The following is a 144179-nucleotide window of genomic DNA, read 5'->3' on the forward strand; positions in this document are numbered from 1 at the left end:
AAATGTAAACTTCCGACTTCAACTGTAAGTGCCTACATACAATACAATACAATACTATGGAAACTGCAAAACTAAAAAAAGATCTAGAAGTGCTAAGTTCCGTGAACTTACTAAAACGAGAAATGATATCACACAGTTTATGGGGGATAATGGAAATGTTGAATTAGTTGACATAAAGATGTAAACTGATTTCTCAAAGTTGGTTTCTCAATGGTTCATAAAGGCTTTGTTACCTGCTGACATAGGCAGAAAAGGATCAATGGTATGGCGGAAAGCAGCAACACTGGATAATTTTGCAGCCACAGTAGACACATGGAAGAAGCACATCAATGCTCAGCGGCTAACAAAACTGATGAGGAGGTCCAGCCAAGGGTCAGCATCTCAAATATCTCATCAAGACATGGAAATGGATCACAACACAACAGGCGCTCAGGACAATCCACCACATCTTCTATCAGGCTCAATTTGAAAGCTGAAAAGGCAGCCTTACTTGTTCAAGTTGAAGCACTGAAAAGGAAACCATCATTGGAGGAACAGGAGGCTCAACCCAAAGCACAAAAGGAATAATTAAGGATTGAAGCTGAAATATTGTCTAACAGTACTAAGTTGGATGTATTCCATGAGTATGAAGCTACCCAAGGAATGGGAAACAAATCAGATGATGGAATGAATGCAATGGGAATGCCTGAGGACACCTCAGGGAAGGTTGCTCTATGAAAAGAGGTGCCCACCACTCAGGTTGTCACAGGTCTCCATAGCAAACAATCATACACCATGGCTGACGTGGGATTCCCATTGTTCACCACATCTGTGCATACTTCACAGGGCCCGGGTCAAAGTAGTATGTTGCAACAAAGTGCTACCTCCACATACCGCTCTGTTCATCGTAGGTCAACCAACACACAGGCAGATCCTGCTGTAAGACCAAAAGATAGACAGCTGCAACTTCCAACTAGGGGAGGAAGGCCTATCAACCCAGATCAACATTACACTACACCAAAATGCTATCACTGAAATGCTGGTAAAGCAGCAAAGGTTGTGCTCATTACCACCTTCCAGTGTTTAAGGGTGACCCACTAGACTACAGGTTCTTTGTGCGGGCCTTTGAACATGCTATTGAAGACAGTACCAAGAACAGTAAAGACAGGCTGTACTTTTTGGGGCAACCCAGAGATCTAGTCAGCAGTTGCCAACATATGGAGGCTGACACAGGTTATGCAGACGCCAAAAGGCTTCTGAAAAAACACTTTAGAGATGCGTATAGAATCGCCACAGCTTACATTGAGAAGGCTCTAAGCTGGCCGCCAATCAGGATTGAAGATTCCAAATCCCTACAAGCTTTTGCAGTTTTTCTCAATGGATGCTGTAACACTATGGATAATGTTCAATATATATGGAGGAAAATGGACAGCCCATAAAATTTGAGAGCCATGGTGTCACAGTTGCTGTATATAAGTTGAAAGAAAAATGGAGAGGGTAGGCTTATGACCTAGAAGAGAGAAATGGAAGAAGAGCCAGTTTTGCTGATCTGGTTATCTTTGTTGATAACCAAGCCAGGATAGCATCACATCCTGTGTTTGGAAACCTGAGGAAAACCCCCACCTCAGCAATGGCCAAGTGTTCTGAAAGAGAGGAAAAGTGGTTTTGGTTTTACCACCAGCGTCACACTAGCTGTGAAAACAGTGAAGAGCTGCGTTGGCAATCCGTCTTGTGTGCCACTCAGGCAGTGTCCATTCTGTCAAAGAGATCACAGTCTAGGCATATGCACAGAACTGAACAAGATGCCACACCAAGAGAAGTTGTCCTTTTTGAAGACCAAAGGAGTCTACTTTGGTTGTCAGACCCCTAGACACATGAGCAAAGGATGCACACAAAGACTTATCTGGAATCTGTGTTCACGTAAACATCCTGCCATGTTGCACATCAATCAATAAGTCCATAGGCTACCCTGGGGTGGCAGGGTAGCCTAGTGGTTAGAGCGTTGGACTAGTAACCGAAAGGTTGCAAGTTCAAATCCCCGAGCTGATAGGTACAAATCTGTCGTTCTGCCCCTGGACAGGCAGTTAACCCACTGTTCCTAGGCCGTCATTGAAAATAAGAATTTGTTCTTAACTGGCTTGCATAGTTAAATAAAGGGGGAAAAAATAGCATTCATTATTACAGGAAAATAAACTTACAACTAGACAATTATTTACAAGCTAATTATATAAAATAGCTTATGAGTGTGAAAATATAAAATATATTTAGAATTGTTTAAACACTTTTTTTGGTTACTACATTTCCATATATGTTATTTCATAGTTTTGTGTGTACCTAATTTAGTATACATCATCATGAAAATAATTACATATGTATCCATAATTATGCATTTCTATGTAGTACAAATCAGGGACACATGAACAAATTATTTTGCCGTAACTCTGTAACCGAGTGTAAATCCACTTCAGTAACCAAAATAGATTTTTTCAAAGTCAAGGTGTCATGTGGGAGATCTAGCCATAATGTGGACACAGTGGAAGGATAAGACACATATTTTAATACCTTTGTAGATGCATAGGGGAGACTGGGGTTGGTTGTCACACTTTTTAATAATTAGTGTACCAGACCAAATCTGAACCAATCATAGACGCCTATGTTTCAAAAGTGACTATGCATAGATAATGAACAGCGAGTAGCAGCAATGTAAAAAAAAGAGAGAAAAAAAAAGAGGGGGGGGGGGGGTCAATGTAAATAGTCCATTTGGTTAATTCTTCATCAGTCTTATAGCTTGGGGACAGATGCTGTTAAGGGGCCTTTTGGACCTAGACTTGGTGCTACGGTTCCGCTTGCTGTGCTGTAGCAGAGAGAACAGTCTATAACTGGAGTCTTTGACAATTTTTGGAGCCTTCCCCTGACACCGTCTAGTATATAATTCCTGGATGGCAGTGTTGTGGAAATTCTTACACAGGGACACTCAAAGACTATCTTAAATGAATCATTGTTTATTTGTCAGCTCACTGGAGAGGTTCCAACAAACTTAATGCACCATATGTGAACTTCGGTCTGTCAGAAGCTCTGCTTGCTTAAATACAGCTATACACAGATAATTTTGGGCGTACTGCCAAATTGCAGCTAGTGATAAGTGAGGATTCGTTCAATCAGTCACTTGCGTGAACACAGAAATTGGTTTATAGAACATCACATGAATGGAAGACAGAAATTAGTTATAAGAAAAAGCACATGCATAAAATTTCCATCACAGCAGTAAGCTTGGACCCAGTGATGTACTGGGCTGTGCGCACTACCCTTACTGCCAGATGCCGAGCAGTTGCCATACCAGAAGGTGATGCAACAGGTCAAGATGTTCTTGATGGTGCAGCCGTATAACTTTTTGAGGATCTGGAGACCCATGCCTGTTATCCAGTGTGACCACTGATAGGTGCCCAAACTTTCAGGAGAGAACATTGGCCTTTTGAAAAAGCTACAAGACCAAGTAGCTGAGCTGAACTCAGATCAGAAAATAATTTTCCTGCATTGCATTATTCATCAGGAGGTGCTCTGTAAATATGTTCTGAAAATAAGCCATGTTGTGGATACAGTCAATAAAGTGGTACACTTCATAAGAGCAAAATCTTTAAACTACAGGCAGTTTGTCTCACTGTTGGAAGAGACCGAGTCAGGTCATGCAGATCTCCCCTACCACACAAACGTGAGATGGCTGAGTTTGGGGAAGGTGCTTAAAATGGAGTGAGACTTGAAGTTGGAAATTGCTGAGTTTTTGCAAATGAAAGGAAAATATGTGGAATTCCCTCAACTGCAAGATAGAGAATGGTTGGCTGATTTTGCCTTCACCGTGGACATCATGGCCCTAAATTCCAAACTACAAGGGAAGGGCCTTTTTGCACATCAAATGTACAGCCATGTCAAAGCCTTCAATTGAAAATGACTCCTCCTGACCCGTCAAGTAGAAGCCAACAATCTCACCCTCCTTCCGACGCTACTAGTCTGTTCCCTATCAGATGACCAGCGGGAGTAGTATATATCGCTGCTGTGTGCTTTGAACGGTGAGTTTTCTCGTCGTTTTGAGGATTTCAAAGTGTTGGAAATTGACATACTGTTGGTTTCCTCTCCTTTCACCTTCAATGTGGATAATGCTCCAACTGACCTGCAACTTGAGCTTATCGTTCTTCAGTCTGACGCAGTGATTGGAGAACTATTCAAAACAACGTCACTGACAAGGTTCTATGCATCTCTCGATGAACAAAACTTTCCAAAGATTAGGAGTCATGCTCATAAGCTGTTTGTACTGTTTGGGTCAACCTAGGTATGTGAACAGACATTTTCAGTAAAGAAATATAACAAGTCAAGGCACAGATCCTCTCTTACTGACTCTCAACTCTCAGCATTTCTGCGCATAGTGACGTCAGATAATATACCTGACTTCACTGCTCTAGTCTGCTCTAGTCAATGCCCATCAGAGACTGTGTTTTTGTGCATACCCATTAACAAGAGTTCTGTCCGTGGTGCTGAATTCACAGTGTACTTTTCTCTATGTGTAATACATTGCATGTTTAATAATGAAAATACCTACCAAATAGAGAACATGGATGTGGTTTCTTTCTGTGCATGTTAAAAAAGTAAAATAAGTAGCATATCTATATGTGATTTACAGTAGATACACTGCTCAAAAAAATAAAGGGAACACTTAAACAACACAATGTAACTCCAAGTCAATCACACTTCTGTGAAATTAAACTGTCCACTTAGGAAGCAACACTGATTGACAATAAATGTCACATGCTGTTGTGCAAATGGAATAGACAACAGGTGGAAATTATAGGCAATTAGAAAGACACCCCCAATAAAGGAGTGGTTCTGCAGGTGGGGACCACAGACCACTTCTCAGTTCCTATGCTTCCTGGCTGATGTTTTGGTCACTTTTGAATGCTGGCGGTGCTTTCACTCTAGTGGTAGCATGAGACGGAGTCTACAATCCACACAAGTGGCTCAGGTAGTGCAGCTCATCCAGGATGGCTCATCAATGCGAGCTGTGGCAAGAAGGTTTGCTGTGTCTGTCAGCGTAGTGTCCAGAGCATGGAGGTGCTACCAGGAGACAGGTCAGTACATCAGGAGATGTGGAGGAGGCCGTAGGAGGGCAACAACCCAGCAGCAGGACCTTCCGCCTTTGTGCAAGGAGGAGCACTGCCAGAGCCCTGCAAAATGACCTCCAGCAGGCCACAAATGTGCATATGTCTGCTCAAACGGTCAGAAACAGACTCCATGAGGGTGGTATGAGGGCCCGACGTCCACAGGTGGGGGTTGTGCTTACAGCCCAACACCGTGCAGGACGTTTGGCATTTGCCAGAGAACACCAAGATTGGCAAATTCGCCACTGGCGCCCTGTGCTCTTCACAGATTAAAGCAGGTTCACACTGAGCACATTTGACAGACGTGACAGAGTCTGGAGACGCTGTGGAGAACGTTCTGCTGCCTGCAACATCCTCCAGCATGACCGGTTTGGCGGTGGGGCAGTCATGGTGTGGGGTGGCATCTCTTTGGTGGGCCGCACAGCCCTCCATGTGCTCGCCAGAGGTAGCCTGACTGCCATTAGGTACCGAGATGAGATCCTGAGACCCCTTGTGAGACCATATGCTGGTGCGGTTGGCCCTGGGTTCCTCCTAATGCAAGACAATGCTAGACCTCATGTGGCTGGAGTGTGTCAGCAGTTCCTGCAAGAGGAAGGCATTGATGCTATGGACTGGCCCGCCCGTTCCCCAGACCTGAATCCAATTGAGCACATCTGGGACATCATGTCTCACTCCATCCACCACAGACTGTCCAGGAGTTGGCGGATGCTTTAGTCCAGGTCTGGGAGGAGATTCCTCAGGAGACCATCCGCCACCCCATCGGGAGCATGCCCAGGCGTTGTAGGGAGGTCATACAGGCACGTGGAGGCCACACACACTACTGAGCCTCTTTTTGACTTGTTTTAAGGACATTACATCAAAGTTGGACCAGCCGGTAGTGTGGTTTTCCACTTTAATTTTGAGTGTGAATGCAAATCCAGACCTCCATGGGTTGATAAATTTGATTTCCATTGATAATTTTTGTGTGATTTTGTTGTCAGCACATTCGACTATGTAAAGAAAAAAGTATTTAATAAGAATATTTCATTCATTCAGATCTAGGATGTGTTATTTTAGTGTTCCCTTTATTTTTTTGAGCAGTGTATATCTGTCAACACAATCATACACATGTGGTATAATCCTGTAATGTGATTCTGGCGAAGGCAAAAATATATTCTAATGTGGCTCTCCATGGAAAATATTTGCCCAGGCCTGCTATAGGCTGTCTCATCATTGTCAGTGATTAGGCCTACCACTGTTGTGTCGCCAGCAAACTTAATATTGGAGTCATGCTTGGCCATGCAGTCTTGGGTGAACAGGGAGTACAGAAGAGGACTAAGCACGTACCCCTGAGGGGCCTCGGTGTTGAGGATCACTGTGGCAGATGTGGTGTAACCTGCCCATACAAACAGTGCTAATTAAGATGCGTGTTACCACATGGGAACCTAGGAACTCAAACAGCACTGTTATGGGATCGGTGTCCCTTCCACGGGACAGTTGAGCTAACGTATGCTAATGAGATTAGCATGAGTTTGTAAGTGACAAGAAAATTTCCCAGGACATAGACATATCTGATATTGGCAGAAAGCTTAAATTCTTGTTAATCGAACTGCTCTGTCCAATTTACAGTAGCTTTTACAGTGAAAGAATAACATGTGATTGTTTGAGGAGAGTGCACAATTTTGAACATGAAAAGTTATTGATAAACAAATTAGGCACATTTGGGCAGTCTTGGTACAACATCTTGAACATAAATACAATGTTTCATTGGATCAGTCTAAAATGTTGTAAATACACTGCTGCCATTTGTCACCAAAATCTCAATTGCACCTGGGTTGGAATAATACATTATGGCCTTTCTCTTGCATTTCAAAGATGAGGGTACAAAAAAAAAAAAAAAAAATGGTATTATCTTTTTCCAGATGTCTTGTGTTATATTCTCCTACATTCCTTTCACATTTCCATAAACTTCAAAGTGTTTCCTTTCAAATGGTACTAAGAATATGCATATCCTTGCTGAGCTGAGCTGAGCAGGCAGTTAGATTTGGGAATGTCATTTTAGGCAAAAATGTAAAAAAAGGGGCGGATCCTTAAGAGGATTAAAACCCCTTCCTTCATGATCAATATACACTGCTCAAAAAAATAAAGGGAACACTTAAACAACACAATGTAACTCCAAGTCAATCACACTTCTGTGAAATCAAACTGTCCACTTAGGAAGCAACACTGATTGACAATAAATTTCACATGCTGTTGTGCAAATGGAATAGACAACAGGTGGAAATTATAGGCAATTAGAAAGACACCCCCAATAAAGGAGTGGTTCTGCAGGTGGGGACCACAGACCACTTCTCAGTTCCTATGCTTCCTGGCTGATGTTTTGGTCACTTTTGAATGCTGGCGGTGCTTTCACTCTAGTGGTAGCATGAGACGCAGTCTACAATCCACACAAGTGGCTCAGGTAGTGCAGCTCATCCAGGATGGCACATCAATGCGAGCTGTGGCAAGAAGGTTTGCTGTGTCTGTCAGCGTAGTGTCCAGAGCATGGAGGTGCTACCAGGAGACAGGTCAGTACATCAGGAGATGTGGAGGAGGCCGTAGGAGGGCAACAACCCAGCAGCAGGACCTTCCGCCTTTGTGCAAGGAGGAGCACTGCCAGAGCCCTGCAAAATGACCTCCAGCAGGCCACAAATGTGCATATGTCTGCTCAAACGGTCAGAAACAGACTCCATGAGGGTGGTATGAGGGCCCGACGTCCACAGGTGGGGGTTGTGCTTACAGCCCAACACCGTGCAGGACGTTTGGCATTTGCCAGAGAACACCAAGATTGGCAAATTCGCCACTGGCGCCCTGTGCTCTTCACAGATTAAAGCAGGTTCACACTGAGCACATTTGACAGACGTGACAGAGTCTGGAGACGCTGTGGAGAACGTTCTGCTGCCTGCAACATCCTCCAGCATGACCGGTTTGGCGGTGGGGCAGTCATGGTGTGGGGTGGCATCTCTTTGGTGGGCCGCACAGCCCTCCATGTGCTCGCCAGAGGTAGCCTGACTGCCATTAGGTACCGAGATGAGATCCTGAGACCCCTTGTGAGACCATATGCTGGTGCGGTTGGCCCTGGGTTCCTCCTAATGCAAGACAATGCTAGACCTCATGTGGCTGGAGTGTGTCAGCAGTTCCTGCAAGAGGAAGGCATTGATGCTATGGACTGGCCCGCCCGTTCCCCAGACCTGAATCCAATTGAGCACATCTGGGACATCATGTCTCACTCCATCCACCACAGACTGTCCAGGAGTTGGCGGATGCTTTAGTCCAGGTCTGGGAGGAGATTCCTCAGGAGACCATCCGCCACCCCATCGGGAGCATGCCCAGGCGTTGTAGGGAGGTCATACAGGCACGTGGAGGCCACACACACTACTGAGCCTCTTTTTGACTTGTTTTAAGGACATTACATCAAAGTTGGACCAGCCGGTAGTGTGGTTTTCCACTTTAATTTTGAGTGTGAATGCAAATCCAGACCTCCATGGGTTGATAAATTTGATTTCCATTGATCATTTTTGTGTGATTTTGTTGTCAGCACATTCAACTATGTAAAGAAAAAAGTATTTAATAAGAATATTTCATTCATTCAGATCTAGGATGTGTTATTTTAGTGTTCCCTTTATTTTTTTGAGCAGTGTATATCTGTCAACACAATCATACACATGTGGTATAATCCTGTAATGTGATTCTGGCGAAGGCAAAAATATATTCTAATGTGGCTCTCCATGGAAAATATTTGCCCAGGCCTGCTATAGGCTGTCTCATCATTGTCAGTGATTAGGCCTACCACTGTTGTGTCGCCAGCAAACTTAATATTGGAGTCATGCTTGGCCATGCAGTCTTGGGTGAACAGGGAGTACAGAAGAGGACTAAGCACGTACCCCTGAGGGGCCTCGGTGTTGAGGATCACTGTGGCAGATGTGGTGTAACCTGCCCATACAAACAGTGCTAATTAAGATGCGTGTTACCACATGGGAACCTAGGAACTCAAACAGCACTGTTATGGGATCGGTGTCCCTTCCACGGGACAGTTGAGCTAACGTATGCTAATGAGATTAGCATGAGTTTGTAAGTGACAAGAAAATTTCCCAGGACATAGACATATCTGATATTGGCAGAAAGCTTAAATTCTTGTTAATCTAACTGCTCTGTCCAATTTACAGTAGCTTTTACAGTGAAATAATAACATGTGATTGTTTGAGGAGAGTGCACAATTTTGAACATGAAAAGTTATTAATAAACAAATTAGGCACATTTGGGCAGTCTTGGTACAACATCTTGAACATAAATACAATGTTTCATTGGATCAGTCTAAAATGTTGTAAATACACTGCTGCCATTTGTCACCAAAATCTCAATTGCACCTGGGTTGGAATAATACATTATGGCCTTTCTCTTGCATTTCAAAGATGAGGGTACAAAAAAAACCAAAAAAAATGGTATTATCTTTTTCCAGATGTCTTGTGTTATATTCTCCTACATTCCTTTCACATTTCCATAAACTTCAAAGTGTTTCCTTTCAAATGGTACTAAGAATATGCATATCCTTGCTGAGCTGAGCTGAGCAGGCAGTTAGATTTGGGAATGTCATTTTAGGCAAAAATGTAAAAAAAGGGGCGGATCCTTAAGAGGATTAAAACCCCTTCCTTCATGATCAATATACACTGCTCAAAAAAATAAAGGGAACACTTAAACAACACAATGTAACTCCAAGTCAATCACACTTCTGTGAAATCAAACTGTCCACTTAGGAAGCAACACTGATTGACAATAAATTTCACATGCTGTTGTGCAAATGGAATAGACAACAGGTGGAAATTATAGGCAATTATAGCAAGACACCCCCAAAAAAGGAGTGGTTCTGCAGGTGGTGACCAAACACCACTTCTCAGTTCCTATGCTTCCTGGCTGATGTTTTGGTCACTTTTGAATGCTGGCGGTGCTTTCACTCTAGTGGTAGCATGAGACGGAGTTAGGAGCATGCCCAGGCATTGTAGGGAGTTCATACAGGCACGTGGAGGCCACACACACTACTGAGCCTCATTTTGACTTGATCTAAGGACATTACATCAAAGATGGATCGGCCTGTAGTGTGGTTTTCCACTTTAATTTTGAGTGTGACTCCAAATCCAGACCTCCATGGGTTGATAAATTTGATTTCCATTGATAATGTTTGTGTGATTTTGTTGTCAGCACATTCAACTATGTAATGAAAAAAGTATTTAATAAGAATATTTCATTCATTCAGATCTAGGATGTGTTATTTTAGTGTTCCCTTTATTTTTTTGAGCAGTGTATTTTCTGAATATAACATTTTATACCATTTCAATAAAAGAAAGGCCCAAACATCAATGTCACTGAAATACTGACCCAATACTGAAATGGAATTTATTTCTAAGCCTCTAATTCTGACATTCAGTAATGCTTGAAGAGGAATAAAAAAGGTGCCAGAACTGATTTACAGTACAAATGTTCATATTTTAGAGCAAACTATTCTATGAGTTGATTTTCTTTTTTTCTTCTTTCAAAATGAGTTATTAGTTAGCTATACATGGTATGAACATGTTGCTGTCTTTTGTTTCTCTCTCCCTTTTGCATAGATCTAAAACAGAGGTGCCTTGCAAGAATGTGCAACAAACTCTGGCCAGAGTGGAAAAGAGACAGAGAGAGCGGGATATACTGAAGTTGGAGAGGAGATTACACAGGAAGAACCACTGAAGTATGCACATTCTGATGTAACTTTAAGAGCACAGTGTTTTTTTCTGAATCCAAAAAATTGAAAATATTTTCTTTCGAACCACATCTGTTTGGGAGTCAGTGGATTTGTCAGTTCTTCCTGTTGTCACTTGTACATCCCACCTGAAGCAAAATACCCAGTGGGCACACTTTACAACCAACTGATCACTGTTACAAGCAGGTAAAGATGTCTTTCTCATGATGAGATCAAGACATTGTGGGGATTCCATCATATTTTCATTTGGTCAGATAACCAGGTTACAACAAGATAAAGATACATGTTTCTGGTTGCTAAACAGCGATACAAAAACGTTCTAATACAACTAGTATTCAACTTGACCATGATTTCATAAAAGACGTCATAATGATGTTGTTGCAACCAGTTTTGCCCGCTGGGTATAATTAATAACAACACCATAGATACTGCAGGCATTTCAAGACGTTCTACTCTTTCCCATCTACATGAGAGTGCTTATATGGCTCTAGGCAGTGGCATTATGCACCAATTGTTTTAAGAGGTCACTAATGGTATCAATTCTGTATTTGTATTGTATAGTTTTATAATAAATATTGATCAAATTGTAGGGGAACGAGCGCCCTCGGTTTCAATAGGTGTGGCACATCTTGGCTCTATGGCCCATTACTTAACACTTAATTTTGAAAAACATTTGGGCTATTGGGCAACCTTTCAACTAATAATCAAATAAATCAGTTTGATGACAAATAACATTTGGCATGGAAACTTGGCAGATAATAGACATGTTGAGATGCTCTCAAATGTCTTGACTTCATTTAATAATAATAATAATAATAATAATAATAATATGTGCCATGTAGCAGACACTTTTTTTCCAAACTTACAGTAATGAATGCATACATTTTACATATGGGTGGTCCTGGAAATCAAACCCAATATTCTGGCATTGCAAGTGCAATGTTCTACCAACTGAGCTACAGAGGACCACTTTTCAGTCTAACGGTATCCCTTGGATATTACAGGCAATTTCTTCATAAGTGGTTCAAATCAAATCAAAGTTTATTTGTCACGTGCGCCGAAATCAACAGGTGTATGCCTTACAGTGAAATTCTTACTTACAAGCCCTAACCAACAAGGTGGTACCGGTACAGAGTTAATGTGCGGGGGGGGGGGGGGGGGGGGGGGGGGGGGTTAGTTGGGCTAATTAAGGTAATTTGTACATGTAGGTATAGTTAGTGACTACGCATAGATGGTAAACAGAGAGTAGCAGCAGCATAAAAGAGGGGTTGTTGGGGGGTGACGGGTGACGGGACACAATGCAAATAGTCCGGTTAGCCATTTAATTACCTGTTCAGGAGTCTTATGGCTTGGGGGTAAAAGCTGTTGAGAAGCCTTTTGGCCCTAGACTTGGCGCTCCGGTACCGCTTGCCATGCGGTAGCAGAGAGAACAGTCTATTTGTATTTATTATGGATCCCCATTAGCTGCTGCCAAAGCAGCATTTCAAAGATGATGGTACAAAAATAATACAAAAGACCGGTTGGTTTTTTCTTTGTATCGTTTCCCAGATCTACTGTATTATATTCTCCTATATTCCTTTCACATTTCCACAAACATCAAAGTTTGTCCTTTCAAATGGTACTAAGAATATGCATATCCTTGCTTCAAGGTCTGAGCTACAGGCAGTTAGATTTTGGAATGTCATTTTAGGCGAATATTGAAAAAAGGGGCGGATCCGTAAGATGTTAAAACCCCTTCCTTCATGATCACCAAAGCCCCATATACTACCCACCACTGCGACCTGTTTGCTCTCGTTGGCTGGCCCTCGCTTCATATTCATCGCCACTGGCTCCATGTCATCTATAAAGCCCCGCCTTATCTCAGCTCACTGGTCACTATAGCAGCACCCACCCGTAGCACCCACTCCAGCAGGTATATTTCACTGGTCACCCCCAAAGCCAATTCCTTTTTTGGCCGCCTTTCCTTCCAGTTCTCTGCTGCCAATGATTGGAACGAATTGCAAAAATCACTGAAGCTGGTGACTCATGTCTCCCTCTCTAACTTTAAGCACCAGCTGTCAGAGCAGCTCACAGATAGGTGCACTTGATTCAAAAGTCCTGCGCACCAGGTAAGCAAAGTGTTCCCATGAGACAAACACTGCCTACTCTGCAGACTGACGAATCTGTGACTAAATCGAGTGCACCTACTGCGCTGCCCATTCAGATAGCTCAAGGTGGCTACAGAGCTTCCATGACCCTGGCCACAGCCAAGTTTAATAGGCTACTAGCCTACGTAAGATTTAATCACTTTTAAAACCATGAACACAGAGAGACTGTCAACGAATACAGCAAAGAGCTGCTGTTTTTATGAGTGAGTTCATGTTTAAGTTTATATTCAGCACTGTCACTGTTTTTATTCAACACTTACAAAATGCACTTCTCCGTATTTCGCTCGTGCTGCAGCTGCAACGAATGAGTAGCCAAGCATCGATAGCCCTGCGTCTTATTATTATTAGCAGCTCGTGTCGATTTTAATTTGAAGGAATTTTACTTTCTCTGGTCATAGGAACAACATGAATTTGTGAATGAGGCAGATGCGATGCGACTCGAGTTTCGCCATCAGGTGGAAGACTGTGTCCCCTCTCTGGTCAGTCTCACTGGAGGAAAGGGAGGGAGCGAGAGGCAGTTGGGAAAAATCGTTCAGTACGGTCATCCAACTCCGAATTCCAAGTCGGAAACTTGGGCATCTTTCTAGAGCTCCGACTTTTCGACCTGAAGATCACTGACGTTGTGATTTGACCTCGACCATCAGATGCAGGTTCCATCAGTCCAGTAAAATAAAAAAGCCAATTATTTCAATTCATGCTCCACAGTGCCTCACAAGTGCTAAACCAACTGATCTATTTTGTTAACAAAGCTTGAGTTTTGAAATATAATATGGTCTGATTAACAATATTGGCAGGCCAATCATATAGCCAGTATGCTGTGATAATATATTAGGCTTACTGCCCAAACCTCATTCCTACAAAACTGTTTGTGTGAGGTTAATGTGAAAAGAAAATCTGAGCAGTAGATCTCAGCTTGCCGCCCTACACAATCCTCTCTGAGCTCTACAATTCCTTTGACCTCATGGCTTGGTTTTTGCACTGACATGCACTGTCAACTGTGGGACCTTATATAGGCAGGTGTGTGCCTTTCAAACTTCAAGGATGATCAATGGGGTGGCAGGGTAGCCTAGTGGTTAGAGCGTTGGACTAGTGACCGGAAGTATGCAAGTTCAAACCCCCGAGCTGACAAGGTACAAATCTGTCGTTCTGCCCCTGAACAGGCAATTAACCCACTGTTCCTAGGCCGTCATTGAAAATAAGAATTTGTTCTTAACTGACTTGCCTGGTAAAATAAAAACAGAAATAAGATGCATCTGAGCTCAATTTCTAGTCTCATAGCAAAGGGTCTGAATACTTATGTGAATGTATTTTGGTTTTTTGATACAATTGGTATAATGTGTTTTTTGCTTTGGTGATTGCTGATTTTTTTTATTTTATCCATTTTAGAATAAGGCTGTAATGTAACAAAATGTGGGAAAAGTCAAGGGGTCTGAATACTTTATGAAAGCACTGTATAAATGTAGAAGAAAACCTGTAAAAACAAAAAAAGATGTCTTCTCCGAGGGGGGGTTTATAAAAAAATCCATTTAAAAAAAGGTCTCAGAAGTGGAAGATGGTTCCCATTAAGATTAGTTTTCGAACAGCTGAAATAATATTTATGGTCATGGAAATTAGATTTCAGAGCGGTTTAGATGGTACAATGATTATCTAAACTATACTAGCTTATCTTGTCACAAACTGACATTAGGTTAACTATTGAGTTTTACTATAAATTACATACTGCAATTCACAAAGATAGTTTAACACTTGTTGAAATTCTTTCAGTAACTTATCTTGTCTCTCTCTTCTCTGAACACCTATGGACCCAGAACTTAATTGAGCGTGTTGTTCATTTTAGAGACCTATTTTGTAATTTGACAAAAGTGCTCAACACATTTGTTTAATTTGGCATTTAACCTTTAATTTATATATTTTTTTAAATGGGCTATTTACTTCGTTTTTCTGTTTTAATAAAATATAATCTGAAGAACAAACAATTGTGGCAATTCATATCTTGCAGTAAAATACTTTAAACTCAAGAGAAAGCAGGTTAAATGTTGAGAGGTTTTATGTTCTTACTTAGAAAATAGTCCTGATCATATGATCGATATCCTAAACAACTAACAATACTTAAATTCAGTCATTTAAATTATAAACACTTTTCCAATCTGGGAGGTAACCTCAAAGTATGCAATAATTTTGCTGTGTATTTTGTATGAAATCAAGGCATTAGAATGTATCAGAGACCACCAAAATAGAGCTTGTTCTGCAAAATAAAATCCAGGGGAGCCTGGCTGGCTACTTTTTCTATTTGGCTGAATACTCCATGTGCTTGTGGAAAACACTGCATAGGTTACCCAGATGGGATCACTGGTGAAGGGCACCAGGGCGATTGAGAAGAGTAGCCCCCTTTCTTCATCAGAGCCTCTGTCCTGACCTGGACGTACTTGACAATATGAAGGCAAAAAGAAGAGGAACGACCTATAGAGAGAAACAAGTATTTGTTTACTTGTATAGCTAAACAGGGCGTCTCTCCTGTCCCCTACCCCGCCTTATTCCAAGTTCTCTCATACTGAAGTGTCACAGGGGAGGGGTCAGTCTGGTGGTTCAGTCCAAGGGTTGGGGGTCAGCGATGGGCATGGTGTGCAGCACCTCGTCCAGTAGCTGGAGGGCGCGGTGTAGGTGGATCTCAATCCAGCAGGGGGTCTCCTTGATACTCGTCCGGGGGTAATCGGGACCCCAGCCCTTGACAAAGCTCATGCGCAGGATGCACAGTCTCCTCAGGTCGTCCACACCAATGCCGGCTGCTGCCGAAAGGCCTGGGTGAGGAGAGAGTGAGCCCGAGTTGGGTTCCATTACATTAATATACCTCCCCTCCTCCCTCCGTCTCAACAGTATACATCCACACTGATGAGGTATCTGAACTACAGAACTGGTATGGATTCCTACGGATCGTCAATGACTGACCGATGCTGCATTTTGATGTGATAATTCGTAAATTACTTTAGAATGGGCTATGTGAGCATTGTATATATCTATTAGAAAAGTGGTGTGAGTGATGTAACAGGTTTGAAGTTGTGTGCGAGTCAATAGCAGCCAAGTGTTCTGTCTGTGGGAGTATGTGCGTGTTGCTCAAAGGAGGGAAGTGTTGTGCTGCTTACTGATGGCGGGAGCGATGCCTCCCACGGAGCCCGGCCCAGAAATGTTCCCAGCAATAGAGGCAGCCTGAGCTGCGGCTGCCGCCTGCGCCGTCGCTGCCTGCTGCTGCATTTGCCTGTGGCACTGATGCAGGTCAAACACCTGGGAAGGGGAACAAACAAAAACCAACATATATATATATAGTGTATGTGGACACCCCTTCAAATTAGTGAATTAGACTACTTCAGCCACACCCGTGGCTGACAGGTGTAGAAAATCAAGAACACAGCCATACAATCACCATAGACAAACATTGCCACCTTTCCAACAAGTCAGTTCGTCAAATTTCTGCCATGGTAGAGCTGCCCCATTAACTGGGAATACTGTTATTGTGAAGTGGAAACATCTCGGAACCACAACCGCTCAGCCGTAGAAGTGGTAGGCCACACAAGCTCAATGAATGTGGCCGCTGAGTGCTGAAGCGCATAGCGTGTAAAAATCGTCTGTCCTCGGTTTCAACAAGTTTCAACCGAGTTTCAAACTGCCTCTGGAAGCAATATCAGCACTATAACTGTTAGTCGGGAGCTTCATGAAATGGGTTTCCATGGCTGAGAAGTCGCACACAATGCTAGGATCACCATGCGCGATGCAGTGGTGTAAAGCTCGCTGCCATTGGACTCAGAAGCAATGAAAATGCTTTCTCTGGAGTGATGAATTATGTTTCACCATCTGGGAGTCCGACGGATGAATATGGGTTTGGTGGATGCCAGGAGAACGCTACCTGCCCCAATGCATAGTGGCAACTGTAAAGTTTGGTGGAGGATGAATAATGGTATGGGGCTGGTTTTCATGGTTCGACCTAGGCCCCTTAGTTCCAGTGAAGGGAAATCTTAACACTACAGCATACAATAACATTCTAGAATATTCTGTGCTTCAACTTTCTGGCAACAGTTTGGGGAAGGCCTTTCCTGTTTCAGCATGACAATGCCCACGTGCACAAAGCGAGGTCCATACAGAAATGGTTTGTTGAGATCGGTGTGGAAGAACTTGACTGGCCTGCAGAGCCCTGACCTCAACCCCATCTAACACCTTTGGGATGAATTGGAACGCCGACTGCAAGCCAGGCATAATCACCCAACATCAGTGCCTGACCTCACTAATGCTCTTGTGACTGAATTGAAGGAAGCGCAGCAATGTTCCAACATTAGTGGAAAGCCTTCCCAGAAAAGTGGAGGCTGTTATAGCAGCAAAGGGGGGCCAACTCCATATTAATACCAATGATTTTGGAATGAGATAATCGAGCAGGTGTCCACATACTTTTGGTCATGTAGTGTACATTTACTACCAGCGACATGCAATTCACAGCTTGGACACCAGGGGGTGGATAACAACACAATGAACACATTGGTAAAGCTAAGCAAACAGAGGAGTTGGGACCTCCCTTGATGTAGGCGCTGGGGTAGATCTTGTGCACGGCGTCGCCGGGGGCACGGCCGGCTTCCCTGTCCAGGTAGTAGCTCTGCACAAACACTGCGTGGTCGCTATGGCAACGAACCCACACATCCCCTTCACCTTTGCACTCCAGCTGGATTCCCTTCCCGATGTGGAGCCTTGAAGTGAAAAAAAAACAGCAGTTATTATCAGTGGGGTGACCAAATACTCTTCTGGCAATGTCATGAATTCACCTCCATTCAGAGCTAGAAGCTCATCATAGTTAAACGGTAAGGGGGGGTAGTAGGCTGGGACGCCGTACCTGGCTCTTTCAATGGCCTCTGTCCGGTGCACGTTGCTCAGCTGGCCCAGACAGAAGCGGTCTCCACCCGAAGGGTCCACGTAGCCATCCACGGTCACGACAGGGCAAGTGGAGGGCACCTTGAAGGTCTCGCCCACCTGCACGTCCATCTCAAAGTAAGCGGTGGAGCACCAGTAATCGGGCGCTGCAACAGACCACAGCAACAACACCCCAAACTCAGTCCTCTCCAGACCCACTTATGGCACTCTTAACATCTTGTCGGGTGAATATAGGTGTTGTACTTCACTTACCTGGATGGTTGGATATGGGGGGCTGGAAGCCATGCTCGTTGTGCACAGGCCCTACGAAGGTGACATGAAAGCAGCAATGTTAAATCTTGGAACGTAACTCCTTCAACCCAGTTCTGAGTTGCGGGCATTATATGTTCTAAAAGTGAAATGCATGTTCTACTACTACAGAGAGTAATCTTGATGGTGGCATGGACTCACAGTAGTGCCCTGGATGAGGCATGGGTGGGTGGTGTTGCAGGTGCCCATTCTGATGGTGAGGCATGTTGGGCATGAAGCTGCTGTTTCTCGTCCAGGTGGAGGTGGCATCTGTAAGGGCACAGGTGGATTCTTCCAGATGAGAATTGTAGGGAGAGCCACACTTCGACACTGTCCATACAGCTAGTAAATAAGCTGCGATACATTTCAAAGAGGGTCTGGGAAAGTCGGGGTGTAAATAATAGCCAACTAGCGGGAAAAGAGAAAGTGACCACAGGTGGGCAACAAAATGAGTTTGACATTACTGTGAGATGACTAATTTAGGGGTGTTGTCCTCTTCTGTCAACAAGCCACAAGTAGATAAGCTGTAGCCAAATATACCACCCAAACCTTGCCTATGACCTCTAATGATTTGGGTGAGGAGGATACAAAGAGCCATAAAATTAGGGGAGATAAAGTAGATAGGGTGGTGGAGTAGGCCCTCACTTCCAGATCCAACAGAGATGCTGGGGAAGGCGGAGGTGGTGCAGGCATCAGCGAGGGGCAGCAGGCCAGCGGTGCTGAAGGGCTCCGAGGGGGGCCCAACTCGGCTGGAGGGAGGATGCTGGATGGTTTGGAGGGAGTGACCCCCGTCCATGGGGGGCAGCTGGGGCTGGCCGTCAAAGTCGTACTCATCTTTAACCATCAGTCCCAGGCTGGTAGCTGAGAGCACATAGAGAGCAGCAGTCATGATACAAGTCAACAACAAACAAAACATACATTAACAGAAGATAATTCCGTTAAAAAAGTATACAACTATCAAAACGGAGGTAACTTACCTGTGCTGGTAAGAGTCAAGCTTGATAGGTCTGTGAAATAAAATGAAAAAGATCACTCAAAAGAGTTAAACAGTAATAAAAATAAACTAACCCCAGAGGCATCAGTGCACTCACCAATACCCGGAGACACCACCCGGTCATAGTGGTAGGGGTTCACGCAGACGTTGTCACACTTCAGGTCAAACGCAAACTGGCAGTATTTGACATGCTTCAGTTCATTTTTATGCAGATCGGGCCATCTCCACAACCGAGTGTAGATCACGTGGGGGAACCCTTTACGCCCTGCTACCTGAGAACATAAAATTAAACCCATTGATTTAACTAAATAAATACTTTCTTCTTCACCCAAAAGTGCTAACAGGTCTCATACCCTATACTTTTCACCTTTACAAGATCCCCACTCATAATGCCATCTCATCTCACCATTTTAACCTTTGCCGCTTATCCCAGGGGTGTATTCACTAGGTTCACTAAGAACCAAAGAAGCAAACGGGACTAACTTGAACAATGACAAAGGATCGTTTTGGTTGCAAAACATTTTCTGTTACTACATGTTTTGCTTCGGTGTGCACTAGTAAATACACCCTTGATCCCCAGATAGTGGTGTACTCCCTACCTGCAGGCGGCCATCCAGAGTCCGCTGGATGGTGACACACTTGCTGGGGTGAGCTCCATTGGTGGTGATGGCTGTGATAAGGGAGTCCAGTTCATCCTTCTTCTCCTTCAGCTTTTTCACTAGACTTTCTATTGCTCGCTTGGCAAAGGTCTCACTCTCTGCCCCTTGCCTATGACACATCAAGCTGTGTACAATGCTCAGGCAAGCGTCGTTACTCGTAGGCATGTTGGTGATAGACATCCTGAGGACCACTAGAGTATACTACTCCGTATAGGCAATAAATAAATTTCTCCAAACTATAAATGTTGCTGTTTTGTCTTGTTTATAGTGTGGAGCAACGCATAAGAAAGATTTCGATATGAGAGGGTGTTTGTTTCCTCTCCAGTCACTGTCACTCTGGTTGTCCAGTTGTCCAAGTCATCCCAGAACAAAATTAAATGGATAGTCACACTTGCTGTGCCCCCAAAACCCACCGCTTCAAGGGCTAGGATTAAGGGAAAAAGAGGACAAGAGTGGGTTATTATGGCACTGTACATACACTGAACAAAAAATATAAACGCAACATGAAACCAACACTTTACATGAAAAAAAAGATCCCAGAAATGTTCCATATGCACAAAAAGCTTATTTCTCTCAAATTTTGAACACAAATTTGGTTACATCCCTGTTAGTGAGCTTTTCTCCTTTGCCAAGATAATCCAGCCACCTAACAGGTGTGGCATATCAAGTGCTGGGGACAATAAAAGGCCAGTCTAAAATGTGAAGTTTTGTGACAACACAATGCCACAGATCTCTCCAATTGAGGGAGCGCGCAATTGGCATGCTGAATTCAGGAATGTCCACCAGAGCTGTTGCCAGAGAATTTAATGTTAATTTCTCTACCATATGCCACCTACAACATCTTTTTAGAGAATTTGGCAGTACATCCAATAGGCCTCACAACCGCAGACCACGTGTAACCTCGCCAGCCCATGACCCCCAAGTCCGGCTTCTTCACATGCGGGATTGTCTGAGACCAGCCACCCGGACAGCTGATGAAACTGTGGGTTTGCACAACTTGGGAATTTCTGCACAAACTGTCAGAAATCTCAGGGAAGCTCATCTGTGTGCTCAGTGTCCTCACCAGGGGCTTGACCTAACTGCAGTTTGGCGTCGTAACTTACTTCAGTGGGCAAACACTTTAGATGGCCACTGGCACCCTGGTGAAGTGTGTTCTTGACAGATTAATCCCGGCTTCAACTGTACCGAGCAAATGGCAGGCAGCGTGTATCGAGTCATGTGGGCGAGCGGTTTGCTGATGCCAACGTTGTGAATAAGAGTGCCCCATGGTGGTGGGGTTATGGTATTGGCAGGCATAAGCTAAGGACAATGAATACAATTGCATATTAATTGATTGCAATTTGAATGCACATAGATAGTGCCGAGATCCTGAGGCCCATTGTCATGCCATTCATCCGCCGCTATCACCTCATGTTTCGGCATGATAATGCACGGCCCCATGTCACAAGGATCTGTACACAATTCCTAGAAGCTGAAAATGTCCCAGTTCTTCCATTGCCTGCATACTCACCAGACATATAACTCATTGAGCATGTTTGGGATGGTCTGGACTGACGTGTACAATAGTGTGTTCCAGTTCCCGCCAATATCCAGCAACTTCGAGCTTCCATTAAAGATACTGACTTTTTTTTTAAAGGTATTTGTGACCAACATATCTGTATTCCCAGGGCCTAATGAATTTATTTCAATTGACTGATTTTCTTATATGAACTGTAACTCAGTAACATATTTTAAATTCTTGCATGTTGCATTTAGATTTTTGTTCAGTGTATTTGACCAATATCGCATAAGAAAAAAGAACCCCACACACCGCTCTCGATAGGTAAAGCTTATTAAAGAGCAGTGATACTATCGGACTCGAGGGCCTTCCTTAGAGCTTTTGTGAGTTTAAAATGTGCACCCTTATGTAGACATAGCTCCACACACATCTGTTCCAATGCATCGAATGAGGTTCGAGTCGAGGGGGAAAAAAGTGCTACCAAATATAACAATGTGCATTTCATATATATTCTAATAAAAGGTGTGTACATAAAACGTATTAAACACGTCTGTAAAACCACAATGAGGACATCTCAAGAAACACATCAGAGTAATCAGAAATGGGGGCATTAATTCATGTTCACATTTACAACATAACATACATAGGCATTTCATCACTAAGATCTTTAGGAAATGATGTTTGGAGGGTGAAAATCCCAAAACATTATCCTTTGCTCAGATTATTATTTATATCACCTCCTCTTGTCTGATATGTCAACTTTCTCTATGCCACAAAATCTAAAAAGGTAGAAATGTAATGTCTTTGGTCATTAAAATGTACTGTACAGTGAAATATAAGTATGCCCCCAATTCAACCCTTACAAAAGAGATGGCAGTTTTGAAACTGCGGTAAAAATGCAGTAACAGCAGTCGACAGTGGTATTTTGGAAGCAGTAATTGCAGTTATACTGAACTGTAACTGCAGTTACACATATTTATATTTATGATGCAGTATTTGCAACATACTCGGAGTATACTCATACTCTAAGTGCAATCTTTTTTGTAAGGGAATTCTGATGTCTAATATAGCCACAGTGTGATTTCAACATTCGTTTTTCTAAGTCAAATTATGTAATTATCTTTTGTTCAATTTATATGGCAACATTCCAAACTTGTTTAACATTATCTAGATCAAATGTGCAACGATTCCACTATTTGTATCCACTTGCATCACCTTCAAATGGAGGGAACGTATTTTGAAGGCAACCACAAATTCCAGTGACTAATCCTTATTGTGTCTAGCATCACATAGGTCAAAACTACTATTGTGGCCGACTTGGGTCAAATCACGTCTAACATTACAGCTAAATTAGCGGACTAAACTCCACGGTGAAGGATGCTTCTGATCAACTGCCACGGAGTGGAGTTTAGTCAGCTATTTCAACAGTAGCTAGTTACGGTAACTAAAGTAACCCAATGCACAATAATAAAACATTATCTGGTAGTCGGTCACAAGATGCTATTGTTGCTACAACCAGTTAGCTAACGTGCTGGCTTTGGCTTCTCAAAACGAAGATGTCAACAGAAATTAGCTGTTATTCTCAGTCCAAATGTTCACATGGTCTTGATAACATAGCTAACGTTAGCTAACTATCCACTGTTATTTTGCCTGATATTAATCAAAAGCAGTTTAAGCCCGTCGATTAAGCTATTTCGCTGGCTAGCTGGTAGGCAGGCTGCACTAGCTTCCCAAACTACGCTAGCCTCCCGTCTCGGCCTCATTCACATACCCTGCAAACGCGGTATTTCTGCTCTTGCATTTGCGCTCGAATTGTGCTGATCGTCCGTGCTTCTTTGTTCGATCATTTAAAATAACATAAGGAAATCATTTGAATTTCAAAATAAACGTAGATAAACATCAGATAAATTGGATAACAAAACACGGATTTGTATCAGCGCTTCTCGTTCCCAGCAATTTCCTCCAACATGGCGCTTTTGCGCATGGGCAACATTATGTAATATAGCACTCACAACAGTGAACAGCCAGGGGAAGATAAAAATGATGGTTAGGGAGAAATCAACCTTACGGACACTAGGTGTCGACATATACCCACAGATCAAATAGACTTTCAACAGTACTTGATAGAGCTTGCTGCACTGATGGAAAATATAACTATTTAACATGATTTGCATATTATCTGGGACATTTTGGATCTTTTAGACACATTAATACGTCTATGCCCCCCCTCTCCTCTTTTTCACCGCTGCCACTCTCTGTTGGTTTCATCTATGCATAGTCAATTTAATAACTCTACCTACATCTACAATTGAAGTGATACGTTTTCATACACTTTGGTTGGAGTCATTAAAACTCGTTTTTCAACCATTCCACAAATGTCTTATTGACAAAATGTAGTTTTGGAAAGTCGGTTAGGACATCTACTTTGTGCAAGACACAAGCAATGTTTCCAATAATTGTTTACAGACAGATTATTTCACTTATAATTAATTCACTGTTTCACAATTGCAGTGAGTCAGAAGTTTACATATACTAAGTTGACTGTGCTTTTACAGCTTGGAAAATTCCAGAAAATTATGCCATGGCTTTAGAAGCTTCTGATAGGCGAATTGACATAATTTGAATCAATTGGAGGTGTACCTGTGGATGTATTTCAAGACCTACCTTCAAACTCATTGCCTCTTTGCTTGACATCATGGAAAATCAAAAGAAATCCACCAAAAATTGGAGACCTCCACAAGTCTGGTTCATCCTTGGTAGCAATTTCCAAAGGTACCACATTCATCTGTACAAACAATAGTACGCAAGTATAAACACCATTGGACCTCGCAGACGTCATACTGCTCAGGAAGGAGACGTGTTCTGTCTCCTAGAGATGAACGTACTTTGGTGCGAAAAGTGCAAATCAATCCCAGAACAACAGCAAAGGACCTTGTGAAGATGCTGGAGGACACAGGTACAAAAGTATCTATAGCCACAGTAAAATGAGTCCTATATCGACATAACCTGAAAGGCAGCTCAGCAAGGAAGAAGCCATTGCTCCAAAACCGCCATAAAAAAGCCAGACTACGGTTTGCAACTGCACACAAGATCATACTTTTTGGAGAAATGTCCTCTGGTCTGATGAAACAAAAATATAACTGTTTGGCCATAATCACCATCGTAATGTTTGGAGGAAAAAGGGGGATGCTTGCAAGCCAAAGAACACCATTCCAGTCGTGAAGCACGGGAGTGTCATTATCATGTTGTGGGATTGCTTTGCTGCAGGAGGGACTGGTGAACTTCACAAAATAGATGGCATCATGAGGTCGGAAAATGATGTGGATATATTGAAGCAACATCTCAAGACATCAGTCAGGAAGTTAAAGCTTGGTCGCAAATGGGTCTTCCAAATGGACAATGACCCCAAGCATACTTCCGAAGTTGTGGCAAAATGGCTTAAGGACAACAAAGTCAAGGTATTGGAGTGGCCATCACAAAGCCCTGACCTCAATCCTATAGAAAATGTGTGAAAACGTGTGTGCAAGCAAGGAGGCCTACAAAACCTGACTCAGTTACACCAGCTCTGTCAGGAGGAATGGGCCAAAATTCACCCAACTTATTGTGGAAGGCTACCCAAACATTTTTACCCAAGTTAAAGAATATAAAGGCAATGCTACCAAATACTAATTGAGTGTCTGTAAACTTCTGACCCACTGGGAATGTGATGAAAGAAATAAAAGCTGAAATAAATAATTCTCTCTACTATTATTCTAACATTTCATCTTCTTAAAATAAAGTGGTGATCCTAACTGACCTAAGACAGGGAATTGTTACTAGGATTAAATGCCAGGAATTGTGAAAACTGAGTTTAAATGTATTTGGCGAAGTTATATGTAAGCTTCCCGACTTAAACTGTACTTATTACCTAAAAAAAAAAAACACTGTAAATTCCATGGAGAATAAGAACACCTCCTCCCAGCTGCCCACTGCACTGAGGATAGGAAACACTGTCACCACCGATAAATCCACTGTAATTGAGAATTTCAACATGCATTTTTCTACAGCTGGCCATGCTTTCCACCTGGCTACCCCTACCCCGGTCAATAGCACTGCACCCCCAACAGCAACTCGCCCAAGCCTTCCCCATTTCTCCTTCTCCCAAATCCAGTCAGCTGATGTTCTGAAAGAGCTGCAAAATCTGGACCCCTACAAATCAGCCGAAAGCCAAGTCAACAAACAGATTACACTTTGCACTTTCTTCCACTGCAAATCTACCATTCCAGTGTTTTACTTGCTATATTTACTTTGTCACCATGGCCTTTTTTTTTGCCTTTACCTCCCTTATCTCACCTGATTTGCTCACATTGTATATAGACTTATTTTTCTACTGTATTATTGACTATGTTTGTCTTACTCCATGTGTAACTCTGTGTTGTTGTATGTGTCGAACTGATTTGCTTTATCTTGGCCATGTCGCAATTGTAAATGAGAACTTGTTCTCAACTTGCCTACCAGGTGAAATAAAAATAAATAAATAAAAATGACCTCGACTAACCGGTGCCCTCGCACATTGACTCTGTACCGGTACCCCCTTGTATATAGTCTCGCTGTTGTTATTTTACTGCTGCTCCTTAATTACTTGTTACTTTTATTTCTTATTCTTATTAATTTGTTATTTTTTTTACTGCATTGCTGGTTAGGGGCTCGTAAGTAAGCATTTCACTGTAAGGTCTACCTACACCTGTTGTCATCGACGCATGTGACTAATACAATTTCATTTGATTTAATGTATTTTCTCTGTAAACTGATTTGACAACTGACTTGCATTTCTGGGGTGGGGTGGGGTGGGTTGGGGCTAACTAAATGAGAAATGGCAATCCAGGAGAAATGGAAATACAGCATACTTTGTGATATCAAATGCCATCTTACGCTTTAAGATGGGGATGTAATCAAGCTCACATGAAACCAATAATGAAGACAAATAAAAAATAAAGTATTCAATCTAAATAAGGTTATACGAGTAAATCTAGTGGTCACCGGGTTTATCATCCTTGGTCACTAGCTATCATACATGTGAATCCCCCTTCACAAGCTTGATGTTGGGTGAACTAGAGATTTCATGCACTAGCATGCAGTGGAATGTATTCATGGATGCCAAGGGAAGCCAGGCTTCCCCAATAAATTGACCAATAATAAAATAAATACAAAATAAATACAATTATTTTGTCTCTCTGTGTTTCATAATTGTCCTTCAATTCACAAGAGGCTTAATGTATCTCACTGTAAAGCATCCAAGCAAGCAAAACAGCGCCCCTCTGCCTCTCTAAGTGTAGACCACCTATCTCATGCTGTCTGGTCCAAACGAGTATGACATTGTTGCCACTCGTAGCATTGAAGGCAAGGGAAGCCAGCGAGCGTCGGGCCAATCAGCGTGGAGCTAAACTGAGTGAGCTCTACTGTGAATGGTCCTGGCAGACCAAACGAAAAGTGTCAACAGAAGCCAGTTTGGATTTGGTGTCACTCCTATCAAGTCCCATTGAGACCATACGTCATTGACAGAAAATGTAATTGTTGCATCTCATTGTGTTGTGATCCTCTGGTGGTTAGCTAGCTAGCTAAAATTGTCCCTTTCTTAAATTAGCCATGGATGAAGATAAGAATTTGGACTTGAGGTTTTACTTAATTCTCCCTACTGGCCAATGATTTTAACAGCAGTATTGATCCAACCATTAGTTAATACATGGTTGTGCCTCTGACCTGAGAGGAGGGAAGTTCAATATGTAGCTAGATGTAGAAGGCTAATGTTAACTATCTAACATTGCCCATGAATGTAAGTTAGGCTAGCGAGCAAGCATTTAAGCCGATTAGCCTAGGACAACAAAAAAATAAAAGTGCATACTGTATGATAGAGTGATTGACCATTTCGTCAACATGAAAGAGAGGAAGATGGTATTAGTGATTCTCTACAAGTAGGGTGAGTCAATATGTTTTTCTACTTGCACGAACACGCACACACACGCACACAGAAATCAGACTAAGCAGAGGTGATTTGATTATGTTAAAATGTTGAGGTTGAAATCAAATAAAAATCGAATTTTATTGGTCACATAAATGTGTTTAGCAAATGTTAATGCGTTGTAGTGAAATGCTTGTGTTTCTAGCTCCAACAGTGCACTAATATCTAACAAATAATTAACAATTTCACAACAATACACACAAATCTAAAGTAAAGGAATGGAATTAAGAATATATAAATATTTGGACGAGCAATGTTGGAGTGGCATAGAATAAGATACTAGACAATAGAATACAGTATATACTGTACATATGAAATGAGTAATGCAAAATATGTAAACATTTTTAAAGTGATTCGTGTTACATTATTAAAAGTGGCCAGTGATTTCAAGTGTATTTTTTTATTAAACGTTTTTTTTTTTTCAATTTTAACTTTATTTAACTAGGCGAGTCAGTTAAGAACAAATTCTTATTTACGTTGACGGCCTACCCCGGCAAAACCCTCCCCTAACCCGGACAAAGCTAGGCTAATTGTGCGCCACACTATGGGACTCATGATCACGGCCGGTTGTGATACAGCCCAGGATCAAACCAAGGTCTGTAGTGAAACCTCTTGCACTGTGATGCAGTGCCTTAGACCGCTGCGCAGCCTCTGAGGTGCTACTGATGGCTGTTTAACAGTCTGATGGCCTTGAGATATAAGCTGTCTCTCAGTCTCAGCTTTGAAGCACATGCACTGACCTCGCCTTCTGGATGATAGCGGGGTGAACAGACAGTGGCTCTGGTGGTTGTTGTCCTTGATGATCTTTTTGGCCTTCCTGTGACATCGGGTGTTACGGAGGGCAGGTAGTTTGTCCCCGTTGATTTTTTGGGCAACCCGCACCACCCTCTGGAGAGCCCTGCGGTTGCGGGCGGTGCAGCTGCCGTACCAGGCGGTGATACAGCCCGACAGGATGCTCTCAATTGTGCATCTGTAAAAGTTTGTGAGGGTTTTAGGTGCCAATGCAAATATATTCAGAATCCTGTGGTTGGAGGAGCTGTTGCGCCTTCTTCACCACACTGTGTGGGTGGACCATTTCAGTTTGTCAGTGATGTGAACTTGAAGCTTTCCACCTTTACCACTGCGGTCCCGTTGATGTAGATAGGGGGGTGCTCCCTCTGCTGTTTCCTGAAGTCCACGATCAGCTCCTTTGTTTTGTTTACGTTGAGTGAGAGGATATTTTCCTGGCACCACACTCCCAGGGCCCTCACCTCCTCCCTGTAGGTTGTCTCATCATTGTTGGTAATCAGTCCTAATACTGTTGTGTCGTCTGCAAACTTGATGATTGAGTTGGAGACGTGCATGGCCACGCAGTCGTGGGTGAACAGGGAGTACAGGAGGGGGCTGAGCAGGCACCCTTGTGGGGCCCCTGTGTTAAAGAATCGGCGAAGTCTAGGTGTAGTTTCCTACCATCACCACCTGGGGACGGCCCATCAGGAAGTCCAGTACCCAGTTGCACAGGGTGGGGTTCAGACCCAGGGCCCCAAGCTTAAGGATGAGCTTGGAGGGTACTATGGTGTTGAATGCTGAGCTATAATCAATGAACAGCATTCTTACATAGGTATTCCTCTTGTACAGATGGGATAGGGTAGTGTGCAATGCCATGGCGATTGCATCATCTATGGATCTATTGGGGCGGTAAGCAAATTGAAGTGGGTCTAGGGTGTCAGGTAAGGTAGAGATGATATGATCCTTGACTAGCCTCTCAAAGCACTTCATGATGACAGAAGTCATTTAGTTCAGTTACTTTTGCTTTCTTGGGTACAATAACAATGGTGGACATCTTGAATCACGTGGGGACAGGAGACTGGGATAGGGAGAGATTGAATATGTCTGTAAACACTCCAGCCAGCTGGTCTGCGCATGCTCTGTGGACGGGGCTAGGGATGACGTCTGGGCCGGCAGCCTTGCGAGGGTTAACACGCTTAAATGTCTTACTCACGTCAGCCACGGAGAAGGAGAACCCACAGTGTTTGGTAGCGGGCCGCATCGGTGGCACTGTGTTCTCCTCAAAGCGGGCAAAGAAGGCATTTAGCTTGTCTGGAAGCAAGACGTCGGTGTCCATGACGTGGCTGGTTTTCCCTTTGTAGTCTGTGATTGTCTGTAGGCCCTGCCACATACGTTTCGTGTCTGAGTCGTTAAATTGCCACTCCACTTTGTTTCTATACTGACGTTTTGACTGTTTGATTGCCTTACGGAGGAAATATCTACACTGTTTGTATTAGGCCATATTCCCAGTCACCTTGCCATGGTTAAATGAGGTGGTTTGCGCTTTCAGTTTTGCACAAATGCTGCCACGGTTTCTGGTTAGGGTAGGTTTTAATAGTCACAGTGGGTACAACATCTCCTATACATTTCCTGATTAACTCAATCACCGTATCAGTGTATTCGTCAATGTTACTCATAGAGGCTACCCGGAACATTTCCTAGCCCGTGTGATCAAAACAATCTTGAAGCGTGGATTCAGAGTGGTCAGACCAGTGTTGAATTAAGTTTCTGCCTAGTTTCTGCAAGGGAGGAGCCAAATGGGAGGAGCCAAATGGAGGGAGGAGCCAAATGAAGGCTTGATCAGATTTGCCGAAGGGAGGGCGGGGGAGGGCCTTGTAGGCATCCGAAAGTTGGAGTAGCAGTGGCCGAGTGTTTTAGCAGCGCGAGTACTACAGTGATAGAACTTCGATAGCTTTTTCCTCAAATTTGGTTTGTTAAAATGCTCAGCTACAATAAATGCGGCCTCAGGATTGTTGTTTCCAGTTTGCATAAAGTCCAGAAAAGGTATTTGGGGGCCGTCGTGGTATCGGCGGGGGAATTTACACGGCTGTGACTATAACCGAAGAGAATTCTCTTGGGAGGTAATACGGCCTGCATTTGATTGTGAGGTATTCTAGGTCGGGTGAATAAAAGGACTTGAGTTCCTGTATGTTATCACAATCCCACCATGAGTAGTTAATCACGAAACATACACACCCACTTTCTTCTTCCGGGAGAGATATTTATTCCTGTCTGTGCGATGAACTGAGAACCCTTTTCTCCGCTGGCGGTGTTTTGGATCAACTTCTGAAATCAGTTCAATTGCCCTGGGGGGTACGAACGAAGAATTCAATTCTGGAAAGTAATATTCCTGGTTGTAATGCTGGTAATGCTGGTGAGTTAATGCCGCTCTGATATCCAAAAGCTTTTCCTGGCTGCATGTAATAAAAGAAAACCTTTTCTGGACTAATAATGTAAGAAGTAACACATAAAAAACAAAATAGTGTAAAGTTGCCTAGGAGCTAGAAGCTGTCGACTCCATTTTCTTCACTTATGCTGGAATAGTGGAGGCAGCTCCTGTTTTCTTTGCTACTTGCAGTAACTCTCTGTGGTTCTAAATTGATAGATGTTTAGAGGTCCTAAAATGTCTGAAACATGAACTTGCTTGACCACGCTGTAGGTTATGTAACTGTCTGTTACTATGCAATATGCTTTATGGACTTCAATGGACAGAGGTTGCTATCCGGTTTTGTTATTTAACAAAGGTGTGGTTGAATTTATTCTGCCACTATGTCTTCTTATTGTCTCTGCCTTTTGGCCTATATATCACATTTGCAAGGCGGGGGCACGGGGATGGCTTGGTTTCCCCAGTGACTTTTACCAATGCACTGGTACTGCTAGCATGCAATGCAATGAGATACAGTATATTTGATGCAGGTATTTACTTTGTAACATGTATTGTTATTGACTAGAACAAAATATAATTGTATGAGCTATGATTCTGTGTACCGACATTTTATTCCCCTCTACTACATGTAGAGCTGGGATATACACTACATGCTCGTCAAACATGTCATTCCAAGATCATGGGCATTAATATGAAATAGTTCCCCCCTCTGCTGCTATAAACAGCCTCCACTCTTCCAAGAAGGATTTCCACTAGATGTTGGATCATTGCTGCATTGACTTGCTTGTATATAGCCACAAGAGCATTGGGGCACTAATGTTGGGTGATTAGGCCTGACTCGCAGTCGGCATTCCAATTCATCCCAAAGTATTCGATGGGGTTGAGGTCAGGGCTCTGTTTAGGCCAGCCAAGTTCTTCCACACCGATCTCAACAAACCATTTCTGTATGGACCTAGCTTTGTGCATAGGGGCATTGTCATTCTGAAACAGGAAAGGGCCTTCCCAAAACTGTTGCCACAATGTTGGAAGCACAGAATTGTCTAGAATGTTATTGTATGCTGTAGTGTTAAGATTTCCCTTCATTGGAACTAAGGGCCCTAGCCCGAACACGAAAAACAAGCTCAGACCATTATTCCTCCTCCACCAAACCTTACATTTGGCACTATGCATTGGGGCAGGTAGCATCCTCCTTGCATCCGCCAAACCCAGATTTGTCTGTCGGACTGCCAGAAGATAACGCGTGATTAATCAGTCCAGAGAACAGTTTCCACTGCTCCAGAGTCCAGTGGCAGCCAGCTTAATATCACTCCAGCCGATGCTTGGCATTGCACATGGTGATCTTTGGTTTGCGTGCGGCTGCTCAGGCATGGAAAACCATTTAATGAAAGTCCCGACGAACAGTTCTTATGCAGATGTTGCTTCCAGAGGCAGTTTGGAACTCGGTAGAGAGGTTTGCAACCAAGGAAAGACCATTTTTACGCACTACACGCTTCTGCACTCGGTGGTCCCATTCTGTGAGCTTGTGTGGCCTACCATTTCGAGCTATAATCTTGATTGTCATTTTTCAAGCAAAACTGCTAACAGGGTGTCTGTACCGTGGAGCAAACACAAAAGATAGATCACCAAATCTAACCGGTAAAAAACATTGGCCTACTGAAAAGATTACAAGACAAAGTAAAAGAAGAACAACCTAACTTGGAGTAATTGATATTTCTTCACTATATTATTCATCAGGAAGCCCTGTGTTAAAGCTGGAAAATGTTGTCAAAGTGGTTGTAAAACCTTGTCAACTTTATATGGGTAAGGGGTATTAACCATCATAAGTTCATTCAGCTGTTAATGACACAGAGGCAGAGCACCAGGACTTGTTGAACCATTCAAATGTGCGCTGGCACATTTCTGGGAAAAGTATTTTGCTGTGTGTGGGAACTGAGAGGGGAGATAGGTATGTTCCTTGATATGGTTGGTAAAGCTGACGACTTCTCTGAGTTGAAAGTCAGACTGGCTGGGTGACTTTGTTTTTGCTGTGGACATACTGAACGATCTAAATGTGAAACTGCAGGGAAATTAGGTTTTTATTTATGAACGCTTTTCCAATGTGAAAGCATTCAAGGCCAAACTTAGGTTGTTCTCCAGACAAATGAGCAGCCGGTGCTCATTTTTTGACACCTGCTGCTGCACTGAGACATACAGTAGACTTTGTCAAGATTGAGACTGAGTTGGAAGTTGTATCATGCCCCGTCTTGACAGCGAGAAAGCACCACCAGACACACAACTGGTGCTCATCGACATCCAGTGTGACATTGCTTTGAAGGAGAAGTACCACACAGCCACAAAATACCAGTTTTATGGCTCACTGTATGAAACACAGTTTCCAAACATGAAAAAGCATGCCCAGAGGATGCTGGTTTTATTCGGGTCCACTTATGTGTGCGAACAAAGTTTCTCAGTCATGAACTACAACAAATCCCATCACAGGTTAAATTTAACAAACCACTTGTCAGCTGTTCTGAGGATCTCTACTTCAGAAATGACACCAGACGTTGATGCCCTTTCCAAGAGAGGTGACCAGACCCATTGCTCACATTAAGACCAAAATCACCAAGAGTGGGGTAGGGCAGGCTTATGTTTTCTTTCCATGTTTTCAACAGTCTTTTTAAAATAATTATGGTGATGGTTATAGCAATGAGGATTATCCAGCAATGCACTGGGATACTGGCAACATTCATTTGACATGGAATGCTTTCTACAATGGCTCAGATTGTACTTTATTTGGGCTGAGATGATTTGAGAACTGTTAAGTAATCTGCTTTAATATAAAGAGTTATATACCATCTAGAGTTGAAGTCGGAAGTTTACATACACCTGAGCCAAATACATTTAAACTCAGTTTTTCACAATTCCTGACATTTAATCCTAGTGAACATTCCCTGTTTTAGGTCAGTTAGGATCACCACTTTATTTTAAGAATGTGAAAATGTCAGAATAATAGTAGAGATAATTATTTATTTCCACTTTTATTTATTTCATCACATTCCCAGCGTGTCAGAAGTTTACATACTCTCTAGTATTTGATAGCATTGCCTCTAACTTGGGTCAAACATTTTGGCTAGTCTTCCACAAGCTTCCCACAATAAGTTGGGTAAATTTTGTCCCATTCCTCCTGACAGAGCTGGTGTAACTGAGTCAGGTTTGTATGCCTCCTTGCTCACACAAGCTTTTTCAGTTCTGCCCACATTTTCTATAGGATTGAGGTCAGGGCTTTGTAATGTCCACTCCAATACCGTGACTTTGTTGTCCTTAAGCCATTTTGCCACAACTTTGGAAGTATGCTTGGGGTCATTGTCCATTTGGATGACCCATTTGTGACCAAGCTTTAACTTCCTGACTGATGTCTTGAGATGCTGCTTCAATATATCCACATAATTTTCCTACCTCATGATGCCATCTATTTTGTGAAGTGCACAAGTCCCTCAAGCAGCAAAGCACACCCACAACATGATGCTGCCGTGCGTCACGGTTGGGATGGTGTTCTTTGGCTTGCAAGCGTCCCCCTTTTTCCTACAAACACAACGATGGTCATTATGGCCAAACAGTTCTATTTTTGTTTCATCAGACCTTGAAAAGTACAATCTTTGTCCCCATGTGCAGTGACAAATCGTAGTCTGGCTTTTTTATGGTGGTTTTTGAGCAGGGGCTTCTTCCTTGCTGAGCTGCCTTTCAGGTTATGTCGATATAGGACTCGTTTTACTGTGGATATAGATACTTTTGTACCTGTTTCCTCCAGCATCTTCACAAGGTCCTTTGCTGTTGTTCTGGGATTGATTTGCACTTTTTGCAAATGCTTTTTGCAAGTACGTTCATCTCTAGGAGACAGAGCACGTCTCCTTCCTGAGCGGTATGATGGCTGCGTGGTCCCATGGTGTTTATACTTGCAGTACGGTAACGGTTTTGACTTGAGGTTATTGTTTGTAGGGGTAGGTTGTGCCTACCAGAGAAAATATCGATTTTTCCTTTTGGTTTGGGGGGGAATGAGTCCCGTCTGGTCCATCAAGTCTACACCAATACAAAGGGCTCAAGTCATTATGAGAATTATGCCTCAATTTACTTGATGGATGGATCACCTTCTCACATAAGCTTTTATCAACAGGTTAGTGGCAAAAAATATATATCTTTATGATTCTGGGGGATAGTTACATCATGTCAAATCATGACATGTCAAATCATGGAAATGTGCTAAGCGTGATGAGTTTGCCGTTTGTGAAGAGAATAAATACATTTTTCTATCAAGACACGAGGAGAGCGGGAGCACTCCTGATTAGTCATTGGAAATTGTGAAAATCATATCCAACTACATTCCCAATAAAATTAGATGAGAAAATGAAGGTTAATGTAGCTATTATGTGATCCCTTTTAGTCTGATTAATATTGTAAGACAAAATATTGTGGTTGCGCAACATTACAATGTTGACGGAGAGTTCATTTTCATAAATTTCGAACAGAGAGCATTAATTAATTGTATAAAAGTAACATTGCAGTAGTTCTGTTCTCGGTCTATTTAAGTCATTTACCCTAGAAATCATTACCTTATCCATCAAGTTTCCAAATACACCATTAAACCAGTGTCCAATTTGGTGAAAAATGGTGTTGTCAGCTTTTCATAGAGTACCTCCTAATTTAGCCAGGTCATTAATAATAGCTGTCATGTTGTCAGAGGACTCAGGAAGCAACATGACACAGTAATGTAATCCTCATCGTTTATTCCAAGGGACCTGTAGGCCCCTCTGTCTTTAACCAATATGTGCAATTTTGTCTCCAGTCACTACTGCCTTCAAATACTGCACATTTAGTGACAACTGAGTAAAACCTCTACTATCAAATTAGTAAGGGCCTGCATGGAGTATGTCAAATTCTTAATCCCCTTACCATTTACTACAACTCCTACACCTGGAAAGATTACTAGGGCTGCCATCTCTATCTGAGACAGCACATGCTTCATTATTTTTGAGCCACTGCTCTTTTGTCTCTGCCATTCAATCTGAAACTAATTTGCTGTTCAGCAGCAGGTAATGTTGCTACTGTCAGTTCCATTTTCCCCAGATAATAACACCCTTTCCATCCCATGGGGAGGAAAATGTAGCCATTACCCCAACAGATCCAGAGATTCTGAGGTGTCCCCATGCCTTTGCCTATGTTTAACATATTTACCCAAGTTATCAATTGTTGCCCATCCAGTACATCAAAACTACTGGTATCTGTTTTTAGGCCTGTGTAAGACAGGCAATTTAGTGGTGTTTCCTACATCCACATTTCCTGAGTTGCAGATACAAACAGGGGGAGTTATTGTGCGTTTTAATCCTGTCAACACAACATCTCCTTTTTCATTTAGGGACTTTACACTACCAGTCAGACACTCTCCCCATTGTACTTTTGGAAGTCCTATCAAATCAAATGTATTTATATAGCCCTTCTTACATCAGCTGATATAGCAAAGTGCTGTACAGAAACCCAGTCTAAAACCCCAAACAGCAAGCAATGCAGGTGTAGAAGCACGGTGGCTAGGAAAAACTCCCTAGAAAGGCCAAAACGTAGGAAGAAACCGAGAGAGGAACCAGGCTATGAGGGGTGGCCAGTCCTCTTCTGGCAGTGCCGGGTGGAGATTATAACAGAACATGGCCAAGATGTTCAAATGTTCATAAATGACCAGCATGGTCAAATAATAATAGTCACAGTAGTTGCCAAGGGTGCAACAAGTCAGCACCTCAGGAGTAAATATCAGTTGGCTTTTCATAGCCAATCATTGAGAGTATCTCTACTGCTCCTGCTGTCTCTAGAGAGTTGAAAACAGCAGGTCTGGGACAGGTAGCACTTCCGGTGAACAGGTCAGGGTTCCATAGCCGCAGGCAGAACAGTTGAAACTGGAGCAGCAGCACAGCCAGGTGGACTGGGGATAGCAAGGAGTCATCATGCCAGGTAGTCCTGAGGCATGGTCCCAGGGCTCAGGTCCTCACCAAACAGGCAGGATGTAACCCCACCCACTTTGCCAAAGCGCAGCCCCCACACCACTAGAGGGATATCTTCAACCACCAACTTACCATCCTGAGAGAAGGCCGAGTATAGCCCACAAAGATCTCCGCCACGGCACAACCCAAGGGGGAGGGCCAACCCAGACAGGAAGACCACGCCAGCAACTCAACCCACTCAAGTGACGCACCCTTCCTAGGGACGGCATGGAAGAGCACCAGTAAGCCAGTGACTCCGCCTATGCAATAGGGTTAGAGGCAGAGAATCCCAGTGGAGAGAGGGGAACCGGCCAGGCAGAGACAGCAAGGGCGGTTCGTTGCTCCAGAGCCTTTCCGTTCACCTCCACACTCCTGGGCCAGACTACACTCAATCATATGACCTACTGAAGAGATGAGTCTTCAGTAAAGACTTTAAGGTTGAGAGCGAGTCTGCGTCTCTCACATGGGTAGGCAGACCATTCCATAAAAATGGAGCTCTATAGGAGAAAGCCCTGCCTCCAGCTGTTTGCTTAGAAATTCTAGGGACAATTGGGAGGCCTGCGTCTTGTGACCGTAGCATATGTGTAGGTATGTACGGCAGGACCAAATCGGAAAGATAGGTAGGAGCAAGCCCGTGTAATGCTTTGTAGGTTAGCAGTAAAACCTTGAAATCAGCCCTTGCCTTAACAGGAAGCCAGTGTAGGGAGGCTAGCACTGGAGTAATATGATCAAATTCTTTGGTTCTATTCAGGTTTCTAGCAGCCGTATTTAGCACTAACTGAAGTTTATTTAGTGCTTTATCTGGGTAGCTGGAAAGTAGAGCATTGCAGTAGTCTAACCTAGAAGTAACAAAAGCATGGATTAATTATTCTGCATAATTTTTGGACAGATAGTTTCTGATTTTTGCAATGTTATGTAGATTGAAAAAAGCTGTCCTTGAAACAGTCTTGATATGAGATCAGGGTCCAGAGTAACGCAGAGGTCCTTCACAGTTTTATTTTAGACGACTGTACAACCATCAAGATTAATTGTCAGATTCAACAGAAGATATCTTTGTTTCTTGGGACATAGAACAAGCATCTCTGTTTTGTCCAAGTTTAAAAGTAGAACGTTTGCAGCCATCCACTTCCTTATGTCTGAAACACAGGCTTCTAGAGAGGGCAATTTTGGGGCTTCACCATGTTTCATTGAAATATACAGCTGTGTGTCTTCCGCATAGCAGTGAAAGTTAACATTATGTTTTCGAATGACATCCCCAAGAGGTAAAATATATAGTGAAAACAATAGTATCATTGGATGAGGCCACAGTGTCTCCTGACCTCTCCTGTCTCAGCCTCCAGTATTTATGCTGCAGTAGTTTGTGTCGGGGGGCTAGGGTTAGTTTGTTATATCTGGGGTACTTCTCCTGTCTTATCCGGTGTCCTGTGTGAATTTAAGTATGCTCTCTCTAATTCTCTCTTTCTCTCTTTCTTCCTCTCTCTCGGAGGACCTGAGCCCTAGGACCATGCCTCAGGACTACCTGGCATGATGACTCCTTGCTGTCCCCAGTCCACCTGGCCGTGCTGCTGCTCCAGTTTCAACTGTTCTGCCTGCGGCTATGGAACCCTGACCTGTTCACCAGATGTGCTACCTGTCCCAGACCTGCTGTTTTCAACTCTCTAGTGACAGCAGGAGCGGTAGAGATATTCTTAATGATTGGCTATGAAAAGCCAACTGACATTTACTCCTGAGGTGCTGACTTGCTGCACCCTCGACAACTACTGTGATTATTATTATTTGACCATGCTGGTCATTTATGAACATTTGAACATCTTGGCCATGTTCTGTTATAATCTCCACCTGGCACAGCCAGAAGAGGACTGGCCACCCCTCATAGCCTGGTTCCTCTTTAGGTTTCTTCCTAGGTTTTGGCCTTGCTAGGGAGTTTTTCCTAGCCACCGTGCTTCTACACCTGCATTGCTTGCTGTTTTGGCTTTTTTGGCTGGGTTTCTGCACAGCACTTTGAGATATCAGCTGATGTAAGAAGGGCTATATAAATACATTTGATTTGATTTGGAATAGGGTCCAGTATGCAGCTTGAAGGTTTAGAGGCCATGATTATTTTCATAATTGTGTCAAGAGATATAGTACTAAAACACTTGAGTGTCTCCCTTGATTGTAGGTCCTGGTAGAGTTGTGCAGACTCAGGGCATCTGAGCTTTGGAGGAATATGCATATTTAAAGAGGAGTACGTAATTTGCTTTCTAATGATCATGATCTTTTCCGCAAAGAAGTTCTTGAATTTCTTACTATGCATTTAATCAGCTGGGAATTGTCAAAAAAATCTCTTAGACAATGTCAAAGCGCATAACAACACACTGTTGAAACCATTGTCAAAATTAGCTTATACTCCCTTATCATCCTGGTGTCCTCACTGCAGAGTTATCAGGTACGGGAGTTAGAACGCTAACCCTTCGGGAGAAATCCCTTTTATACAGCAGACCCAATCTGGTGACATTTGATTTGAAACAAAGACAAAAAAACAAACAAGATAACAACAATATGCATATCACAATCCATTTGGTGTAACTGTCACCCATTATCAACATATATTTTCCTTTTTCAAAGGGAGTGATATATCCAGGTGAGTCTGATGACGCGCAGGTGCGTGTAACAATGGTGACAGCTGTGTGTCATAATGAGCACTTACTCGTTCAAGGGTTTTTCTATATTTGTACTATTTTCTACATTTTAGAATAATAGTGAAGACATCAAAACTATAAAATAGCACATATGGAATCACATAGTAACCAAAAAACTGTTAAACAAATCAAAATATATTTTACATTTAAGATTCCGCAAATAACCACCCTCTGCCTTGATGACAGCTTTGCACACTCTTGGCATTCTCTCAACCAGCTTCATAAGGTAATAACATGGAATGCATTTCAATTAACAGGTGTGCCTTCTTAAAAGTTCATTTGTGGAATTTCTTTCCTTCTTAATGCGTTTGATCAAATCAGTTGTGTTGTGACAAGGGGGGTATACAGAAGATTGCCCTATTTGGTAAAAGACCAAGTCCATATTATGGCAAGAACAGCTCAAATATGCAAAAAGAAATGACAGTCCAACCAACATTACTTTAAGACATGAAGGTCAGTTATTCCGTAAAATTTTAAGAACTTTTAAAGTTTTTTCAAGTGCAGTCGCAAAAACCATCAAGCGCTATGATGAAACAGACTCTCATGAGGACCGCCACAGGAATTGAAGACCCAGAGTTACCTCTGCTGCAGAGGATACGTTCATTAGAGTTTCCAGCCTCAGAAATTGCAGCCCAAATAAATGCTTCACAGAGTTCAAGTAACAGACACATCTCAACATCAACTGTTCAGAGGAGACTGTGTGAATCAGGCGTTCATGGTCGAATTGCTGCAAAGAAACCACTACTAATGGACACCGGTGTGGGTGAACGGATGATCTCTGCTATTGTATTTCCCACCGTAAAGCATGGAGGAGGAAATGTTATGGTGTGGGGGTGCTTTGCTGGTGACACTGTCTGTGATTTATTTAGAATTCAAGGCACACTTAACCAGCATGGCTACCACAACATTCTGCAGCGATACGCCATCCCCATCTGGTTTTGGCTTCGTGGGACTATCATTTTTTTTCAACAGGACAATGACACCTCCAGACTGTGTAAGGGATATTTTACCAAGAAGGAGAGTGATGGAGTGCTGCATTAGATGACCTGGCCTCCACAATCCCCCTGACCTCAACCAAATTGAGATGGTTTGGATGAGTCAGACCGCAGAGCAAAGGAAAAGCAGCCATCAAGTGCTCAACGTATGTGGGAACTCCTTCAAGACATTTGGAAAAGCATTCCAGGTGAAACTGGTTGAGAAAATGCCAAGAGTGTGCAAAGCTGTCGTCAAGGCAAAGGGTGGCTATTTGAAGAATCTCAAATATAAAGTATACTGTATTTTGATTTGTTTAACACTTTTTTGGTTACTACATGATGCCATATGTGTGTATTTCATAGTTTTGATGTCTTCACTATAATTCTACATTGTATCAATTATAAACTTGACTATTATTAGTCATTAGTTATGCTAGTGAAATGAGGAGTGCTATAGTCTTGTCACGATCGTCGTATGAAGCGGACCAAAATGCACCGTGCTGTGTTCATGATGATATTTTTTATAAAAGAAAGCACTGAATACAAACTATACAAAACAATAAACTAATAATGACCGTGAAGCTACAATGAGAACTGTGCTGACACAAGCAACTAACATAGACAATCACCCACAAACAAACAGTGAAACCCAGGCTACCTAAGTATGATTCTCAATCAGAGACAACTAATGACACCTGCCTCTGATTGAGAACCATACTAGGCTGAAACATAGAAATCCCCAAATCATAGAAAAACAAACATAGACTGCCCACCCCAACTCACGCCCTGACCATACTAAATAATGACAAAACAAAGGAAATAAAGGTCAGAACGTGACAAGTCTAGGGTATACACCAGAAGTTAATGGTTATCTGTAGGAGGAATGTATATGGTGTATGCAATTAAGCTTGGAATGTGCTGAGTGCAGGGAAGACGATCATGTTGGCAGGCACTGATAAGGGTGGAGAGCTGTAGATTAGTGATGAAGGGGGTTGAGATCAGGTCAGGTCACATTAACGGAGAAGGAACAGTTTATTGCCCGTATCACTTCACTTCCTGCCTACCAATAAAGATGTCATGTTTAGAGAGGAGGAGACTCTACCCAAATTGGGGTATATACACCACTGGTGGAAATATGTTTTTTGTATGTTCAGCTGTTTGATCCTTTGGGGTGAATAAACTTGGGTTAAGATTCCATAGTGTCTGTCGAGTTCTTACTCTGATATTTAGAACCTAGCGTTATATACAAAATGATATACAGATTTGTATAAAAAAAAATTTCATGTATGATATTCCATGGTTAGAAAACATTTTGATAAAAAGTTTACAAGACTGTTAATTTATCCATATTTCAATTCTGCATGACATATTCTAAGAATCAAATAAAACTTTAAACGAAAAGTTGATGAAGAGTCAGGCAACCTGTTAAGTATTACATCTTTATTAACAGTTAATGATTCCCTGATGATGTTGCCAAACAGTCGCTCATACAGTGTCTACACAGTTTATCTCCAAAAACAAATCTATACCAAACAAGGATGATAGCCCTTGGTAAAATAATTACCTGAAATATTTCCACAAATGTAGAATAGTGCCTTCAAAAACACAGTTAGATTGAGAAATAGGCCTACTATATGGATGCCATGTTTAAAGTAACTGCCCAGTGTTTCCAGATTTATAATATGAGCGAAATAGTTTTAGTTACCCCCCAAAATGGTAATTAGGTACACTACAAAAGTATGTGGACATTGCCCATCTTCCCCATTATCCCCTGTGTATTTATAGCTGTGTTTTCTGTCTGTCTGTGCCAGTTCATCTTGTTTGGCAAGTCAACCAGCGGTTTTTGCGCCTAGTTTTCCCCAGTCTCTGTTATTCTCGTCCTCCTGGTTCTGACCCTTGCCTGTCCTGACTGAGCCCGCCTGCCTGACCATTCTGCTTGACCTCAAGCCTGCCTGCTGTCCTGTACTGTTTTGGACTCTGACTTATGACTTCTTTGGGATCGGTGTCCCTTCCACGGGACGGTTGAGCTAATGTAGCCCAATGCGACTAGCATGAGGTTGTAAGTAACAAAATAATTTCCCAGGAAATATGTGCTATTGGCAGAAAGCGTATTCTTGTTCATCTAACTGCACTGTCCAATTTGCAGTAGCTTTACAGTGAAATAATATCATGCTATTGTTTGAGGAGAGTGCACAGTTTTGAACATAAAGTTATTAATAAACAAATTAGGCACATTTGGGAAATCTAGATACAACATTTTGAACAGAAATGCAATGGTTCATTGGATCAGTCTAAAACTTTGCACATTCGCTGCTGCCATCAAGTGCCAAAATCAAAGCTGGAATAATACATTTTTGCCTTTCTCTTGCATTTCAAAGATGATGGTACAAAAAAAATATTCAAAAGAACATGTATTTTCCTTTGTATTATCTTTTACCAGATATATTGGGTTATGTTCTCCTACATTCCTTTCACATTTCCACGAACTTCAGTGTTTCCTTATAAATGGTACCAAGAATATGCATATCCTTGCTTCAGGGCCTGAGCTACAGGCAGTTAGATTTGAGTATGTCATTTTAGATGCAAATTGGGGGGAAAAGGGGCCGATCCTTAAGAGGATTTATGAACTCTTGCCTGTCCCCAACCTGCCTTTGCCCACTCCTTGGATTATAATAAATATCAGAGCTCAAACCATCTGCCTCCTGTATCTGCATCTGTGTCTCGCCTTGGTTCGTTATATCAGCCAATAAGAGTCAAGACTATTGCTCAGTATTACATTGAAGAACAATCTCCTTCCATGTGTCATTCTGCTGTTTCAGTTCAAAGTTATCCTGTGTAAATTTGGAGATCTCCTGCTCCCATTCATCCACTTGTTCGTGAGCTTTATGCTGTCTGATGACCGGTACTGTTTTAGGAACTCTTCAGCTGTGTTCTTTGTCACCTTTGACTTCTGGATATCATGTGAATAATAAATTCCGACAATCACTGTTCATTGAACACAAGAGGGGCAATTTTTGTAGCTGTAATAAAACCTAAATGAGCCTTATTTTGAATGCAAGGGGGTTAGGTTATCTATGTCCGTTGAGGAGTCTGACTTTTCTCATTTTGGGGGGTGGAACAGAGGCCCTCTTGCCCTGCTTGGGAGCCTGGGGTTGGACATCGTTATCACTGGCGAGTGATTTAATCTTGCTTGTTGGGTGGAATCGGTTGCCTGAAACAAATACAAGGTAGAAGACATTACTAGAGTTAGATTGGGAAAGAGATTGGTTTAAGCCTAAATGGCATTTAATCTGGCATAACTGTAGTGTGTAGGATTGACTACCATAAGGGAAAGAGGGATAACTAGTCAGTTGTGCAGAGGAGTACATTCATTCAACTGAAATGTGTCTTCCACATTTAACCCAACCTCTCGGGGGTTTGATCCAGCAATCTTTTGGTTACTGGCCCAACACTCTGACCCTGCCAGGCTACTTTCCGCCCCTTCTATTGACAACAGTTTAAAAAATTCCAATAAAACTCCATCTAAAGACCAAAATCCATGCAATGGAACTCCTATTTTTGTGCTATACCAAATAAAATGTGGGTATGGGTGGTTCACATCATGCTATTACCTAACCTGTTACCATTTGAATATTCTACCCTTAACTTGAAAAAGTTCAATCTTACACCTAACATTTTGACACATCTCCTGTTCATGTGGACTTTTTTTAATCCTGTCTCATTACTTTAGCCAACTACACTGACCAACAATATAAATGCAACTCTAAAATGTTCAGTTTTGTCACATAACACAATTCCACAGATGTCTCAAGTTTGAAGGGAGTGTGCAATTGTCATGATGACTGCAGGAATGTCCACCAGAGCTGTTGCCAGAGAATTCAATGTGGATTTCTCTACCATAAACCACCTCCAACGTCGTTTTAGAGAATTTGGCAGTACATCCAACCGGCCTCACAACCGTAGAACACTTGTAACCACGCCTGCCCAGGACCTCCACAGCCGGCCTCTTCACTTGCGGGATTGTCTGAAGGGAGGCGGGGCGGGGTGCAGAGGAGTATTTATGTCTGTAATAATGCCATTTTGTGTGGAAAAACTAATTCTGATTGGCTGGGCCTGACTCCCAAGTGGGTGCACCTATACCCTCCCAGGCCCACCAATGGCTGCACCTCTACCCAGTGATGTGAACTCCATAGATTAGGGCCCAACTGTGATCTGCCCAACAATGCCTCTCTACAAGACGAACTCAATGGATTATATGCACACTTTGGCTACAACAACATTGAGCCGGGCGTGAGGGCTGTCACCGACCCAGAGGACTTGGGTGATCTCGATCTCCGAGACCGATGTGAGAAGGGTCTTTAATGAAGTCAATACCCGCAAGGCCGCGGGCCACGACGGTATTCCAGGGCACATTCTCGGAGCATGCGCAGAACAACATATTCACTGTAATTTTCACCTCTCCTCGTCCCAGTCTGTAATCCCCACATGTTTTAAGATGACCACAATCATTCCTGTTTATAAGAACTCTAAGGCTTCATGCTACAATGACTCCCATCCTGTAGCACTAACTTCTGTAATCATGAAGTGCTTTGAGATGCTGGTTATGACACACATTATCTCCACCTTCCCAGCCACCCTAGACCCATTTTGGGGGTCTAGGGTGGGCAACATCACCACCACCAAGCTGACCCTTAACACAGGGGCCCCTTAGGGGTGTGTGCTTAGTCTCCTCCTGTACTCCCTGTTCACCCACGACTGTGTGGCCATGCATGACCAAGACCATTATCAAGTTTGCTGACTACACCATGGTGGTAGGCCTGACCACGGGCGACAATGAGTCAGCCTACATGGAGGAGGTCAGTGACCTGGCAGTGTGATGTTGGAGCAACAACCTCTCCCTCAACGTCAGCAAGACCAAGGAGCTGATCATGGACTACAGGAGGGTGAGCACGCCCCCATCCACATCGATGGGGTGGCAGTGGAGCAAGTAGACAGCTTCAAGTTCCTTGGTGTCCAAATCAAGACTTAAAATAGTCCTAACACACACGCACAGTTGTGAAGAAGGCGCGACAATGCCTCTTCCCCATCAGGAGATTGAAAAAGTTTGCCATGGGCCCTCAAATCCTGAAAAGGTTCTATAGCTGTACCATTGAGAGCATATTGACTAGCTGCATCACTGCTTGGTATGGCAACAGCACTGCCCTCGATCGCATGGCGCTACATAGGGTTGTGCAGAAAGCCCAGTACATCACTGGGGCCGAGCTCCCTGCCAACCAGGACCTTTATATCAGGCGGTGTGAAAAGAAGGCCCAGGAAATCGGTAAAGACCCCAACCACCCAAGCCATATACATTATCTTGTAATTTAGATGTAACGTTAGTTTAAGTCAAATTAATTTTCTGGCGAGCTGGCTTGAGGATTTAGCTATCTAGTAGATAATCTTAGCTAGTTTCTGTCTCCCAGTTAGCCCAGAACACAGATCGCCAATTGTGGCTTTCTCTGGGACAGACATGCTCCCAATCCTAATCTGACAAATGTATTTATTCTTTAGAAGAATTTCCAGAACCTTGACAGACCTCGGATGCAGTGAATGAATTATGAACCATTGGCTTTACTGTGCCACAAAATGTGAGTACTCATCTTTTGATAGGACTGACACAGTTGTTATAGTGCTGTGCAAAGTTGATATGATGTTCATAAATATATTTATAATGTTTATTATGAGTTTTTTTACACATTGTCATTTACAGGCCTTTCAAGACACGCAAACAAATCAGAGGAGCAGAGACAAGCAGCTGTCTTCACAGTGACTGAGGTGAGTGTTAATTAATATACAGTGCCTTTGGAAAGTATTTAGACCCCTTGACATTAACCACATTTTGGTACGTTACTCTAAAATTGATTATATAAATACAAATCCTCAGCAATCTACACACAATACCCCATAATAACAAAGCAAAAACAGATTTTCAGAAATGTTTGAAAATGAATAAAAAATAAAAACTTGTTTTCAGACCCTTTGCTATGAGACTCGAGCTCAGGTGCATCCTGTTTCCATTGATCATCCCTGAGATGTTTCTACAACTTTATTGGAGTCCACCTGTGGTAAATTCAATTGATTGGACATGATTTGGAAAGGCACACATCTGTCTATATAAGGTCCCACAGCCTCCAACATTCTTAAATGGAAGAAGTTTGGGAGACTAGTTAGGATCGATGCAAACATGAACTGAGCGAAGTACAGAAAGATCCTTAATAAAAACCTGCTACAGAGCGCTCAGGACCTCAGACTGGGTCGAAGGTTCACCTTCCAACAGGACAACGACCCTAAGCACACAGCCAAGACAAAGCAGGAGTGGCTTCGGGACAAGTCTCTGAATGTTCTTGAGTGGCCCAGCCAGAGCCCGGACATGAACCCAATCGAACATCTCTGGAGAGACCTGAAAATAGCTGTGCAGCAACGCTCACCTTCCAACCTGACAGCGCTTGAGAGGATCTGCAGAGAAGAAGGAGAGAAACTCCCCTAATTCCGGTGTGCCAAGCTTGTAGCGTCATACCCAAGAAGACTCAAGGCTGTAATTGCTGCCAAAGATGCTTCAACAAAGTACTGAGCAATGGGTCTGAGTACTTATGTAAATGTAATATTTCCGTTTTTATTACATTTTTTATTAGCAAACATTTCTAAAAACCTGTTTTTTCTTTAAACGTTATGGGGTATTGTGTGTAGGTTGATGAGGGAAAAAAACAACATAGTCAATTTTAGAATAAGGCTGTAACCTAACAAAATGTGGAAAAAGTCAAGGGATCTGAATACTTTCTGAAGGAACTATATAGCGAGTTCTGGATGCCCCAATCAAGTGATTGTTTCTTAAATAATGTTGTATGACATTAAATAAATAAGTTAACTGGCTTATTTAATTTAAGACAAACAAAATAATGACAAGATGTACTCTACTGTAAACACACTTAAGGCATGCTTCCCAGCTGAAAGTTTCAATGAAGTTTGTGCACATATTATGAGGACATTTTTGTGAGTTTTGGACTTGTTCGGGGACACAATTACTACTGTTCGGGGACAAAACATTTTTTCTGGAGGGCAACCTAAGATCGGAGCCGAAGTCTACGCTCCTTCGTCGGTGATTGGTCAACAGTAGGGATTCGTCAATAAAGTCTTTGTCTTTGTCATTCATTGAAAAATACTGCACCAAACATCTTAGTTCGTTGTAAAATTGCGTGACTAAGTGAAAGATTTATTGAAAATCTGAGGTTGGTCGATTTTCAACTCCGCCCCTATTGAAGATACAGTGGGATATTGGTCATGTTGCACTTCCTAAGGCTTCCACTAGATGTCAACAGTCTTTAGAAACTTGTTTGAGGCTTCTACTGTAAAGGAGGGGCTCATAAGGGCTCTTTGAGTCAGTGGTCTGGCAGAGTGCCACAGGCTCGTGACGTGCAGTCATGTGAGAGGTAGCTGCCTTTCCATTGCATTTCTGAAGACAACGGAATTCTCCGTTTGGAACATTATTGAAGATTTATGTTAAAAACATCCTAAAGATTGATTCTATACATCGTTTGACATGTTTCTACGGACTGTAGCGGAACTTTTTGACATTTCATCTGCTCCTAGTGAACGCGCTTTGTGGCTTTGGATTCGTTTACAAAACGTGCTAACAAAAGTAGCTATTTGGACATAAAGGATGGACATTATCGAACAAATCAAACATTTATTGTGGAACTGGGATTCTTGGGAGTGCATTCTGATGAAGATCATCAAAGGTAAGTGAATATTTATAATGCTATTTCTGACTAATGTTGACTACACAATATGGCGGATATCTTTTTGGCTGGTTTGGACTCTGAGCGCCGTACTCAGATTATTGCATGGTTTGCTTTTTCCGTAAAGTTTTTTTAAATCTGACACAGCCGTTGCATTAAGGAGAAGTTTATCTACATTTCCATGTATAATAGTTTTATCAATGTTTATTATGAGTATTTCTGTGAATTGATGTGGCTCTGCAAAATCACTGCATGTTTTGAAACTACTGAACATAACAAGCCAATGTAAAATGAGATTTTTGGATATAAATATGCAATTTATCGAACAAAACATACATGTATTGTGTAACATGAAGTCCTATGAGTGTCATCTGATGAAGATCATCAAAGGTTAGTGATTCATTTATCTATATTTCTGCTTTTTGTGACTCCACTCTTTGGCTGGAAAAATGGCTGTGTTTTTCTGTGACCTGGTGGTGACCTAACATAATCGTTTGTGGTGCTTTCGCTGTAAAGCCTTTTTGAAATCAGATACTGTGGCTGGATTAACGAGAATGTTATCTTTAAAATTGTGTAAAACACTTGTATGCTTGAGGAATTTTAATTATGAGATTTTTGTTGTTTTGAATTTGGCGCCCTGCACTTTCATTGGCTGTTGGCGGGGCGGGATGCTACCGTCCCGGATATCCCAGACAGGTTAAAAATATGTGGAACTATACTCATGCTGCACCTTGGTCTGCTCGTTATGATGATCGTGACAGAATATTCCACCAACAAAGGACCAAGCAGCATGTGATGGAGGTAAAGGAGTTTTGGACCTGGGAAGATGGGAGGTTGTGAGACCCTTCCTTGGAAGGAGACACCAAGGAAGGTGGAAGGACAGCGACGATGCCGGGGACCGCGGCCACAGACGGAGCAGCGGATAGTGGAAGAGCGGGTCATCCAGGCAAGGTGTCCAGTCCTGCTCCATGGCCTTCCTCTGCACCGATGCCCAGTCTAGACACGGCGTCCAGTCCCGCTCCAAGGCCGGAGCCTTCCTCTGTGCCGATGCCCAGTACAGGGATGGTGTCCAGTCCCGCTTCAGGGCAGGAGCCTTACTCTGTGCCGGTGGCCAGTCCAGGCACGATGTCCAGTCAAGCTCCATGTCCGGAGCCTTCTTCTGCGCCGGTGCCTAGTCCAGGTACGGCGTCCAACTCAGCTCCAGGGCCGGAGGCCTCTGCGCCGGTGCCTAGTCCAGGCACGGCGTTCAGCCCGGCGCCATGGCCGGAACCTAATATATTGGGGTTAAATAAATATAGAAACACAGATATATATTATACAACTTGAAGTTAATATAATGCCATTGTTAAGTGAGAAAATCACTCTGGAAAAGGGCGGGACAGCTCCTTCGGATGTGAGCATGAAAAATATTTTAATTCCCTGTCTAGTGATATTAAGAACCCTTTTAAAGTAGAGAAGTGTAGGCTGGAGGTCTCTGATGGGTTTATTAAGAGTCATCCGTTGGAAAGAAGTGATTGATTAGCAATCAGGGGCCAATCTCGGGTGCAGAAGCATAGTAAGATGATCAGAACCTGATAAGCTTCTATGTGGTACACTACTGTCATCATATTAGGGATCTAGGTGAAATGTCCAACGTTTTCCTTAAATATCGGGACGTGTAATTAGGGAAATATATGTGAAATATCTATTTCTCTTGAAAGCAGGACATGTTACTTTTACTTTTTTGTTTAATTAATTACAGGTTATGAGAATCTACTGTCTGAAGCAATATCCCTTGATCCAAGGACTGTTCTTGAAATGATACAAGATCACCGATGAAGTGTTCAGTAGAAGTCCTTATCAATCAGTGGAACGAAAGAAGAATTCCTCACTAGCGGCAGACTGTCATAACATAATTTCTAATAGTTATCTATGTGGGACAGATACCAGTGTGTAAGAGCTGGCCACTTTTAAAGGACTTGGTGAATGATTACCTTGCCAATAGGGTGATTGAATATTATTGTCTTGTAGACAATTATTTTTTTGTGTGAGTTTCCTACCAAATACAGAATGTGGTAGGAATCGTAAGGGACATAATCATTACACCTGTTAATACTTGTTTTCTTTAACTTTGTTGGAAATCTATTTCTTATTGTAACATCAAGATTTTTATAGAAATTGCAAGGTGTTTAATGTGAATGATTTTATGCTTACTGCTAATGTTTTTTATACTGTCTATTTTTTCATGTTTTTTATTGTTTTCTAAAAATACATTTTAAGTATATATATATTTTAAATGGTCTAGGGGGAGTGTAAGAATATTTCCAAGATAAATACACAAAGCAGAGTACGAGAGCAGAGTCAAGAGGACAAGAAGTCAATGGAAATAGTTGTTTTTCTGTAATATCAATGGGTCAGAGACAAGAAATTGTAATTGTCAACCACAGGCTAGGGCTGAGTTATAAAACTACATCCTATCCCTTTGTTCGGTGGAGAGAATCACTGAGGAGATGATCACCAAGGACAGGGGAGCATGAACATCTATCATCTACCACCCTGCATGATTTGTTCTCTTTGAATAAACCTATTTTCCTCCCCCTGATTTGCCCTGGGGTCTGTGTTATTGAATAATAACATCAACTGCTAACACGTCACGTTAACATTAGCTAAAGTTCACCAAATATGTTTTTACCTAAATCAGGGGTTTCCTCATCGTCTGATTCATTTTCAGAGTCAGAGAAAGTCAGCTTGGCACTATCGTCCTTCAGAAAGTAGTCCTTTTTCCCACTGACCTTTGTCGATAGCGCCTGATAAAATCAGGACAGCAATGTTATTGAGAGCAATAGCAACATATTTGCAGTTCTCCATGGCTAATGTTATATCTTATTAATTTGTTTTAGTATAAAGGATTATCTATGCATATCAAGCAGCTCATTTTATAGACACAATATGCTACACCGCAGACCAATCTGAAACTCATCTCTCGGCAGGTCCACCCCACTCATTATCTCAGCCTTTTTCTCATGCTATACCAACTAGGCTCGTAATTTAACAACTTTATTCGCATTTTAAAAAATTGTTTACGTTCAAATGGCTCTCCTGTGAAGTCATGACTTGCAACATATGCCTAGTTTCCTGAAATGGGTCACATTTGGAGAGTTTCTCCCATTCTTCTCTGCAGATCATCTCAAGCTGTCAGGTTGGATGGGAAGTGTCGCTGCACAGCTCTTCAGGTCTCTCCGGAGATGTTTGATCGGGTTCAAGTCCGGGCTCTGGCTGGGCCACTCAAGGAATTTCAGACTTGTCCGGAAGCCACTCTTGCGTTGTCTTGGCTGTGTGCTAGGGTCGTTGTCCTGTTAGAAGGTCAACCTTCGCCCCAGTCTGAGGTCCTGAGCACGCTGGAGCAGGCATTCAACAAGGATTTCTCTGCACTACTTTTGTGAAGAAGGAAAAAAAATTAATGTTTTATTGCATTTCCTACAGCACCCTCATCACCCCTACTTCCCGCAGCTATTCGAAGGGCACTATGGTAGACGAGGGAAACCCTTTTCATGCAGAAATTACATCAATACAGAAATTACTTTTCTGTGGGCGGTTAGGAGAACTTAAGCAGCAGGTTAGGAGAATTAACATTGCAGGTTAAAAGAGTGGCCGTGTTCAATACCATCAAAATGACTGCAGATGACTGCCGACTGACTGATCTACAAATCACCTTGCATCATAAATAACGAATCATTTTTATTTGTAGATCAGTCAGTCACAATATACCCATGATATATTGCGGTTTTGATCGTAAATCACCACACATTTGTGGCCAGCTGAAGCAAAATGGTAATTAAAAGCACCACAAATTTCGACCATAGTAGAACATCATGTCGGAGGATAAATTAATCAAATTAATCAAGTTATGGATGATTCATTTGAACACAGAACAATTGTTTGGATATTGGATTTGGTTATTAAAAGCACCACACATTTTTGGCCAGCTGAAGCCAAATGGTTATTAAAAGCAGCAACGAGGGGGTGCAGTTTTGTTTAAAAGATTTGACCACTTTGCAGAAGTTAGCTGAATTCAAGAAATATGTTGATTTTGCTTTTCTAACCAGAGATAGAAATCTATTTCTCATTGTCTGAAAGACTGCCAATCAGACAGTCTTAACCCACGCAACATTTATTTCCTTTAATTTAAGACAATGCGTAAACCAAGGATTTTTTTGTACAGAACATGTTTATCTGCAACAAATTAAATTGGGAAACAATTAGGGGCCTGATCAGAGTCAGTGATGGTTCACCAGACACTCAACCCCAGCTCAGACACAAAATATTGCTCATTAAAATAAAAAAATGTCTATTTGTAACACTGCATGAGTGAGATTTAGGTATCTAAACACCTCTTATGCAGGAAACGGGACAATGGTCACTGAATTCATTAGCAAATATCCCATTGGCTGTACAATTATGAGGAGCATTTGTTAGAATAATATCTAAAAGAGTAGATTTGTTAGGGTGTTGAAAGTTGGAGCGAGTTGGTTTAGTTATCAGCTGAGTTAGATTTAGCTCAGAGGTGGTAATGGATACAGAAACATTTAAATGGCTCTTTATGCCAACTTTGTCATACTATAAACATTATAATCAGTCAGAGACACACCAGAGTCCGGCATAGACTCCTTTAACCAAGATTCAGTTATAACCAGAATGTCCATGTTGGTACAGAAGAAAGATACAATGCAAATTATTTTCCCCAAAGCTGCAGCTGTGGGATTTCAGATCAGACAGTTTCTTTTTCAAGAACATGCCATGCTCAGCAGGTAGCTATTAGAAAATACCATGGGGTTGGCTTGAATTGGAATAGATACAAGACTGCCTAGAACCGAACTATTAGGCTGAACCACTGAACCCATAATTCCTCCCTGGCTTATTAATTTGTAATTTCAAACAATATATTCAAAGTGCTGCCCACTATATTCCAACTATTGAATTATAATAATCTTTCTATTTCCATGATTCAAACAGTTCACCAATAAACTAAGCCTAGATTGTTTGCCCATATTTACCAGTCAGCTCTATATGGCACAATGTGGAGATGATAACAAAAGTGTAGTAAATGCAGAAATTGATGAAAATGCAGCAAATTACTTTTAGTTGAAGTTATATTGTTTTATTCTGTTCAATCAGAATGTATAAAGCCCCACTGAAATCACTTATAATGTATTTGTTGCCACCCTAGGGTAATTTAGAACTTTTATTATTCAAAAACATAAAATACTGTCAAACCGTCAAAAATGTGATACGATATTTTGGCCATATTGCCCAGCCCTAGGTCAAAGACTAAATCATGTACACTCTTACTTTAGTTGTGGCTGCTTTGTATGATGTATTGTTGTCTCTACCTTCTTAACCTTTGTTTGTGCAATGTTTTGGTGCTGCTACCATGTTGTGTTGCTGCCATGTTGTTGTCATGTTGTGTTGCTGCCTTATGTTGATGTCTTAGGTCCGTCCCTCTTTATGTAGTGTTGTGTCTCTCTTGTTGTGATGTGTTTTTTCCTATATTTATATTGCATTTATTTTTTAAATCCCAGGCCCCCGTCCCCGCAGGAGGCCTTTTGCCATTTGGTAGGCTGTCATTGTAAATAATATATTTGTTCATAACTGACTTGCCTAGTTAAATAAAGGTTAAATAAAATAAAGACATTGTATGTATCAACCAATGGTTGAGTGCCACGTCATTGACTGACAGATTGCTGTAACATAAGCTGATAAGTAAAATACCTATCCAGTCGTTGTACGATCTTGCATGCATCAGCAACGCCTGGGCAGAGGAATGCGCCCATAGGTTGCATAGCACATTATCAACTGGGTAATTTACTGACAGAATTCTCTAACATATTTTATTGACCCTGGGTTTATGAGCGCGGATATCGACTCCTCCACTTGAGCATGCTTTTGAGGCACAGTCGATAGCGCACTGGACTTCGGGCTAGAAGGTCGAGGGTTCGAGACTGTTTCATTACAATGTGATGTGGTTAGCTGATGCGTAAAAACCTTACCTTTTTTTTATTAACAATAAATCAATACAGGAAGTACATGTGGGAACAGAAGTATATATTAATAATATACAGTGCTAGGGGTTACATACATACACTTATTATTTCAACAGCTTTTTTTTGTTAGTAGAGTATTTAATTGTCTTAAAATACAGTTCAATTTATTTTTGTAAGGTAATTGTACATTTACATTTGTGAATATGAAATTTGGCCAAAATAATTAAATGAATTACATAAAAATGTTTCAGCTTATTTCTATCGTAGGTAAAGAATCCAAGAAGTACATATCTCCACAATAGTGTAAGATCTTCATAAATGTGTTCAATTATAAATCTACTGATGTCTTGCCACAGTTTTCTTACATAAATACAATGCCAAAAAAAGATGCAACACTGTTTCTGGGTGGTCATCACAAAATAAACTATTTGAGTTGATGTTTTCCTTAAACTTCTTTATGCCTAAAATACCTATTCAGGCGTTGTAGGATCTGGTATGCGTCAGAAACGCCTGGGCAACGAATGTGCCCAACACTCAACATCTGGTCTTGTTTGACGTCATTACTGCCGACAGTACAGGCGACTGCCAACTGACTGACCAACAAATAACACTGCATCATAAATAACTACTCGTTATTATTTGTAGGTCAGGAACAGTCACATTTTACCCTTGATACATTACGGTTTTGATCCTTTCAAACACCGCCAGAGATAGAGCACGGCCTCTTTGTTCTCGAATTGAACAGGATGGACCCCAAGGCCCAACAAATGTCTGTCTTTTTCCTGCCTGTTTTCACAAAAACGGCGCAAATGTGATAAGTGAACCGGGTATATATGCGACTAATATATTTTACTATGATATTGAAAGGTTTCGTGATGACAATCCTCAAATATTTTGAAATGTAATGTCTTCAAATATGTATAATTTTCATCAGGCTTTCGTTATAGGCCGTCCTTGTTTAGTTAAGACACAATTTTTCCTTTGACAAGAACCGTAGCTAGTTTGCTAGGGTTTAAGTCACTATACGATTCATCTTTATTATCGTTTAGCTAAGTGATATATAACCTGGATGACTATTCACTTTTACACTTGCTGGCAAATAATGGTTGGGACGGTTTGCTAGCAAGCCAGGTTCTTTTAGCGAGCTAATTAAGTTAGCGTCGACGAGTTTTGGTACTCGGCGAACCTCCCCCCGCTTCATGTTCACATGAGGTCTCTCAACAACGCATTTCACCTAGCCAGTTTGCTTGCATTTAACAGTAACGAACCCCGAGACGAAGGGTCACGCTAGTTAAGCAGCTCATTAGACCGGTGCGTGTCCTGTGGCTATCTTGCTACTGCTGTAGCTAGGCAAGTACAGTAGCTAAGTGCTCAAGCATAGCACTCGATGCTGGCTAAAAATAACCAACTCTTTGTCCCCCATTCAGCACCCCACCAAAAGTGGTGAGCTCGCCTATTAGAGCCCGTCCACCTTTCGACTTTACATACAACCAGTTGGGAATTTGTCGCTCTACATGGTCGATACAGCCAAGTCAGGACGATCGGAAGAGGTTGGAGGCACTGTAGTTTGTGAGACGAACTGGCATGAGGCATCTCTCTCCGGCTGGGTGTCTTCAAGTCGGGTTACCAAAGTAAACGCATTCAACTGGCTTTTTTTGACCGAACATCAAGCGTCATCCATGGCGTTGGCCTGTCACCAGTAGCTTGTTCCCGGCAGGGAAAACATTAGCTATTTAACATTAACATTACTGTTAAAGGACACCCCCTTTGTTCTGATTGTAAACGGAAAGAAATCATTTAAAGTTATTCTACCACAGTGGAACATCATGTCGGAGGATAACAACGCAGACAAATTCATCAAGGTACTGTAATGTTGATACATTTGAATACAGAACAATTGTTTGCATGTTGGATGTGCTGCAATTGTTGTCATAAGGCTAGGGCTGGGAGTTGCCAGGGACCTCAAGATATTTAGGTGCCGATAAGATATGGATTGCGATTCTCACGATTATAGCTATATGTATTGCGATTCGAGGTTCCAAACATATTGCTGCAGAAGGACAATAGAGGCATGAGAGAACGAGTTTATCAGACATGGAAATAAGTGTTGAAAACAAATTGGCTCCATATTTAAAAAGAACATTTAGAACCAGCTATTAAGGAAAAATACAGAAGTTTTGGTGCAGGTAGCTAGCGCAAAAATAATAGGATATTGTCAAAATGATATGATACGATTTATCGTCAGGAATAATATCCGGATATGTAACTTATCAATTCCTCCTGTCACTACATAATGCATTGGAATGTCACTTGATAAGAGTCAGATTGTACTTCAAAGACTAATGTCCGTTGTTTATTTCTATTGCAGACACATTTCGTTCCTCATGGTATGATATTGTTGTTTAGAAGAAATGTTTCATGCATAACATACTCTTTTCAAATTACACATCTGACATGTTTTGGAAAGTTTACTTTTTCTTTCATCTCACATGAAACTTTCCTGGTTTGGTTTTCAACTTAAAGGAACACTCCACCCAAAAGTATTAGTCCATAGTTGACATAGTCCCAAAATATTTGGATCAAATCTGCAATCTAGTTTTGAAGATATGTAACTTAAAAATACAGAGATCATCCCTGTATGATGCTGCAAAATGCGTCATGACTTTTGCTGTCCCCAGTCCACCTGGCCGTGCTGCTGCTCCAGTTTCAACTGTTCTGCCTGCGGCTATGGAACCCTGACCTGTTCACCGGACGTGCTATTTGTCCCAGACCTGCTGTTTTCAACTCCCTAGAGACAGCAGGAGCGGTAGAGATACTCTCAATGATCAGCTATGAAAAGCAAACTGACATTTACTCCTGAGGTTCTGACCTGTTGCACCCTCGACAACTACTGTGATTATTATTATTTGACCATGCTGGTCATTTATGAACATTTGAACATCTTGGCCATGTTCTGTTATAATCTCCACCCGGCACAGCCAGAAGAGGACTGGCCACCCCTCATGGCCTTTTTAGGGAGTTTTTCCTAGCCTGCATTGCTTGCTGTTTGGGGTTTTAGGCTGGATTTCTGTACAGCACTGCATGGCAGAAATTTGACATTGACTTGTTGGAAAGGTAGTTTTCCTATGATAGTGCCGTGTTGAAAGTCACTGAGCTCTTCAGTAAGGCTATTCTACTGCCAATGTTTGTCTATGGAGATTGCATGGCGGTGTGCTCAAATTTATACACATGTCAGCAACGGAATTTGCAGAAATAGCCGAATCCGCTAATTTCAAGGGGTGTCCACAATAACAATAATAATATGCCTGCAATAATAGTTTAATAATAATAATAATTAATAATTATTAATAATTAATAATAATTAATTAATAATTAATTAATAATAATAATAATAATAATAATATTAATAATTAATAATTAATAATAATTAATAATAATTAATAATAATTAATAATAATTAATAATATAATATTAATAACCATTAATAATAATGGTTTTTGAATGACTATCGTCTTTTTATTTTATTTTATTTCACCTTTATTTAACCAGGCAGGCCATTTGAGAGCAAGTTCTCATTTGCAACTGCGACCTGGCCAAGATAAAGTAAAGCAGTGTGACAGAAACAACAACAGTTACACATAAACAAATAATAATATATATATAATATAATCTCACTGAGCATACAAGTATCTAAGTATCTGACTGAGCGGTGGTAGGCAGAAGCAGGCACGTAAACATTCATTCAAACAGCACTTTTGTGCGTTTTGACAGCAGCTCTTCGTTGTGCGTCAAGCATTGCGCTGTTTATGACTTCAAGCCTATCAACTCCCGAGATGAGGCTTGTGTAACCGAAGTGAAATGGCTAGCTAGTTAGCGCGCTCTAATTGTCGTTGAATACGAGGAGAAGGACGGAAGCTATACTGTTACACTGGCAATACTAAAGTGCCTATAAGAACATCCAATAGTCAAAGGTTAATGAAATACAGATGGTATAGAGGGAAATAGTCCTATAATAACTACAACCTAAAACTTTTTACCTGGGAATATTGAAGACTCATGTTAAAAGGAACCACCAGCTTTCATATGTTCTCATATTCTGAGCAAGGAACTGAAACGTTAGCTTTCTTACATAACACATATTGCACTTTTACTTTCTTCTCCAACACTTTGTTTTTGCATTATTTAAACCAAATTGAACGTTTCATTATTTACTTGAGGCTAAGTTGATTTTATTGATGTATTATATTAAGTTAAAATAAGTGTTCATTCAGTATTGTTGTAATTGTCATTATTACAAATACATTTTTTTTTTTAAATGTCCGATTAATCAGCTTTTTTGATCCTCCAATAATCGGTATCAGCGTTGAAAAATCATAGTCAGTCGACCTCTAGTATAGGTACAGTGCCCTACTCTGACAGCTGATGCTGAAAGTTAGAGATGGAGATACAAGACTCCAGCTTCAGTGATTTTTGCAATTCTTTCAAATCATTGGCAGCAGAGAACTGGAAGGAAAGGCGGCCAAAGGAAGTGTTGGCTTTGAGGATGACCAGTGAAATATACCTGCTGGAGCGCATGCTACGGGTGGGTGTTGCTGTGATCTGAGATAAGGCGGGGCTTTACCTAGCAAAGACTTGTAGATGACCTGGATCCAGTGGGTTTGGCGACGAATATGTAGCGAGGGCCAGCCAATGAGAGCATACAGGTTGCAATGGTGGGTAGCATATGGGGCTTTGGTAACAAAACGGATTTCAACCTGTGCATCCTGATCACGTCTGGTGTGGATGGACAAAATCAACATGCATGCGATTCCGACAATGAATCCACAGATAAAAGGTTAAACTGAGTTTTTCTAGTAATCTCTCCTCCCTCAGGCTTCTTCTTCTTTGGACTTTTATATGGAGGTTGGCAACCAACTTTAAGGTACATTACCGCTACCAACTGGACTGGAGTGTGGACGTCAGTTCATCATTGGTAAAAACCAATGAGATGGGAAAGGCGGGACTTTAAGCGTGTCAAGCATCACAAATATAATCAAGTTTTATGTTTTTTTAATGTTTTTTTAAAATGTTTTTGAATAAAATAAGTTCTAAATATGCCTTCGGGTAGTTCATGACCCTAAGGTGGCAACACATAAATTATAAGGGATTTCAATATGTTTTTTTTCTATTTATACTGTCCAACTCAAAACAAAACCGTTTTTATCTATTTCTGCATTTGCTGCACTTTTATTATAATTTCCACACTGTACATATTATTAGTTAAAATTATCAGTTAATTGAACTGTTTGAATCATTGAATATAATATAATTCTGTAGTTGGATTATAACGGGCAGCAGTGAGGAATTAATTAAAAAAATATATATTTCATCTTTATTTAACCAGGTAGGCTAGTTGAGAACAAGTTCTCATTTACAACTGCGACCTGGCCAAGATAAAGCAGTGCAACACAAACAACACAGAGTTACACATGGAATAAACAAACAGTCAATAATACAATAGAAAGTTTGTATACAGTGTGTGCAAATGAGGTAGGATAAGGGAGGTAAGGCAATAATAGGCAATGGAGGCGAAATAATTACATTATAGCAATTAAACACTGGAGTGATAGATGTGCAGAAGATACATGTGCAACTAGAGATATTGGGGTGCAAAGGAGCAAAATAAATAACAGTATGGGGATGAGGTAGTTGGGCTATTTACAGATGGGCTATGTACAGGTGCAGTGACAACTGTCGCTTAAAGTTAGTGAGGGAGATATGAGTTTGTTCCAGTCATTAGCAGCAGAGAACTGGAAGGAAAGGCGACCAAAGGAGAAATTGGCTTTAGGGGTGACCAGTGAAATATACCTGCTGGAGCGTGTGCTACGAGTGGGTGCTGCTATGGTGACCAGCAAGCTGAGATAGGGTGGGGCTTTACCTAGCAGAGACTTGTAGATAACCTGTAGCCAGTGGGTTTGGCGACGAGTATAAAGCAAGGGCGAGCCAACAAGAGCGTACAGGTCGCAGTGGTGGGTATTATATGGGGCTTTGGTGACAAAACGGATGGCACTGTGATAGACTGCATCCAGTTTGCTGAGTAGAGTGTTGGAGGCTATTTTATAGATGACATCGCCGAAGTCAAGGATCGGTAGCATAGTCAGTTTTACAAGGGTATGTTTGGCAGCATGAGTGAAGGAAGCTTTGTTTGCGAAATAGGAAGCCGATTCTAGATTTAATTTTTGATTGGAGATGCTTAATGTGAGTCTGGAAGGAGAGTTTACAGTCTAGCCAGACACCTAGGTATTTGTAGTTATCCACGTATTCTAAGTCAGAGCCGTCCAGAGTAGTGATGCTGGATGTGCGGGCAATGAACGGTTGAATAGCATGCATTTAGTTTTATTTCCGTTTAAGAGCAGTTGGAGGCCACGGAAGGAGAGTATGGCATTGAAGCTCGTCTGGAGGTTAGTTAACACAGTGTCCAAAGAAGGGCCAGAAGTATACAGAATGGTGTCGTCTCCGTAGAGGTGGATTAGAGAATCACCAGCAGCAAGAGCGACATCATTGATGTATACAGAAATTGAACCCTGTGGCACCCCCATAGAGACTGCCAGAGGTCCGGACAACAGGCCCTTTGATTTGACACACTGAGCTTTATCAGAGGAGTAGTTGGTGAACCAGGCGAGGCAATCATTTGAGAAACCAAGGCTGTTGAGTCTGCCAATAAGAATGTGGTGATTGACAGATTCGAAAGCCTTGGCCAGCTCGATGAATACAGCTGCACAGTAATGTCTCTTATCGATGGCGGTTATGATATCGTTAAGGACCTTGAGCGTGGCTGAGGTGCACCCATGACCAGCTCGGAAACCAGATTGCATAGCGGAGAAGGTACGATGTGATTCAAAATGGTCAGTAATCTGTTTGTTTACTTGACTTTCGAAGACCTTAGAGATGCAGGGTAGGATAGATATAGGTCTGCAGCAGTTTGGGTCTAGAGTGTCTCCCCCTTTGAAGAGGGGGATGACCGCGGCAGCTTTCCAATCTTTGGGAATCTCAGACGATACAAAAGAGAGGTTGAACAGGCTAATAATAGGGGTTGCAACAATTTCTGCAGATCATTTTAGAAAGATTGTCCAGATTGTCTAGCCCGGCTGATTAGTAGGGGGTCCAGATTTTGTAGCTCTTTCAGAACATCAGCTATCTGGATATGGGTGAAGGAGAAATGGTGGGGGCTTGGGCGGGTTGCTGTGGAGGGTGCCGGGCAGTTGACCGGGGTAGGGGTAGCCAGGTGGAAAGCATGGCCAGCCGTAGAGAAATGCTTATTGAAATTCTCAATTATAGTGGATTTGTCGGTTGTAACAGTGTGTCCTAGCCTCAGAGCAGGGGATAGCTGGGATGAGGTGCAATTATTCTCCATGGACTTTAGTGTCCCAGAACTTTTTGGAGTTTACTGCAGGATGCAAATTTCTGTTTAAAAAAGCTAGCCTTAGCTTTCCTAACTGCCTGTGTATATTGGTTCCTAACTTCCCTGAAAAGTTGCATATCATTGGGGCTATTCGATGCTAATGCAGAACGCCACAGGATGTTTTTGTGCTGGTCAAGGGCAGACAGGTCTGGAGTGAACCAAGGCCTATGTCTATTCCTGGTTCTACATTTTTGGAATGGGGCATGCTTATTCAAGATGGTAAGGAAAGCACTTTTAAAGAATTACCAGGCAACCTCTACTGACGGAATGAGGTCAATATCCTTCCAGGATACCCTGGCCTGGTCGATTAGAAAGGCCTGCTCACTGAAATGTTTTTGGGAGCGTTTGACAGTGATGAGGGGTGGTCTTTTGACCGCATAACCATTACGGACGCAGGCAATGAGGCAGTGATCGCTGAGATCCTGGTTGAAGACAGCAGAGGTGTATTTAGAGGGCAGGTTGGTTAGGATGATATCTATGAGGGTGCCCGTGTTTATAGATTTGGGGTTGTACCTGGTAGGTGCATTGATCATTTCTGTGAGATTGAGGGCATCAAGCTTAGATTGTGGGATGGCCGGGGTGTTAAGCATGTCCCAGTTTAGGTCACATAACAGCACAAGCTCTGAAGATAGATGGGGGGGGGGGGGGGGCAATCAATTCACATATGGTGTCCAGGGCACAGCTGGGGGCAGAAGGTGGTCTATAGCAAGCGGCAGCAGTGAGAGACTTGTTTCTGGAAAGGTGGATTTTTAAAAGAAGCTCAAATTGTTTGGGCACAGACCTGGATAGTAAGACAGAACTCTGCAGGTTCTCTCTGCAGTAGATTGCAACTCTGCCCCCTTTGGCAGTTCTATCTTGTCAGAAAATGTTATAGTTAGGGATGGAAATTTCAGGGTTTTTGGTCTTCCCAAGCCAGGATTCAGACACGGCTAGGACATCCGGGTTGGCAGAGAGTGCTAAAGCAGTGAATGAAACAAACTTAGGGAGGAGGCTTCTAATGTTAACATGCATGAAACCAAGGCTCTTATGGTTACAAAAGTCAACAAATGAGAGCTGGGGAATGGGAGTGGAGCTAGCCACTGAAGGGCCTGGATTAACCTCTACACCACCAGCGGAACAGACGAGAAGTAGGATAAGGGTACAGCTAAAGGATATAAGAACTGGTCGTCTAGTACATTCGGAACAGAGAGTAAACGGAGCAGGTTTCTGTGCATGGTAGAATAGATTCAAGGCATAATGTACACACAAAGGTTTGGTAGGAGGTGAATACAGTGGAGGTAAACCTGTGCATTGAGTGACGATGAGAGAGATATTGTCTCTAGAAACATTAATTTAAACCAGGTGAGGTCACCACGTTTGGAACTAAAGGGCGTAGCTAAGGCGTATTGTGCAGGGCTAGAGGCTCTACAGTGAAATAAGGCAATCACTAACCAAAACAGTAATGGTCAAGGCATATTGACATTAGGGAGAGGCATGCGTAGCCGAGTGATCATAGGGGTCCAGTGAGTAGCTCGGCGGGCACGGCGATTCAGACAGCTAGCGGGACGGGGCTAGCAAGCTAGCACAAGGTCCTTAGAGGGACGTCGCGACGGAAGAAGTCTGTTGTAGCCCCCTCGTGCTGTTACGTCGGCAGAGTAGTCGTGATGGATCAGCAGGGCTCCGTGTGGTAAAAGGGTCCAGGCTAATTGACAAAATAGGTATAGTGGCCAAAGAATTTGTCAGATGGGCCTCTTCAGCTAACAGTCCGATATGCTCTAGACAGCTAGCGGGCCGCGGCTAGCAGATGGGCATTCAGGGGACGTCATGATGGAGGGGCCAGTTGAAAACCCCCCTCGGGCAGATTACGTCTGTGGTCCAGACGTGATGCATCGGCGGAGCTCAGTGTCGGCAGTGAAGGGGGTCCAGGCCAATTGGCAAAATAGGTATTGTAGCCCAAGGAGTGGCTGATGGACCTCTTCGGCTTTCCGGGAGATGGGCCTAGCAAAGGCTAGCTCCAGGCTAATTGGTTCTTGCTTTGGGACAGAGACGTTAGCCAGGAGTGGCCACTCGGATAGCATCTAGCTAGCTGTGATGATCCAGGTGAAAAGGTTCAGAGCTTGCGGTAGGAATCCGGAGATATGGAGAAAAACAAGTCTGATTTGCTCTGGTTTGAGTCGCGCTGTGCAGACTGGCAAGAGTTGTCCGGGCTAAAGGTTAGCTGATGACCGCTAGCTGACTACTAGCTAGTAGCTAGTTAGTTGGCTAGCTTCTGTTGGGGGTTCCGGTTCAAAAGTAAAGAAAATAGCAGATTCATACCACATTGGGTGAGGCGAATTGCAGGAGAGTATGTTGAAGTTGAGGTTAAGAAAAATATAAAAAGATACACGGGACAAGACGAGGACAAAGGCGTCTGACTGCTACGCCATCTTGGATAAAAATGACAGAATAGGAACCAAAGTTTGTCAGTGTTTCCAGGTGACCCTAATTAGGTGTTACGTTACATGTTTGCATACTTCATGTAGCTAGCTAGCCAATATATTCATCCTTATTCCTATCTGATTCGATACTGTTACACAAACATGCTTATCTAGGCCTACGTCAGCACTGGTAGTAGGCGGTATTAGATAACTAAGTTTGCTCTGACTCTTAGTACACTTAGAAAGCAGCTAACAAATTATTTTAGCAACACCTTGCTAAGACAAACTAGCAAACAGTAGTTTGCAGACAGTAAGATACACAAAGAAATAGTGTAATTATAGAATGCTTGTGGAAAGCAGCATGTCACCAACAATTATGCATCCATCTGACCATGCAGAGTGATCGAGCAACTGCTCTCTCCTTGAGTGTTGGGGGCAGGGTTTGGTGTAGTTGGGGGCAGGGTTTGGTGTAGCTCGGGGCGGCAGGGTAGGCTAGTGGTTAGAGCGTTGGACTAGTAACCGAAAGGTTGCAAGTTAAAATCCTCTAGCTGACAAGGTAGAAGGTTCTGATTGGAGAGGTGCCGTTTGCATTGCCGAGCAGTGAACAAGAAAATATGAAATCCAGATTTTAGATGCTATGTTTTGGTCTGGCTTTGCACGGACATGTTTCCTCTACTTGGAATCCATTTTCGAAATAATTTTAAAAGGTTCCTAAATTTGGGCTAGGGTATTATAGACTAATTAGCCTACCAGATGCATTTAGCTGGAAACACTTTAATGTATTAAGGCTATGTACCGCCCTGTGAAGTGTGAACCCCTTTTCCTCTCTCCAGGTTTGTCTTAAATGTTACCCAGCCAGCCTCCCAGTGTGGACCTCTAATAACCCGCAGACAACCCCTCAGCTGCCTGGCCTAGTCTCCCCTGCTCTTCTCCACTACACTTAGTGTGTCATTGGGCATCCATATCAGCCATAATATCTTATCCAAGTGGCCCCTGCTCACACAGCTGGGTTAGAATGTGCTAAGGATGGGAGAGAGGGTGGGTTTTTGAGAATTGGAACACAGCTTGAGTCAGACTGCACACCAAAAGCTTCAAGGGCCAGAATGGTCCACTAGACTGAAAAGAAAATGCTTCAAGTGGCAATTGAGTTTACCCTAAGCATTTAGGCTTTTAAAAACAACTCTTCCCTTGCTGTTTGTCAAATATGCCCTAGCTAGCCATAGGATAGAAATGGTGGAAGCAGAGCCCAGAGGTAAGGGATAGGTCATCTCTGGTCCAAGAAAAGCCTTGAGTAATTGTTATGCGTTACAATTCGGTCCAAGTGTCAACACAACAGGAGCTTGACCTAGCAAAAGAGGGATTAGCCAATATTAACTGTGAACAGGGATGGTGCTGCCTACACTTGTTTAGTGTGTGACATTTTTCCAATATCTATCTCTTGTGTTTGTCCTCCTCTCCCTCTCTTAGGAGACCTCCATATTGGAAGAGTACAACATTAACTGGACACAGAAGCTCGGGGCAGGGATCAGTGGACCTGTTAGGTGAGCATTCTTCTGAGTTTGCCCTATTTTGCCTAGTTTGCCCAGGGATACTAACTAATTTGTAGGAGATGCATAAATTATTGCATATTAGGCCTAAATGCAGATGAGGTTGAAGAGTGGTCCTCCAGAGGAGTCCAGTGCTCTTAGACTGGATGGGGACTAGTGTTAAAGGTGGTGTCACTCAGTGTGTTTACAGTGCTAGGGCTGGGAATTGCCAGGGACCTCACGATACAATATTGTGCCAATACGATATGTATTGTGATTCTCACGATTCTATATACTCCGATTCGATATTGCAAACTTCTACAGATGCACCATCAATAGCATTCTGTAGGGCTGCCACCTGGTACGCAAACTACACCGCCCACAAGCGCATGACTCTACAGAGGGTCTTCCGGTCTGCCCAACGGATCACGGGGGGTAAACTGCCTGCCCTCCAGGACAGCTACAGCACCTGGTGTCATAGGAAGGCCAATAAGATCATCAAGGACCTGAGCCACGGCCTGTTCACCATGCTACTATTTAGCAGACAGAGACAGTACAGGTGTATCAACGCCGTGACCGAGAAACTAGAAAACAGCTTTGATCTCCAGGCCATCAGACTGTTGAACAGCTATTACTAGCCAGCCACCGCATGGTACTCTGCCTGGCAACTTAGACTGCTGCCCCATGTATGAAGAGATATTGAACACTGGTCATTTTTACAATGTTGACATACGCACTTAATATGTATACTGAACAAAATTATAAATGCAACAGGTAAAGGTGGTCCCATTTTCATGAGCTGAAATAAGTGTGTACACTACCGTTCAAAAGTTTGGGGTCACTACCATTCAAAAGTTTGGGGTCACTTAGAAATGTCCTTGTTTTTTTTAAGATAAGCAGATTTTTTTTGTCCATTAAAATAACATCAAATTGATCAGAAATACAGTGTAGACATTGTTAATGACTATTGTAGCTGGAAACGGCTGATTTTATTTAAAAAAAATAAATTTTATTTTTTTGAAATATCTAGAGGCGTACCGTGGCCCATTATCAGCAACCATCCAATGGCACGTTGTGTTAGCTATCTTTTTACCTTTATTTAACTACGCAAGTCCGTTAAGAACAAACATTTTCTACATTTTGTTACGTTACAGCCTTATTCTAAAATTGATTAAATTGTTTTTTCCCCCTCATCAATCTACGCACAAATACCACATAATATTAAGTCTGTCTGGTAACAGTAATGTTAATGAATTACCGTTATGTGTTTTGAAGGACTCTGTTGCTATATATGACAACTGAAATGCTGAATTGTTTCAATGAGCACTTTGTATCATCTGGTAGGCTGTTTGATTCAGTGTCCTCTGTCTCTGTACAACCCTGTGTGGATGAACCAGTGAGAGCTGGTCAAACTTTTAGCTTTTTGCCATTCTCAGTGCAGGTGGTACATAAAGCCCTGAAATCCTTAGATCAGAGAAAGCCTGCAGGTCCTGGTCTTTTGGATCCCTGATTTTTAAATCTGGCAGCTGATTTCATAGCTGAACCACTTACATCTCTGTTCAATCTAACCCTGGAATGTAATGGCATTCCAAAGATCTGGAAATCAGAATTTGTCCTACCACTTTTAAAAAGGGGAGATCCAACTCTTTTAAATAATTATAGGCCAATCTCAAAGCTGTCACCCCTGGTGAAAATACTTGAAACCCTTGTAAGTGAACAGCTAAAATTGTTTTTATTTACTAACTCTATTTTACCAATGTACCAATCGGGCTTCAGGAAGAAGCATAGCACAATTACAGCAGCCATGAAGGTTTTAAATGATATCACTGAAGCCCTTGACAAAAAACAGCACTGTGTCTCACGTTTTATTGATCTCTAAGGCTTTTGATACAGTTGATCATGCTATACTAAGGCAGAGATTGTCGAGTGTAGGTCTTTCGGGGCATGCTGTAGTTTGCAAACTATCTGTCTGATAGAACTCAGTGCACTCAATTTGATGGGCTTTTGTCTGTTAAATTTTCAGTCTTGAATGGTGTGCCCCAAGGCGCTGTACTTGGTCCTCTCTTATTCACTATTTATATAAATGATTTAGACATAAATGTCAAATGCACAACTTCATTTTTATGCTGATTATACTGTTATTTACTGTTGTGCCTCGTCTCTTACAAAAGCTTTCCAGAACATGCAAACTGCTTTTTATACTGTTCAACATACCCTGTGTCAATTGAAGCTTATCCTCAATACTGACCAAACTAATGGTGTTTTCTAATGCAAGAAATAGACCTCTGAACCTTTCACCTATTACTACCTGTCAGGGCAAGGAGATTGAGGTTGTAACCTCATATAAATATATTTTGAATTTTAATTGATGACGGCCTCTTAAATTGCATATTCAACAACTTACAAAAAAAATTGAAGCTGAAATTGGGATTTTATTTTAGGAATAAGGCCTGTTTTTTGTTTGAAGCCAGACGGAGGCTAGAATCAGCTACATTTATGCCTTTACTAGACTATGGGGATATTTTATATATGAATGCTTCCGCTCAGTGTTTGAGATCAATTGACACTCTTTACCATGGCACTTTGAGATTTATTTTAAACTGCAAAATCCTTACGCACCACTGCACTTTGTATACCAGGGTTGGCTGGCCTTCTCTAGTCACTTGTAGGCTCAGTCACTGGTATACTTTTATTTACAAAGCCATTTTGGGTTTACTACCTTTTTTTATTTGTGCATTTTTATTGTTCAGAAATGTGGTGGGTACTCTCTTCGTTCTCTGTACTTTATTCTGCTAACTGTTCCAAATGTCCGAACTTTTATGTACTTTTATGTACTCTGCGCCATCGTCTTGGAACACCTTACAAAATACTTTTAAACTGGAAGAACTTGTCCCGATTGGTGTTTATAAATCACTGATGAAGGATTTTGAGGCTGATTCCCTGACCTGTCAATGTTTTTAATTTGCTGTTTTATACTTTTGTGAATTCAATGGTTTTTACTAGATTACTTGTAGTTTTTCATGTCTGTCTGTAATTTTTTTGAAATGACTTGGTGCTGCCTATCTTGGCCAGGGCGCTCTTGAAAAATAGATTTTAATCTCAATGAGCCCTTCCTGGTTAAATAAATAAATAACAAAGCAAAAAGTTTTTTTTTTTTTGCAAATGTATAAAAAAATAAATCAACTATGACATTTACATAAGTACTGACTCTTTCCTCAGTACTTTGCTGAAGCACCTTGGCAGCGATTACGGCCTTGATTCTTCTTTGGTATGATGCTACAAGCTTGGCACACTTGTATTTGGGGAGTTTCTCCCATTCTTCTCTGCAGATCCTCTGAAGCTCTGTCAGGTTGGATGGGGAGTGTCGCTGCACAGCTATTTCTAGGTCTCTCAAGAGATGTTCAATCACCTTTCAAGTCCGGGCTCTGGCTGGGCCACTCAAGGACATTCAGAGACTTGTCCCGAAGCCACTTCTGCTTTGTCTTGGCTGTATGCTTAGGGTCGTTGTTCTGTTGGAAGGTGAACCTTCGCCCGAGTCTGAAATCCTGAGCGCTCTGGAGCAGGTTTTCATTAAGGATCTCTCTGTACTTTGCTCCATTCATCTTTCCCTCGATCCTGACTAGTCGCCCAGTCCCTGCCGCTGAAAAACATCCCTACAGCATGATGCTGCCACCATCTTTCCTCCAGACGTGATGCTTAGCATTCAGGCCAAGGAGTTCAATCTTGGGTTCATCAGACCAGAGTATTGTTTCTCATGGTCTGAGAGTCCTAGGATCCGAGGAAACCTTACACCATCCCCACGGTGATGCGTGGTGGCAGCTGTGGGGATGTTTTTTCCAGTGGCATGGACTGGTAGACCAGTCAGGATCGAGAGAAAGATGAATGGAGGAGTGTACCATAAAGGCCTGATTGGTGGAGTGCTACAGAGATGGTTCTGGAAGGTTCTCCCCTCTCCAGAGGAACTGGGCAGCCAGCTCTAGGAAGAGTCTTGGTGGTTCCAAACCTTTTCCATTTAAGAATAACGGAGGCCACAGTTTTTTGGCGACATTCAATGATGCATACATTTTTTTGTACCCTTCCCCAGATCTGTGCCTCAACACAATCCTGTCTCGGAGCTCTACGGACAGTCCTCATAGTGCATGTCAGAACAAAAACCAAGCTGTCAGTTTGGTTTTGCTGGAGATAAGGTTAATCTTGTCCTTTATGCTCATCATGTCACAGGTTGCTCCTGAGTATAATTGACACTGCTTTTCTCCATTGTGCAGTTGTAGGCTGACAATACATTTTTTCCCCTGTGCATGCATTGCTCCTGGTTGAATAGATATGTCCATTATTTCCATTCTCCAGTTCCTCTTCCAGGGCTGGTGTATCCACTGTGTTTAGTTGGCACAAGGCTTGTTTCTTCATGCACATTTTTGCTAATTGATTTACAATTTCACACAGACGTCAAGCCTTACCATAGGCTGGGCATAGCTCCCGTCCTCGCCTGTGATTGTTGCCGCAGTATCTGCATGTCCCAGGGCTTTCCCCTGCTGCACTCAATTGATGTTGGGTTTTTTCTTGCTTAAGTGTAGACCGCCGTCGGGGTCGCCATCCGTTGATGCTGTTGTCCCCTGATCTGTCCTGCGTCATTGCTCTCATTCTCCTATCTGTCAACACTGCAGCCCGGCATATCTCAATGGCAGAGGCTGGAGTGAGCACCCTCATCAGCAATCCCAAACACCACCCTGTCCCTTATCAGCTCATCTATTAATTGTCCATAGTCGTAAGAGGCTGCTTTCTCTTAATCGGGTCACAAAAGCATAAATTGACTCACCCTCTTGTATGCAGGTGCTGAAAATGAAGTGTTCAAAGATAAATAAAATAAAATATACAAGTTGTTATATACAAGTTGTGTTTGTAGATGGGATGAGATTCACTGCCCATCACTCTTCTCAGTGTTGCTGCCTGCACTTCAGCTGATTTTTCATATAATCCAGAGGCTAGCAGATCGTCTTCAAACTCGGCCATAAAATTAACACAGTTATTGCCTAAATCGGCAGTCATTTTCGTTTAATCTGGCGGCGGGATGTTGGTAGCCATGCTGACGCTGTCTGCAAGCTAGTTAACAAGAAACAAATTGCTAGTTAACTAGCTTGCTGCTAATGCTGATGCCAAAACCTTGATATCTTAAGGTACTTACAGCAGCAGTGCACTGCAGACTCCAGCAACCTGATGTACACCTTATTTTGGGTTCAGTTACTTCTGACACCATGTTTGTGTGATAAATGGCTCAGAGCTTTGAGAATACTTCAGTCATGTTAACACGGAAACCATGGAATGCCGTGACGGCCCAGAATGGAACCATAGTACATAAGGTTCAGTACACCTGAAGGCCAATAGGTGGGGACCTAGTCCCTCTAACAGGTGGACTATTCCTTGTAACATCTGTCTGTATCTGGTATTTCATTCTCTACACAATGACTGCTTGTTTTGTCACAAACTGAAAGTCTGCAACTATTCCAATTTTACCAAGCAGGAAATGGAGGAGCGATTTCTGCATATTGCACATTTAACTTAATTTTAGAGTGGACTACCGTGCACCATGAAAAAATGCCTCAGTATTTTTATATTGTCAAATGTTTTCCTTTAAATGTTTATTTTCCCCTCCAAAGAGTTTGTGTGAAGAAGTCGACTCAGGAACGATTGGCCCTGAAAATCCTAATTGATCGTCCCAAGGCCCGAAATGAGGTTTGAACCATTGTTTTGCTTTTCCGATTGTCTTTTGTACGTCCTTGTCTGGTTGTCGTCTGTGCTGTCGGTGTCTGTTTGGTCAGCGTTGAGTCTCCTGTGTCTATGTTCCAAAGGACATCCTATTCCCTATGTAGTGCATTACTTTTAACCAGGGCTCTAGGGCTAAAAATAGTGCACTATATAGGGAATAGTGTTCCATTCGGGGGCATGCACTTTGTCTCGTCTTTCGTCATTGTGTGTCTTCTTGTCTTATCTCCACTCTTCAACTAATACTCAGGGTGGCTGTGTCTATCACACACCCACCCAATGTCATCACCAGCCCACGACATACTTCCCTGATAAAGCACCTCCAGTTGATCAGCTGTGTGAGGTGAAGTCGAAACAAGCAATGCAGTCACATGTCACCCCCCACTCCCAAATTGACCCACTACTACTGTTTACTTTGTGCGTCAGGCATCTTACTGAGTCTACCTTTAACTCCCTGTTCTGTCCATGATTCAGGTGCGGCTCCACATGATGTGTGCTACACACCCCAACATTGTGCAGATTATGGAGGTGTACGCCAATAGTGTGCAGTTTCCTCATGAATCCATTCCAAGGTGAGGAGGAGCAAGTCCAATGTACCAGTACATACAGCATGTTATTGACGGGCTCATTTGAAACACATGTGAATGTTTTTATCGAATTGCTACAATGTGTATTTACACGTGTTATTCTCCTGCACCTAGTGTTCGTGTATCTGTTTAAATGTAACAATAGGTAACCATGACATTCAGATGTAACAACAAAACAAAAACTTTACCCCAAATTTGAGTAGAGGAAAATGCCTTGATTGCCTTAATTTTCCACTTCCATGTGGCTGCAGAGCGAGGTTACTGATCGTCATGGAGATGATGGAGGGAGGCGAGCTGTTCCACAGGATCAGTCAGCACAGACACTTTACAGAGAAGATGGCTAGCCAGGTCACCAAACAGGTAACCCTAAAATTCCTCTGTGATATAGTTGGTAGACCAAAGTGCTTGCAACACCAAGGGTCGATTCCTATTGGGGCCACCCATATGGAAAATGTATGCACGCATGACTAAGTCACTTTGGATAAAAGCGTTTGCTAAATGGTGTGTATTAGATTTATGCACATTCAAACGTGACAAATACCTCCTCTCAGGCTTCTAATGCACCCGTGTATTAATAACATAACTTCCTGTGAACGTTGTGTAGCTGAGCCGATGTCTGAGTTTCCTCTATCCCCCATCAGATCGGCCAGGCCCTGGAACACTGTCACTCACTGAATATTGCACATCGAGACCTGAAACCAGAGAACCTGCTCTTCAAGGATAACTCCCTGGTGAGGGGATAGATGGGCTTATGGGGAAATGTGCATGCGCACACACACAGCTCTTACTACAGCTGTCTAGTAATAGGCTACAACAAGCACGTTGCAAGAGTCCTTTCACCTTTTTAGAAAATATGTTCTGACGTTCTCCCTTTCATGTTCTAGGATGCACCGGTGAAGTTGTGCGATTTTGGATTTGCAAAGATTGACCAGGGGGACTTGATGACCCCACAGTTCACTCCTTACTACGTTGCACCTCAGGTAAGGATGGGTGCTCTGCTCAGTTCTGACACCAGGTTGGGGAGCATTTAAAAAAAAAAAGTCCTGCTTCAATGAGTGTCGTCTTCTCCTCTCACCCTAGGTACTTGAGGCTCAAAGGCGACACCAGAAGGAAAAGTCTGGAATAATACCTACCTCACCCACCCCTTACACCTATAACAAGGTGAGCAACTACCCTACCTCAGCCACGACAAACCATTATCCCACAAATGGCAGCATCTGTTTTTTTAAAGGATTTACAAAATCATCTCGCAAGCATCTTCGCATGCTGCAACATATTTCCACTATATGACATCAGTGTTGTTTGCAGGGTTGTGTCGAGCTCTCTTTCTCTATCCCTATGGCCTGGCTCATTCACTTTCCCTTGCTGTGCGTACAGAGCTGTGACCTGTGGTCCATGGGGGTGATCATCTATGTGATGCTGTGTGGCTACCCTCCCTTCTACTCCAAGCACCACAGCCGCACCATCCCCAAGGATATGCGCAAAAAGATCATGACGGCCAGCTTTGACTTCCCCGAGGACGAGTGGAGCCAGATCTCTGAAATGGCTAAGGACATTGTCCGCAAGTACGTCCCTACAGCAGGTCTTACTGTGTGTGCGCCAAGGATATTGTCCTCAAATACCTCCCCAACATGGATTGTGGGTGTCTCAAAACAGATGGCATGGTTCATCAGTGATATTTTAGGCAAAACCAATTTGGACTGCAACCAGTGCTGTATTGTTTGGATTGAGTAGGAACAGTCTAGTTCACTAATATTACTCTCCCTCTGTAGGCTGCTGAAGGTGAAGCCTGAGGAGAGGCTGACCATTGAGGGTGTACTGGAACACCCCTGGCTCAACTGCACAGAGGCCCTGGACAACGTGCTGCCCTCCGCACAGATGATGATGGACAAGGTGGGCCTGGATGGATGGACAGAGATAGAGAGCATTTTTATATAGCTCTGTCTCAAAGCATTACTTAGGCCCAGTCATACTTCATACAGGGCTGTGAGACTCTGGGGTCCAAACTTTTGCTGACTGCCTTAAAAACTTCAATGTTCATGGTGTAACACTTTGCCTTGTGACCCTTCCTGTCTCCCACCAACTCTCTCTCCCTCTGCCAGGCAATGGTAGCAGGGATCCAGCAGGCCCATGCTGAACAGCTGGCTAACATGAGAATACAGGACCTCAACATCAGCCTCAAGCCACTCAACTCCGTCAATAACCCCATCCTGAGGAAAAGGAAACTCCTAGGGTCCGTTGGTCTCTCTGTCTGCCTGTCTGTCTTGTTACATGCCTCTCTGCCTCTTTTGTAGTTGGTTAGGATCTGCTTCACATTGTCTGACTGTAGAGCCCATAGTGAGGAGTGACTTTCAACAGCACTGCTAAACCAAATATGTGTGTGTGTGGTTGGTGTCTGGTATATGTATATCCTAACTGTGTGTTTTGTGGTACAGCAGTAAGCAGAGGGATGGCTTCTTCATCCACGATCCAGAGAACGGCGGCGAGGACGCCAATGTGGCCCTGGAGAAACTCAGAGACGTCATCGCTCAGTGTATCCTCCCACAGGCTGGTCAGTCTCGCCCACACACACACACAAACACACAAACGCACCCACACACAAACGCACCACACACACTTCACGTCAACCAATACAGGTGTACATCTCCTATTGACAAGCACAGACAAACAGACATGTATGCACTTACACATTTACTTGGTATACAGCACAGACAATTGACACTTAACTGTGTGTATGTGGCAGGGGAGAATGAGGACGAGAAACTGAATGAGGTGATGCATGATGCGTGGCGTTTCAACCGAGACTGCAAACTACTGCGAGACGGGCTGCAGGGCCTCAGCTGGGATGGTAGGCACAACACGGCACTATATATGGCATACAGTGTGCAATGTCAGCTTATACAGTTGAAGTCAGAAGTTTACATACACTTAGACTGGAGTCATTAACTTATTTTTCAACCACTCCACAAATTTTCAAACATTTGTTTACAGACTATATCACAATTCCAGTGGGTCAGAAGTTTACATGCACTAAGTTGACTGTGCCTTAACCAGCTTGGAAAATTCAAGAAAATGATGTCATGGCTTTAGAAGCTTCTGATAGGCTAATTTACATTATTTGAGTCAATTGGAGGTGTACCTGTGGATGTATTTCAAGGCCTACCTTCAAACTCAGTGCCTCTTTGCAAAATCAAAATAAATCAGGCAAGACCTCAGAAAACACGTGTGCAAGCAAGGAGGCCTACAAACCTGACTCAGCTCTGTCAGGAGGAATGGGCCAAAATTCACCCAATTTATTGTGGGAAGCTTGTGAAAGGCTACCTGAAATGTTTGACCCAAGTATTGTATTTGGTATGTGAACTTCTGACCCACTGGGAATGTTATGAATTAAATAAAAGCTGATTTTAAAATTTTCTCTACTATTAATCTGACATTTCACATTCTTAAAATAAAGTGGTGATCTTAATTGACCTAAGACAGGACATTTTTGCTAGTATTAAATATCAGGAATTGTGAGAAACAGAGTTTAAATGTATCTGGCTAAGATGTATGTAAACTTCCAACTTCAACTGTATACAGTATTCAGACCCCTTGACTTTCCACAGTTTGTTACAGCCTTATTCTAAAATTGATTCAATAGTTGAATCTACACACAATACACCATGTTTGCAAATGTATACAACAAACTTAAATCACGTTTACCTAAGTATTCAGACCCTTTACTCAGTACTTTGTTGAAGCACCTTTGGCAGCGTTTGCAGCCTTGAGTCTTCTTGGGTATGATGCTACAAGCTTGGCACTCCGGTATTTGGGGAGTTTCTCCCATTTTTCTCTGCCGATCCTCTCAAGCTCTGTCAGGTTGGATGGGGAGCGTTGCTGCACAGCTATTTTCAGGTCTCTCCAGAGATGTTCAATCGGGTTCAAGTCTGGGCTCTGGCTGGGCCACTCAAGGACATTCAGAGACTTGTCCCGAAGGCACTCCTGCGTTGTCTTGGCAGTGTGCTTAGGGTCGTTGTCCTGTTGGAAGGTGAACCTTTGCCCCAGTCTGAGGTCCTGAGCGCTCTGTAGCAGGTTTTCATCAAGGACGTCTCTGTACTTTGCTCCATTTCTTCTTTCTCTCGATCCTGACTAGTCTCCCAGTCACTACCGTTGAAAAACATCCCCACAGGATGATGCTGCCACCACCATGCTTCACCATAGGGATGGAGCCAGGTTTCTTCCAGACATGACGTTTGGCATTCATGCCAAATAGTTCAATCTTTGTTGTTTATCATGGTCTGAGGGTCTTTAGTTCCTTTTGGAAAACTCCAAGCAGGCTCTCATGTGCCTTTTACTGAGGAGTAGCTTCCGTCTGGCCGCTCTACCATAAAGGCCTGATTGGTGGATTGCTGCAGAGATGGTTGTCCTTCTGAAAGGTTCTCCAATCTCCACAGAGGAACTCTGGAGCTCTGTCAGTGACCATCGGGTTGTTGGTCACCTCCCTGACCAAGGCCCTTCTCCCTCGATTGCTCAGTTTGGCCGGGCGGCCAGCTCTATGAAGAGTCTTGGTGGTTCCAAACTTCTTCCATTTTTATGAATGACGGAGGCCACTGTTTTCTTGGGGACCTTCAATGGTGCAGATATTTTTTGGTACCCGTCCCCAGATCTGTGCCTCGACACAATCCTGTCTCGGAGCTCTACGGACTGTGGGACCTTTATATAGACCGGTGTGTGCCTTTCCAAATCATGTCCAATCAATTGAATTTACCACAGGTGGACTCCAATGAAGTTGTTGAAACATCTTAAGGATGAGCAATGGAAACAGGATGCACCTGAGCTCAATTTCAAGTCTCATAGCAAAGGGTCTGATACTTAAGTAAATAAAGTATTTCTAGGCAAACATTTAAACATTTTTCTTTAAAAAAAAAAAATCTGTTTTTGAATAGGCCTGTAATGTAACAAAGTGGAAAATGTCTAGGGGCCTGAATCCTTTCCGAAGGCACTGCACTAATTTCTGTGGAGAAAATCCCATAATTAAAGGGAAGTTCTACCTTTTTTCAGCATAAAATTCTAATTCCTCAGTTAGTAACCTTTACCTGCTCACATGAAAATCACATGATGCACAGCAGATGATGGCATCAGTGTCTCCGGATGATGTCATCGGTAAACACTTATCTTCAATCTGTATGATAACAAAATATAGAAAAACAAAGTTTTGAAATGTGTTAATGTTGGATGGTGCTGGAGATGAAAATTATGTTGAAAAAGAGTGGAATTTCCCTAAAATCTGGTTCCAGTCAACATTTCCTTCTTTGGTCTCCATTGTAGGACGGGCCTTCTCTGACAAAGTGGACCGCTTGAAGTTGGCTGAAATAGTGAAACAGGCCATAGAGGAAAAGACACATTTACAAGACTCTCAGTAGCAAGTGATTTATTTATATCTCCTTTTGTATCTTTTATTCTAACATTTTTTTAAGCCAATGACTGTAGAGGCATTTTTATGTAAATTAACACGCTAAAACTATAGGATTTTTTAAAAATAATTCACTTGCAAGACTATTGTACTGTAGATATATTGAAAAGAGGCCTTGTTGGCACTATATTTTTTTATGAACGACTGCAAAGAATAAACAAATCCTTATATTTTGGTAAAAAAGAAGAGGAAAATCACAAAAATATTATTTTCTGTAACCCACTGGAGGGAATTTTTACAAGCTGCTTGTCCTGGATGTCCAGGGTGATGTTTTAATCTCACTCGTTTTTATTTAATTGGATTCTTATTCCTTTACCTTTTTAACAATGCTACAAATTGTATTTATTTCACAAAGAAACCCTTATTTCTGACCATGAAGCCTGATGTTTGATAATTCTGTCAGTTGAACAATATGGGTCTCTAAAGCTGACAGAGGAACTAGGCTTAAACTTGGATTGTTTACCCATTGGGTGGTAAGTGGTCCAGGGGGTAGGGAGAGGGACCTCGGTGGAGGTGTGAGGGTTTCCTGTTTAGCTCCATTAGTTCGCTGAGATTACTGCTGTTGTACCTTGAAGCTGCTCTGCTTCAATCTAGATATCAGCAACAGTCAACTTTATTACGTAATGTGCAATAGTAATTTAAAGCATGTGCATAATTTGTACATAGGTTCAATATACATACAGTGCCTTGCGAAAGTATTCGGCCCCCTTGAACTTTGCGACCTTTTGCCACATTTCAGGCTTCAAACATAAAGATATAAAACTGCATTTTTTTGTGAAGAATCAACAACAAGTGGGACACAATCATGAAGTGGAACGACATTTATTGGATATTTCAAACTTTTTTAACAAATAAAAAACTGAAAAATTGGGCGTGCAAAATTATTCAGCCCCTTTACTTTCAGTGCAGTAAACTCTCTCCAGAAGTTCAGTGAGGATCTCTGAATGATCCAATGTTGACCTAAATGACTAATGATGATAAATACAATCCACCTGTGTGTAATCAAGTCTCCGTATAAATGCACCTGCACTGTGATAGTCTCAGAGGTCCGTTAAAAGCGCAGAGAGCATCATGAAGAACAAGGAACACACCAGGCAGGTCCGAGATACTGTTGTGAAGAAGTTTAAAGCCGGATTTGGATACAAAAAGATTTCCCAAGCTTTAAACATCCCAAGGAGCACTGTGCAAGCGATAATATTGAAATGGAAGGAGCATCAGACCACTGCAAATCTACCAAGACCTGGCCGTCCCTCTAAACTTTCAGCTCATACAAGGAGAAGACTGATCAGAGATGCAGCCAAGAGGCCCATGATCACTCTGGATGAACTGCAGAGATCTACAGCTGAGGTGGCAGTCTGATGGACAACAATCAGTCGTATATTGCACAAATCTGGCCTTTATGGAAGAGTGGCAAGAAGAAAGCCATTTCTTAAAGATATCCATAAAAAGTGTTGTTTAAAGTTTGCCACAAGCCACCTGGGAGACACACCAAACATGTGGAAGAAGGTGCTCTGGTCAGATGAAATCAAAATTGAACTTTTTGGCAACAATGCAAAACGTTATGTTTGACGTAAAAGCAACACAGCTCATCACCCTGAACACACCATACCCACTGTCAAACATGGTGGTGGCAGCATCATGGTTTGGGCCTGCTTTTCTTCAGCAGGGACAGGGAAGATGGTTAAAATTGATGGGAAGATGGATGGAGCCAAATACAGGACCATTCTGGAAGAAAACCTGATGGAGTCTGCAAAAGACCTGAGACTGGGATGGCGATTTGTCTTCCAACAAGACATTGATCCAAAACATAAAGCAAAATTTACAATGGAATGGTTCAAAAATAAACATATCCAGGTGTTAGAATGGCCAAGTCAAAGTCCAGACCTGAATCCAATCGAGAATCTGTGGAAAGAACTGAAAACTGCTGTTCACAAATGCTCTCCATCCAACCTCACTGAGCTTGAGCTGTTTTGCAAGGAGGAATGGGAAAAAATGTCAGTCTCTCGATGTGCAAAACTGATAGAGACATACCCCAAGCGACTTACAGCTGTAATCGCAGCAAAGTATTAACTTAAGGGGGCTGAATAATTTTGCACGCCCAATTTTTCAGTTTTTTATTTGTTAAAAAAGTTTGAAATATCCAATAAATGTCGTTCCACTTCATGATTGTGTCCCACTTGTTGTTGATTCTTCACAAAAAAATACAGTTTTATATCTTTATGTTTGAAGCCTGAAATGTGGCAAAAGGTCGCAAAGTTCAAGGGGGCCGAATACTTTCGCAAGGCACTGTACATGTTGTAAAATACACAATGCTCAAAAGTATGTGCACGCCTGCTCGTTGAACATCTCATTACAAAATCATGGGCATTAATATGGAGTTGGTCCAAATAGCCTGTCCTCAGTTGCAACACTCAATACTGAGTTCCAAACTACCCCTGGAAGCAAAGTCAGCACAAGAACTGTTTGTCAGGAGCTTCATGAAATGTGTTTCCATGGCCTAGCAGCCGCACACAAGCCTAAGATTCCCATGTGCGATGCCAAGCGATTGGCTGGAGTGGTCTAAAGCTCGCCACCATTGGACACTGGAGATGTGTTCTCTGGAGTGATGAATCATGCGTCACCATCTGGCAGTCTGATGGATGAATCTGGGTTTGGCGGATGCCATGAAAGCACTAACTTCCAGAATGCATAGTGCCAACTGTAAAGTTTGTTGGAGGCGGAATAATGGTCTGGGGCTGTTTTTCACGGTTCGGGTTAGGCCCCTTAGTTCCAGTGAAGGGAAGTCTTAACGCTACTGCATGCAATGACATTCTGGAGGATTCTGTGCTTTGAAATGGTTTGTCAAAATCGGTGTGGAAGAACTTGAATGGCTTGCACAGAGCCCTGATCTCAACCCCATCAAACACTTTCTGGGATGAATTGGAACACTGACTGCGAGCCAGACATCAGTTCCGGACCTCACTAATGCTCTTGTAGCTTAATGGGAAGCAAATCTCTACAGCAATGTAGAGCAATGACTGATCTTCATGTTTTAAAGTACTGATGGACTGTCATTTCTCTTTGCTTATTTGAGCTGTTCTTGCCATAATATGGACTTGATCTTTTACCAAATAGGGTTAGCTTCTGTATACCACCCCTACCTTGTCACAACACAACTGATAGGCTCAAACACATTAAGATGGAAAGAAATACCACAAATTAACTTTGAACAAGGCACACTTGTGAATTAAAATGCATTCCAGATTACTATGAAGCTGGTTGAGAGCATGCCAATACTGTGCAAAGCTGTCCTCAAGGATAATGGTGGCTACTTTGAAGAATCTCAAATATAAAATGTATTTTGATTTGTTTAACACTTTTTTGGGGGGGGGGTTACTACATCTGTGTAGTGTACATCTGTGTACATGTGTTATTTCATAGTTTTGATGTCTTCATTGTGATTCTACAATGTAGAAAATTGTACAAATGAAGATAAACCCTTGAATGAGTGTGTCCAAACTTTTGACTGGTACTGTATACAGTTGAAGTCGGAAGTTTACATACACCTTAGCCAAATACATTTAAACTCAGTTTTTCACAATTCCTGGTATTTCATCCTAGCAAAAATTCCCTGTCTTAGTTCAGTTAGGATCACCACTTTATTTTAAGAATGTGAAATGTCAGAATAATAGTAGAGATCTATTTCAGCTTTTATTTCCTTCATCACATTCCCGTTGGGTCAGAAGATTACATGCACTAAATTAGTATTTGGTAGCATTGCCTTTAAATTGTTTAACTTGGTCCAAATGTTTTGGGTAGCCTTCCACAAACTTCCCACAATAAGTTGGGTGAATTTTGTCCCATTCCTCCTGACAGAGCTGGTGTAACTGAGTCAGGTTTGTATGCCTCCTTGCTCGCACACACTTTTTCAGTTCTGCCTACAAATGTTCTATAGGATTGAGGTCAGGGCTTTCTGATGGCCACTCCAATAACTGGATTTTGGATGTATGCTTGGGGTCATTGTCCATTTGGAAGACCCGTTTGCGACGAAGCTCAAGACTGATGCCTTGAGATGTTGCTTCAATATATCCACATAATTTTCCTTCTTCATGAAGCCATCTATTTTGTGAAATGCACCAGTCCCTCCTGCAGCAAAGAACCCCCACAACATGATGCTGCCACCCCTGTGCTTCACTGTTGGAATGGTGTACTTTGGCTTGCAAGCCTCCCCCTTTTTCCTCATAACATAGATGGTCAAACAGTTCTATTTTTGTTTCATCAGACCAGAGGACATTTCTCCAAAAAGTATGATCTTGTGTGCAGTTGCAAACCGTAGTCTGGCTTTTTTATGGCGGTTTTGGAGCAGTGGTTTCTTCCTTGCCGGGCAGCCTTTCCGGTTATGTCGGTATAGGACTCGTTTTACTGTGGATATAGATACTTTTGTACCCGTTTCCTCCAGCATCTTCACACGGTCCTTTGCTGCTGTTCTGGGATTGATTTTCACTTTTTGCATCAAAGTATGTTCATCTCTAGGAGACAGAATGCGTCTTCTTCCTGAGCGGTATGGCGGCTGCGTGGTCCCATGGTGTTTATATTTGAGTACTATTGTTTGTACAGATGAACGTTGTACGTGAAGGCGTTTGGAAATTGCCCCCAAGGATGAACCAGACTTGTGGAGGTCTACAATTATTTTTTTGTCTTGGCTGATTTATTTAGGTTTTCCCATTAATGTCAAGCAAAGAGGCACTGAGTTTGAAGGTAGGCCTTAAAATACATCCACAAGTACACCTCCAATTGACTCAAATGATGTAAATTAGCCTATCAGAAGCTTCTAAAGTCATGACATCCTTTTCTGTAATTTTCCAAGCTGTTTAAAGGCACAATCAACTTTGTGTATGTAAACTTCTGACCCACTGGAATTGTGATACAGTGAAATAATCTGTCTGTAAACAATTGTTGGAAAAATTACTTGTCATGCACAAAGTAGATGTCGTAACCGAATTGCCAAAACTATAGTTTAACAAGAAATTTGTGGAGTGGTTTAAAAATGAGTTTTAATGACTCCAACCTGAGTGTACGTAAACTTCCGACTTCAACTGTACATTTGAACCTTCCTATGGACTTAAGTCTTAGCCTTATTTGCGCATTTTGCCCCTTGCAGGAACTTACACTGAGGTGAATAACATTAGGAAATAAATCATTTAGATTTTCTCCTTAATCGATGTGCTGACTCCCTGTTTGGCCATGTAAATACGTCCTCTTACATTCAAGTGTATTGAGCAAGGGTTGGTTGCAATGTAAATGCATATTGTCAGACTGTTTTCCTCAATTCATATTTGATCAAAGCAATGACTGCAAGTGTGTGTTTGAGGCATATGAATCAATGCTGATGTTGTACCCCAAACTGCTGCCTACCCCTGCAATAACCTGTTGTGCATGGGAACAGCTGGAAAAGAGAGGCTAGTGATGTGTAGCCGAAGTAAGAAGCTAGATATTAGGCCATTCAGGCTAAATAGTTACCATTCAAAGTGCAAGAAAAAAAGTTAACAGATTATGAAATGGCAGATCCAGATCCATCCTGTGCTCTGTGGTCGCCGGGCATGCAAAGCTCCGCTATTGATTAGGCCTACGTTTTTAGACAAGACAATTATTATACCTGGGCTACAACAGTGAAAATCAAGTGAGTACACAATTGTCCATAGGCTGTAAACTGTAGTGATGTAGGCTAATTTGAATAACCGCTCAAACGTCCAGTTTTTGTTTCAGGCCGAAATAACTACTTAGGCATTACAGCCTAGGCCTGACTATGCAACTGTTTGGGTCTATTCTCAAAAGTTTAGAAGGTCCAGAAAGGTACATTAGCAGGCCACTCATAATGTATGTATTTTGTCAGGATGTATGTAGCCCAGTGTTAATATCAGCCTACTAGAGGAAAATATGGGCTTCTCTCCAACTCCCCGCTCGTTCTTAATGCTGTAGCCTATTTACATTCAGCAAGTAAGAGCAAGCGTCCATTTCTTGTTCAATAGGTTATTAGAAAGTTAAAGAAAATCAGTTGAATTAAGTGTCCAGCAAGCTTTTGTAGTCTGGCTTTTCCTGGAACTCCAGAAGATTTTAAGAGGAATAGCGGTGGCAGCAGAGAGGCCAGGTGTGTACTTGTGAAACAGAACAAAGACAGACCGGCTTTAGATGTAGCCTATAGCCTATTCAAGTTAGAAGCATATTAGCCCATAATTCATAAGCTCATTGTTAGGCGTAATACTGCAGTGGATATATCCAGTCAATTTACACAGCAGAAAAAGTTTATTAGATAACGAAGTCATAGGTAGCCTTACACTATGTACGCTCCCTTCCAGTCCCCGGGTACCAGCTCGAAAATCTACCCTATTTCAGTTTTTTAGGGACAAGAAACGTATCCTACCTAGGCTGCAACAACACAATGTAATGAAGAATGTTATTATTGTTAAGTGGGTACAAAACTCTAGTCTAGGGCTCCCGAGTGGCGCAGAGGTCTAAGGCACTATCTCAGTACTAGAGGCGTCACTACAGACACCCTGGTTCGAGTCCAGGCTGTATTACAACCGGCCGTGATTGGGAGTCCCATAGGGCGGCACACAATTGGCCCAGCGTCGTCCGAGTTTGTCCAGTGTAGACTGTCATTGTAAATAAGAATTTGTTCTTAACTGATTTGCCTAGTTAAATATATATATATATATATATATATATATATATATATCATTTGGATCAGTTATGGGGTTTTTCTCTGCAGTATAGCCTACAAGCTCCAGGCACATTAGCAGGCCATTAAGGTGGATTTTTTCTGGATGTATCTGTGAACAGAAATATGCTGAAGCAGGGATTTCTAGTGGCGCACATATGAATTATGATATTGCGTGAGCGCGGAGGAAGTTATATCCATAGTTTCCACATTTTTTGCTTCTTCGTATTAAAAGCATTTGAAAATTAGGTGACTACTTCTCAATCATTCTGATTGTGTTCTGATTGTGACATGTTGTAAAATGTCTCACAGCGTGAAATGCTGCTGTCAAATCTTGCCATAGGTTTTGGATGTGAATCAGATCTGGCCACTTCACTCGCCATTCAAGAACAGTCCAGTTCACAATTCCTGGGTGCTTTTTTTTTTCTTCTATCTCTGGAGTTGTGCTGCTGGAAGATGCACAACCTTCAATGGAGACCCAGTTCTTGGACACTGGGTTGAACATTGGACTACAAAACACCTAACAATCAGGCTGATTTCATGATGCCTTGTGCACTTTCAAGGCCAGCAGTACCAGATGCAACAACAGAATTACCAGACCTACCCATGTTTGATTGTAGAGAGGGTGTCAGTTAACACTGATCTGTATTGTCCACAGAACATTTTCCCCAGGATTTCTGGCTTGTTTAGGTGGTTTAAAAAAAATAAAGTTAAATCACGCTTTCTTGTCTCCTTCATCAGTGGGTTCTTCCTATGTCTACCAACGACCAAATGAAGCAGTCAAAGAAAAAAACACCCTCCAATCAATTATGGGTGAGGTTAGATAATACTGTGGGGTTGCTTTGCTGCCCCTGGTACTGGGTGCCTTGAATGTGTGCAAGACAGTAAATATTCAGATTTGGAGTGCAATGTTCAACCCAGTGCCAAAAAACTGTTGAAGATTGTGGGTCTTCCAACAGGACAACGACCCCAAACACACACAAAAAGCAGACTGGACTTTTCTTGAGTGGCCAGTGACGAGTCCAGATCTAAATCACATCCATAACCTATGGTGAAAGCTGAAAACAGCAGTTGGCAGTGGGCACCCTTCAAACATTGAAGAATTAGAGGAGTTTGCTGCTGCAGAGTGGGCCAAATTGTCATTAGAAAGATGCAGCAAGATCATTGATGGCTACAATAAGTATTTGTTGGCAGTTATCTTGGCCGAAGGCTGTGCAACCAAGTACTAGCTCCGGGGTGCCAATTTTGTCCATGCCATTTGTCTTTATTTTCCTCAGTTAAAATTGTAAACTTAAGTTCACAAAAATATATTTGGTTCTGCAATGCTGAAAATCCAATAGTGTGGAGACAGTTTTTTTTCATTTTCAACTTATTTGAGAAGAAATTGGGAATTATTTAAAAGTGCAAGGGTGCCAAAATATTTGTCTGCAACTGTACATATCTGCTGTAGATCCACAGATGCAGGCAGCCCCTATAGGCCTACATGTTGACCTCCTAGCTATACTGTATCTGTTTCTCAAATGGCACCCTATTCCCTACAGTTGAAGTCGGAAGTTTACATACACTTAGGTTGGAATCACTAAAACTCGTTTTTCAACCACTCCACACATTGTCAACAAAAAATCTATTGTTTTGGCAAGTCGGTTAGGACATCTATTTTGTGCATGACACAAGTAATTTTTCCAACAATTGTTTACAGACAGAGTGAATTATAAATGAAATAATCTGACAATTCCAGTGGGTCAGAAGTTTACATACACTAAGTTGACTATGCCTCAAACAGCTTGGAAAATTCCAGAAGATGTCATGGCTTTAGAAGCTTCTGATTGGCTAATTGAAATAATTTGAGTCAATTGGAGATGTACCTGTGGATGTATGTCAAGGCCTACCTTCAAACTCATTGCCTCTTTGCTTGACATCATGGGAAAATCAAAAGAAATCAGCGTAGACCTCCACAAGTCTGGTTCATCCTTGAGGGCAATTTCCAAATGCCTGAAGGTACCACGTTTATCTGTACAAACAATAGTACGCAAGTATAAACACCATGGGACCACGCAGCCATCATACCACTCATGAAGGAGACGTGTTCTGACTCCTAGAGATGAATGTACTTTGGTGCGAAAAGTGCAAATCAATTCCAGAACAACAGCAAAGGACCTTGTGAAGATACTGGAGGAAACAAGTACAAAAGTATCTGTATCCACAGTAAAACGAGTCCTATATCAACATAACCTGAATGGCCACTCAGCAAGGAAGAAACCGCCATAAAAAAGCTAGACTACGGTTTGCAACTGCACATGGGGACAAAGATTGTACTTTTTGGAGAAATGTCCTCTGGTCTGATGAAACAAAAATAGAAATGTTTGGCCATAATGACCATTATGTTTGGAGGAAAAAGGGGAGGTTTGCAAGCCAAAGAACACCGTCGCAACCGTGAAGCACGGGGGTGGCAGCATCATGCTGTGGGGGTGCTTTGCTGCAGGAGGGACTGGTGCACTTCACAAAATAGATGGTATTATGCGGATATATTGAAGCAACATCTCAAGACATCAGTCAGGAAGTTAAAGCTTGTTTGCAAATGGCTCTTCCAAATGGACAATGACCCCAAGCATACTTCCAAAGTTGTGGTAAAATGGCTTAAGGACAACAGTCCAGTATTGGAGTGGCCATCACAAAGCCCTGACCTCAATCCTATAGAACATTTGTGGGCAGAACTGAAAAGTGTGTGTGAGCAAGGAGGCCTACAAACCTGACTCAGTTACACCAGCTCTGTCAGGGGGAATGGGCCAAAATTTACCCAACTTATTATGGGAAGCTTGTGGAAGGCTACCCGAAAAGTTTGTCCCAAGTTAAACAATTTAAAGGCAATGCTACCAAATGCTAATTGAGTGTATGGAAACTTCTGACCCACTGGGAATGTGACGAAATAAATAAATGCTGAAATAAATCACTCTACTATTATTCTGACATTTCACATTCTTAAAATAAAGTGGTGAGCCTAACTGACCTAAGAGGGAATTTTTACGAGGATTAAATATCAGGATTTGTGAAAAACTGAGTTTAAATGTATTTGGCTAAGGTGTATGTAAAATTCCCGACTTAAACTGTATATAGTGCACTACTAAGGGCCTCATTTTATAAAGGTTGCATACTCACAAAATATGCCCCAAAATTAGCATTTGGCATTTATAAAAACTGTACTTGTCATGAGAATGTGTTTTATTCTCCCGTAAACTTTAGACCAAGCATTCGTACAGTTTCTAGTCATTGAAGTATAGTATTGCAACAAGGCAAAAGTACCCTAATAGCCCTGTGCAAATGGGAAATATGACTTACTCATAACAAAAAACCTGTAGCTAAAATATAATAACTTGCAATAATTTGCTGTTAGTGAGAAGAGCGAAAATCCATTTTCTTTGTATTCTATAATAATTAGAAATGCATTTCTTATTAATTTCATTTCATGATCATTGCAGAATAAATTCCTCACCTTTTCTGACTGATGGTTTTATACTTTTGAAATAGCCTATTGGCCTACAACAAGTAGCCAATAAGATACCATTCCTCCCATCTCATTTATTTGGACCCACTTAACAGCAGTAAATCGATAAGCTACCAGTATTTTGCCCTGTGCGATCCGATCCAAACACATGTTAACCGTAGAACCGTTTTCCATTGACGTTTGAAGGCTACGTCTGAATACTGTAATGTAAAACTTTGAGTAGCCTAGACAATATTTTAATTTAGAAACATAATACATATATCATAACCATTGCACCTTTTCTGACCATGAGTTCATATTCCTGAAGTAGCGATACAACAAATTAACATGCACATCTCTTATTTCATTGGGACTATTAGATGTGCATCCGAAAGGGAGTGCGGTTTATAACATACAGGTGAACAGACAGTTGATGTTTTGTATTGAAGTGTGTAGGCTACCACTCACTGTAAGTAGACCTACTGTAGTTGGGAAAAAAATCAGAGTAGACAGTGTTTCGAATTCGCGGGCAGTGCAGCATATTTAGGTTTGGTGAAAAAGTAAATGCAAAACATTGAATTCAAACGATCCAAAACTATTTGCAATTGTTTTTGTGTTTCAGAAACAGTCAAATACAGCAAATGTCACAAAAATATTTAACAATGCCAACACCAAAGACATTTGATCAAGTTTGCCTTTGATATTTCCTTTAGTTATACTGTCTTGGCCTAATTCCATTACTTCCAAAGTATACAGAAAACAATTGCATTATTGTCACTGTAAAATGTGAATAATGTGCGTTATTCGGCGGAGTTATAATGCTTGTAAACGCGTCTCATTTATAAAGGGAAACGTGTGTGTGTGTGTGTGTGTGACGTGAGTCAAATTTATGAATCTTAATGTTTTTGTACTTGCGCAGTATTTTCAGAAATAGCGCACGCAGATATCTAGGGTAAAATTTCACGCAACGGTTATAAATGAGACCCCAGAGGCCGATATAGTGCATTTTATAGGGAATAGGGTGCCATGTGAGAAACACTGTATATACAGTATCTCTCCCCTAACGAATTCAGCAGAGAAGGGCTATGGCTCTACCAAAACAATACCTTGCCTGTATTATTTATAATTAATCCTGACACCATGTTTTATTTTTTTGGTTTTCTCCTATGTAGCATTATGGAAGACCTGTATCAATTCGTATTCTTCTTTTCCTTTCTTTGTCCTCTGCCCTCTTGGGCATGTCATGAACATGCTGACTGACTACTTGTATTAAATTAATTATTTGCAACGATAAGATGTGTGTGTGATATTCAGGTCTCAGTGTTGCAATAGTGCATATATACAGTGCCTTCAGAAAGATATTCACACCCCTTGACTTTTTCCACATTTAGTTGTGTTACAGCCTGAATTTAAAATATATTATATTCAGATTTATCCTCACTGGCTTCTACACAATACTCCATAATGTCAAAGTGGAATTATGTTTAGAAATGTTTACTAATTAATTAAGCATGGACTCACTCTGTATGCAATAATATCGTTTACAAATATTACAAAACATGCATCATGTTTGCAACAAGACACTAAAGTAATACTGCAAAGAATGTGGCAAAGCAATTAACACTTTGTATTCAGGAGAAAAAGTTATGTTTGGGGCAAATCCAATACAACACATTACTGAGTATCACTCTCCATATTTTCAAGCATAATGGTGGCAGCATCATGTTATGGGTATGCTTGTAATCGTTAAGGATTAAAAAAATGGAATGGAGCTAAGCACAGCCAAAATCCTAGAGGAAAATGTGGTTCAGTCTGCTTTCCACCAAAAACTGGGAGATTAATTCACCTTTCAGCAGGACAATAACCCAAAACACAAACCCATATCTACCCAGGGGTTGCTTACCAAGAAGAATGAATGTTCCTGAGTGGCCAAGTTACAGTTTTGACTTAAATCTACTTGACAATCTATGGCCTGAAGATTGTTGTCTAGCAATGATCAATAGCTCATTAGATGTATTTTTAAGAATAATGGGAAAAGTTGCACAATCCAGGTGTGGAAAGCTCTTAGCGCCTTACCCAGAAAGACTCACTTATACAGTATATGGTAATTTTCAAATTTTCATACATTCGTAGAATGTTTGGGAATTACGTAGAGTAGCCCAAGGCATTTATGAAAATTCTATAGCAATGTAGAGTGGGAAAGCGGCCGTGCGTTTTGACAATTAAGACACTGCAGGAAATAAAACCTAAAAAACTAATCTCTCTCATCAAGTAAGGGCATCTACACAGATGGGTGTGCCATTGCCAATTAGGGCTACAGTAGGCCTTTATGCAAATAAGCCATTTGCCACAGGGGCCTGCCATCATTCACGTTGAACTGGACTGTGTTTACAGGCATTTGCAATAGTACAATTTTTGAACATTAGAACACATTCTCCAAATGCCACGAAATATACCTGAATGGATTTCTGGAAATATGTCAATACCATCTGAGTTCTATTACATTTGGGAACTTTATAGACCTATTGATCAAACAAACATGAAAAAGGAAACCGCACACTGCTCTTGGTAGTATCACTGATATTTAATAAGCTTACGTATTGAACAAACATGAAAAGGTAAGCTGTCTCTCGCTCAGTTATGCACATCAAGGGTTAGGGTTAGGACCGTCTGTCAAGACTCAAATGACTGCACGCATCCCGACTCCACACACAGTCTTTTCTCTCTCTCTCACACACCAATTGTTCAGTTTGCTCTCCAAAATCTATTTTGTTCTCGCAATCGCTTACCATAATTGTATAACGGGGACATTCTAGCCAATGAACATAGCCTATAGCAGTCTACTGAAATGCAATTGGTCAGATTTTTGGACCAATCACGGCTTGACTGCTCTCTAACCTGATTTTTTTTTAACAGCGAGATGAAAGGGGATGGTGAACGATGTCTGACAATAATAAAAAGTTAAGTTCGATAGTTTCTCTACTGAAAAACTATAACCAACTAGCAAGCTAATCAAATATGTCAATATTGAAGTAAGTAGTTATTTGTTTCTTCAGTTATTAAAGCAGGCTATTGAGGCATGCTGGGTCAACGTCTGCTAGCTAGCTAACTAACATTTAGCAAATGTTTAACCATTTGGTTTAACCAAAGCCAAAGTGGTTTCGTTTTCTATACGGTCTTTGGTTTAATTAAGAGCTTTGTACTTAAGTCGAGGAGGGGTTTAGTAGAGGAGGATGACTTGAAAGACCAGCATGACTGTGTGACAGAAGAGGGGGGAAATGCAGGATGAGAACAGACAGGGAAGACCCTCACTGGGGAAGAGATGTCAGGCTCTGAACCAAATAATAGCCAATATTGTAAACTGCTAACCATACTTTGAGATACAATCTGATTGTAATAAAGATGTGATAACTTTTAGTCTGTCAGTTTTTGAAGTTACAATAAATATGAATGACCTCAACTATTTCTCTCTCCATCCCTCTTTCCATGCAGGTCCACTGTCACTAATGTGTGGTGGTGAAGTTGTTTTCTACTCAGCAGACAGAGACAAAAGATTCAGGAATCCATTCTGTATCAAGTAGGTTACATTGGCTCTCCTCAATGCACAGCACTCTGGGGACTTCCTGTAGGTAACAAGGACATCCACCAATCACCTCAACCAATGTTCCCTCTAATTTTTATTTAACTTTTATTTAATTAGGCAAGTCAGTTAAGAACAAATTCTTATTTACAGCGACGGCCTAGGAACAGTGGGTTAACTGCCTTGTTCAGGGGCAGAACGACTGATTGTTTTACCTTGTCAGCTTGGGGATTCAATCTAGCAACCTTTCGGTTGCTGCGGTAAGCTGCGGTAGTGCGTGGGCGCGAAGAAATATCAGCACGTGCAGAGAAGCACAAGATATAAATTTAATTTCCACGTTAGTTAACACCTTACTGTGGGAATTGTGATTGAATCAACGCAATATTAGCCACTTTCAACTCCTCAACTGGCAGCTTCATTAAATAGTACCCACAAAACACCAGTCTCAATGTCAACAGTGAAGAGGCGACTCCGTTATGCTGGCCTTTGAGGCAGAGTTCCTCTGTCCAGTGTCAGTGTTATTTTGCCCATCTTAATCTCTTATTTTTATTGGCCAGTCTGCGATATGGCTTTTTCTTTGCAACTCTGCCTAAAAGGCCAGCATCCCGGAGTTGCCTTGTCCTCTTGCTCAGTTGTGCACCGGGGCCTCCCACTCCTCTTTCTATTCTGGTTAGAGACAGTTTGTGCTGTTCTGTGAAGGGAGTAGTACACAGCGTTGTATGAGATCTTCAGTTTCTTGACAATTTCTCGCATGGAATAGCCTTAATTTTGCAGAACAAGAATAGACTGACGAGTTCCAGAAGAAAGGTCTTTGTTTCTGGCCATTTTGAGCGTGTAATCGAACCCATAAATGCTGATGCTCCAGATACTCAACTAGTCTAAAGAAGGCCAGTTTTATTGCTGCTTTAATGAGCACAATAGTTTTCAGCTGTGCTAACAAAATTGCAAAAGGGTTTTCTAATGATCAATTAGCCTTTTAAAATGATAAACTTGGATTAGCTAACACAATGTGCCATTGGAACACAGGAGTGATGGTTGCTGATAATGGGCTTCTGTATGCCTATGTAGATATTCCATTAAACATCAGCCGTTTCCAGCTACAATAGTAATTTACAACATTAACAATGTCTACACTGGATTTCTGATCAATTTGATGTTATTTTAATGGACAAAAAAAATCTGCTTTCAAAAACAAGGACATTTCTAAGTGACCCCAAACTTTTGAACGGTAGTGTATATAGGACATGAAGCTGAGTTGAGATGATGGTTTTAGCAGTATTCGAGAAGTATGATCAGCAGAGGAGGTCTTATCATTGTATACCGTTGAGCTCATTCTTGCCTCTTATTTTAAAGGACAAATAATGATAAATTCCTGACACAAGTTTGAGACTTTTATTAGACTAATCTGAGGTGATCATTTCAGAAATATCTAGGTATGAGCCATAAAGCAGTGCTCTACATTGTATGTGCAACGTCTCCTCTGTGTCATGTATTTCTCTTATAATTACTACAGAAGCTATACACGAGCTTGATTAATGAGATATGAGACAATTGAGAATTTCATTTGTAAGCATTAATTTGCCATATTATTATGATTACCTGTTAAAAAATAAGAATAAACTGATACAGTTCAACAAATGTATTCAACAGTGATTCACTAACAGTATTCAACTTGATTATATTAACAATGCATCTCACTTTTCATTCCCAACACAGATTGGGTTCCATTGACTGTAAGAACGTAAATAAAATTAATATACAGCATATGCTCTTGTACCTGATTTAAAACATTAGGTAAACCCCAAAATAATATTGTAGAGATGAAAATAGCCAGTTGTCACCCACCAGATGTAGTGAACAAAAAGTCGAACCTACATGTGACACCAGTAAGCCCATAACAGTATGTTCTTAAATTCACCTTATTGCAAATATGAACATTGCACATTGTACACAAACAAAAATATTTTAGTAGTCACTACTCTGTATGTCCTGCTCTGGACCTTCACTTGTTGATGAATGCCTTCAGTTTTGCTTCATCGATTCCGGTCCAACCATCCAAGGTAGCACAACGCAAAATGTAGGCTGGAATAAAGTATGTAAAACATTTCATGAATATTTTGACAAATAACACGTGACAATTCTACTGAAGGACTCAGTATGCAAAACAGACACATCTTAAAAGGACATGGGCGAATTTGGTTTGTTTTAGGTGTATTTAACTTGATTTGTTCTGTTATAATCTCTACACGGCACAACCAGAAGAAGACTGGCCACCCCTCATAGCCTGGTTCCTCTCTAGGTTTCTTCCTAGGTTTTGGCCTTTCTAGGGAGTTTTTCCTAGCCAACATGCTTCAACACCTGCATTGTTTGCTGTTTGGGGTTTTAGGCTGGGTTTCTGTACAGCACTTTGAGATATCAGCTGATGTACGAAGGGCTATATAAATACATTTGATTTGACTTGATTGCAGTGATGAATTAGCAAATAATATACGTAAATCCTTTTCATTGAGAATCAATCCTATTTTGCTGTAAGCAGTTAACAAAGTAACCTAGCTTTGAGAAAATACTTACTTAGAATTCCGCTGACCTTTTTCCGGTTCGAGGACTAGCTTCCCTTCGGGGATCTTGCCATGGCGTCCAAAGGCAACTGAATTGACACATTCTTCCACTGAGACAAAATGGTCAAAAAGAAAATGAACAGACGCAAGCAATCTTGCTTAGATGCCTGATGGATGGCAGAACGATGAGAGGAACATGCCACTGTCAGGAAACAACTCTTGCTCGCCGGATGGCACCGATGGCCTTCTCTCCTGTAGCTAACAGTGTTTCTCCAATGATGTCAATGAGAGCGTGCAGCTCTCGGATCTGGACTGGGTCTGAGAGGAGACAATAGCACATACAGTACATTCATTATAATGTGTTCAAGGCCCAATCACTCTTCCAAAGGTAAACAAAACAGAAATGGGGTTGGAGAAGTTTTTAAAAATGATTTACAATTCAACTTCACAAAATGTAAGTTTGATAGGTGACATGATATTAATTACCTATTCTCAAAATTACTTCCTCCATCCTTCCCTTGTCACGGAGGATTTGTTCGACCTCGTCCCTACAACCATCACATGGCTGCCACGCGGCTGGTGCGTGCCGTCATACTGGAGCTGGTGCGTTCCATCCAGTGAGGGCTGGTGCGTGCACTTAGATTGGGAGTAGTGCCTTTCCTCAGCTACAGTGTGTTCTATGTGCAAAGGTACTATCTCACAACTCGATGAAATCTTCACTCTTGCACAGACATTTAGAAACAAAACATGCCAATTTGAAAAATTTGCCCCAGGTGTTTTTTGAGCAAGAATTGAAATGAATTTTGAGTAGTAAGACATGTATAAAAGCAACAGATACCATTAATAAGAAGGGGCTAGAAGTGTCTTATATGATGAGCTACCGAGTGGCTAGGACAGGCAGGCCCCATACTATTGTGGAGGACTTCATTCTTCCTGCTGCCGCAGATATGGCTGGGGGAAAAGGCCCAAAAAGACTATACAGACAATTACTTCATCAAACAACATTGTTTCACGACTCATCAGTGACATGGCAGGAGATGTTTTAAAACAATTACTGCTTCGCATACAAGCCAGTGAATGCTATGCGTTCCACCTGGATGAGTCAACAGACGTGGAGGGCCTGGCACAGCTCCTGGTATATGTCCGTTATGTTTATGAGGGGTCAATTAAGGAAGACATCCTCTTCTGCAAACCAGGACAACAGCAGAGGATATTTTTAAACTACTGGACAGCTTTGAGACATAAAATGGACTTTGGTGGTCAAGATGTGTTGGTATCTGTACTGATGGCGCAAAAGCCATGACAGGGAGACATAGTGGAGTGGTAACACTGCAGCAACTGCTTGCATGCGCGGGTACACTGCAGTATCCCCGAGAAGCTCTTGCTGCTGAAGGAATGCCTGACAGCTTGAAAGACGTTTTGGACACTACAGTGAAAATGGTTAACTTTGTTAAAGAAAGCCCCCTGAACTCTCGTGTATTTTCTGCACTATGCAATGATATGGGCAGCGACCATGTAACGCTTTTACAACATACAGAAGTGCGCTGGTTATCAAGGGGCAAAGTTTTGACATGTTTTTCTTATTTTATTGAGAGACGAGCTTAAAGTTCTTTACTGACAATTTTCACTTGTCTGACCGCTTGCATGATGACGAGTGTCTCACATGACTGGCCTATCTGGGTGTTTTTTTCTTGCCTGAATGATCAGAATCTAGGATTACAGGGACTCTCCGCAATTATTTTCAATGTTCGGGACGGAATTGAGGCTATGATTAAGAAGCTGGAGCTCTTCTCTGTCTGCATTAAGGACAAGGACAACACACAAGGACAACACACAGGTCTTTCCATCATTGTATGACTTTTTTGTGTGCAAATGAACTCAAGAATACAGACAATGTCAAATGTGATATAGCGAAGCACCTGAGTGAGTTGGGTGCGCAATTACACAGGTACTTTCCTGAAACGGATGACAAACAGCTGGATTTGTTATCCCTTTCATGCCCTGCCTCCAGTCCACTTACCGATATCTGAACAAGAGAGACTCATCGAAATTGCAACAAGCGGTTCTGTGAAAATTTAATTTAAATCAGAAGCCACTGCCAGATTCTGGATTGGGCTGTGCTCAGAGTAGCCTGCCGGGGCAAATTGCACTGTTAAGACACTGATGCCCTTTGCAACCATGTACCTATGTGAGAGTTGATTCTGGCCCTCACTAGCATGAAAACCTAATACAGGCACAGACTGTGGAAAATGATTTAAGACAGACTCTCCAATACAACCCAACATTGCAATGTTATGAGCATAATTTAAAGCACACCCTTTTCATTAACCTGTGGTGCATTATTCACAATTTTCGATGAACAAATAAGGTTTTATATGTAAGATGGTTAACCTGTTTTGGCTGCAATCCCGATACCGGCATCAATATGACAACTACCAGTGAAAATAGAGGGCGCCAAATTCAAACCACAGAAATCTCATAATTACAATTCCTAAAACATACATGTGTCTTATATCATTTTAAAGCTATTCTCGTTGTTAATCCCACCAAAGTGTCCGATTTCAAATAGGCTTTTCAGCGAAAGCACTACAAACGATTGTTAGGTCGTCACCAAACCACAATAAGCACAGCCATTTTCCAGCAAAATATAGCATTCACAAAAACCAGAAATAAAGAAAATTAAATCACTAACCTTGAATTATCTTCATCAGATGACACTCATAGGACTTCATGTTACACAATACATGCATGTTTTGTTTGATAAAGTTCATATAAAAAAAATGTGAGTTTACATTGGCGTATTAGATTCACTAGTTCCAAAAACATCAAGTGATTTTGCATAGCCACATCGATTCAACAGAAATACTCATCATAAATGTAGATGATAATATAAGTTATACACATGGAATTATAGATATACCTCTCCTTAATGCAACCGCTGTGTCAGATTTCAAAAAAAGTTTACGGAAAAAGAAATGCATGCAATAATCTGAGATGGCGCTCAAAAGTAAAAACACCACTGCCGCAAAGATGGCGTCAACATAAACAAGAAATGACATGATAAATATTCCCTTACCTTTGATCTACATCAGAAAACACTCCAGGAATCCCAGGTCCACAATAAATGCTTGTTTTGTTCGAAAATGTCTGTTATTTATGTCCAAATACCTTCTTTTGTTAGCGCGTTTGGTATACATATCCAAACTCTAATTCTGGTCACCGTTATATCGGACAAAAACTTCAAAAAGTGATATTACCGGTCGAAGAAACATTTCAAACTAAGTACAGAATCAATCATTAGGATGTTTTTAACATACAGTTTCAATAAAGTTCCAACCGGAGTATTCCTTCTTGTCTACGTGAGCAAAGGAACGCAAGTGACTACCATGAGGAAAAAGCGAGATCACAAAATGGCTGCTTGATGGACATCTGATATATTCTGCTCTCATTCACTCCCACAACAACATAGAAGCCTCATTATAATTTCTATTGATGGTTGACATCTAGTGGAACCCCTAGGCAGTGCAACAACATTCATTTCTCAAGGGGATTTCATTGGGGACTCTGGTGAATACATACATACAAGCTCAGATTTCTGACTTCCTGTTTTGATTTCAACTCAGGATTTTGCCTGCCAATATGAGTTCTGTTATACTCACAATCATTCAAACAGTTTTAGAAACAGAGTGTTTTCTATCCAATACTAATAATACTAATATGGAAATATTAGCAACTATGACTGAGGAGCAGGCCGTTTGACATGGGCACCTTTCATCCAAGCTACTCAATACTGCCCCTGCAGCCATAAAAAGTTAAGCAAAATTTCCCAAATTCCTGGGCTTAACTTCCCATGTAAAATTTCCGGAAAAATTCCAGAAATGTACCAGAAAGTTTCCGTCCCTTTGCCACCCTATTCCCGTACCCCTTAAAACATTCAACCTCCAGCTGCGTACCCAGTCTAGCACCAGGGTCAGCACACTCTCAAATGCTTTTTGCCATCATTGTAAGACTGCCATACACACACTATACAATGCACACTATACGAAAACATACTATACATTTATTAAACATAAGAATGAGTGTGAGTTGTCGTCTCAACCCGGCTAGTGGGAAGTGACAAAGAGGTCTTATAGGACCAGGGCACAAATCATTATTATTATTTATTTACATTCATCAAAAAGAGTTAGCTTATAACAGTGAACCTTTTTTTGTGGGATATAAATAAGGCAATCTTAGGTCTTGTGGCATAGTTTGGTTAAACTATCCCCAATTCAATGGAATTCTAACCCTCTGATTGCACAGTGAATTCTTCCATCACATGTGTATGTACTGCACTCTTCCATCACATGTTCAGCTGATTCTCAAGATCTTGCACACTAATGAGATGCTATTGAGCCCACACTACTACACTGTCTGAGCCAAGGACTACATGCTTTCTGATATGTTTTGATTACAGTACTGGGTGGGGTGAATATATTTTATATGACACATGATTTTTTTGTTTACTAGTAAATAGTAGCCTACATCAAAGTGTGTTTTAAATCATTTCTAACTTGTTAACAATTTCTGCTAGTTAGTTTTTGCTACCATGTGGGTTTTAGCTTGCTTGAGGAGTGTTAATTCACCTGTTTCTGTACATGTTTCATTTTAAAACATTTATCTTACAAATTAGTTGTTTAATCTAACTTCTTAACTATTTATCTCTATATGGAATTGTATTTGTTGTTTCTTTACACATATTTTTTCTAATCTTTACAGGAAAATGCCAATGGCACTATCTGATGTGTGGAGACATTTCACTGCAGCTAATGTAGAAGGAAAAGCTGTATACATTTGCAAATACTGTACCAAATCATATGTAAAGAATGCAACAAGGATGCAGAATCATCTGGCCAAGTGCATAAAGTTCCCTCAGCGCTCACTACAAGCAACCTCTGACAAAAGTCCCTCTACCTCTAATCGAGGTGAAAATTATGAATCGGATACATTATAGATAGCAACAGCTCATGGTCCTCCTGGAATCAGAAGTTTTTTTTTGACTCAATGGAGGAATGTAGTCAGAGAAATGCTGATGAATGTCTTCCTCGAGCTGTGTATGCAACTGGTTCACCTCTGATGCTCACAGGCAATGTGTATTGTGAGAGTTCTGAATGTTCTTTGCCCAGCATATACCCCTCCAACCAGACATGCTTTATCTACTCAATTGCTGGATGCAGAGTTCAACAGAGTTCAAGCAAATCATAGAGAAAGCAGACTGTATTGCAATCATCTCTGATGGGTAGTCGAATGTTCGTGGGCAAGGAATAATTAACTACATAATCTCTACCCCTCAACCAGTATTCTACAAGAGCACAGACACAAGGGACAACAGACACACCGGTCTCTACATTGTAGATGAGCTGAAGGCAGTCATCAATGACCTTGGACCACAGAAGGTAATTTTTCAACCCTTGTATTGGTCAGCCTGTTGCATGCTTTGGTGTGTGTGTCCCCAAACAAGGACCAGTTGCACTCTGAAGCGGCTGAATTCTGGAGATATACAGTGGAGAGAACAAGTATTTGATACACTGCCGATTTTGCAGGTTTTCCTACATACAAAGCATGTAGAGGTCTGTAATTTTTATCATAGGTACACTTCAACTGTGAGAGACGGAATCTGAAACAAAAATCCAGAAAATCAGATATGATTTTTAAGTAATTAATTTGCATTTTATTGCAAGACATAAGTATTTGATACATCAGAAAAGCAGAACTTAATATTTGGTACAGAAACCTGTGTTTGCAATACAGAGATCATACGTTTCCTGTAGTTCTTGACCAGGTTTGCACACACTGCAGCAGGGATTTTGGCCCACTCCTCCATACAGACCTTCTCCAGATCCTTCAGGTTTCGGGGCTGTCGCTGGGCAATATGGACTTTCAGCTCCCTCCAAAGATTTTCTATTGGGATCAGGTCTGGAGACTGGCTAGGCCACTCCAGGACCTTGAGATGCTTCTTACGGAGCCACTCCTTAGTTGCCCTGGCTGTGTGTTTCTGTTCGTTGTCATGCTGGAACACCCAGCCACGACCCATCTTCAACGCTCTTACTGAGGGAAGGAGGTTGTTGGCCAAGATCTCGCGATACATGGCCCCATCCATCCTCCCTCAATACAGTGCAGTCATCCTGTCCCCTTTGCAGAAAAGCATCCCGAAAAAATGATGTTTCCACCTCCATGCTTCACGGTTGGGATGGTGTTCTTGGGGTTCTACTCATCCTTCTTCTTCCTCCAAACACTGCGAGTGGAGTTTAGACCAAAAAGCTATATTTTTGTCTCATCAGACCACATGACCTTCTCCCATTCCTCCTCTGTATCATCCAGATGGTCATTGGCAAACTTCAGACGGGCCTGGACATGCGCTGGCTTGAGCAGGGGGAACTTGCGTGCGCTGCAGGATTTTAATCCATGACGGCGTAATGCAATCAGCAATCACTGCCTCATTGCCTGCGTCCGTAATAGGTATGTGGTCAAACGCTCACCCCTCATCACTGTCAAACGCTCCCTAAAACACTTCAGCGAGCAGGCCTTTTTAATCAACCTGGCCTGGGTATCCTGGAAGGATATTGACCTCATTCCGTCAGTAGAGGATGCCTGGTTATTCTTTAAAAGTGCTTTTCTCACCATCTTAAATAAGCATGCCACATTCAAAACATTTAGAACCAGGAACAGATATAGCCCTCGTTTCACTCCAGACTTGACTGCCCTTGACCAGCACAAAAACCCATGGCGTACTGCTTTAGCATCGAATAGCCTTCGCAATATGCAACTTTTCAGGGAAGTTAGGAACCAATATACACAGAGAAATGTACATCCTGTAGCACAAACTCCAAAACCTCTGGGACACTGTAAAGTCCATGGAGAATAAGGGCACCTCCTCCCAGCTGCCCACTGCACTGACTTTAGGAAACACTGTCACCATCGATAAATCCACGATAATTTCAATAAGCATTTTTCTACGGCTGGCCATGCTTTCCACCTGGCTACCCCTACCCCAGTCAACTGCCCGGCACCCCCCACAGCAACTTGCCCAAACCTCCCCCATTTCTCCTTCACCCAAATCCAGATAGCTGATGTTTTGAAAGAGTTGCAAAATCTGGAACCCCTACAAATCAGCTGGGCTAGACAATCTGGACCCTCTCTTTCTACAATTATCCGCCGCAATGGTTGCAACCCCTATTACTAGCCTGTTCAACCTCTTTCGTATCGTCTGAGATCCACAAAGATTGGAAAGCTTCCACGGTCATCCCCCTCTTCAAAGGGGAGACACTCTAGACCCAAACTGTTACAGACCTATATCTATCCTACCCTGCCTTTCTAAGCTCTTCAAACGCCAAGTTAACAAATAGATCACAGACCTTTTCAAATCCCACCATACCTTCTCTGCTATGCAATCTGGTTTCCTAGCTGGTCATGGGTGCACCTCAGCCACGCTCAAGGTCCTAAATGATATCAGAACCGCCATCGATAAAAGATAATACTGTGCAGCCGAATTCATTGACCTGGCCAAGGCTTTTGACTCCATCAATCACCACATTCTTATCGGCAGATTCAACAGCCTTGGTTTCTCAAATGACTGCCTCGCCTGGTTCACCAACTACTTCTCAGACAGACTGCAGTGTGTCAAATCGGAGGGCCTGTTGTCCGGACCTATGGCAGTCTCTATGGGGGTGCCACAGGGTTCAATTCTCGGGTCGACTCTTTTCTCTGTATACATCAATGATGTCGCTCTTGCTGCTGGTGATTCTCTGATCCACCTCTACGCAGACAACACCATTCTGTATACTTCTGGCCCTCCTTTGGACACTGTATTAACTAACCTCCAGACGGGCTTCAATGCCATACAACTCTCCTTCCGTGGCCTCTAACTGCTTATAAATGCAAGTAAAACTAAATGAATACTCTTCAACCGGTCGCCTCCCGCACCTGCCCGCCCGTCCAGCATCACTACTCTGGACGGTTCTGACTTAGAATATGTGGACAATTACAAATACCTAGGTATCTGGCTAGACTGTAAACTCTCCTTCCAGACTCACATTAAGCATCCCCAATCCAAATTTTAATTTAGAACTGTCTTCCATATTTCACACCAAGCATCCTTCACTCATGCTGCCAATTATACCCGCATAAAACTGACTATCCTACCGATCCTTGACTTTGGCAATGTAATTTACCAAATAGTCTCCAACACTCTACTCAGCAAATTGGATGCAGTCTATCACAGTGCCATCCGTTTTGTCACCAAAGCTCCATATACTACCCACCACTGCAAGCTGTATGCTCTCGTTGGCTGGCCCTCGCTTCATATTCGTCGCCAAACCCACTGGCTCCAGGTCATCTATAAGTCTTTGCTAGATAAAGCCCCGCCTTATCTCAGCACACTGGTTACCATAGCAGCACCCACCCGTAGCACGTGCTCCAGCAGGTATATTTCACTGGTCACCCCCGAAGCCTATTCCTCCTTTGGCTGCCTTTCCTTCCAGTTCTCTGCTTCCAATCACTGAAGCTGGACACTCATATCTCCCTCACTAACTTTAAGCATCAGCTGTCAGAGCAGCTCACAGATGATTACACCTGTACATAGCCCATCTGTAAATAGCCCATCCAACTACCTTATTCCCATATTGTTATTTTATTTATTTTTTCTCCTTTGCACCCCAGTATGTCTACTTGCACATTATTCTTCTGCACATCTATCACTCCAGTGTTTAATTGCTAAATTGTAATTACTTCACCACTACGGCCTATTTATTGCCTTACCTCCCTATCTTACCTCATTTGCGCACACTGTATATAGATTTTTTTTCTATTGTGTTATTGACTGTACGTTTGTTTATTCCATGTGTAACTTTGTTTTGTTGATTGTGTCGCACTGCTTTGCTTTATCTTGGCCAGGTCGCAGTTGTAAATGAGAACTTGTTCTCAACTGGCCTACCTGGTTAAATAAAGGTGAAATAAAATTAAAAATGTTTTATCTTGACGATAATTGAGTGAGCGATCCGCCCGGTCTGGACAGCACGTAGGATGAACAATATTTAAGTAAGTTATACATTCTTATTCCACTTCCTATGTTTTATAGTAGTACCCTCTTGTACTAGAAACATATTTGCATAAACATCTAATTTGCTTTGTGTGTGTTATCTTGCCAAGTTTATTTGAGACCCATGTGTACACTCACAGTGATGGTGCAACACAATGTTTTACCATTAATACATGTTGTCTAAACATACTATTAAACTGTTGTCTTATTATTTTATGTTTCAACGATTGACTTTACCATTGAAAACGAAGAGCGAACCTCAGATCAGCCAGCCGAGATACTCCTGATGTCCTAACAACTGTATGTGACAATACTGATCAGTATGATCCATCTGAATCTTTTGAGGAAGTGATTCCTGATTTAATGAATTGTCCCTATGATGATAACTTTATCTTCAGTGAGGGATTTGAAAAGGTGTCTAGTGAGTAGGGTGCACAGTCAACACAGTCAACATCCAACGACACAACAAAACAGGCAAACCATTATATGACAATGCATCCATAACCGTTGGAGTGCCTTTTGGTAATCATGGCTTACGCAAACTGTCCCTTAGTGATTAGCTTAAATTAACAACATTGCTTTGTCCAGATAGTCTCAACACAGACTGCTTGAGCAGTGTACAGAAGTTCAGAGACTTTTTCCCCCAACTCTGCATCTTCCCCTTTTGGGATGCATAAGTATTGCAGCACATGTTTTGAGTCAGTAGTGTGTGAACAATGTCTGACCTGTGGTACCAGCATGACAGAAGAAGAATCAGCATCATCCTTCATGGATGTTCAAATTGATGCTCAAATAAGATCATTGTTTCTCAAGCCTGGTTTTCAGGAAAAGCTTAACTTTAGATTTTGTAGGAAGAAGAAAGATCCTGACATAGAAGATATGTATGATGCAGAGGTTTACAGACAGCATGCAGATGGGGGTGGTCCTCTTAGTGATCCTAGAAACATCTCACTTACATGGAACACAGATGGGGTACCTATTTTTAAATCATCTACATTTTCAGTGTGGCCTTTTTATTGTATCACTAATGAATTGAGCTTTATTGAATGCACAGAAAGAGAACATTTGATTTTTGCCGGACTTTGGTATGGGGACTCAAAACCATCTATGGTTACATTTCTTAGACCATTAAGTAACACGGAGTAAACTTCAAGAGGATGGAGTTCATGTGCAACCGGCAGAGGGCTCTGAAATGTTTTTGTGCAAAGTGCTTACCATTGCTGGCACATGTGACTTGCCTGCCAAGCAATAGTACTAAATACAGTGCAGTTCAATGGGATCTTTGTATGTTCGAAATGTGAGTAGCCTGGAAAGACTGAAGATGGGGCAAAGGAGACATGTTCATGCATTTCCATTCCAAGAAATGGATCCAAAAGGGCCACCTCACACGCATCAAACATTTGCTGATGATGCTAAAATGGCCTATGAGACAAAAACCACTGTGAAGGGTCCCTGTTGGCTTAGCCAATTTAAAAATTATGACCTAATCCGTAGCACTGGAATAGACTACATGCACTCAGCTTTGTTTGGAGTGATGCGCCTTCTGATCCTTCTATGGTTTTCCACTGAGGTTTCTCATCAGCCCTTCAGCATGTCAAAAGAAACAAAACAAATAGACAAGCGATTGCAAGATATCCGACCACCATCCTTGGCACAATATCCTCGATCATTAGCATCTCACAGGATGTTTTTTAAGGCATCAGAATTATCGGGCTCTTTTCATCTTTTTTGGACATGTTGTTTTCCGTGGTGTTCTTGCAGAGAAACTGCTATGGAACTTTTTCTCTCAAATTAGTAATCTCTATGGTGAGCGTTACCAAACTACAAATATTCACCTTCTTGTGCAACTAGCAGACAGCGTCAAAGCCCTTGGCCCATTATGGACTCAGCCATTTTTGTCTTCAAAATGGAAACATTAATATTTGTTAAGGCTCATACATGGTATTCAAAACATACCTATGCAAATGGTCCATGCAGTCAAACTAGTGCAGTCTATCCCTGCTATTTCGCAAATCATAAAGCCAGAAAATGCCATAGCTGACTTTTACGCACGGATGACCAATGACCATAGTTTTTTGTGACAAAGTCACATAAGTCGAGAACAAACATAATTGGAGCATCGAGTGAACTTCAACTGGAGGCAAGGCACCTCTCTGCAATAGAAAAACATGCTGGTCGCCACATTAATTCACCGCATTCAGTGAAGGCATTTCACAGGGCACAAGTTAAGAGAACTCGTCTCACATCAAGGCATTATGGGAAAGGAAAAATAACTAACTATTTTTGTTTTATTCTTCTAATGTACAGTAGCACAACTAAAGTATGGACAGATTTTAATTCTTCTTTACCTCTGAGGACTCAGGTGACAAATGGGCACTTATTAGCGAATTTGAAAGTGCATGTTTTTCTTTGCTGCAAGATACTGTAACACATGGTACCTGCTTTCATGTTGTGACCCAACTGGAAACCCCTGTCAACACAGTTGTAATTGCACTTGAGCATGTTTTGGGCAAAGTTGTTTTCCTTGACTTGACAGCTATGCCCGGTATTGTGTTTGCAACTCATTTCCCAAACACACTTGAGAAGGACTAGGTATACTCAACAAATGACTTGTGTTGGAACATTATGAATGGAAATTGAATGATGAATTAATGGAAATAAATCATATCTGTTCCACTTTTGTGATTATTTTACACTTTAGCACCTCTTTGAGATCATGTAGAGATGTCTCTGAGATGACATTTGCATGAATTGATCAGACCTGTAATAATTAGTTTCATATACAGTTGAAGTCGGAAGTTTACATACACCCTACACCTTACATACATTTAAACTCAGTTTTTCACAATTCCTGACATTTCATTCTAGTATAAATTCCCTGTCTTAGGTCAGTTAGGATCACCACTTTATTTTAAGAATGTGAATGTCAGAATAATAGTGAATGATTTATTTCAGCTTTTATTTATTTTATCACATTCCCAGTGGGTCAGAAGTTTACATACACTCAATTAGTATTTGGTAGCATTGCCTTTAAATTGTCAAATGTTTTGGGTAGCTTTCCACAAGCTTCCAACAATAAGTTGGGTGAATTTTGGCCCATTCCTCCTGACAGAGCTGGTGTAACTGAGGCAGGTTTGTAGGCCCCTTTGCTCACACACGCTTTTTCTGTTCTGCTCACAAATTTTCTATAGGATTGAGGTCAGGGCTTTGTGACGGCCACTCTAGTACCTTGACTTTGTTGTCCTTAAGCCATTTTGACACAACTTTGGAAGTATGCTTGGGGTCATTGTCCACTTGGAAGAGCCATTTGCGACCAAGCTTTAACCTGTAGTGACACCCCATCCCGTGAACGGGACCGTTGTCATCATCTGACACTAATTAGCATAACGCAACGGACATAAATCTTCCTAGAAAATATTCCTATTCATGAAAATCACAAGTTAAATATATTGGAACACAGCTTAGCCTTTTGTTAATCACCCTGTCATCTCAGATTTTCAAAATATGCTTCACAGCCTATGCTAGACTTGCATTTGTGTAAGTTTATCATAGCCTAGCATAGCATTATGCCTTGCTAGCAGCAGGCAACCTTGTCACGGAAATCAGAAAAGCAATCAAATTAAATCGTTTACCTTTGATGAACTTCGGATGTTTTCACTCACGAGACTCCCAGGTCAATAGCTCCGTTTGTTCTTCACGTTTGGCTGAGAAATCGCCCAGAAATTGCGGTCACCACAACGAAAAATATTCCAAATTAGCTCCATAATATCGACAGAAACATGGCAAACGTTGTTTAGAATCCATCCTCAAGGTGTTTTTCTAATATCTATTCGATAATATATCCGTCGGGACAATTCGTTTTTCACTAGGACCGATTGGAGTAATGGCTACCTCTGTATTTTACACAAGAATCTCTCTCGGAGCCACCATGTGACCACTTACGCAATGTGGCCGCCTACGGCTATTCTTCAACAGAAATGTGTAAAACTACGTCACAATGCTGTAGACACCTTGGGGAATACGTAGAAAGTGTAAGCTTGTTGATGGTACATTCACAGCTGAATAGGGAGTCATTGGAACGCAGCGCTTTCAAAACCTGGGGCACTTCCGGATTGGATTTTTCTCATGCTTTTCGCCTGCAACATCAGTTCTGTTATACTCACAGACAATATCTTTACAGTTTTGGAAACGTTAGTGTTTTCTATCCAAAGCTGTCAGTTATATGCATATTCTAGCATCTTTTCCTGACAAAATATCCTGTTTAAAACGGGAACGTTTTTTTTTTCAAAAATGAAAATACTGCCCCCTAACACCAAGAGGTTTTAACTTCCTGACTGATGTCTTGAGATGTTGCTTTAATATATCCACATAATTTGACTTTCTCATGATGCCATCTATGCCTCCTGTGTCACGGTTGGGATGGTGTTCTTGGGCTTGCAAGCCTCCCCCCTTTTCCTCCAAACAGTTCTATTTTTGTTTCATCAGACCAGAGGACATTTCTCAAAAAAAGTAAGATCTTTGTGCCCATGTGCATTTGCAAACCGTAGTCTGGCTTTTTTATGGTAGTTTTGGAGCAGTGGCTTCTTCCTTTATGTCGATATAGGACTCGTTTTACTGTGGATATAAATACTTTTGTACCCGTTTCCTCCAGCATCTTCACAAGGTCCTTTGCTGTTGTTCTGGGATTGATTTTCACTTTTTGCACCAAAGTATATTTCTCTCTAGGAGACAGAACGCGTCTCCATCCTGAGCGGTATGACGGCTGCGTGGTCCCACTTGCCAAAACTATAGTTTGTTAACAAGAAATTTGTGGAGTGGTTGAAAAACGAGTTTTAATGACTCCAACCCAAGTGTATGTAAACTTCCGACTTCAACTGTATATATTTGTAGGCCTTTTTGGTGAGGGGGGGTTCCAAATTCTTTCGCAAACCCATTTTCATATCAGACGACCTAGTTTGGTAACCGCTGGGGTAGGGTTTTGATTGATTAACACACACTCAATTGAAATAGCTAGCAAGCTAATGCACAATCACATAGTAGCCTATAGTAAATTTAGATAATAAAACAATATATATTTAACTAGGCAAATCAGTTTAGAACTAATTCTTATTTACAATGATGTCCTACCCCGGACGACGCCAGGCCAATTGTGTGCCACCCAATGGGACTCGCAATCACGGCCGGGTGTGATACAGCCTGGTGACGCCTCTTGCACTGAGATGCAGTGCCTTAGACCGCTGCGCCACTCGGGATGCTTAATGTATCTTGAAGTTAGCATGCCAATAGAATGAACTCAACCACACCTGAAGTTGACTTGAACTACTAACGTTCCTGCTGACTAGCTAGCAAGCCCTACCTGGCTCAACCTGCTACAAGATGCAGTGGCCCAGCCAGAGGTACCTGCTGCAGAAAGGAGACTGTTGCTTATTGACAAAGTAGGCTAATAATGAACTGCAGTTACTGTAAATGGTTAACTGTTTGGCCCTTTGCGTAGCTATTTGTTACATTCAATACAACAATATCTAGTTAAGCTACAGTCAATGCTGATAGTGTGTGTGTGTTCAGAATGTGCCCGCATGAGAAGGGCACAGTATGGCATCTGAGCAGATCATCATGAACTTCATCCAGTTACTTACAGTAAGTTAAAATCAGCCTTTTTATTGGTGTGGGTATAATTCACAAACCTCCTTTCCTGCTTACCCAAAGGCAGATGTAGAAAAGGCATAATGGTGAGGATACTACATGACAATTGGCCGGCCTACATTTCTGAATTTATACCTACCATCTTTCAGGGGAGCTGATGATCAATGATACGGAGAAAGTCTGATATTACTTGATTACTGATTTCCCCCCACACACTCTCTCTCTCATTCACAGGACCATTTACAAAGTCCAGTCACTCAACCCTATCCAGAGGCTCTCAAGGTCCTACACTACTTCCTGCTACAACAAGCTGATTAGAAGCAAAAAGCCTGGACCCCATGATGGTAAGTTTGCATATCCCTGCTGTACCTTACCGTGCTAAGACAATCTGACTCTAGAAGAGTATTAAGCTATTTTTAAATGGAATCCTCAAGTCTTTACTATCAGTAGTAACATAATAATAACAGGAATGGGAATTACATAGAATACTGCTACTCTACATACTGCAAAGATAACAACAGCCAAAACAACTTACTTTGTAGTCACGCACATGCACATATGTCCACCTACATTTACAGACTGGAATAACACTGTTGAGTTGCAGGCAATATTTACTCCCTAAAACGTGGGTCAGGCTGGCTAGCCAATCAGGACCTGGATAGAAAGCTTGTCTGATTGGCTGAAGCCATGAGCTGGAGGAGATACTGATCTCTCAGGTGAGGGGGAGAAAGGGTGTGGATGGGTGAGTGCGGCTCCAGAAAGCAAATGTAAGAGTGGTAATGAAATGAATTACAGCAGCAGTATTTTTATGATCCAGCAGATGACAGTAATCCAACTTCAATTACTGAGCAGCCCAAATGAGTACAGGCAGGGGTGCAGGAGGTTTAGGTTTGAGATCAGCTGTGTAGTGTTAGGGCAAAAAACCAAAACATGGGGTCCGGAGGACAGAGTTCGGGAATGCTACTATAATCCAAATTGAGCAGCTTGAGTGCCATTACTCAGAGTTGAAGTCATTAAACACTGTTCAATGGTGCTCATTTAGTCAATTTAGATCAAAGCTGAATCAATGTCTTGCAAGATCACATATAAAATACAAATTAATTGTTATAACAGAACTGAAATAGCATAGTAGGTCTATAACATTACTGTTACACCAAAAACACCTTATTTCTAATGAGATTTTAGGATGGTTAGCCGAAGCTGAATAGTGAAAGAAATCATATTGTAAGATTAAGTGTTTTTTCTTTCTAAACCCTATCACATGTTTCATATCTTTCCATATAAAGTTTAATTGAGATTTATTGTACTGCACAACTGGCATGTGATAAATACAATGTGCTCTGTCAACCCCTGGAGGGCACTGTTGCCTTTTTTCTTTTTTCTGTTGACTATTGCGAGAAGATGGAACATTCAGGAGGAGCCATTGAAATACATGTGAACCTGGAGCAGGGATATATAGAATAGAACATACAAATGGTTATCAAGCAATTTCTAAAGTAACCAACTGCTTTGGGAAACCCATTAATACTGTACTTTTTTTTGTTTTTAATCAGCATATTCATTCATTCAGGTTAATGAAGTGAAATGGAAAAACAAGATTGCTTTGTGTGTATTTGTGCTTGGTTCAAGACAATGAAACACTGTCCACCAGAGAGCTGTATTTATCTATAAATGAAGTGGCATCCTATTCTCGCCACAGATCAAACAACCACACTGAATGATCTAAATCCTCTGGAGTAATTTAGTCCACTGATGGCACACTATTCCAGGATTAGGCCTCCATGCTCCATTAATGACTGTAATGCCTAAAGTGATCAACTTCACCACATAATGCCTTAACTTAATATCCATTAGCATAACTTACATTTTCACATGGAGAGCTTGGTAAGCCCTTGCTAACAGACATGCCAGAGCATTTACAATCCCCTCCTACTTCCTACTGCTCTGTGGCATGCTGGATCAAAACACTGAAGCCATCTCTGTCACCTTAACGCTCTGTCTCTGACACACACACATGATAAACCCACGCATAAACACACACACAGCAGGGCAAGGTAGGTAGATGATCTACCTCCCATCACAGACAAAGATTGTTGTAACATAATATGCTGGCAAAAAAATATGACTAAATCAGAGCTCAGCTATAGGATGTTGTCATACATCATAAAGCTGCTTATGCGTGTCTGTTTTTATTATCAATAATGCTGTTTATTGCCGTCTGGTCTGTGTGATGCTATAGCTGAGCTCTGTAGGATTTAATACGTTTCTGATTAGTGTAGCGTTAAAGGCCAGGACACAAGCTGGCCCACTGCTCTACATAGGTCAGCACAACTGTTTGATTGGCTGGGACGATTGCGGTTGGAGTCGCTATGGTGATGGTGCTGAGCTAGATGACCAGACAGTAGGAGCCATTATACATCACCCGGACAACCATAGCCAAGTGGCGGGAGACAGCACATCCTGGGACCTTGGCTTGTGTGTGTGAAAGAGAGAGTGAGAGAGAGGGTACAAACTGTTGTGCTGTTTGAGAAACAGACACCTCACAAGTCCTCAACTGGCAGCTTCAATAGTACCCGCAAAACACCAGTCTCAACGTCAACTGTGAAGAGGCGACTCCGGGATGCTGGCCTTCTAGGCAGAGTGGCAAAGAAAAATACATCTCAGACTGGCCAATAAAAAGAAAAGATTAGGATGGGCAAAAAACACAGACACTGGACAGAGGAACTCTGCCAACATCCCGGAGTCACCTCTTCACTGTTGACGTTGAGACTGGTGTTTTGCGGGAGCTATTTAATGAAGCTGCCACTTGAGGACTTGTGAGGAGTCTGTTTCTCAAACTAGACACTAATGTACTTGTCCTCTTGCGCAGTTGTGCACCGGGGCCTCCCACTCCTCTTTCTATTATGGTTAGAGACAGTTTGCACTGTTCTGTGAAGGGAATAGTACACAGCGTTGTACCAGATCTTCAGTTTCTTGGCAATTTCTCGCACGGAATAGCATTCATTCCTCAGAACAAGAATAGACTGACGAGTTTCAGAAGAAAGATCTTTGTTTCTGGCCATTTTGAGCCTGTAATCGAACCCACAAATGCTGATGCTCCAGATACTCAACTAATCTAAAGAAGGACAGTTTTATTGCTTCTTTAATCAGAAACAACAGTTTTCAGCTGTGCTAACATAATTACAAAAGGGTTTTCTAACGATCAATTAGCCTTTTAAAATTATAAACTTGGATTAGCTAACACAATGTGCCATTGGAACACAGGAGTGATGGCTGCTGATAATGGACCTCTACACCTACGTAGATATTCCATAAAAATTCTGCCATTTCCAGCTACAGTAGTCATTTTCAACATGAACAATGTCTACACTGTATTTCTGATCAATTTGATGTTATTTTAATGAAAAAAAAAATAGCTTTTCTTTCAAAAACAAGGACATTTCTAAGTGACCCCAAACTTTTGAACAGAAGTATATACATAAACAGCACCCGCATCAAATCTCAACTTACTTTCTCTAATACACACTCTGTCACTCACATGCACACACAGAAGGTGAGCTGTCTGCGAAGAGATAAGACTCTGAAGGTGGAAATTAGTTTTGGCACCTGACTGCTTCATGTGACTAAATCCTCTCGTCATACAAACATTGACATTGAAGACATCCAGCAATCTGCTGTTAAGACTACCTCTTTTTGTGTGGGTGCGTGTGTGCATGCGTGTGTAGCTCATTTGTATAGTGAAGGTCTCTGGTGACCATGAGGGGTAATTGGTGGCAGATAAACACTGGATATTGAGCAGTGTGTGAATTCACCAATCGGAGAGGGATTTGCAATGTGTAGTTTAAAGCGTAATTGCTCTCGAGTTCCCTGAGAGACTTGCCAGAGCCATTAGCTGCTGTTCTGAGTCTGTGCCTTGGCTGTGTGTGTGTACGTGTGCAATTCAGTGTGAGTGTGTGTGTGCGCGGGTGTCTGTGTGTGTGTTTTCCTACCTTGGCTCCCCTCCAAGCTTTGAGAGCTAATTGGAATTAGAATAACATTCCTCAAAGGCCATTCATTTAGTGAAAGGCTGAGTGCAAATGACTGAGCGTGTTAGAAGCAGGAGAGCACTAACAATCGGCGCTAACACTTTTTATTCTGATTTTAACGAGGGGTAATCACTCGGCTGGAGAGCAAGAGGAATAAAAGCGGGGGGAAAAGACAAGGAGGAGGCAGCAATTATCTCTTCTTTCAGTGATGAGTCACGGCCTTGTTTCTGCCACTCTGGGATGATTAGAGATGCACAGTTACAGCTTTTATTTATTACTGTAGAACTCACCATAGACACTATAGTACTACTGTCACTATACTATAGATGCTGCCACTATACTACAGATAATACTCTGAGTCGATATTCACGTAATAATAAGGAATTCTCCTTAACCACGCCCACAAATTGGGGAAAACAAACATTCTTTGCTATTGACCCCCATTGCAAAAGAGCCAACTTTGTAGTAGATTTTATGTTATACAGAAATAACAAAACATGCCAAAAAGCTGCTGTGTGGTTCAATGTATAGTAACCAGGTCAAAACTACCGACATACGGTTCACAATGCTCCCATGTAGGGAAATGGAGCTTGCGAGAAGATTATAACCACTATTATAAACTGATTACCAACGTAATTAGAGCAGTAAAAATAAATGTTTTGTCATACCCGTGGTATATGGTCTGATATACCACGGCTGTCAGCCAATCAGCATTCAGGGCTCGAGCCTGCCACCCAGTTTATAACTAGAGTTATACTGTCACTATACTACAGATACTGCCATTGTAGTACAGTCAACACTATCACTATACTACAGATACTCCCACTATATTACTGGTACTGCCACTCTACTACATATAGTACATTATACAACAGGTGGTTCTAATCCTGAATGCTGACCTGTTAAAACCTCATTCCAGCTGCTGTCTATTACACAAGTTACCACCGGCTAAATCTATGACGTTAAAATGCCTATTTACTCTGTTCCATCTGACTGCGCAATCCACTGTCTCATCAGGCCAGCCAATCTATTGTAACGGCTGTTTGAAGACGAGGACCAAGGTGCAGAGTGGTACGTGTTCATGATTTTTAATAAAACTGAACACTAGAACAAAAAATAACAAAGCGGAACAAACGAAACAGTTCTGTCTGGTGTAGATACACAAAACAGAAAATCACTATCCACAAAACACAGGTGGGAAAAGGCTACCTAAGTATGGTTCTCAATCAGAGACAACGATAGACAGCTGCCTCTGATTGAGAACCACACCCGGCCAAACACACAGAAATAGAAACATAGAATGCCCACCCCAACTCACGCCCTGACCAAACCAAAATAGAGACCTTAAAAGGATCACTAAGGTCAGGGCGCGACATCTACAGTGCCTTGCGAAAGTATTCGGCCCCCTTGAACTTTGCAACCTTTTGCCACATTTCAGGCTTCAAACATAAAGATATAAAACTGTATTTTTTTGTGAAGAATCAACAACAAGTGGGACACATAATGAAGTGGAACGACATTTATTGGATATTTCAAACTTTTTTAACAAATCAAAAACTGAAAAATTGGGCGTGCAAAATTATTCAGCCCCCTTAAGTTAATACTTTGTAGCGCCACCTTTTGCTGCGATTACAGCTGTAAGTCGCTTGGGGTATGTCTCTATCAGTTTTGCACATCGAGAGACTGAACATTTTTCCCATTCCTCCTTGCAAAACAGCTCGAGCTCAGTGAGGTTGGATGGAGAGCATTTGTGAACAGCAGTTTTCAGTTCTTTCCACAGATTCTCGATTGGATTCAGGTCTGGACTTTGACTTGGCCATTCTAACACCTGGATATGTTTATTTTTGAACCATTCCATTGTAGATTTTGCTTTATGTTTTGGATCATTGTCTTGTTGGAAGACATATCTCCATCCCAGTCTCAGGTCTTTTGCAGACTCCATCAGGTTTTCTTCCAGAATGGTCCTGTATTTGGCTCCATCCATCTTCCCATCAATTTTAACCATCTTCCCTGTCCCTGCTGAAGAAAAGCAGGCCCAAACCATGCTGCTGCCACCACCATGTTTGACAGTGGGGATGGTGTGTTCAGCTGTGTTGCTTTTACGCCAAACATAACGTTTTGCATTGTTGCCAAAAAGTTCAATTTTGGTTTCATCTGACCAGAGCACCTTCTTCCACATGTTTGGTGTGTCTCCCAGGTGGCTTGTGGCAAACTTTAAACAACACTTTTTATGGATATCTTTAAGAAATGGCTTTCTTCTTGCCACTCTTCCATAAAGGCCAGATTTGTGCAATATACGACTGATTGTTGTCCTATGGACAGAGTCTCCCACCTCAGCTGTAGATCTCTGCAGTTCATCCAGAGTGATCATGGGCCTCTTGGCTGCATCTCTGATCAGTCTTCTCCTTGTATGAGCTGAAAGTTTAGAGGGACGGCCAGGTCTTGGTAGATTTGCAGTGGTCTGATACTCCTTCCATTTCAATATTATCGCTTGCACAGTGCTCCTTGGGATGTTTAAAGCTTGGGAAATCTTTTTGTATCCAAATCCGCCTTTAAACTTCTTCACAACAGTATCTCGGACCTGCCTGGTGTGTTCCTTGTTCTTCATGATGCTCTCTGCGCTTTTAACGGACCTCTGAGACTATCACAGTGCAGGTGCATTTATACGGAGACTTGATTACACGCAGGTGGATTGTATTTATCATCATTAGTCATTTAGGTCAACATTGGATCATTCAGAGATCCTCACTGAACTTCTGGAGAGAGTTTGCTGCACTGAAAGTAAAGGGGCTGAATAATTTTGCACGCCCAATTTTTCAGTTTTTGATTTGTTAAAAAAGTTTGAAATATCCAATAAATGTCGTTCCACTTCATGATTGTGTCCCACTTGTTGTTGATTCTTCAGAAAAAAATACAGTTTTATATCTTTATGTTTGAAGCCTGAAATGTGGCAAAAGGTCGCAAAGTTCAAGGGGGCCGAATACTTTCGCAAGGCACTGTATGAACTTGATCTCCACTATAAAAAGCATTTACACATTATCTGACAGTTACTTTAGACTACCTTTTAGTTTTCAAAAGCAGAGACTTGTATAAACTTTTGTCTCTCTCCAACATTTGCAACATTGTTTCAATATTCAAAATTGAGCTCCAGCTATAACATAGTAATTAACTTGTCGGGACGAGACTGACAGGCAGGCAGCTTTTCTCAGCCAGTCAAAATCATGAATCAGCATAATTTTATTGGACATATACAAAGAACAATCAAGTAAAACAAAACAAACTGCAGCTAGTTTGCTTTCTTTCCAGCTTCAAGTGATTGTGTTAACTTCTTATGGATAGAGGGCAGCATTTTCACATTTGGATGAAAAGCGTGCCCAGAGTAAACTGCCTCCTACTCAATCCCAGATGCTAATATATGCATATTATTAGTAGTATTGGATAGAAAACACTCTGAAGTTTCTAAAACTGCTTGAATGATGTCTGTGAGTATAACATAACTTATATGGCATGCAAAAACCTAACCAGGAAGTGGGAAATCGGAGGTTTGAAGTTTTTGTGCAATTGTGCAAGCTCTCCCACTCAAAAAGATGAGAGGCCTGTAATTTTCATCATAGGTACACTTCAACTATGACAGACAAAATGAGAAAAAAAATCCAGAAAATCACATTGTAGGATTTTTAATGAATGTATTTGCAAATTATGGTGGAAAATAAGTATTTGCTCAATAACAAAAGTTTAGCTCAATATTTTGTTATATACCCTTTGTTGGCAATGACAGAGGTCAAATGTTTTCTGTGAGTCTTCACAAGGTTTTCACACATTGTTGCTGGTATTTTGGCGCATTCCTCCATTTCAGATCTCCTCTAGAGCAGTGATGTTTTGGGGCTGTTGCTGGGCAACATGGACTTTCAACTCCCTCCAAAGATTTTCTATGGGGTTGAGATCTGGAGACTGGCTAGGCCACTCCAGGACCTTGAAATGCTTCTTACGAAGCCACTCCTTCGTTGCCCGGGCGGTGTGTTTGGGATCATTGTCATGCTGAAAAACCCAGCCACGTTTCACATTCAATGCCCTTGCTGATGGAAGGAGGTTTTCACTCAATATCTCACGATACATGGCCCCATTCATTCTTTCCTTTACACGGATCTGTCGTCCTGGTCCCTTTGCAGAAAAACAGCCCCAAAAGCATGATGTCTCCAGCCCCATGCTTCACAGTAGGTATGGTGTTCTTTGGATGCAACTCAGCATTCTTTGTCCTCCAAACACGACGAGTTGAGTTTTTACCAAAAAGTTATATTTTGGTTTCATCTGACCATATGACATTCTCCCAATCTTCTTCTGGATCATCCAAATGCTCTCTAGCAAACTTCAGACAGACCTGGACATGTACTGGCTTAAGCAGGGGGACACGTCTGACACTGCAGGATTTGAGTCCCTAGTGGCGTAGTGTGTTACTGATGGTAGGCTTTGTTACTTTGGTCCCAGCTCTCTGCAGGTCATTCACTAGGTCCCCCCGTGTGGTTCTGGGATTTTTGCTCACCGTTCTTGTGATCATTTTGACCCCATGGGGTGAGATCTTGCGTGGAGCCCCAGATCGAGGGAGTTAATCAGTGGTCACCTATGTCTTCCATTTCCTAATAATTGCTCCCACAGTTGATTTTTTCAAACCAAGCTGCTTACCTATTGCAGATTCAGTCTTCCCAGCCTGGTGCAGGTCTACAATTTTGTTTCTGGTGTCCTTTGACAGCTCTTTGGTCTTGCCCATAGTGGAGTTTGGAGTTTGACTGTTTGAGATTGTGGACAGGTGTCTTTTATACTGATAAAAAGTTCACACAGGTGCCATTAATACAGGTAACGAGTGGAGGACAGAGGAGCCTCTTAAAGAAGAAGTTACAAGTCTGTGAGAGCCAGAAATCTTGCTTGTTTGTAGGTGACCAAATACTTATTTTCCACCATAATTTGCAAATAAATTCATTAAAAATCCTACAATGTGATTTTCTGGATTTTTTTTTCTCATTTTGTCTGTCATAGTTGAAGTGTGCCTATGATGAAAATTACATCTCTCTCATCTTTTTAAGTGGGAGAACTTGCACAATTGGTGGCTGACTAAATACTTTTTTGCCCCATTGTATGTTATCTGTATTCCCACTAAGGTGAAATCCATAGATTAGGGCCTAATATTTTTTTTTAAATTGATTGATTTCCTTATATGAACTATAACTCGAAAGTCAAGTGACAAAAATTGCAAATATTTAGTATGCATGAAAAGGGTACATCCTGATGGTCAATTTAAAGCAACCTTCTCCATCCACATTACCTTGTATGCCCCCATCACAGGCACCGTTGATCTATCTCTTTTGTTTACAATAGGAAAAGTGAATGGGAAGAGATGTTTGAAGTTGTTTATCTTATTTATTTAAAACATTTAAAAACTAGGGTCATACAATATATAGTTGAAGTCGGAAGTTAACATACACCTTAGCCAAATACATTTAAACTCGTTTTTTCACAATTCCTGACATTTAATCCTAGTAAAAAAATCCCTGTTTTAGGTCAGTTAGGATCACCACTTTATTTTAAGAATCTGAAATGTCAGAATGATGGTAAAGAGTGATTTATTTCAGATTTAATTTATTTTATCACATTCCCATCGGGTCAGAAGTTGACATACACTCAATTAGTATTTGATAGCATTGCCTTTAAATTGTTTAACTTGGGGTCAAACGTTTCCCGTAGCCTTCCTCAAGCTTCCCATAATAGGTTGGGTCAATTTTGGCCCATTCCTCCTGACAGAGCTGGTGTAACTGAGTCAGGTTTGTAGGCCTCCTTGCTAGCACATGCTTTTTCAGTTCTGCTCACAAATTTTCTATGGGATTGAGGTCAGGGCTTTGTGATGGTCACTCCAATACCTTGACTTTGTTGTCCTTAAGCCATTTTGCCACAACTTTGGAAGTATGCTTGGGGTCATTGTCCATTTGGAAGACCCATTTGCGACCAAGCTTTAACTTCCTGACTGATGTTTTGAGATGTTGCTTCAATATATCCACATCATTTTCCTACCTCATGATGCCATATATTTTGTGAAGTGCACTAGTCCCTCCTGCAGCAAAGCACCCCCACAATATGCTGCTGCTACCCCTGTGCTTCATGGATGGGATGGTGTTCTTTGGCTTGCAAGCATCCCCATTTTTCCTCCAAACATAACGATGATCATTATGGCCAAACAGTTCTATTTTTGTTTCATCAGACCGGAAGACATTGCTCCAAAAGGTACGGTCTTTGTCCCCATGTGCAGTTGCAAACCGCAGTCTGGCTTTTTTATGGCGGTTTTGGAGCAGTGGCTTCTTCCTAGCTTAGCGGCCTTTCAGGTTATGTCGTTATAGGACTCGTTTTACTGTGTATATAGATACTTTTGTACCTATTTCCTCCAGCATCTTCACAAGGTCCTTTGCTGTTGTTCTGGGATTGATTTGCACTTTTCACACCAAAGTGCATTCATCTCTAGGAGACAGAACGCGTCTCCTTCCTGAGCGGTATGACGGCTGCGTGGTCCCATGGTGTTTATACTATGCGTACTATTGTTTGTACAGATGAACGTGCTACCTTCAGTCATTTGGAAATTGCTCCCGAGGATGAACTTGGACTTGTGGAGGTCTTAGCTGATTTCTTTTGATTTTCCCATGATGTCAAGCAAAGAGGCACTGAGTTTGAAGGTAGGCCTTGAAATGCATCCACAGGTACACCTCCAATTGACTCAAATTATGTCAATTAGCCTATCAGAAGCTTCTAAAGCTATGACATCATGACATCAAACAAGTTTTAATGACTCCAACCTAGGTGCATGTAAACTTCTGTCACTATACACTATAATATTTTCTTAGTTTCACTATTAGATGTGGTCAAAATATGATACACTCAATGAAGTGAGCAATACATAAATCATTCAATCTAAATAACAAAACAGCTATGGAGAGAGAGTGAGAGAAAGAGACAAATATTGAGAGAGAATGGCAGCAAATGACTGAGGTCATTAGAAAGACAGTGGGAGAGAGGAAGTGAGGATGATTGAGTGATTTGTATTCATTATGGATCCCCATTAGCTGCCAAAAGGCAGCAGCTACTCTTTTTGCGGTCCGATAAAATTAAGGCAGTTCAATTTTAAAAACATTACAATACATTCATTACAGAATTCACAACACTAAGTGTGTGCCCTCAGGCCCATATTCCCCTACCACATATCTACAATGCAAAATCCATGTGTAAGTGTGTGCATAGTGCGTAAGTTATCATGTGTTTGTATGCATGTGTCTGTGCCTGTTTGTTTTACTTAATAGTCCCCATTGTTCCATAATGTGTATTTTAACCTGCTTTATAAATCTGATTCTACTGCTTGCATCAGTTACCTGATGTGGAATAGAGTTCCACGTAGTCATGGTGCTATGTAATACGGTGCGCCTCCCATAGTCTGTTCTGTACTTGGGGTCTGTGAAGAGATCTCTGGTGGCATGTCTTGTGAGGTATGCATGGGTGTGTGCTAGTATTTTAAACAGACAGCTCGGTACCTTCAGCTTGTCAATCTCTCTTCCATTTTGAGCCATGAGAGACTGACATGCATGTCATTAATGTTAGCTCTCCGTGTACTTTTAAGGGCCAGCTGTGCTGCCCTGTTCTGAGCCACTGCAATTTCCCTCCTTATGGCACCTGACCACACGACTTAACTTCTTTGGGGTAGGGGGCAGTATTGGGTAGCTTGGATGAAAAACATGCCCAAATTAAGCTGCCTGCTACTCAGACGTAAAAGCTAGAATATGCATATAGAATAGAAAACATTTGGATAGAAAACACTCTGAAAATTTCTAAAACTGTTTGAATGATGTCTGTGAGTATAACGGTCTGACGCGCTCACGTGAAAGGTAGCTAGCTACGTTCCACTTCATTTGTACTGACAAAGGAATTGTCCGGTTGGAACATTAATGAAGTTTTATGTTAAAAACATCCTAAAGATTGATTCCATACTTAGTTTGGCATGTTTCTACAGGCTGTAACGGAACATTTTGAATTATTCGTCTGACGTTCGGCACGACCTGAACGCGCCAGTCCTAGACAGGTTAACAGTAGTCCAGGTGCAACAAAACCAGGGCCTGTAAGGACCTGCCTTGTTGATAGTGTTGTTAAGAAGGTAGAGAGAGCAGTAGCACAGTGGAACAGATGCCCCAATGGAGCTTGTAGAGCATTTAGTGAGGGGAGAGGCAGCATCGATTCACCCGCTCTAATCTGGCAGCAGTGTATGTGAGTGAGATAGAGAGATGGAAAGACAAGAGGGGAGACAGACTGGACTGGGAGGGAAGATGAAGGGAAGGGGGAATGGGGAGAAGAGGGATAAAGATAGAAGGGATGGAGAGAGAGGGGAGTGGAAAGAAAAGGCAAGGGCTGATTTCAAGGTTTTACTGCTAACCTACAAAGCATTACATGGGCTTGCTCCTACCTATCTTTCCGATTTGGTCCTGCTGTACATACCTACATGTACGCTACGGTCACGACGCAGGCCTCCTAATTGTAACTAGAATTTCTAAGCAAACAGCTGGAGGCAGGGCTTTCTCCTATAGAGCTCCATTTTTAAGGAATGGTCTGCCTACCCGTGTGAGAGACGCAGACTCGGTCTCAACCTTTAAGTCTTTATTGAAGACTCATCTCTTCAGTAGGTCCTATGATTGAGTGTAGTCTGGCCCAGGAGTGTGAAGGTGAACGGAAAGGCACTGGAGCAACGAACTGCCCTTGCTGTCTCTGCCTAGGCGGTTCCCCTCTCTCCACTGGGATTCTCTGCCTCTAACCCTATTACAGGGGCTAAGTCACTGGCTTACTGGTGCTCTTCCATGCCGTCCCTGGGAGGGGTGTGTCACTTGAGTGGGTTGGGTCACTGACGTGGTCTTCCTGTCTGGGTTGGCGCCCCCCCTTGGGTTGTGCCGTGACGGAGATCTTTGTGGGCTATACTCGGCCTTGTCTCAGGATGGTAAGTTGGTGGTTGAAGATATCCCTCGAGTGGTGTGGGGGCTCTGCTTTGGCAAAGTGGGTGGGGTTATATCCTGCCTGTTTGGCCCTGTCCGGGGGTATCATCAGATGGGGCCACAGTGTCTCCTGACCCCTCCTGTCTCAGCCTCCAGTATTTATGCTGCAGTAGTTTTTGTCGGGGGGCTAGGGTCAGTCTGTTATATCTGGAGTATTTCTCCTGTCTTATCCGATGTCCTGTGTCAATTTAAGTATGCTCTCTCTAATTCACTCTCTCTCGGAGGACCTGAGCCCTAGGCCCATGCCTCAGGACTACCTGGCATCATGACTACTTGTTGTCCCCAGTCCACCTGGCCGTGCTGCTGCTCCAGTTTCAACTGTTCTGCCTGCGGCTATGGAACCCTGACCTGTTCACTGTGGTTACTATTATTTGACCATGCTGGTCATTTATGAACATTTGAACATCTTGGCCATGTTCTGTTATAATCTCCACCCGGCACAGCCAGAAGAGGACTGGCCACCCCTCATAGCCTGGTTCCTCTCTAGGTTTCTTCCTAGGTTTTGGCCTTTCTAGGGAGTTTTTCCTAGCCACTGTGCTTCTACACCTGCATTGCTTGCTGTTTGGGGTTTTAGGCTGAGTTTCTGTACAGCAATTTGATATATCAGCTAATGTAAGAAGGGCTATATAAATAAATTTGATTTGAAAGAGAGAGATGGATAAAGATTGCAGATGATATGGAGCATTGACTGTAGGCAGGCCCAGGGTCTGCCCCCCATCTTCACTCCTGATGGATTGAACAAATCTGCGCTCACTTTTTTCTGTGGGAACTGGGAAGCAACTGCAGTGAAGCCTATCATTACAACCATTATTATCTGGGTGATTGTTTTCCTGGTCGCACTGGTTCTCCCAAAATAAAATGTCAGGTCGCACAACAAAATATCTAGTCACATATGCTACCAAAATAGAGCCCTGCCTACACTAATATCACCTCATTTTAAAATACTTAGCCTGTACAACCCTCGTCTTTTTGGAAATTCTACTAAAATCTGACTGCTGACAATGTCATAAGAATCTGTCCCTGTTCTTCCGTGGCCTATCACGACTCAGTACTTGATCCAGATGCAGACACGAGAGGCAGATAGTACAGTTCTCAGATGATTTATTATAAACATGGGGCAGGCAAGGATTCGTGATCAGGTCAGAGTCAGGCAGGTACAGGACGGCAGGCAAGCTCGAGGTCAGGGCAGGCAGAATGGGCAGAACTAGAGAAACAGGAAGGCGGGAAAGATGAAAAAAAATCTACCAGCCACTCATAATTCTTACCAGCCAATACATTTACTCGCCATAACACAAAAACAGGTTTCGGATTGTCCCCAATTTTTTTTCCCAGGTTTTCACTCTGAAACGTACACTTTTTTAATAAAATAAAATTGGATGTTCCAAGGAAGGCGGGAAAGAACGCTGTTAAGATGAACTGGCAACAGAAACAGAACACAGGTATAAATACACAGGGGATGATAGGTGACACCTGGAGGGGGGTGGAGACAATCACAAAGACAGGTGAAACAGATCAGGGTGTGACATGGCTTGCATATTCACCAGACATGTCACCATTTGAGCATGTTTGGGATGCTCTGGAGCAACAGTGTGTTCCAGTTCCCGCCAATATCCATGAACTTCGCATAGCCATTGAAGAGTGGGACAACATTCCACAGGCCACAATCATCAGCCTGATCAACTCCTTGCGAAGGAAATGTGTCGTGCTGCATGTGAAATCCATAGATTAGGGCCTAATGAATTTATTTCAATTGATTCATTTCCTTATATGAACTGTTTGTAAAATCTTTGAAAGTCAAGTTATAAAGCATGCAAAGGGTACATCCTACACCAGGCCTGGGCAATTATTTTCCATGGAGGGACACATTAGAACATATTTTTGTCATCGCGGGCCAGAATCATATTACAGGATTATACATCATGTGTATGACTGTGTTGACAGATATACCTACTGTAAATTACATCCAGATATGCTACTTTTTTTTAACATGCACAGAAACAAACCACATCCATGTTCTCCTTTTGGTAGGTATTTTATTTATTAAACATACAATGAACAACACGGAGGAAAAAGTACACTGCATTCAGCACCAATAACAGAACTCGTTAACAGGTATGCACAAAAACACGAGAGAGAGAGCTCAACATTAAATTTAAACTACTCAATCAGTGTGAGGAGCTAAGTCTCTGATGGGCATTGACTAGAGCAGTGAAGTCAGGTATAGGTTCTGAAGTCGCTATGCACAGGATTGCTGAGAGGTGAGAATCAGTAAGAGATGATCTGTGCCTTGACTTGTTATATCACTGAAAATGTCTGTTCACATACCTAGGTTGACCCAAACAGTACAAACATCTTCTGAGCATGACTCCTAATCTTTGGAAAGTTTTGTTCATCGAGAGATGCATAGAACCTTGTCAGTGAAGTTGTTTTGAATAGTTCTCCAATCACGGCATCAGACTGAAGATAGATAAGCTCAAGTTGCAGGTCAGTGGGAGCGTTATCCACATTGAAGGTGAAAGGAGAGGAAACTCACCGTTCAAAGCACGCAGCAGCGATGTATACTTCTCCCGTTGGTCATCTGATAGGGTACAGACTAGTAGTGTTAGAAGGTGGGTGAGATTGTTGGCTTCTACTTGGTTGGTCAGGAGAAATTTTCCCTTGAAGTCTTTGACAAGGCTGTACATCTGATGTGCAAAAAGGCCCTTGCCTTGTAGTTTGGAATTGAATTAATTCATGAGGGCCAAGGTGAAGGCAAAATCAGCCAACCATTCTTTATCTTGCAGTTGAGGGATATCCACATATTTTCCTTTCATTTGCAAAAACTCAGCAATCTCCGATTTCAGGTCCCACACCATTGTAAGCACCTCCAAACTCAGCCATCTCACGTTTGTGTGGTAGGGGAGATCTGCATGACCCGACTCTCTTCCAACAGTGAGACAAACTGCCTGTGGTTTAAAGATTTTGCTCTTATGAAGTTTACCACTTCAGTGACTGTATCCACAACATGGCTCATTTTCAGAACACATTTACAGCACCTCCTGATAACGCAATGCAAGAAGATAATTTTCTGATCTTGTATCCTTTTGAAAAGGCCAACATTTTTTCCTGTCAAGCACCAATCAGTGGTCACACTGGATAACTTTTCAAAACTCAGTCACAGCTTTGCCACACACTTATTAACCTCCTCCAATAAATCTTTCCCTGAGGTGGTGCTCTTCATTGACTGCATTGAAGCAAGCTACTGGGAGTCTGGGAAATCAACAACTGCTCCGTGTCACACGCATCACTGCTCTCATCCAGGGCCAAGTGGAAATAGGTGATATCCTTTACCTCGTCTTTCAACTGTTCTATATTCTCTGCGATGTCCTCAACACGCCGTGTTCGTTGTGACAGGGAAACAATTTCAAACAACTCATTCTTGTCGGGGAAAAGTATTGCTGCCGAGGCAATTAAACATTTAATGAATTCGACTTCAGCGAATGGCTTGCTATGTTTATAAATTTTGTGGGACTAGCTCTCGTAACTCCGTCGTTTTCTGAATGCAGTTTTGTGAAACGCCCTTGCTGCTTTTGCAACTGAGAAGGCAACTCTTTCGATGCACTTGCCCTCTGCTCAGAAGACATTACTATATTTCTCTGCATGCTTCGCCTGGAAGTGTCGGGACAAGTTATATTCTTTCAAGACAGCGATGCTCTCTTTGCACACTAAACACACAGCTTTCCCTGATACCTCAATAAAAAAACATATTGATATCCACTCTTGCATGGAACACCCTACATTCATTGTCTACTTTAGTTTTCTTTTACCTCATTTACTAGCTAGCTACTATTTGTAACTGTGACGTGTGTGTCAGCCTGTCAGTCCCTGTCTATCCTTGTGCAGTTATCTATATGTGCCTTCAAAATAAATGTCCCACAAACGGTGGGAGTTGAATCATTACACAAACTTCCAACTTGATTCAATACAGCCCGCGGAATCATGCTCAGATCACATCATTGGGCTTTTAATTTGAATAACAAACACGTTTTTCAAAAGTTGACTTTCGCAAATTATTTTTGTAATCTGAACATGATTCCGTGGGCCGTATTGAATCAAGTTTGAAGTTTCCTCACCTGTTGATCTTATTTAAAAATGTAAACTAAACTTGACAGCCCTGATTGCTAGAGTCATTTTAAGAAAACAGGCTTGAAAATTCATTCAGCCATTTTGGCACAGTTACTCACTACCCAAACCAGACACAACAGGACAAGAGATCTCCTACTGCTATCTAGTGGAGGAACTTGGAATCAGACCGGGAATATATTAACATCAATAAATAGGTAGAAAAATTACTTTGCACAAGCCCTGTGCTTTTAAAATGGAATTTACGCATGTAAGTAATACTGAGATGAGATGGAGGCCCATGGTATAATCATCAGAATAATCACTGTCTATTTCATAATATTGCAAAACAGACTTCTGATACTGAAGATTATAGCTTATTTACATTTTTCTAAAGAGTAAACAGTTTTGAAGTACACATTTTGGACTGTTTTCTGTTGTTGAAAGTAAAGAAAAAGAACAGACAGCAATAAAAAGTCGTCATTCTTCATAAATTCTCATCAGATATTTACATAACATGAAACAGATCATAAAGAAGGTTAAAATGAAAGTCCAAATCATGGCATGTAAATATCTAAGTTATTGTTGTACATGTGTTCAAGCTCTGGAAGGTTGTAAGCAGAAAACTGATATTGGTGAGAGTAAGAGGGTGCTAGCTAAACATAATCATATATAGTGCAAATATAGGTACAGAGTAGTCAATGGGAAAAGTAAAAAAAAAGTTGTGGTTTTATTTACATTGTAATCAATAGCGCCCCTACACACACTACAAATGTGTCTTCAAATAGTCATACAGTCAAACACAGACATAGACCATACCCAGTGACAATTCCTACTAATTGGTTATGGTTTAAATCACTACACTGAAAAAGTAATAGAAGGGTGATGCACTGCCAGGACTTGGTTTGTGTGAGAGTTTTGAAACATTTGGAGTTCATAAAAGGGAGCTGGTGTTGATGCCAGAGAGTAGTGTAATCTAGTTGGGGGGAGATGAATGAGGGTTTTAGCACCAGGACGGGAGAGGGAGGACCTGGTGACGCCAGAGTTCCTCTGTCCAGTGTGTGTTCTTTTGTGCATCTTAATCTTTTATTTTTATTGGCCAGTCTGAGATATGGCTTTTTCTTTGCAACTCTGCCTAGAAGTCCAGCATCCCGGAGTCTCCTCTTCACTGTTGACGTTGACACTGGTGTTTTGCGGGTACTACAATGAGTTTCAGAAGAAAGGTCTATGTTTCTGGCTATTTTGAGCCTGTAATCGAACCCACAAATGCTGATGCTCCAGATACTCAACTAGTCTAAAGGCAGCCAGTTGTATTACTTTTTTAATCAGAACAGTTTTCAGCTGTGCTAACATAATTGCAAAATATTTTGATCAAAAATATATTGATCAATTAGCCTTTTAAAATGATAAACTTGAATTAGCTAACACAACGTGCCATTGGAACACAGGTGGTTGCTGATAATGGGCCTCTGTACGCCTATGTAGATATTCCCTTAAACATCAGCCGTTTCCAGCTACAATAGTCATTTACAACATTAACAATGCCTACACTATTTCTGATCAATTTTATGTTATTTCAAATGGACAAAAGTGCTTTTCTTTAAAAAACAAGGAAATCTCTAAGTGACCCCAAACTTTTGAACAGTAGTATACATAGAAGTAATTTAGCTCATCTGGTAGGCTCGTGTCAATGGGAAGATCGCGGCTGGGCTTCCCTTTGTAGTCCATAATAATTTGCAAGGCCGACAAGCGTCAGAGCCGGTGTAATAGGATTCAATCTTAGTCCTGTATTTACACGTTGCCTGTTTGATGGGTCGTCTGGCAGTATAGCGGGATTTCTAATATTAGAGTCCCGCTCCTTGAAAGCGGCAGCTCTACCAATTTAGCTCAGTGAGGATGTTGCCAGTAATCCATGGCTTCTGGTTGGGGTATGTACGTACGAACGCTATGGGGACGACGTAATTGATGCACTTATTGACTAATGTGGTATACTCCTCAATGCCGTTTGATGAATTCCGGAACATATTTCAGTCCGTCTTAGCAAAACAGTCCTTTAGCTTAGCATCTGCATCATCTGACCACTTCCGTATTGAATGAGTCACTGGTACTTCCTTTAGTTTTAGCTTGTTAGCAGGAATCAGGAGGATGTAATTATGGTCAGATTTGCCAAATGGAGGTCGAGGGAGAGCTTTGTACCCATCTCTGTGTGTAGAGTGAAGCTGTAATTGACAAATACACAGACCATCACCCCTTGTCTTACCGGAGGTAGCTGTTCTGTCTTGCCAATGCATGGAAAATACAGTCAACTGTTCAAGAGGGATGGGTAGCCTCCCATTCAATATTGATAAATTGGTTAATTGCATAAATAGTGAGCAAGTTTACAGTTCCAGACACAACTAAGTGGCTGCAACTGTAAATGAGCTTTATCAGTTTAACAATGAAGCATTGATGACGTTGCTACTAAAACATAGCTAGCCAGCTAGACATATGGTGCTAGCTAATTACTGTTTTGTCTAAATTACACTATAGTGATGTGGAAATATGACAATGCTGAAGTACGCAAATAATTAATAGGAAACAACTGCCATCACTATAATGTGGTCAAATTTACTTTAAAAAGAGAGTTGCCGTAAGCTTGCCAAGTCCGCAAAAAAAATAGCTAGCAATGCTAATGTTAGCTAGCTAAAATTTGGTGGGGACACAATGACGACAAAATATTTTCCAATTGATTATATTCCTTCCTTTGAAATGGCATCTCCCGCAGATGGTCTCAGAACCCTGTGGCTATATCATAATGGGACGCCGGACTATCAAGTCTTAGCGTCTGTGGACTATAATGTACGCCTAAAGTGTAAATTGTAGTCCACAGACGCTGAGTCCAAACACGCACCTCCCCACAGTTCCCAACCAACGCAGCTCCAGTAGGTTTCCTCTACTCATTTCAATGCGTTGACAGTTGGAGAAATTGCTTGAGCTGCCCTGAGAATTTGGAAAGAATTAAAGCGATCCAATATTCTAGAAAACTGCTGTGCGTGAGCATACAGGTTTTGGACTATGATAAACACTCAACTCTGTACACTGCCAACAGGAATGGAATGTCAATTATGACCAGGCATGGCCAGCAGCAGTATAGGACGATATACAGTGCATTCAGATAGTATTCAGACCCCTTCCCTTTTCTACATTTTGTTACGTTACAGCCTTATTCTAAAAGGGATTAAATCAAAATCATTTCTCAATGTACCCATATTAACCAATAATGAGAAAACGAAAACAGGTTTACAAATATTTGCAAATGTATTACAAATAAAAAACAGAAATACCTTATTTACATAAGTATTCAGACCCTTTGCGATGAGAATCAAAATTGAGCTCAAGTGCATCCTGTTTGCATTGATCATCCTTGAGATGTTTCTACAACTTGATTGGGAGGTGGAAATTCAATTAATTGGATATGATTTGGAAAGGCACACCTGTCTATATAAAGGTCCCACAGTTGAAAGTGCATGTCAGAGCAAAAACCAACCAATGAGGTCGAAGGAATTGTCAGTGGAGCTCCAAGACAGGATTGTGTTGAGGCACAGATCTGGGGAAGAGTACCAAAACATTTCAGCAGCATTGAAGGTCCCCAAGAGCACATTGGCCTGCATCACTCTTAAATGGAAGAAGTTTGGAACCACCAAGACTCTTCCTAGAGACTCATCCAAACTGAGCAATCGGGGGAGAAGCGCCTTGGTCAGGGAGGTGACCAAGAACCCGATGGTCACTCTGACAGAGCTCCAGAGTTCCTCTGTGGAGATGGGTGAACCTTCTAGCAGGAAACACTCTCTGCAGCACTTCACCAATCAGGCCTTTATTGGATTTCGAGCACCAGCTGTAATTGACAAATACACAGACCATCACCCCTTGTCTTACCGGAGGTAGCTGTTCTGTCTTTAGCTGTTCAGGCCTTTATTGGACAGACGGAAGCCACTCCTCAGTTAAAGGCACGACAGCCCTCTTGGAGTTAGCCAAAAGGCACCTAAAGGACTCAGATCACAAGAAACAAGATTCTCTGATCTGATGAAACCAAGATTGAACTCTTTGGTATGAATGCCAAGCGTGGCACCATCCCTATGGTGAAGCATGGTCATTAGGCATCATGCTGTGGGGATGTTGTTCAGCGGCAGGGACTGGAAGACTAGTCAGGATCAAGGGAAAGATGAACGGAGCAAAGTACAGAGAGATCCTTGATGAAAATCGTCTCCAGAGCTTTCAGGATCTCAGACTGGGGCTAAGGTTTACATTCCAACAGGACAATGACACTAAGCACACAGCCAAAATAACGCAGGAGTGGCTTTGGGACAAGTCTCAATATTCTTGAGTGGCCCAGCCAGATCCCGAACTTGAAGCCGATTGAACATCTCTGGAGAGACCTGAAAACAGCTGTGCAGCGACACTCCCCATCCAACCTGACAGAGCTTGAGAGGATCTGGGAGAAACTCACCAAAAATAGGTGTGCCAAGATGTGAGGCTGTAATCGCTGACAAAGGTGCTTTTAACAAAGTACTGAGTAAAGGGTCTGAATACTTATGTAAATGCGATATCAGTTTATTTTTGCGCTGTCATTATGGTGTTTGAATTGGAGGTACATTTTTAGAATAAGGCTGCAATGTAACAAAATGTGGAAAAAGTCAAGGGGTCTGAATACTTTCTGAATGCACTGTACGCAAATAACAGATTAACAGTCATTGGTCAAGTTTAATCAGATCGACATGCGGCGGGCCAAAAACTCCATCCCACCTGAACAGACCAAAATTCCAGAAAATTCGGCTCTTACACAGAATTATCATAATTTCGATCTTATGTTTTTAACTGCACTGCCCCTTCAATGGCAACGGGAGGAAGTGACATTCTGACATTAATTTAAGATCAAGTTGCACATTTATTTTATCAGAATCAGAGGATTATGTAAATGAGGTCTGATCTGTGAGGGTGTAATCCCGCTGCTGTGTGCAATCCTATAAAAAGTATCTGAGATTACTTTGAGATTAGTGATGTCACGTGCACATATTCCACCGATTAAAACCCTCGAAATCTGAGCTCTGGGGAGGGTCTGCTGGGCTCAGGCTCCACGGCTTCATCCGTTGGCGATTATTTCCCAAAACATAATTAACAAAGGTTTTACATGATTTAGACCAAGGGTTCCAAACTTTTCTAGTCCAGGGACCCTCGCCGCCCAGGCAAACCGGAAACCCAGGGAGACGCATCATGTTCGACCAAATTTTTTCTTGCACATTTGGCCTTATCAGGTGAATGATGAAGGCGAGTAGATGAGAGCAACATTTTAAAATGAATATATTTGGTAGACAGTTTCATTATTCTGACCTCCCTACAGTTAATTGGAAGATGAAGTGTAAAATAAAAATCTATAGTATTAGCTAGAAAGGTATCTTGATGGCGTAGAGAACATTTTGCTGTTTTAAAGCAAATTTTCAGCAATTCTATGCATTTTGCCATGGCTAATGCACTTAAAGGTCTCTCAGACCACGAGAAACAAGAGTCTCTAGTCTGATGAAACCAACATTGAACTCTTTGGACTGAATGCCAAGCATCACGTCTAGAGAAAACCTGGCAGTATTCCTATGGTGAAGCGTGGTGGCAGCATCATGCTGTGGGGAAGTTTTTCAGCAGCAGGGACTGGGAGACTAGTCAGGATCGAGGGAAAGAAGAAACGGAGCAAGTACATAGATCCTTAATGAAAACCTGCTCCTGAGCACTCAGGACGAAGTTTCACCTTCCAACAGGACAACGACCCTAAGCACACAGCCAAGACAACACAGGAGTGGCTTTGGGACAAATCTCTGAATGTCCTTGAGTGGCACAGCACACAGAGTCCGGACTTGAACCTGATCTAACGTCTCTGGAGAGACCTTAAAATATCTCTCATCCAGCCTGACAGAGCTTGAGAGGATCTGTAGAGAAGAATGGGAGAAACTCCCAAAATACAGGTGTGCCAAGCTTGTAACGTTATACCTAAGAAAACTTGAGTCTGTAATCGCTGCCAAAGGTGCTTCAACAACGTACTGAGTAAAAGGTTCTTAATACTTACCGCTCAGATTTCCTTTTTTTTATTTGTAATAAATGTGCTGGCAAAAATAACCGTTTTTGCTTCGTTATTATGGGGTATTTTGTGTAGATTAATGAGGGGGAAAAACAATGTAATACATTTTAGAATAAGGCTGTAATGTAACAAAATTTGGAAAAAGTAAAAAAATGTCTGAACATTTTCGGAATAGACTGTCAGGGCTTTGTCAGTATACTCATGATGAATAGCAATGGGTGAGAAGAGCGGCATAGAGGGTCAGGTATTTGAAGTGGTAGGGTTTGTGTTGTGCGCTCAATGTATTTGTGATATTCTCTGCATTTTTGCCTCTGTAGCTTAGAGATATTTCTTAGCCTCCCTCTTTAAGACTCTAAAGGAGCGATTAGTATTGAGTGATTAGCCACTTATCTGAAATGAAGGTACGCAATCCCTGCCTGCTCCCACAATCCTCCTCTGCTCCAAAAAGCCTTCTGACAGTGGACCAGTTAATGACAACATAATTCTCACAGGCAGCTGATTACACTAATCATCCCAGTAGTGAAGAAATGAGAAAAGAGATGAAAGAGGGATAGAGAGAGTGAAGAGAGTTCATTAACATTCACATCAGTGTTAATTTCTTCTCGGTCTCTCTGATGCGCTCCTTTTCTCTGACATTAACACGGAAATGTTCGCACATGAGCCGACATTCACACAGTATATGGCATCATAATTAGCTTTATAAAACATAACATATAGATATGATTTTATATGGCTCATGAGATTTGTCTCAGACTGAGGTGCTTGATTAAGATGAGAATTTTAAATGATCTGTTGCAGTTGACTAAATTAGGCTTTTGGGGATTGATTTAAAATTAAGAGGTTATTGTTGAAGGGTGTCGAGCAGTGGTAGCTTCTCTGGGATTTAGAGGGCTCTGCACACATTTTTTCTTTCCCTGAAATATTGTTGGTAATTTCACATGAACATACAGTGCCTTGCGAAAGTATTCGGCCCCCTTGAACTTTGCGACCTTTTGCCACATTTCAGGCTTCAAACATAAAGATATAAAACAATTTTTTGTGAAGAATCAACAACAAGTGGGACACAATCATGAAGTGGAACGACATTTATTGGATATTTCAAACTTTTTTAACCTGTCTACGATACTGGTTCCCAATTGGGAATCACCCCTCCCACGTGCAGCTGAAACGGTGGCGCATGGAACGCAAAAATATTCTTAAAAATATTTAACCTCCACACATTAACAAGTCCAATAGCTCAAATGAAAGATAAACATCTTGTTCATTTAGCCAGCAAGTCAGATTTCTAAAATGTTTTACGGCGAAAACATAGCACATATATATGTAAAACCACCACCAGACACAGCTCATTTCAATAGCCAAAACATGCAATCAACAAACGCAGGATTAAAAAATAAATCGCTCACTAACCTTTTGAAAATCTTCATCAGATGACAGTAATATGACATATTACACAGTACATATTTTTTTTTTTCAATAATATGCCATTTATATCCATAAATGTCCATTTACAGTGAGTTCACCTTCAGAAATTACTCAAAAACGCCCGCAGGAAATCTATGTAGCGCGGCAAGATAACGTAAAATAGACATCATAAACTTTGACTAAATATACATGTTCTACATATAGTTAGAAAGATACACTGCTTCTTTATGCAACCGCTGTGTTAGATTTATTTTTAACGTTACAGAAATCGCACACTATTCCATATTGTGAGACAGCGCTCAGTTCCAAGCTACATTTCCACGTAATGTTGGAGTCAACAGAAACACAGATTTAAGCATAAATATTCCCTTACCTTCGATGGTCTTCGTTCAGAATGTTCTGGAAGGCTTCATACTTACCCAATACATCGTTTGGTTTCAAGTCTTGCGTCTTTGTATTAGCTACTGCTAATAACATCAGCTGAAATGCACCCAAAACGTCCTCTGGTCCGGATAAGTTGCGCATCAAAACTTCAAAATTACACATTATATGTCGACTAAACAGGTCAAACTAAGTGCAGAAGCAAGCTTTATGATGTTTTAGACGTGCAAAACAAACTTCAATTCAATCGCCCATCGTCTGCCCTTCTCTTCAGTGCTGGAAACAAAGGAATGACTGTGACCAATTCGCGCCCATACGCACAGCCTATTCTCTCGTGGCACGCACTAATTTCACTCCCATAGGGTCAATTCTCGCGCGATTTGAACGGTTTGAAGCTCTAATGAAAGAGGACATCTAGCGGAAGAGATAGAAAGTGTCCGCAGAATCATAGCTGGTTGGGAAGGGTGGGGGCCATGACGTCAAAGTTGCTCCAACTTTCATGGCCACAAAAACTAGTTTGGAAGAATGCCTGCCCTGTGAGTTCTGCTATACTTACAGACATAATTCCAACGGTTTTAGAATCTTTAGAGTGTTTTCTATCCAATAATAATTTTTATTTGCATATATTAACAATTTTTGACAGATTTTTTTTCCAGTTTACTAGGGGTACCCAATCTCTCCAAAGGGGGCGTATGTCTGCCATATCCTCAACAGGTTTTAACAAATCAAAAACTGAAAAATTGGGCGTGCAAAATTATTCAGCCCCTTTACTTTCAGTGCAGCAAACTCTGTCCAGAAGTTCAGTGAGGATCTCTGAATGATCCAATGTTGACCTAAATGACTAATGATGATAAATACAATCCACCTGTGTGTAGTCAAGTCTCCGTATAAATGCACCTGCACTGTGATAGTCTCAGAGGTCCGTTAAAAGCGCAGAGAGCATCATGAAGAACAAGGAACACACCAGGCAGGTCCGAGATACTGTTGTGAAGAAGTTTAAAGGCGGATTTGGATACAAAAAGATTTCCCAAGCTTTAAACATCCCAAGGAGCACTGTGCAAGCGATAATATTGAAATGGAAGGAGTATCAAACCACTGCAAATCTACCAAGACCTGGCCGTCCCTCTAAACTTTCAGCTCATACAAGGAGAAGACTGATCAGAGATGCAGCCAAGAGGCCCATGATCACTCTGGATGAACTGTAGAGATCTACAGCTGAGGTGGGAGACTCTGTCCATAGGACAACAATCAGTCGTATATTGCACAAATCTGGCCTTTATGGAAGAGTGGCAAGAAGAAAGCCATTTCTTAAAGATATCCATAAAAAGTGTTGTTTAAAGTTTGCCACAAGCCACCTGGGAGACACATCAAACATGTGGAAGAAGGTGCTCTGGTCAGATGAAATCAAAATTGAACTTTTTGGCAGCAATGCAAAACGTTATGTTTGGCGTAAAAGCAACACAGCTGAACACACCATCCCCACTGTCAAACATGGTGGTGGCAGCATCATGGTTTGGGCCTGCTTTTCTTTAGCAGGGACAGGGAAGATGGTTAAAATTGATGGGGAGATGGATAGAGCCAAATACAGGACCATTCTGGAAGAAAACCTGATGGAGTCTGCAAAAGACCTGAGACTGGGATGGAGATTTGTCTTCCAACAAGACAATGATCCAAAACATAAAGCAAAATCTACAATGGAATGGTTCAAAAATAAACATATCCAGGTGTTAGAATGGCCAAGTCTAAGTCCAGACCTGAATCCAATCGAGAATCTGTGGAAAGAACTGAAAACTGCTGTTCCCAAATGCTCTCCATCCAACCTCACTGAGCTCGAGCTGTTTTGCAAGGAGGAATGGGAAAAAATTTCAGTCTCTCGATGTGCAAAACTGATAGAGACATACCCCAAGCGACTTACAGCTGTAATCGCAGCAAAAGGTGGCGCTACAAAGTATTAACTTAAGGGGGCTGAATAATTTTGCATGCCCAATTTTTCAGTTTTTGATTTGTTAAAAAAGTTTGAAATATCCAATAAATGTCGTTCCACTTCATGATTGTGTCCCACTTGTTGTTGATTCTTCACAAAAAAATACAGTTTTATATCTTTGTTTGAAGCCTGAAATGTGGCAAAAGGTCGCAAAGTTCAAGGGGGCCGAGTACTTTCGCAAGGCACTGTACACACATCTGGTACACACACTCTCCCTTCACAGCCAGCAGCCAGACGGTAACACACACACACCACACAGTAGTTTTTCCACCTTTATCTCTATCCCATTGAATAACTGATGCTTTCCATTTTCCATGTGAGGGATTATTACGCAGAATCCCTGCTGCTGATTATCCTGTGTGTTGACAGGACTGAGTTGTGCCATCTGCCGTGTGGGGAGGTGTGGCGGCAGGAATGGAGGGAGGAGGGGGAGGGGATGCAAGACAGGTGTACAGACCCAGGCAGGTGTTTCTGTCAGATACCTGCAGCTCAAACAGCGCTGATCAGGTGTAGTATGGCTCAGCACCTCAGGTTGGGAGACAGAGGCAAACTCATTAGCCTGCTAACACACACACACACTGTCACAGTGCTACTGACTGAACACCACAGCAGAGAGGGCAGTACATATGAATGGGAAAGACGAGAGTAGAGAGAGGGAAGGTCAGGAGAGAACTGCACAGCAGCTCAGAGCACCGCGATCCTACATCTAGATGTTTAATGGGTTCTGTTCTGTCCATTTAGGGTAGCATCAAATATATAATATCTAGGAGAACATGATCCTAGAATATTGTGAAAAATATGCTGAGCCCCATCAAATACTGTGCTACTGTTTGAGACATACATTGGACACAAGGAGCCGGAGACTGACACGGACACATACAAACACACACGCAGTGAGAACACCTTTGGTGTGCAGTCGGGATAAATGGGATTACGGATTTGAGAGAGATTTAGAGAATAATCAGATTTTAGAGGGGAATTTCAGATATTAGAGGGGCAGCCTTGTCGCAGATCAAAAGAGAATGCTCTCTCAGAGTACAGATGGATGGAATTTAGGCTTGACATTTTCTGTTTTTTACTCTGAGAATCAGTGGAATTGTCAGATATTGACCAAATACGGTACTGTGCTGATTTAGTCTAGTTGCAGTGGTTGTAACTATTTAGCAGCAGATTTGTCTCCATTTAACACAGATTCCATTTACACAGATTGTTACATTTTATTGCACCTACAGTGGTTCCTCACTGAAAAGTTTTGAGATTATGCCGCAGGATTTAGAGGTAATTTGTGGTTTAGTACCCTGCGTCACGGCTTCATTTCTCCAGACCACCGCAAGAGGGAGTTAGAAGATGTAAAAAAATCTTCAAAAGAAAATATATACAGTGCCTTGCGAAAGTATTCGGCCACCTTGAACTTTGCGACCTTTTGCCACATTTCAGGCTTCAAACAAAGATATAAAACTGGATTTTTTTGTGAAGAATCAACAACAAGTGGGACACAATCATGAAGTGGAACGACATTTATTGGATATTTCAAACTTTTTTTAACAAATCAAAAACTGAAAAATTGGGCGTGCAAAATTATTCAGCCCCCTTAAGCTAATACTTTGTAGCGCCACCTTTTGCTGCGATTACAGCTGTAAGTCGCTTGGGGTATGTCTATCAGTTTTGCACATCGAGAGACTGACATTTTTTCCCATTCCTCCTTGCAAAACAGCTCGAGCTCAGTGAGGTTGGATGGAGGGCATTTGTGAACAGCAGTTTTCAGTTCTTTCCACAGATTCTCGATTGGATTCAGGTCTGGACTTTGACTTGGCCATTCTAACACCTGGATATGTTTATTTTTGAACCATTCCATTGTAGATTTTGCTTTATGTTTTGGATCATTGTCTTGTTGGAAGACAAATCTCCGTGCCAGTCTCAGGTCTTTTGCAGACTCCATCAGGTTTTCTTCCAGAATGGTCCTGTATTTGGCTCCATCCATCTTCCCATCAATTTTAACCATCTTCCCTGTCCCTGCTGAAGAAAAGCAGGCCCAAACCATGATGCTGCCACCACCATGTTTGACAGTGGGGATGGTGTGTTCAGCTGTGTTGCTTTTACGCCAAACATAACGTTTTGCATTGTTGCCAAAAAGTTCAATGTTGGTTTCATCTGACCAGAGCACCTTCTTCCACATGTTTGGTGTGTCTCCCAGGTGGCTTGTGGCAAACTTTAAACAACACTTTTTATGGATATCTTTAAGAAATGGCTTTCTTCTTGCCACTCTTCCATAAAGGCCAGATTTGTGCAATATACGACTGATTGTTGTCCTATGGACAGTCTTCCACCTCAGCTATAGATCTCTGCAGTTCATCCAGAGTGATCATGGGCCTCTTGGCTGCATCTCTGATCAGTCTTCTCCTTGTATGAGCTGAAAGTTTAGAGGGACGGCCAGGTCTTGGTAGATTTGCAGTGGTCTGATACTGCTTCCATTTCAATATTATCGCTTGCACAGTGCTCCTTGGGATGTTTAAAGCTTGGGAAATCTTTTTGTATCCAAATCCGGCTTTAAACTTCTTCACAACAGTATCTCGGACCTGCCTGGTGTGTTCCTTGTTCTTCATGATGCTCTCTGCGCTTTTAACGGACCTCTGAGACTATCACAGTGCAGGTGCATTTATACGGAGACTTGATTACACACAGGTGGATTGGATTTATCATCATTAGTCATTTAGGTCAACATTGGATCATTCAGAGATCCTCACTGAACTTCTGGAGAGAGTTTGCTGCACTGAAAGTAAAGGGGCTGAATAATTTTGCACGCCCAATTTTTCAGTTTTTGATTTGTTAAAAAAAGTTTGAAATATCCAATAAATGTCGTTCCACTTCATGATTGTGTCCAACTTGTTGTTGATTCTTCACAAAAAAATGCAGTTTTATATCTTTATGTTTGAAGCCTGAAATGTGGCAAAAGGTCGCAAAGTTCAAGGGGGCCGAATACTTTCGCAAGGCACTGTATATATTCCATGATATTCTTAAAATATGTGTTGACTGAATATAAGCAGTAAGTGATGTTTGCTAAATCAAGTTGATGGCGCAGACATATAGCCTCGGCACCTACATAAGCTGAGGGACTCACTCACTCACTCATGGCTTTGGATCAAAATAAATAAGTACCAACATTCTTTCTGACAGTCTAGAAGTGAAAATTGCAAATAGAAGTGATTATAAAAAGTCACGACTACAATAGATGGCTAGTTTTGGTTTCAAATAAGCACGGTCTGTGAAGAGCGTTTAACTAAAATAAGCAACGTTTGTTAGAAAAACACCAGGAATATATAGACTTAGACCTATGAACACTTAAAAAATGAGAGTCAGGGTTAGCGATTTGTGTATATTATTGGTTACCCTGACCTGGATGCCATGTATAATAGTCTATAAAATATTACCACCGTCTCTTGCGCATGTCATTTTCCATTCATAACCAAGGGTTAGCTACGCTGCCAGCTTTTAGAGAGATAATTTAAACAACGACCTGTTTAAATTATTTGAGCAATAAAATATTACATTTTATTTGAAATGGCAAGCCATACAAATTTAAAAAAGGGCCTATTGTCTCACCCCATGTTCAATAATGGCCTTGTTCCCTTTATTCAGATTGCAACCGCTCACTTTGGGTTATTTGACAACAAAATCTCCAAAATATCGTTGTTTTTTTAAACAAGGACTTGAAAATGAGATTGTGAACTCTGCAAAACAACGTTTCCAGTCCGAGAATGGTACATTATGAATTAATACATTCATTTGGTACCTGGCAGCGTAGCTAACCCTTGGTACGTCATGAAATACGTCATCAGAGCGCGCAACAGAACATTGGACTGTCTACACTTGGTTTGTTGTTTATATTAAAACTTTTTCATTAAATCGATTTTAATCCGAACTAAAGTTTGGTTAAGAATTCCACGACACGGTTAGCCTTTACGGCTGGGACTGCAATTTGTGTTCCTTTTTTTTTTGTTGCGTAGATTCCACGAGTGCTAGCTGGCTGTACTACAGACACCTGTCGTCGTCATGGGAAAGACTCATTGTTATCTTTTCGTAAAACAACTGGTTGCAGTAAAGAGCAGATACTGAGGGAAATCGACAAGTACCAACAGCTTTACGCTATGGAGCAACAACATACTCCTTCATGGAAAGATCCGACCACCTCACAAAATAACTTTAACCCGACAAAAAAAGAAAAGAAAAACAGATTCCTCTACAGACATGGACGATTGAGGTAGAGACTAGTGCTCTGGCCAGAATGAATGCAACAATGGAAAAGTTGTGAGGAGGTAGCAGGGCTGAGGGGGAGTTTGGAGTTCAGCCAGGGTGAAATTCTCACGCTCCAAAGAGAAAACAAGACACTCACAGCCAAGGTAAAAATACACGATTCCAACATGGATTGTCTACTCAGGGAAAACAGGGTGATGGAGTCGCTTCTAGACATATAAAGTTGTAGCATGCGTGAAAATCTATTTTTTTCTGGGATTCCTGAGGACGCATCCAATAATCCAGAGGGCACGATCAGAGAATTCATGCAATCCGCATTGAAACTTCCTATCTAGACTGTGAACAAGGTGGCTTTTCACCGAGTACACAGACTTGGAGCTCGGAGCGACAAGATCAAGGGGCCCTGACCAATCATCGCAAAATTTGAACACTACCAACAAAATGAGCTGATCAAAAGCAGGGGAAGGGAGCTTAAAGGGACCAATTTCAGTCTCAATGACCAATTTCCAAGGGAAATAAACAAACGTCGTAAGATAAGCGTGGCTTTATCATTGTGGACAAACTATTTATAGATGGACAGCTATTCCGAGACAGCTCCATAACACCATGGCTGTACTAAATTCTACAGGGACTTCAGGTCACGAAAAAAAAAGGTATGGGAACTGTAAAAATATCTGAACATTATGAAGTGGATATGAACACACACGTACTCAATTACATGCTTGCTTACACATACACACCTGATCTCTCTCTTCTCTCCCTCTATTGTCAAGAAGCATTTTTTATTTGAATGTGTTTATTGTTTGTCTCTCTTTATTTATATATATATATATCTACAAGTTTATAACAACAACAAACAAGTTATCTGAATGTGCAAATAGTCAGGAATGATTCTCAAGGAGGGTGGTTCCTTTTGAATATATAAGTTGACGAAAAGGAGATTTGGCTCATTAATCTATATGGTCCAAATCAGGATGATACACATTTCTTCAAACATTTATACCAATTTATTGAACTTACAGGGAACAAATGGTCTAATCATTATGGTAGGAGACTATAACAGTGTTAAGTACCTCAATGGATCGTAAAGGTAATCACTCCACAAACTATCATCCCCGTGCCCTTAAGGAAATCACAAATATTATGGACACATTAGAAATAGGGGATATTTGGAGACTAAAAAACCCTGACCTCGTGAGATATACATGGAGACTTAAGCTAGTCATCTTGACTACTTTGTCTCTTGCATCAAAGGTTAAAAAGTTTTAATAGGAGACAGAATGCAATCAGATCATCATCTAATTGGCATTCACATAACTCTTATAGATTTTCCACGTGGACGGGGATATTGAAAATTTTGTCAAAGTTAAAAATAAGTTGTCCTTCAGTAAACTAAGACAAAATAATCTGCCCAGGGACTGTGGTTGAAAATTAGCCAGTTGGCTAAAACCGGCACTTTTACTGAAACGTTGATTAATGTGCACTGTCCCTGTAAAAATAAAAATAAACTTAAAAGAATTCATAACTGAATTTTTCCAGTATAATATTATGTTCAGCAAACACCCTTATTGTTTGGGTTACCTTTAAAATTCATTCAATTCAATATTCATCAATATTAAAAAAGCAGTTTCTGGCTAAAGAAACAAGACTAACAAGGGAAATCCATGAACTAATAGTACAGGTAGATGGCAATAAAAATGATACAAAATAAGTTTGAGGAAAAATAAAAAGAACTTGAACTTATTCAAGAACGATCTAATGTCATCTATTACAGAAATAAAGCAAACTGGATGGAATATGGAAAAAAATTCAATCTGAATCTCCAATACAGGAACGCTAACAAAAATAAATTTGCAGAGGGGGCGCTAGAGAGTAGACGTGCTTTGCTAGAGCTCCGCTCCATTTTGAAACAAATTAGTATTTATCTTAACCTCTCACGACATATATCTTCATACAAATATGACAAAGGGAAAAGGCACCAGAAAAGGGAGTGCTAAACAAGATCATTTGAATGAGATAGACAATGAACCAATTTCAACGTCGCCAACCCACGAGGAGTTAGCTGAAGAGGCTAGCTTCCAAGAGATCCCCACAGAGCCTACGCAAAGTGACATACTGGCTGCCATAAACTTACTAAGCAAGAAGGTGGACACAAGGTTGGCTGATATCTCAAAGAGTATTGGGACCGAAACTGTGAAGGCAACTCAGAAGGGTGCATGAGGTTGAGCAGACGACAGTCGATCACGAGGCCAGGTTACAGGACATAGAGAAACAGTGCGCAACGTTCAAAAATGACAAAACCCTGAAAGCCCGACTGGAAATGCTCGAGTCGCATTCAGGACGCAGGAACATCCGAATATGTGGCATCCAGGAGGACACTGAGAAAGGGAAACCCACTGAATTTGTCTCGGAGCTGATACCGGCCCTGCTGGGGAGTGAACACTTCAAAACGGCCATCCTGATCGACCGCGCACACAGATCTCAGGCAACGAAGCCGGCCAAGGGCGGGCCACCAAGGCCATTCATTGTACGCTACACTATCCCAAGACCAGGGATCTCATCCTCAAGCTGGCTAGTCAAAAGTTCCCCCTTAACTTCAACGGAGCCAGGGTGTCTTTCTACCCAGATCTTACCTTGGAGGTGAGGAACCAACGGAAAGAGTATGATGAGGTACGCAACAAATGCAGGGCGGCCAACATCCGATATGGGTTCCTCTTCCCAGCCCAGTTTAAGGTGACAGTCGAAGGATCAACACGTACGTTTGACAACCCAAAAGAGGCCGATCTGTTCTTGACAAGCAAGCTCCCTGGCTGAGGATACAGAACGGCTGTGTCAGCCGGCTAAATTACCAAATACAGGCCAGGAATGTGTTTGGATTTACGGACTATGTCTTTTCGATTAGAAGATCAGAATTTGGGACTTATGATTGGTGAGATGTTGTGGCTAATATAGCATTGTTTGGCACATCATGTTTTAGCGCCACTCACCCCCTAACGTGAGAGTTAAGTGTTAAGTGTTATTTAATATTAGCATATATGCGGAGCATCTATAGACGACGAGTTAGTTCAAGCTGTATGTCTAGACACCCTAAGGTTTGTGTGTTAGCCAAGGAGTGCTTCGTTTGGGGAAGTCACTCAGTAAAGGGAGGGGGGATGGGGTATGTGTTTTATGTTCACGTTTATTATTAGTACAGGTGGCATGACAAGCTCCCGCGAGGCGGGACGTTTTTCTTCTGAGTTTTGTATGACAGCAACAATTTGCTCTAAAATAAGAAATGCCACATAGTGACAGAGCACAGAGTAGACCAGGTGGAATAAAGATAGTCAGCTGGAACTGTAATGGCTTAGGGCATGTGGTGAAACGAGCTAAGGTTTTTTTCTCATCTTAAATCACTGGGTGCTGACAGTGTTTCTTCAAGAAACTCATATTAAACGCTCCGCTTAGGCCAAGCTACGAGTCGGCTGGATCGGTCAGATATACCAGTCTAACTTTGATGCAAAAGCGAGAGGGGTAGCAATCCTGATAAGGAAAAACATTCCGTTTGTTTACTCATCCTCGATTTATGATCCTAATGGTCGGTATATTATTGTGGCTGGTACACTGAATTCGAAACCAGTAACCTTGGTCAATTTATATGGACCCAACTTCGATGATCCATTATTTTTTCAAAGGGTATTTAAGGACATACCAAATATCTCGGATACAAGTGTTATTGTTGGAGGGGACTTTAACTGTACATTAGATCCTCTTTTAGATAAACAGCTATCAAGGTCACTTCAACAATCAAATGCCATTGTCTGTCTAAATACATTGATGACAAACCTTAACATTGTCGATATTTGGAGATAGAGTAATCCCTGTCTGTTGGGTTTGTCATTATTTTCATCAGTTCATAAATCATATTCCAGAATTAACTATTTTTTGTTGGACTCCAAACTAATTTCAGCAGCTGAATCGGTTACCTATCACCCTATTCTAATTACGGACCACTCTCCTGTGTCCATGGTGCTGAAACTCGACAATATGTCGACAGGTCGGCGACCGTGGCGCTTAGACGCATACCTGCTGAAAGATGAGGCTTTTTGTCAGTATTTGAAGGAGCAGATTGCCTTTTTCCTCAGAACTAACGACACGGGGGATGTTGACGACTCCACCCTTTGGGAATCTCTAAAGGCTGTGATTAGAGGTTACATTATTTCTTATACATCAGAGAGGAAGAAACGCGCCAATACTAGGCTGAGAGAAATTGAAAGAGAGTTAGGGGAACAGGAGAACGTTTAGGACAAATTCCTCGTATACAGTCCTTGAGAACATCAAAGTAAAAATATGAATACAATACCATCCTTTCGAAACGGGTGGGCTCTTTACTTGCTAGAACGCAACAAAGTTATTTTGAACTGGGTGACAAACCACAAATTATTAGCAAGACAGCTAAGGCATGTACAGGCATCTAGAGCTATTCACAAAATTAAAAAAATAAAATAGTAACAGATCCGCAGGATTTTAATAAATGCTTTGCGCAGTTTTACTCAGCGCTATACCAATCAAAATGCGATGCTACTGATCAACAAACTATGGAACGCTTTCTCGCTGAATGTGAACTTCCTAAACTAGACGGGGGCAGCTGCTGCA

At 41.7% G+C, this 144179-nt stretch overlaps 3 protein-coding genes, 1 long non-coding RNA gene and 1 pseudogene across 7 annotated transcripts in view; 3 read left to right on the forward strand and 2 right to left on the reverse strand.

The window, feature by feature from the left end:
• The window catches only part of hhla1 (HHLA1 neighbor of OC90), a 78321-nt gene extending 67376 nt beyond the window's left edge, over positions 1-10945 (forward strand). The window contains exon 13 of the mRNA XM_090190098.1: positions 10748-10945. Coding sequence (XP_090046224.1) covers positions 10748-10830 — 83 coding nt within the window. The 3' untranslated portion in view covers positions 10831-10945. The remainder of the gene's footprint in view (positions 1-10747) is intronic.
• LOC149979582 (general transcription factor II-I repeat domain-containing protein 2A-like) lies at positions 313-4366 on the forward strand (annotated as a pseudogene).
• A 3954-nt stretch (positions 10946-14899) lies between the features above and the next one.
• Positions 14900-23390, reverse strand: LOC101268920 (SMAD family member 4). Its single transcript, XM_090190097.1, has 11 exons — positions 21385-23390; positions 19815-20298; positions 19313-19487; positions 19199-19228; positions 18867-19082; positions 18384-18491; positions 18186-18236; positions 17896-18079; positions 17506-17752; positions 16166-16304; positions 14900-15823 (listed from the first exon to the last, which is right to left on the reverse strand). Exons 2-11 carry the CDS (start codon positions 20052-20054, stop codon positions 15612-15614), a joined length of 1602 nt encoding a protein of 533 aa, XP_090046223.1. The 5' UTR covers positions 20055-20298; positions 21385-23390; the 3' UTR covers positions 14900-15611.
• Positions 23391-54568: 31178 nt separating this feature from the next.
• LOC110535681 (MAP kinase-activated protein kinase 5) lies at positions 54569-90815 on the forward strand. Of its 4 annotated transcripts, none has more exons than XM_021620842.3 (15): positions 54959-55326; positions 55443-55877; positions 65320-65393; positions 71033-71108; positions 71613-71710; positions 71977-72085; positions 72367-72456; positions 72610-72705; positions 72806-72886; positions 73103-73290; positions 73498-73618; positions 73828-73958; positions 74161-74276; positions 74469-74573; positions 77033-77551. In XM_021620842.3, the coding sequence occupies exons 2-15, from the start codon at positions 55842-55844 to the stop codon at positions 77125-77127; spliced, it is 1416 nt and encodes a 471-aa protein (XP_021476517.1). In that variant the 5' UTR covers positions 54959-55326; positions 55443-55841; the 3' UTR covers positions 77128-77551. The 4 variants fall into 4 exon arrangements, with proteins under 4 accessions (XP_021476521.1, XP_090045252.1, XP_021476517.1 ...); XM_090189125.1 differs by having other exon boundaries at positions 54976-55326; positions 74164-74276; XM_021620846.3 differs by lacking the exon at positions 77033-77551 and adding an exon at positions 90272-90815 and having other exon boundaries at positions 54569-55877.
• Positions 90816-92313: 1498 nt separating this feature from the next.
• LOC110535682 (uncharacterized) lies at positions 92314-96900 on the reverse strand. Its single transcript, XR_002475293.3, has 3 exons — positions 93980-96900; positions 93507-93811; positions 92314-93017 (listed from the first exon to the last, which is right to left on the reverse strand). It is a non-coding gene; the product is annotated as an uncharacterized LOC110535682 (long non-coding RNA).
• Between the last annotated feature and the right edge of the window lie 47279 nt (positions 96901-144179).

The sequence above is a fragment of the Oncorhynchus mykiss genome, chromosome 11 (assembly GCF_057628025.1).
Source record: "Oncorhynchus mykiss isolate SJ-2025 chromosome 11, ASM5762802v1, whole genome shotgun sequence".
Lineage (NCBI taxonomy): Eukaryota > Metazoa > Chordata > Actinopteri > Salmoniformes > Salmonidae > Oncorhynchus > Oncorhynchus mykiss.

What these genes read in the sequence shown, in the direction of transcription:
- LOC101268920 (XM_090190097.1), bottom strand. Translation starts at nt 20,054, where the DNA reads ATGTCTATCACCAACATGCCTACGAGTAACGACGCTTGCCTGAGCATT. An exon ending in CTTGACTCTTACCAGCACAG is followed by an intron (nt 19,083 to 19,198) that starts GTAAGTTACCTC and finishes ATGTGCTCTCAG; the next exon opens with CTACCAGCCTGGGACTGATG. An exon ending in GAGGCCATTGAAAGAGCCAG is followed by an intron (nt 17,753 to 17,895) that starts GTACGGCGTCCC and finishes TTTCACTTCAAG; the next exon opens with GCTCCACATCGGGAAGGGAA.
- LOC110535681 (XM_021620842.3), top strand. Translation starts at nt 55,842, where the DNA reads ATGTCGGAGGATAACAACGCAGACAAATTCATCAAG. An exon ending in ACGCAGACAAATTCATCAAG is followed by an intron (nt 55,878 to 65,319) that starts GTACTGTAATGT and finishes TCCCTCTCTTAG; the next exon opens with GAGACCTCCATATTGGAAGA. An exon ending in GCAGGGCCTCAGCTGGGATG is followed by an intron (nt 74,574 to 77,032) that starts GTAGGCACAACA and finishes TCTCCATTGTAG; the next exon opens with GACGGGCCTTCTCTGACAAA.